Source organism: Arachis ipaensis, chromosome B2 (genome assembly GCF_059453495.1).
Source record: "Arachis ipaensis isolate K30076 ecotype BB chromosome B2, ASM5945349v1, whole genome shotgun sequence".
NCBI lineage: Eukaryota > Viridiplantae > Streptophyta > Magnoliopsida > Fabales > Fabaceae > Arachis > Arachis ipaensis.
In genome coordinates, this window is record NC_142437.1 from 10,179,910 (window position 1) to 10,285,495 (window position 105,586).

Genomic DNA, 105,586 nt, shown 5'->3' on the forward strand with positions numbered 1-105,586 from the left:
TTTCTAATCATACTTGCAAAAATCCGCATCAAAATTCAATTTTTAAGACATTTTTTTAGAAATATATATTTAATGTTGGATATTTTTGTTGCGTTTTAAAATTATTTGAGAGTATTTTTGTTGATAATAAAATTTGGGTACATTTTTGTCAGCGACAAAATTATTCGAGTACATTTTTAGTAATTTATCCTTTTCTAAAATAATGTTGTTGATTTTCTAAAATAATGGTTGTTGGTTAATTTGAATGATTCTGTTGAATTTTTTTACTGAATTAATTTGTTTGAGTTCATTTTATTAATGGATAATTTGTCTGAGTTAATTTTCTGAAATAATGGTTGTTGGATAATTTTATTGAAGATGAAATAACCACAAAATAATCAAAGATGGATAATTTAGTTATAAATTTTGATAATTGAAGTTGTTTGTGAACTTTTAATGATATATTATAGATCATTTATTATGCAAAATTATGGAATTTTAAATTTTATTTGCTTAAAAATATTAAATCTAAATATTTAAAATTATATATTAAAGTTTTAATAATTTTATTTTATATTTAATTATACCATTAAATTTTGGTTAAACTATTAAATAAGTCACTCTATCAGTTTATTGATTGGTTTAATCACTTTATCATCTTCAATCATCCAGTGTTCCACTCCTTTACATTGTGTTGTGAAGATTGTTCAGAGAGAAAGAGAAAGAAGGAGGGGGAGAGAAAGCATTCTAGAGCATGAGTTGCTATGCCGTTAACCAATTACTATAGATGACGATATGTGTTTGAGCATTGAACTGAGTTTGAAGCTCAAAAACTAAGTCTTTTTTCTATTCATTTATAAGATATATTTTTTGAAAAGTAGCATATTACAATAGATACTGGTGTGTAACTTTTATAAAAAGTAGATATTTACAGGATGTTTGAAAATTCTTGGAATTTAACAAAATTTTTACAAGAATTGAATTGAATTCCCGCGTTTGAAACAAAAAAAATAAATTATTTTAAATAAAATTCAATTCAATTTCACTATTTTCTTCTAAAATCAATTTATATCCAATTGAGTTTGATTTAAAATTTTATTTTATTGGAATTTCACTTAAAATATAAAATGTTCAAAATATTCATATGATCTAATTACTTTTCTTTTTACTCATTCACTTTTATCAAAATTTTTCATCTCTCAACAGTACCTCTACTCTTCTTCCTTTCCGTGTAGACGTGCTTCATTTCTTTCGTCAATTTTTCATTAAGTTCTTAAAGCTATAATAACATAGATTAATTTTTAGTTCAACCAAATAGTACAATTGTTTCATCAGAAATTTATTGTCAAGAAAGATTCTATCTATATTTTAAGGTAATTTGTTTAAAAATAAAATTTATTTGTTATTTTTATATATATTTATTATATTTTCAAATGGTCATATCACTAATTTTTGTTAAAATTTTTAGAATTGTATCAGTGCTATAGATAGAACATATATTCATATTAAAATTTCAAAAGAAGATGTGTCAAAATATAGAGGAATTGAAGGACAAATTACCCAACAATGAATGTATTAGCAGCTTGTACATTTGACTTAAATTTTTTTATATGATGTCTGGGTGAGAAGGCTCGGCTTCAAATTCACAAACTTTAGATAATACACTAAGTAGGAAAGATAATCTAGTTGTTCCTCAAGGTATTAATTTCCTAATAATTTTTTTATTTTTAATAAATATTCTTCTAGTATTAATTAAGTAAATAGTTTAAATTTTATTTTTAGGTAAATTCTACTTAACAGATGCTGGATATATGTTGAGGTTTGGCTTTATCAATCTATATCAAATTTTTCGATATCATTTAAAAAAATATTCATGACACCCTCTTAAAATCCAAAAGAATTATTCAATTTAAGACATTAATCACTGTGCAGTGTAATTGAAAGAGCTTTTGGGATTATGAAAAATAGATTTCCTATCATAACAGAGATGGCTAGTTATGATGTAGACACTATGAGCGGAATTTTTATAGCTTGTTCCATTCTGGATAACTTCTTAATAAATTTTGATACAGACGAAGAATTTATTATATAAATTAAAAGGGATCTTAATAGTGTGTCTAAACAAAATTCTACAAATATTGAAATTGTTAGAGGTGAAGATGAATGAATGAGAGAAATTTTGAGGGACTCTATAACCGCATAAATGTAGAACGATTATATTATTGAATAAATTTTAAATCTTTTTGAGAGACTATATTATTAGGTATTTTTGTATTGAACTTGAATTTTATGTATCATTTGAATTATTATTTGTTTATACAATGACCATTACTTTATGTATTGTTTGATGTTTACTTTTAACATGTCATATTTTTAATTATTGGTGCATTTTATGATATAAATTTGTTATGGATAAAAAAATAGATCGCAGTATGAATACTTAGAAAATTATTGATGTTTAAAAAAAAATGAACCAAATGCATATTTTAGATGGATCATAGATATGGATGGTTTGTTACTCGAAGTTCTCATAGAACAAAAGAATAAAGAACAAAAAGAAGGTAGAGCATTTTCATTAGAAGCTTATAGAAAAACAGTAGAAAAAATTAATGAAAAATTTTCTTTAAGTATCAATAAGATTAAAGTAGAAAATTGTTTAAAGGCTCTCAAAGAATAAATAGTATTAACAAAAGAACTAGAATCTAAAAGTGAAATAGGATGAAATGAAACTATTAAGATATTTGAGGCTACTTTAGAAATATGAAAAACTTTAATAAAAATATACATGACACTTTCTATTTAATATTAATTTTTCGCTAGCATTTGTATATACATGTTTTAAATGTATACTAGGTTATAATTATTTTCTTTTTTGTTTTCGGTCTAATCCTAAACTGAGATAAATTAAAAAAAATTTCTTTATCACTTGAACATTCTTAGAAAGATATATAAGAAAGATATAGCAATTGGACATCGAAATGAGACTATTAAAAAAAGATTACGAAGATGGTCAAATGAGAAGGATATCAATATTAATAATATTAATGAGATGCAAGTGAATAATATGATTCATTTAGAGAACTTCAATACTTTTGAATATGAAAATGAGAGTATTCCAGCAACTCCAACTACACAAGCTTCATGTGCCATTCCATTTCCTGATATTTCGTTTTCCAAAAGTAAAAAACAAAAAGTAAGTGATAAAAATTCATCAAAATTTAAAGAAGTTTCGACAGCAATGAAAAAAATTACACAAGCTATTATCACTACAAGACCTCACATTTGGCAGACTTCTAAACTATTTGAAGTAATTCATAACTTGAGTGTATAAGATGATAAATTTTTTGAAACTGTTGAATGGCTTGTTGAGCATTTTATTTTTATTGATGTCTTCTTTAAATATCGACTTCCGCTTAGAATGGTTGTGTAACAAGTTAAATTGATTTTATGTCTAATAATTTCATAAAGTTTATATAATTTTTAAAGTAGATTTTAGGTGATGTTTTTGTGTTTTTTATTTTAATAAACAAATACTTATATTGCATGAATTTACTTTTTTTTTTAATTTTGATTTAAAATATTTGTGAGTTGTTAACAAATAACTTAGTTTATTTTTATGTCGATGATTTTACTAATTGATTAATTGTAGACTCTAATTTCGATCTTTTACGTATTTTATATGGATAAAAAATAATATTTTTTTATTTTTTTAAAAGAGATAAACAAATTTTAATTGAAAAAATTTTAATTAAAAACTAAAATTTTTAATTATTTTATATAATTTAATAAATTAATATATTTATTATTTAAATATAATATTATATTAATAAAAAAACAAAAATATCTATTATAAAATTTTAATTTATTTGATAAATATTTTAAATATTAGAATTTAATTTATTTTTATAATTTTATTAATTTATTTTAAATATTAAATTTTAATTCAATTCTACATCATTAAAAATTTTTAAACAGACCGTTACTATTTAGTATATAGATGTATATTTGCATAGTTGTAATGTTTAAGGATGGTTTAAACTAAATATATATTAAAAAATTATTTATTAATTATTTATTGCTAATAAATAAATAAATAAATAAATAAATAAATATTATCAAAAAGATTTCTTTAAGAAAAAGAACACTTCCTTTGGTTCTTTTTTCTGCATCTGGTGCTTTCGCAAGGTGAGAAATTCGATTAATTACCACCGCCTCTTGTTTCATATAATCACGTTTGCTTATATCAACTTCTTACTGTTGCTGATTTTGCAATTTCTTGCTTGCTTAATGAATTTGGGAACACAAATTTGATTGTTAAAAGTATTATAGTGGCGAAAGATTGGAACGGCCGCTGAAAGCGTCTTCGCAGTTATCGACACCTTCGTTCACTGACAGATCGCAGTTAAGTTCTGAAGCTTCATTGTATGCTGTGATTGTTCAAATGGTTTCTTTTGGAAGTTGTAGTATTTATAGAAGAACAGAACCGTTTTCTTATGGGTTCAATTCTCAAATTTCGTAACATATATGGTTCCTTTAAATGCTTTCATTCTAAACCTAATTGGGGTTCCGGTGCTTCAGATAAAACCCCCAAATTGGAACCAAATAGGAATAACAATAGGGTAGGGATTTTTTGGGACTTAGATAACAAGCCACCAAACGCAATTCCACCTTTTGAAGTTGCCAATAAGCTTAGAATTGTTGCATCTTCATTTGGGGTTGTTAGGTATATGGTAGCTTATGCAAATAGCCACACTTTCACCAGTGTCCCACACGCTGTTCGGCAGAGGAGGAAAGAGAAGGAGCTGTATAATCGATTGGAGAGCAAAGGCGTCATCAAGCGGAATGAGCCTCATGTTTGCAGGGTTTGTGGGAGAAAGTTTTACACTAATGAGAAGCTTGTTAACCATTTCTAGCAGCTACACGAGAGCGAGCAAATGAAAAGGGTGAACCAGATAGCATCGGCAAGGGGGAACCGGAGGGTGAAGTTGGTGGCAAAGTATTCGATGAAGATGGAGAAGTATAAGAAGGCTGCAAGGGATATTCTTACTCCAAGGGTGGGGTATGGTTTGGCAGATGAGCTGAAACGCGCAGGATTTTGGGTTCAGTCCGTGTTGGATAAGCCACAACTGCGGATCATGCATTGGAAAGTCACATGGTGGATATGATGGATCATAGGTGGGTTGAATGCATAGTACTTGTGTCGGATGATTATGATTTCGCTAATGTAATAAGGGAAGCGAAGCTACGATGTCTAAAGACAGTTGTCATCGGGGATACTAGTGATGGTGTATTGAAGAGGATTGCTGATACCTCCTTTTCTTGGGAGGAAATCCTAATGGGGAAAGCTAGAAAGGAGGCTATATCGGTTGTTGAGAACTGGAAGGATGTGATATTTTGAAAAGGTTAGAGTGGAAATACAACCCAGAGGTGGATAAAAGGAAATATGATCCGGCTGATGTGGTTATTGAAGAATCAGAAGATGATAATATTGAAGGTGTTTGTGATGTTGTTGATGATGACTATAAGGATGATGGAGGTTCTTGGTGGGAGTTAGATTCTAATGAAAATGTCAAAATGAACAGACACGAAAATCATAATTGAAAATGAGGTAAAATTTTCTTATTCTTTTAATTTTCTTCTCATTCTATTGTTTTTTTCTCCCTCAATTTTCACTTGTAATTTGTAATTATTTTCTTAATTTTTGTCCCCGATTATCTTATTCCAAAATCAAACTCATATTAGGAGGGTGGCAATTGCAGAAAGAAGAGAAAAAGAACAACTGGTGGTAACCAAGGAGAAACAATTAAGCAAACAAACTATCAGGAACCAGAAGGGAAGATTGGAAAATAAAAAAAGGTTTGTGTATTACTGTGTGGTGATAAGTATATGATACATAGCATAACTTATTTATGGGTGAAAACAATTAAGGTAATAAATACATAATATTTTATTATTAACAAGAATATCAAGCTAATCAATATACAAAACCAGTAAACATGTAATAAAATCTTTTAATTACAAGTTCATTGCTCGACAAGTAGTTAAGTTGATTTTGTTGGTAACTCTGGATTTAGTTATCAACCTGTTATATATGTTATAGGCGTACTGCGTACACACAGTTGCTAAAATGTTCACTCTTATGATTCCTGTTCTGGTCAATTTCTGTGTGTCGAAGTATTTCCCTTCACCAAAACTGGCTCTTCTTTGACAAGATACTAAGAAGAAAAGTTTGATTGTCTGGAACCTTTTGAGCTAATCCTTTCCCGTTATGCACATTTTCTATTTTCTAGAGTTTCTCTTTTCCACTATGCATTCATGTGTTACTAATGTAGTATGTAACTTGTGCTTTAGGTACTGCATGGTGCTTTTTGCAGGCATTGCAGCTGAAGCTCTTGTTTATGGTGAGGCAGAGGGGGGAGAAAATGATGAAAATCTATTCAGAAACATCTGACTTCTTTTGGAGCCCCGATTATCTTTAACTGAGGTATCTCCACAGTGCACAATCGACGCCCCTGTTCTGATGGTATATGTTCATACGTGATACTGAAATTTCAGCCTTAACTTTCTTGCCTCGAGAAGATGTCTATTGTCTATTCAAGAAAGATGGTCGGTTTTACAATCTTATAATTTGCCCAAGTGGCACAGAGCTGCGCACCGAGCTGCCATTAAAATGTTGGAAAGTGGTGCCAGTCTGAGTATAGTAATTAGGAGGATTGAGGAAACTTTGTATTGCAAGAAATGATCCTCAGAAGTTCAGAATTACAGACAAAAGCATTTTGTGTATTCAACTTACTTACAGGGCCAACATCTCTTCTCGGCTTACAAGTATTCATTCACAATGGCTTTATTTTAGTCATATAAGTACTTTGCTTGGTTTATTTTCCCGTGCAGGGTTGTTGCAGCTGATCTGAAGTGCAGCTGGTTTTACTGGTCTGCATATAGTTTTCAGATGCCCCTCTGTTGGACCTTGTATAGGATGAAAGAGTGCCATGCTGCAAACAAATGAAGAATTTCAGCTTCAGCAAGTGACCTCTTTGTTCACTTCAGTGTTCACACTGAGACATGAGCCATTCCAAAAGTTGCACCCCGCTTAGCTAAATAATACTTGGAACAATATTTGATACCTATACAGAGAAGTAGCCAATAATTTGGAGCAGTTCTTAAGGCTTATTTTATTTCACAAGCAATATTGGCCGTGGGTGAAATCAATCACGGGTTTGTTTGTAAATAACTATTTAGGATAACTATTTATGTCAGTTGGTATTTCATAAGTTCGTGGACATTAGGTATGGGAATCTTTTACCCCTAGTTAGAACTTTTCGTTTTCCCTGAATTAATTTTTTCTTCAAACACCATATCATTATCGGCTAAAATTTTCTGCATTGGCACATGGTGGTGGTTACAGTTGCTAAATGTTGGGTTCAGGGGCTTTGATGTCTTAGGATGAAGTTCAAAAATTAGAATTGAGATGGATGGCATGGCATGGCAACAAACACTGCAAGTTTTGTATTGAAAGTCATTGAAACAAAGTAACTTTCTGTTGCAAACAACCTGTAATTCCCATATTGTCATATTGATATGGAGTTTGTATATTATATTTAAGCTAGACAAATTGGTTATGTTCAAACCTAAACTCCCTAGAAACTGAACTAGATTAACCTTTTTTATTTTTATGTTGGCCTACATTCCCTCCCAAAAATACATTATTTGAGCTACGAATTAAATTTTAATTATGTTTTATAACTAACTAGTACTAAAGACTTGATATTTTAATTTAATTAATTATTAATATCATGAAATTATTTTAGTTAATTTATAGTGTAATTACGATGGTTCAGCCTTTAATACGTTATTTGAGCTATGAATTCAATTTTAATTATGTTTTATAATTATCTAATACAGAAAATGAGCTTTTATTTTTATTTTTTGATATAGTGAAGATATTATAAATTGTTATCGGATATTAAATTTAATTCAATCTAATCTTAAATTTAGACAAAATTTAATAATTAAATTTAATAATTAAATAAAGATCTGATATATATAAACACAATAATAAAAAAGCGCGATTTACCCAACCAACTCCAACCTAGTTATTTTAACCTAATTAACATCTACGCGCCAATAATCCTAACTAACTTCTTTTTTAACGTTTCTTCTTGATTTCGTTGCGTCTTTTTTGCTCTTTTTTCCTACGTTCTCAGATTTTTTGTTCTTCTCTGTATTATCGTTTTCGATCGTTGTTTCATTTTTGAAATCAAACATTGAGAACAAACAATGTATGATGCAAGTTCGAGTGCATTGAACCAGGTCGAGTTCGATGATGCAAGTTCGATTACGTTGAACCATGGTGAGTTGGAAGATTTTTTCAATCGAATATAGCCAACGAGGTTTGATTGAGAGAATAATGTAGTTATGAATTTGATTAAGGAAGTCAGTGTTAATAAAAATCAGTGTTAATGATTAAGGATTTGAATTTGATTAAAATTGATGAGTTTTGATAAGTTTGTTTTTGTTTTGGATTGGTTTGTGAAGATTAGTGTTACTGATTTGGTATTTTGTATATTAGATTTTGGTGTTTTCAAATATGAATAATAGTGTCGCTGTTGTTTTGAGTTAATAATAGTGGTTTATTGAATAGTTTTTTGTGTTATTTCAGTTTGATGTTGATGAGCAATTTGTCAAATTATGAATTATCAATTCGGAGATTCAATACAATAAGATAGAACTTTTTATTTTAATTTGAATGACATTCAGTGTTATTTGTTTAGTATAATGAAATTGATGTTTACTTTCTATGTTATATTGTGTGAATAACTACTGAATTTTAGCTGTTATTGTATTTGTTGAATAGTGAATTTTAGTTTTTTATTTATTATTTTATGGTAAATAATTTTGGATTTTAATATCATTAATTTTTTATTTTTATTAGAATGAACTTTGGTGTTGTGGTTGTATAATTTTGGTATTACACCATATTAAACAATTTATTATCCATCATTTTTTATCAAACAGTAATGTAGAAATTCCTAATATCTATAAATGGCTATTTTTCAACATATTTATAAAAAAATAGTAATCATAAAATTTAAAAAGTGAAGTATTTTTAATGCATTTATAAAAAATAGTATCCATAAATTCAAAAACAGAAGTACAATATTTATCATATTCTATATTTCTTGATGAAAATTTACAGAAAGGACTTGTAACTATAGCAGATGGCTTGAATAGTCTTATAGTTTCAGATTTTTCAATGGCTTTATCCTTCAATTTATTTGTTTCGTTAAAAAAAACCCGTGAAGCATATTCTTTTTTAAAATGGTCAACTTGAACCTGCAATTGAAAGAAAATTATTAATCCATTTTAATTTAGAATTAGAAAATCAACTATATTTAAATATACATACTTTTTTCCAATTTTTTCAAATATATTTTCCATCTTTTATTTTTGCAAGATCAATGAGCTTCAGCCATCATTTCATAACATATAAGCTGCAGTCGTAACTAATAAGCAAAGATTAAATAACTCAGTAAAATATGTTGAATCACACTGAATCTAAATCATATAAGAAACACTCCAAATTCAAATCTACGATATGAATGACACTGAATCTAACTCATAATAAAATCTGAAATTTACAAATGATCGCATCAGAAAATTCATCAACATGACTTAAATTATATAAGAAACAATACACCTACATAAAGACTCCAAATTCAAGTCTATGACATAAATAACACTCAATCTAACTCATAAAAAAACCTGAAATTTGCAAATGATCACACCAAAAAACTAATCAACATAACTTAAATCATATAAGAAAAAATACAACCATATAAAGACTCCAAATCTAAGCCTATAACATGAAACACACTAAATATAAATAAAAATAATACCGAATTCGCAAATGACGATACGAAAACCCTCATCAACATGGCTTAAATTACATAAACAACACTACAACTATATAAAAGCAGAAATGCATGATTTAGAATCAAATTACCTTCAATAATGTTTTGTGTTTTTGCCTTTTAGAAATACACAGAGAGCTTCGTTGAGAGCTTCATCTTTTTCATCTTTCGTTCTGCTTGAAACCTAGCATAGAGAACTTCGCAGAGAGATTTTTTTAGTCAATGTTATTGTTGATGATTCAACCTAGGACAGAAAGTTTCGTAGAGAGATTTTCCTTTCACTGTTGTTGTTGATAATTCAACCTAGTACAGAGAGTTGTTTTAGGTTCAATATTAAAATGAGGATTTGAAACGGTTTTTCGTGTTAAAAAGTGCTCTTGGGTCCTCATCATAAATAAAAGACTAACCACATATTTAAAACGTATTTGATATGTGTTTTTATTTTTTATTTTAATTTTTAATTTTAATTTTTTAAAATTTATTAAAAAAATAAAAATAGAAGGTAAAAATAGAAAATAAAAAATATTAAAAATAAAAATAAAAAATAAAAACACAAATCAGACGCATCCTTAGACTTCGTTTAGTTCTGAAAAAAAGAATAAGATAAGATATTGAGAACAAAATAAAAAAAATAGAGATATAAAAATTAGTATTGTTATATTTTATTTGGTAATAAACTAAAATAAATTATAAAAATCTAATTTATTCTTATTTTTTAATTTAAAAATTTTGATAGAAAATACAATAATAAAAAAATATAATTATAAAATATTAATAAAAATAATAAAAAAATAAAAAATAAATTGTGTCTTTTGTTATTAATGTTTATGTATTTTTGTCAGAATAAACACAAAATATACTAAATCAATATTTTTGGATATAATATTGTTATTCATATTTTATCTACTAAATATAATTTTATATTTTTATTTCAGTGTTTCATATCTATAAATAAACACAATCTTAAAATATGTTATCTAATTATAAATTTTATATTTTTTGAATCCAGAGTAATTTGATCATTAAAATCTTTTATAAGTATTATTTTCATCCTACTAAAAAATTATAATTGATTAAAAGTCTCGGTCTACATTTAGAAATCATACCAAATAGATACTGCTAAGCATATGTCATTCGACACACTTGCCATGAAGCCTACTATATATTAAATAACAGTGACAAAGTTAATTAACCATTAATCAAATTTACCACTACATTGAAACCTCGCCGAAAAAATTGTGCGCTATTAGTCATAAAGTGAGAATTTGTTCTACATACACACTTTATTTTCCGTTTCCACTTTTTTTACTCACTCTATTTTTTTTTTTTTTGGCAAAACCCCTCTGATCTCTTCAAAACTATTCTTGCTAACTAGAAAGATAAAGGCAAATGAAGACGAAATAATGTAAATATAAAGCATATTTAAAATATTATTTAGATAAAAAATAAAGACACATTGATATTGTTTAAAAATATATGAAAATTTTTAAGCAAGAGAAAAAAACTGCTATTAAAAAAAATATGTTATAGAGTATTATATTATATTATTATTCATAAGTGATGTTGAAAAAATATAAATAATATACTAAATTCTTGTTATTTAATCTAAACATTAATAATTAAAATAATATTTTTTTATATTAAATTATATTATATTACTTTTTTAAACACTAATGATATTCCTTTATTTTTTACACCAATTAATAATTTAAATATAATTTACATTCATCTTATAATGTTCTCTATTTATTTTATGTATGTAAACGCAAGAGTAAATTGCTAGTATAAATAAAAAATAATAATAATAATAAAAGTGGTTAATTTAAGAGTAATATGTTATGTTGTTGTTAAAAATTTTTGCTCTAAAATAAAAAGTATACAATACTTTATCTTTTATATTTGTATCATGGAATATTGAATAATTGTTAACTTGTATAAAATTTAAATAATTAAATAGGACTATAACAGAGAAAATATATAAACTAAAATTTTTTTGTTAGATTGAAAAAAGAAAAAAAAAACTTTAGTTACTTTATTATCAAATTGTCAATTATTGTTTTTAGAATAGGATTTTGATTACGAATAAATCAAGTGCACTTGAATTTTGTTAGAGTTAGATAGTGTAAATTTGTAAAAGAGAATGTTTAGTTTAAATTTAAAATCTTTTTTAATATAAACTAATTTTTATCGGTGTAAAAATGACACAAACAGAAAAAAAAAAAAAGCTAAAGTTAAAGTATTATAAGAAAATGAATGATTGAACCAAGATATATATTTTTATTATGTTTATATAAAATTAAATGCATATGCCGCATTAACTATGTATCGAAAAATCAGTTAGAAAACAAAATATGTAACAGAATCAGTTTTGAGCTATAAATGAATTTCATAATGACACTATTTAATATTTATTGATGAAATATTTTTCTTCCCACCGTCAACGAAACCTATAAATAAAGCACCTCATATTGTTTCCAATTTTCCTTTACACTATTATACAAACACTCTCTTCTTCGCTGAATCTCTCTGACTCTGATTCAGTGATTCTAATCCTTATTAGTTTTATTGCACTTTCTGAACTCAATTCTACTCTTAATTCAGGTTTGCTTCTTAGCATGTTTCCTTCTTTGAAGCACGTTACCTTCTTTGGAATTTCTTTATTTTCTTCCGTAGTGTTCATATTGTATTTTACTTAAGTGGTGGTGTTAAGTTGGGTTGATGGAGAACTGGAGTAACAGAATTTGGGTTTTGATGAGGGAATGGATTCTGCAGCTTCTTCTAATTGGGTTGTTGTTTAAATTTTGGAAGAGATTAATGAGCAATGAAAGGTCTTATTGATGGGAATATTGTGTTTTATTTCGTAGTATCATGGCTATTATAACAACAACAAAGAGGACTCAACGGTTCCATCGTACAACACCACCAACATGCAAGTATTGGCTAGCTGGGAGATGCAACAGAAATCCTTGTGGATTTTCACATAGCTTACCAACCTCGCCATCCAATGTATACTATAATGCTAATACGACATATAAGCATTCGAAGAAGCCTGATTCGTCCGTTGAGAAGATGGCCAGTTCCTCTGCTAAGAAGGCAATAAATTGCACACCCAAGGCCTTCAAGAAGCCAGAAAATTGTGCACTAAAGGCTGTTGAGTGCAGACCAGAAGCTATATCTGTTGAGAAGCCAAGCAAGTGTGAAGAAAAAGCTGTATTAATTGAAAAGACTGCAGACGTGGAAGATGTGGCCACTGTTGCTAAGGCTTCTGTGGATAAATCACACAGTATTTGCAAATCTTGGATGACTGACAATTGTGTGGATGGTGACTTGTGTCAGAATTTGCATTCATGGTTTTATGGTGATGGGTTTTCTACGCTTGCAAAGCTTCATGAACACAACGAGGTATATACATGTCTGATTCCACCTTTTATTATTTGAAAGTACATTCAGTTTAGTGTATTTTGTCTTGGTTTAATTTGAAAGTTAAGTGAATATTGCAATTGAAATAAGTTTGAGGGATAAGCAAAAAGTGAAAAACTACAAAGATGCCATAACTAAGTTGCAATAAATTAAAAAAAATTCAACACGAAGCATAGGTGTATTAGTTATAAACTTATAATCCCAATATTTGTTTCTAAAATCTAAAGAATCCATTCTATAGAAGCAACCATGATAAGAGACATTAAGAACTAACTTTGGAAACTTGAGCCGTAATTTTTTAGGCCAGTGCTTAGCACCTGCTTCACATAAAAATAACCGTGTTTGCCTAGCTTAGAATAAATTAGAATAGAAGATCCTTAGTTTAAAATTGATATGGAAATGGAATCTAATACATTTTACATACACTGCATTTATTTTATTGTCATTCAAGTATTAAGCAAGACAGCATTTATTTTACTGCCATCAACACGCATATTATATCAAATTCACGTAGAAAATGTATATTAGAAATCTTACCCACCTTGCCGAAGAGTATCAAATCTAATCTAGGACACGCTTTTACATAAGAGCAACATTCTACTAATATTTGAAAGTGCCATCGAGTTGGATTCGTTTATGCTAATATTCAAATTTTGTTAACAGGCAATCACTGGCATTGCACTGCCGGCTGGTTCAAACAAACTTATTTCTGGTAGCACTGATGGCACAGTTCGGGCATGGGACTGCAACACTGGCCATTGTGTTAACATGATCCAACTTGATTCTCAAGTTACCTCACTCATATCTGAGGGCCCATGGATTTTTGCCGGTGTGAAAAATGCTGTGAAGGTAAGCTCATTTGTTTTATTGCAATAATGGTATCTTATGTATAGGAGCTTTAACTGTAAACTTATAATTTGATTGTGGTTGTTTTGTTAAGGCATGGAATATTCAGACGGGTGCAGATGTTACTCTTGATGGACCGAAAGGGCAAGTCCTTTCCTTGAATGTTGGCAATGATATCCTCCTTGCTGGAGCAGAGGTAAATTACCTTAGCTTGCAGTGATTTAAGATTTATTTATAGTTAGCCATTTGCTACTGATTAGAACTATGACATTTTAGCTTGTCCATTAGTTTTTAAATAATCTATTTAAATTGCAGGATGGTGTTATTTATGCTTGGAGATGCAGCTTTGAGTCTCCTTTCAAAATGGTTGCAACACTAAGTGGTCATAGTAAACCAGTGGTTTGTCTTGCTATTGGATCACACAAGATGCTTTATTCTGGATCCATGGACCATAGCATTAAGGTATTTATTTATTTCAACGTGAGATATGCTTTATGTAATTTGCACACTATTCCCCTTTAGCTAAGCAATTTCTTACCCTGCTATCTACAGGTTTGGGACCTTGATACATTACAGTGCACAATGACACTTAACGGACATACCGACTTTGTCACATCACTTATTTGCTGGGACAACTACTTGTTATCGGGTTCATCTGATTGCACAGTCAATGTTTGGGTGTGCACCGAGGAGGGAACTCTAGAAGTGACATACACTCACACTCACGAAAATGTAAGTTGTTCAACCATTAACGTTTGTTCACAAATATGTCTTTAAGCTGATATTTTGATTTTGTTTAAGGAGGTGATTGGTTTGTCCAATTCATTTTTTTTATTTTTATTTTATTTGTTATTTTAATTTTATTTGTTATTATAGGCTGTTATTGGACTGTATGGAATGACCGATGCAGAGGCCAAGCCAATATTGTTCTGCTCGTGCAAAGATAATTCAATTCGTATGTATGAATTGCCGACGTGAGTGACGATAAATCTTTCATCTACTTGTCTTGCTACTTTTACTGGGCTTGTTTTTTTTACTGTTGTAGCTACTTACTGTGTCTGCTTCTACAGATTTCTAGAGAGAGGTCGACTATTTACAAGACAAGAAGTTCGATCCTTTCAGATAGGCCCTGGCGGACTCTTCTTCACTGGAGATGGGACTGGTTTATTAAATGTGTGGAAATGGTTAGAAGAGGCCAAGGTGCCAACATAGGAAAATACATCTTGAGTTACATGATGAGTTATTCTAATTACTTTGATGTGGTGACCTTATCTTTGTTCTCTGAATGTATGAATTAACTGAGCATACTTGATGTTGGGGTTGGGCATATTGGTTCTTGAAGTACAAGAATTTAGAGAAGTATTATTGATTCTCTGAAATATCAAAAAGATTGATTCTTGAAGCAAAAGAAACAGCAAAAAAAAATAAGAAAATCGAAAAAGAAAAAGGTCCAAGGCTTTGAGTATCAATGGTTAGGAGGGTCGAAATTGGCCTAAAAAGCTCAAAAGAGTTGTTCTCCCTAACTATATGCTTGTGGTGTAAAAGTGTCAAGTAATCCTTGAGACTGAACATTTAAAGTCGTGACCCAAAGCTATTAAAGAGTACGCTTAAGGCTCTGAGCACCACTGTCTGGGAATTTAAGCAAAGCTAAATTCGAATCCAAAGGGTTCCTCCAGTTAAGTGCTTGTGGTGTTTATGTATCAGGTGGTAATACTTGAAAACAAAACACTTAGAGTCACGGCTAGGCTCAAAGGTGCAAAGCACCAAAAGAAATAAAAGCTGTATTCAAGAATCAAGAAAAACTTAAAAGAAGAGAGTCAATAATATGATCCGAATTCTAGTTCTAAGGGATACCAATATTGCTGAACTTCAAAAGAAAGAGAGATGCCAAAACTATTCAGAAATAGAGAGTTAATAGCCCCATTAAGTAATTAGACCTAGCTTCATCTGACAACTCTAACTTCCAATGTATAATGTAACATTCTATGTATTATACAATTCTCAATAAGACCATCAGTTTTGAAAAGTATGCGTGTTGTTTTAAATTCTTCATTTAACTTCTGAAATTATTATATCGGTTTTGATTTTTTTCTAAGGAGAAAGAAAGAAAAAAGTGACCAATTGAAAAACTACATAATAATAGGCAACATAATTTTAGACTCTTAGAACTTTTCTGCAGCATTTAGTTCCCTTCCTAGAACCTGAAAGCAGTACACCCTTACCTTTTTTAATTACAAGCTTCAAAAAGTTATTTATAAAGTATAAACCCTTTTGGTCATAGGATATTTCCAAGATGGAAAATTTGACTCTTAATTGGAAATGCACTTAAGCTTTAAGTTCATGGTTGAAAAAACGTAAGAATGAAAATCTTGAGAGTTTGAATAAACTTTACCGTTTTAATGATGATGAGCATAATAAGTCTAATGTGCCAATTGAATTATTTGAGAAGACACCCAACCCAACTTGGAAACAATGGAAGTAAGCTATTACTATGATGAAACCCTCAAAAATAGATGAAGCTAGTAATAAGGAGATTATTGGAAACTTAAAAAAGAATTGTACCTCTTCAAATTATATGTGTTGCAATCCATCAATGGGTTAGAATAGTATACTTGTCAGAGCCGCTGTGTCCAATGTCCAAAATTGATAACACTAGTACTATAGTCTTCCTCCAATCTGAAAGAATTGCACATAGAATCATGTGAGGCAGAGGCAGTGGTCGAATTAGAATGAGTATACATAACCCAACTCACTTGAATTCGAATGAAGAAACATCACTCTGAAATTAGAAAAGGCCAGAAGAGGCATTTGAAAGCAATGCTAATTTGACAGCAGTAGCAGCACCTTCTTCTGCTGTTAAAAGTCGAGTATTGGCAGTTATATCGGTTTTAACATAACCGGGACACACACTATTGATGCATATAGTAGGGTACTTTTTAGCAACAATTTTGTATATGCATTCATAGCAGCTTTTGAGATAATATAGGCACCAAGAACCTTAGGCCATCCTTTTCTTTCTAAACACCCTTCTTTGATATCTTTCAGAAATTCATTCAACACTTCATCAACTCTCTCTTCTGTAAGGTTTTCAGCATCACCCAAGATTCCTTTAGCCCATTCATTTTATACACGCTGAATTATTAGACATGAAAAGCAATAATAATGAGAGTTACAAAACAGAATCATAAAATAGTAATAGAGAATAAAAAGTAATAAAATACGCTTATTAGTAGAGCAACAACCAAATTTAGCGAACCAATCTAAGATCTACTAATTTTTTTTAAAAAAAGTTTAATTATTTTGTTAGTTTCCATAATTTCATCAAAATTTTAATTAGATCCTTATAGTTTAAAAGTTTGTATTGACTATTGAGTCTCTATATTAGATAAAAACTTTCCATTTGGTCGTTTTTTAGCAATAAAGTGTTTTTTTCTAAAAAATAATCATTAGTAAAGATTTAATTACAAATTTTTACCTAATATAATGATCTAATCACAAATTTTTAAACTAAAAGAATCTAATCACATAATTAGTAAAATTATAGAGATTATTAGAATAATTAACTTTAAAAAAACACAAACAAACAAAGAGAGTATCCTACCTTTAACTTTCCTAGGGAGGATGATACATTCATAATTCTTGGTGATTCAGATAATTGGAGAAGAGGGAGAAGGGCTTCAGATATTCTTTTAGCACCATAATATTTTATTTGCAAGCATTCTTCAGCTAGCTCGAATGTTTGAACGATTCCGGCTTTCTCTATTACATCATCTGATAATTCCTAAAAATTTCACCCAATTCAATATACTAAGGAAACATCTTAGCTTGTGTTTGGTTTATATTTTTTAAATTCTAAAATAGAAAATGTTGAAAAATGAAAAAAGATGAACCAAACTGGCTGTAAAATTCTTACCCTGCTTTTCAATAACACTTGAGGGACCAAATCATTGTCCTTAATCACAAGTCCACCAATCCCTGCATTGTTGATCTACAAAATGCAATTCTTTTCTTCAAGAATAATATTCAAATGTCAATATATATGACAAGGAAAAAGATAGAATCCATTTCAATTGAAAGCTACCAAGTCAAGGTTATTAATTAAGACAATGAACTCATTCCTGGTTGTATCCAAAATGAATAACATAAACCCTAAACATGACTTGATAGTAAACCTCTTAAGTCTTAGCATGCAGAGCTTCATACGAGAAGTTTAATTTATTACATTCAGAACAAATTAGTCGATTTCATTTTTTTAGTAGAATTGTAAGAAAAAAAAATCCTTAACATGCAACTAACAAACATGAAAATAAATGAGAAAATCCCAAATCATGCAATAGAAAATTTATATATATATAGTTGACTAAATCAATGAAACTTATTTCTGAGTAGAAAAATGCAAACATGGAAATTTTATTTTCACATAATTCATCCTGTATCCCCTTCCATGCAAACAAAAAAAAAAAGAAAAAGAAAGTGATATATATATATATATGGAATTTAATTTGTCAAGTTACCAAAATGTGGGGTTTTCCAAATTCGGATTTGATGAAATTTGCAAGAGAATCCACAGTAGCAGGATCAGCAACAACAAGCTGGTGAAAGAGGACAAGATGAGAGAGATCTTTGAGAGTTTCCAAAGCATGAAGGTCTCTCTTCTCATCTCTTGAAGTCAACACAACCTTCACTCCATTTGAAGCTAATTGCCTTACTATTTCTGTTCCAATTCCTTTGTTTGCTCCACTCACTACTGCATATCTGATTAATTTGGAAAATAATGTAACTCTATTTTTCTTAGAAAAAAAATACTGAAAATAAAAACTGAAACGAAACACATCCAGTCTAACATCAAATAAGAAGAGCATTGAAAATGCTAGTGTCTCAAGCAAAAATAGTGGTGTACTTTACCTCTGTGGCGCTTGTTCCATCTTTAATTTGAGGCTTTGTTGGTTTCTAACGAAGATAAGTTAAGGCTTCAGTTCATGAGCACTGTTTCCATGCATGTATGCCACTTGCCATGATTTCCGTCTTACAAGTTTGCTGAGATAACATTCAATTTGAGTATAGTTTGTTTTGAGTTTTTAAATTGATTAATTTGTTTCGATGTTAATTTGGTTTGATAATGATACATATAAATGGTTCGTTAATATGTTGTTATTGCGCATTTTTTAGAGGGTATCAAGGCTATGTACGCAGCTCTTGGGTCCTCACAATTTATTTTCATTAAACACTATCAATAAAAGGCTAATCACACACTTAGAAGGTGTTTAGTTTGTATTTTTATTTTCTATTTTTATTTTTAATATTTTTTATTTTTTGAATTTTATAAAAAAAGTTGAAAATAAAAAGTAAAAATAGAAAATAAAATTTTATTATTTTTATTATTTTCATTTTTTCCACAAAATTCAAAAAATAAAATACACTGAAAATACAAATAGAAAATAAAAACACAAACTAAACGTATCTTTAGATTTCGTTTAGTTCTAAAAAAACAAAACAAGATATTGAAAACAAGACACTAAAATAAAGATATAAAAATTAATATTTTTATATTTTATTTGGTAATAAATTAGAATAATTATAAAAATTTAATTTATTTTATTTTTTAATTTAAAAATTTGAGAAAAAATATAATTATAAAATATTAATAAAAATAATAAAAAAATAAAAAATAAATTGTGTCTTTTGTTATTAGTGTGAATATATTTTTTTATCAAAATACACACAAAATATACTAATTCAATATTTTTTTATATAATATTTTTATTGGTCCCACTACGTTACCAACAGCATTTCTGCCAACTTCTACCAACTCTTGTTTATAACTGTGTTTAATGGAAGTATGTCTGTGGATGTGTCTAAATAAAAATAAAAATATCTTTTTTATGGCTGTGTTTAATAGAAGTGTCTTTATAGATATATTTTCTGGATGTGTCTCTTTATATATGTGTTTAAAATATAATAATTAATTATTGTTAGCAATAAATTGGTAGATAATATGTTGATACCCTATACTTTTTCTATTTTTATTTATTTTTTATCTATCAAATATAATTTTATATCTCTATATTTTTATCTTAGTGTCTCATATTTATAAATAAATACAAATTTAAAATATATTATTTAATTATAATTTTTATATTTTTTAAATTTAGACTGATTTAATTGTTAAAATCTCTTATAAGTACTATTTTCATCCGACTCAAAAGTCTCTGTCCACATTTTAAAAATCATACCAAATAGATACTGCTAAGCATATATAGCATATATCATTCGACACACTTATCATGAATATCTTCCTACTATATATTAAATAACAATGACAAAGTTAATTATCCATTCGTCAAATTTACCACTAAATTGAAACCTCCCAAAAAAAAAAAAGTGTTCTTATTAGTCATGAAGTGAAAATTTGTTCTACAAAAGATCTAACTACATACATATTTTATCTTCTGTCTTCACTTCTTTTACTCATTTTTTTTTGACAAAACTCCTCTCTTCGTAATTATTCTTGCCCACTAGCAAAATAAAGACAAATAAAAAATACAACAGCTTAAATATAAAGTATATTTAAAATATTATTTGGGTAAAAAATAAAGCTATATTGATATTGTTTAAAAATATATGAAAATTTTTAAGTAAGTAAAAAAAATTGCTATTAAAAAAAATGTTATAAAAGTATTATATTATATTATTATTCATAAATGATGCTGTAAAAATATAAACATAAATAATGCACTAAATTCTTGTTATTTAACTCCATCGTTAAAAATTAAAATAATAATATTTTATTCTATATTAAATTACATTACATTACTTTTTTAAATACTAATGGTATTCTTTTATTTTTTATACCAATTAATCATTTAAATATAGTCTACATTCACCTTATAATGGTCTCTATTTATTTTACCTGCATAAACGTACTAGTAAATTACTAAGTTGGATAGAGAAAGAGCAACATATTTAAAGAAGATATTAATAATAATAAAGTAATAAAAGTGGCTAATTTAATTTAGGAGTAATATGTTATGCTGTTATTAAAAAATTTTATTCTAAAATAAAAAGTATACAATACTTTATTTTTTATATTTGTATCATAGAATATTGAGTAATTACAATTTTGCATGAAATTTAAATAATTAAATAGGACTATAATAGAAAAAATATATAAAACAAAAAAATCTTATCAAGATTGAAAAAGGAAGAAAAAGTCTTAGTTGTTTCATTATCAAATTGTCAATTATTATTTTTAGAATAGAATTTTGGCCACGAGTAGATCAAGTGCATTCGGATTTTATTATCAACAAAAATACTCTCAAATAATTTTAAAATGTGATAAAAAAAAATCCAACATTAAGTATGTATTTTCAAAAAATATCTTAGAGATTGAATTATTTTGATGTAGTTTTTTGCAAGCATGATTAAAAAAATAAGATATTTCTATCCTTAAAATTTGGTGATTTTTCTCTAAGTATATATTTTTTTGTGATTTTTTTTCAACAACCAATAATACTTTTAAAAAATCACAAAAAATATATACTTAACGAAAAATCACCAAATTTTAAAAATTAAAATATCTCATTTTTCTAATCATACTTGCAAAAAATCGCATCAAAATTCAATCTCTAAAATATTTTTTGAGAAATACATATTTAATATTGGATATTTTTGTCGTATTTTTAAATTATTTGAGGACATTTTTGTCGATAGCAAAATTTGGGTGTATTTTTGTCGGTGACAAAATTATTCGAGTGTATTTTTGGTAATTTACTCTTTTTTGAAATAATGTTGCTATTTTCTAAAATAATTGTTGGTGGTTAATTTGAATAATTCTGTTGAATTTTTTCTGAGTTAATTTCTTATGGATAATTTTTTTGGGCTGTATATTGAAGATGGAACAACCACAAACTGATCAAAGATGGATAATTTAGTTATAAATTTTGATGTTTGAAGTTATTTGTAACTTTTAATGATAGATTATAGATAATTTATTATGCGAAATTGTGAAATTTTGGATTTTATTTGCTTAAAAATATTAAATTTAAATATTTAAAATTATATATTAAATTTTTAATAATTTTATTTTATATTTAATCGTACCATTGAATTCTGGTTGAACTAAACCAGTCACTTTACCAATTTATTGATTGGATTGGTTTATATCTCGCAACCTTGATCTGATTCGGATTACAAGAATTATAAGTAAAATACTGAGATTCAAAGTTGATACGAAACCCGAAAATTGATCAGTCGAACCAAATTGAAAAATTGATCGATTTTTGTTAAAGCCAATAAAAAATGCCCTTTCTTCTTTATTTCTCATTGAGCTCTTGTCAGTTTCAACGTTCTACCCTTTCACACTGTGTTGTGAAAAGTTGATCAATTCAGGAAAATAAAAGAGAACATAAATTGCTGTTGCTGCAATATTTCCTAAAACATGAGTTGCTACGCTGCTGCTACAATATTTTTTAACTAATTACTATAGACGACGAAATGAGCACTAAATTTAGAGAAAGCTATATTTGAACATTGGACTAAGTTTGAAGCTAAAAACTAAATTTTTTTTTCCTACTCATTTATAAGATATATTTTTTTATGAAGTAGCATATCGCAATAGACACTGGCGGGAGAACTTTCATAAAGAATAGGTATTTACAAGGTGTTTGAAAATCCTTGGAATTCAATTTCCACCCACATTGAATTCCATCCTTTGAAACAAAAAAAAAAAAATAAATTAGTGTAAATGGAATTCAATTCCACTATTTTCTTCTAAAATCAATTCTTATCTAATTGAGTCTGATTTAAAATTTCATTCTATTAGTATTTCACTTAAAATGTAAAATGCCCAAAATATTCATGTGACTTAATTACTTTTCTTTTTACTCATTCACTTTTATCAAAGTTTTTCACCTCCCAACGTCACCTTCACTCTTCTTCCCTTCCATGCAGACGTGCTTCATTTTTTCGTCGATCTACTAAAATAGCTCGTCGTCATTTTGAAGATTAATTTTTAGTTCAACCAAATTGTATAGTTGTTCCATCAAAAATTCTTTATAAAAAAGGTTTTATCCATATTTTAAGGTCATTTTTAAAAGATAAAATTCATTTATTATTTTGATATATATTTTTTGGATTTTCAAATGGTCATATCACTAATTTTCGTTAAAATTTTTAAAATTGTGTCAGTGCTATAGATGGAACACATTCGTATTAAAGATTCAAAAGAAGATGTATCAAAATATAGAGGAACGAAAAGTTATCCGACAATAAATGTATTGACAGCTTGTATATTTGACTTAAAATTCTCCTATGTGATACCTTGGTTGGAAGGCTTGGCTTCAAATTCACAAATTTTAGATAATGCACTAAGTAAGGAAGATAACCAAATTGTTCTTCAATGTATTAATTTTCTAATAATTTTTTATTTTAAACATTTTTCTAGTATTAGTTAAGTAAATAGTTTAAATTCTATTTTTAGGTAAATTCTGCTTAGCAGATGCTGGATATCTGCTGAGGTATAATTTTATCATTTTATATCGAAGTACTCGATATCATTTAAAAGAATATTTACGACACCCTTCTGAAAAAATTTAAGACATTCACCATTGCGCAATGTAATTGAAAGAACTTTTGGAATTGTGAAAAATAGATTTTCTATCATAGCAAAAATGACTAGATATGATGTAGACATTGTGAGCATAGTTGTTATAACTTGTTGTATTCTGTATAACTTCTTAATGAATTTTGATCCATACAAAGAACTTATTACACAAGTTGAAAGGAATCTCAATAATAGTGTGCTTGAACGAAATTCTACAAATGTTGAAATTGTTAGAAGTGAAGATGGACGAATGAGAAAAATTTTGGGAGATTCTGTAGCCGCACAAATGTGGAATGATTATATTATTGAATGAGTTTTAAGTCTTTTTAAGAGACTATATTATTATGTATTTTTGTATTAAACTTGAGTTTATGTATCATTTGAATTATTACTTGTTTATACAATGACCATTAGTTTATGTATCGTTTGATGTTTATTTTTAACATGTCATATTTTTAATTATTGGTGCATTTTATGATATAAATTTGTTATGAATATAAAAATAAGTAACAGTATGAATACTCAGAAAGTTATTGATGATGAAGTAGGAAATAAACCAAATGCATATTTTAGATAAACTATAGACATTGATGATTTGTTACTTGAAGTTCTCAAAAAATAAAATAATAAGGGACAAAAGGAAGATAGAGCATTTTTAGCGGAAGCTTATAAAAAATAGTAGAAGAAATTAATGAAAAAATTTTCTCTAAGTATCAATAAGACCAAAGTATAAAATCGTTTAAAGATTCTCAAGAAACAAAAGGTAGTAGCAAAAGAATCTATTCTTAATATATAAAAGTAGGTACATAGGTTTACCCTCATTACTTTTAAGTTATTTTTCTTCTTCTACTTACGCCATGTCAGCACTATCGCTTACTTGGCAAAATTTTAGAATCCACCACTAAAATCTTGCCAAATTAACTTTTATTTTCAAATAAAAAAACACAAAAAACAAAACCAACAACTTAACTTTTTCCAAATCAATCCTTATTTCTAAAACAACAAAAACACAAATTAACATTTACCCAAAAAAAAAGCTCTGAAAAGCAAAAGAACTTATTACCTTTCTCATACTTCTCGAAACCCTCTTCCTTTTGGCACCTCTTCCGTACCAAAATCCTATTTCCTCCATCCACTTCTGGTCCTATGAGCCATTGTTTTTTCCTCAAAACAAATTGTCCATCGTGATGTCCATCCCCGGCGGAGCCGCATTGCATAAATTGCAGAAACCAGGGCAAACTCCATTCCTCCTGTTGTGGTTTTCTTGCCGGAGCTCGATTCTAGGTCTCAGACCAACGTCACCATTCGGCGCCGCCAACGTAGGAAATTCGTCCCAAGTATCTTCCTAAAGATTTTCAACTTTGCCATTTACTCTTCTCATTCTGTTGTTCAATATCATTTTCAATAATCCTATTTATTTGTTATAAATAATATCATTTAAACGGTTCTATCTAACAGTCAGAACCAAAATTAATGAGCATTTAAAATTATTGCTCCCTGTATACTATCGATTGCAATATTTCATCATCAAATTATAAATTGTTATTTTACATGTGGAGTACTGCTTCCACAATTTACATTTATGTGTTTCTCTTTTTCAAATTGTTATTCCACTTGTGCAGTATTGCTTCCACAATGTACTTAGAATAGATTATCATTCTTTGATCATGTCTTATTCTCTTTGTTGTAGAAGGATTTGTAGTGTTAATAACATGGGAAGAGTTAATATCCAAAATTGCTTTATTAAAGAGGAGGAGAGCAATCCTTTCAAAAAAAGGAAGACAAGAAAATATATTAGCACTATCGCTTACTTGGCAAAATTTTAGAATCAACTACTTAAGTTGTTGCCAAATCAACTATTATTTCTAAATCAGCAAAAAATAAAATATACAAAAAATATACAAGTAATAGAAATATATGCAATTACCAATGACAATAATTGAAAATTAATAGTATCTAACCAAATTTGTAACCTACACGAATTAATATCCCTATATTTATTGTATTTTACCGTTATAAACATTACAATAAATTTATAACCCCAATAATTAATTTATTAATTTTTATAAATAACTCATTAAATGTAATAAACAATATTACAAATGTCATAATAATCTATTGATCATAATAAATTTAATGTTACAAATATTCAAATTTCATATTATTTGAACTACTTATATAAGTCTCTTATCACTATTTCTTCAAATAACATCAAATTTAGCACAAGAAATTTATTTTCGCACAAATAAAGAAGAGTTTCTTTGCTTAGAAATGATTATATTAGAAGAAAAGGTACAAAACAAACATATTTTTTGTATTTTTAAATTGAACATTTACCAATACTATTTTGAATTTGCAATACTTGAGACATTGTCTAATAGAGTGGGTCAAAGAAAAATATTAACAGGTAATTTCACTTTATACTATTTCAATTATCCTTATTAAAAATAACTTATTTAATAAAAAAAATTCTACACATTTTTGTTCTTTTTATTGTAGATGCTATTAGAAAACTGCATGCACATCAAGAGATTAAGAAAAAACAAAACCATACAAATTCAATACACATCTATATAAGAAGAACATACATGCAAAGATGGAACAAATAACACGATAGAAAGTGCATACAACTCAACAATTCATAAAGAACATGCCTTCACAAGAATCTACGAAAGAAAAAGGACGACTAGCGCCACATAAGGAGACTAAATTTATCGACCAAAACAAATGCAAAAATCAAACCACCAAATAAAAATGTCATTTTGTACAATTCTAACATTCAAATCTTTTGTACTACAAATTATTTTAAACAAAACACCTTTTATATTTAACTTTAATTTACACATTTAATTTAATTCTACAAAACATAGCCATTTTTAATATTTATTATATACTATCATTAATTTATTGTCCGCGCATCGCGCGAGTCTCATTCTAGTTAGTATCCAAAAATAGAATAGGATGGAATGAAACTGTTAAGACAATTGAGGTTACTTTAGAAATATGAAAATCTTTAATAAAAATATATATGACACTTCTATTTAATATTAATTTTTTGTTAGCATTTATACGTATATGTTCTAAATATATACTAAGTTATAATTTTTTTTTTTGTTTTCAATCTACTCCTAAACCGAAACAGATTAAAAAAAAACCTCTTTACACTTGAATATTCTTAGAGAGATATATGAGAGAGATATAGTAACTAGATATTGAAGTGAAATTGCTAAAGAAAGATTACGAAAATGGTCATAGAAGAACATCAATATTAATGATATTGATGAGATGCAAGTAAATAATGTAAATCATTTGGAGAGTTTTAATACTTTTGAATATGAAAATGAAAGTGTTCAAGCAACTCCAACTACACAGGTTTTATGTGTCACTCCATCTGTTATTGATATTTCGTCTTTCAAAAATAAAAAACAAAAAATAAGTGATAAAAATTGTTACTGATACTTCGTCTTCCAAAAATAAAAAACGAAAAGCAAGTGATAAAATTTCATTAGAACTTAAAGAAGTTTCTGCAGCAATAAAAAAATTGCACAAACTATTATCACTACAAAGTTTTATATTTGGCAAACTTTTAAACTATTTGAAACAATTCGTAACTTGGATGTATAAAAATAATAATTTTTTTGAAGCTGTTACGGAATTTGTTGAAAATTCTATTTTTATTAATTTTTTTTTGGATGTCCAAAAGACTTGCGCTTAGGATGATTGCGTACCAAGTTAGGTAGTTTCATGTCTAATAGTTTCACAAAGTTTTTGTAATTTTTAAAGTAGACTTTGAGTGATATTTTTGTGTTTTTTATTTTGATAAATAAATACTGATATTGCACGAGTTTATTTTTTTAATTTTGATTTAAAATATTTGTGAGTTGTTAATAAATAATTTAGTTTATTTTTGTGTAAATGCCTTTACTAATTATGGACTCTGATTTCAGTATTCTACGTATCTTATAAAGATGAAAAATAATATCTTTTATTTTTTTTTAAAAGAGATAAACAAAATTTAATTAAAAAATAATTTTTTAATTATTTTATATAATTTAATAAATAAATGAATATATTTATTATGTAAATATAATATTATATTAATAAAGGACGAAGATGTTTATTATAAAATTTTAATCTATTTGATAAATATTTTAAATATTGAAATTTAATTTTAATTTTATATTTTTTTTTTGTGACTGAAATAAACTAAACAAAGAAAAACAAAACAAACAAAACAAGGACCTGTTTAAATAGAGGGACAGTCCCGTTTAAAATTACTCTTAAACTCCTCCCAAGGTGAAAGAAGCTCCACATGTGAAAGTTGTAACTTGATCGCCATCTTTGCCATAGTATCTGCCACCGTGTTTGCATCTCTCATAATCAAACGAAAGTCAACACGCCAATTCCAATGCATGATATCTCTTATTTTGAGTACCAGTGGATCAATAAACCCAAAACCATCTTGAGTAACAAGATTAAATGCTTCCACACAATCCGTCTTACAAATAACATCTCGTTGACCCACATCCCAAGCTAAGAGATATCCTCTCCAAATGGCAAACAATTCTCCTTGAAGAATACTATTACTCTCAATCATTCCCAAACACCCCCTTTGCCAACTCCCATTACAATCTCTAATAACACAAGCAAAACCAACACTATCACCCGAACCAAAATAACTAGCATCACAATTAATCTTAAAAGTACCAATGGATAGGGGATTCCAAAAACCATTTAGAGTAGAGGGAAGGGACATACGTTGTAATTCAAAAATATTCCTAAGCTCCTTTTCTGAAGTTAATGCCAGACAAATCACTTTTTCCGAATGCCAAGTTTCGTGAGGATTAAAGATGTCATTATTCCTTGCTCTCCATATCCACCAAAGTCCCGAAAAGAACTTGAACGGATGCTCTCTGCTATGATACAAGAACCAGTTCTTCAAATCCAAAGGATGACAAGAAATATCCAACCTATGCCAAACAAGCTGAGCTTTTGGACAATCTCGAATACAATGTAAAACCGATTCCTGGCTAGAAAGACATCTTGGACACCTATCCGATGACGACATCCCTCTTCTAAAGCGAAAACTTGCAGTAGGAAGAGCCTCCTTAAGACACAACCAAGCCAAAAACTTATGTTTTTTTGGAACAAGCTGACGCCAAAGCCAAAGCCAATTCTCCTGCTCCTCCCAACCAAATAGCTGCTTACACAACCACAAGTAACCATTGCGTGAGTCATAGACTTTGGCAGCAGACCCACACCAATACCAACCCACTTCCGGACCTGCTTGTTCATCTGGATTGTAAGAAAGAATATTACCTTTCAGATTTTGAGATAAAGGAGAATAAAGAGTATCCAAATGCCACCTACCAAGCGACCAAATATCCTGTATCCGGAGATTCGAATCAGAAATGTGAACATAATCCATCTCATTAGATAACCGTCCTTCTCTCCTCCAGCTAGAAAACCAAAAATTCTGGTTCAAATCTCCAATACACCAAGCAAACCCATCCTTTAACACTTTCCAAGTCTTGCAAAGACACCTCCAAATGGGAGAGTCCTTGTTCTTAGAATAACTAAAACAGTCATATATAGATGATCGGTATTTGGCATCCAACAACTGGACCCATAGCTTGTTTGGCTGCTGGAAAAAAGTCCAAACTAGCTTCCCAAGAAGAGCAATATTTACACAATAAGGATCTCTAATTCCCAAACCTCCATATTTTTTTGGAGTAACCAGTACCTTCCAACTAACAAGATTCAATCATCTTCCATAAACTTGTCCTTTCCAAAGAAAATTCCTCATCATAGACTCCAATTTAGTAATGATTTCTTTGGAAAAAATAGAGACATGCATCTGGTACGTGAGAATAGCGGCTACAACAGAATTAACCAAGCAGAGTCTACCAGCCCGATTGAGTAAATTTTCTTTCCAGCTTGCTAGCCTACTCCGAATCTTATCCAGGACACCATTGAAAGCTGAACGAGTCACCCTAGAATGGCTAAAGGTAACTCCAAGATACCTGCCCAAGTCCTGGACAAATCTGATAGAGGATACCCCAGTAAAAACCTCTTTCCTTGTTACAGAGACATTCTTAGAGCAAAGCGCTTTAGACTTCTCCACATTAATCTTCATCCCAGATGCTTTGCAAAAAGTCTCTAAAACCAACATCACATTTTGCACTTGTCTCTTTGTAGCTTTACAGAATAGAAGCAAGTCATCCGCAAACATTAAGTGGGATATTCTTGGTCCCCCTCTAGAAATAGCAACCGGCTCCCACAAGCCCAAATCAACCTGATGACTAATAAAGCATGCCAATCGCTCCATACACAACACAAAAAGATAGGGTGACATATGGTCTCCTTGTCTAAGACCTCGACTAGGAGTAAAGTCATTCAGACGATTTCTATTCCAAAGAATAGATAAGGAAGAAGCAGTGACACAATTTATAATCAAATTAATTGTAGGAATAGGAAAATCAAAACTCTTAAGGGTATGAGCTAAAAACCTCCAGTCAACTCTATCATAAGTTTTCTCCAGATCAATCTTAAAGGCCAGTGTGCCTTTCTTTGATTTAGTCTTCTTCATAAAGTGGAGAACTTCTTGAGCAATAATGATGTTGTCAGGAGTTCCTCGTCTCGAAATAAATTCTCCTTGAAGCGGGCCAACAATCTCCGCAAGATGAGGACGAAGGCTATTAACAAGGACCTTTGTGATGATCTTGTAAACTACATTGCAGAGACTAATCGGCCTGAAATCTTTCATAGATACCGGTGATTCAACTTTTGGAATAAGAACCAGTAAAGTCTCCAACATTCTCGGATCAGGAGTAACACCGGAGAATGCCTGCTTAACCATCTTCCAAACATCAAGACCAATGATCTCCCAATATTCTTTGAAGAAGAAAGCTTGAAACCCATCAGGACCCGGAGCTTTAAAAGAGTTCATGTGAAAAATAGCTGTTCTGACTTCCTCCATAGTAACTGGTGCCGTAAGATTATTGCAAGCTTCCTCATTCAGAGAAGGAAGAGGCACATCACCAAGGCAACCCAAATCAACATCATCCAAATGACAGAATAAGCTTTTATATTAAGACTCTGCTTCTTGACTCAGAACCTCTGGATCAGTTTCCCACACTCCATCCTTGAGAAAAAGGCCATGAATCTTATTATTTTTCCTTCGCGCAAGAGTTTGAATATGAAATAATCTTGTATTCCTATCCCCGAACTTTACTCACTGCTCTCTGGACTTTTGGAACCATAGGAGCTCTTCTTGCACTAGAGTATTATTATAATCATCAAGTAACTGTTGTTCTTTCTGACGCAAATAAATACTATCCACCACTTCCAAACGCTTTTGTAAATAATTAATCTGCTGCTCTAATTCACATTTCTTAACAAAAATGTTACCAAATACTTTCGAGTTAAACTCTAGTGAATTCTTCTGTACTTTCAAAAGCTTGCCATGAATCCCTCTATTACCAGACCACCATGACTGATTCACAATATCCCTATACCCAGGATGAGTAGCACAAGCAGCAACAAATCGACCCGAAAAGGTCGATTCCCTTTAAGTTGAGGACGACCTTTACAACGCACCAGAATAAACAATAAAATTCAATTCTAAATTGAAATTCAATTTTTAATAAAATTTAATTTAATTTTATATCATTGAAAATATTCAAACAAACGGTTATTAGTTAGTATATAGAAGTGTTTGGACATAGTACTAATGTTTTAGGATTCTTTATAATAAATATTAAAATATATATTAAAAAATTATTTATTAATTATTTATTGCTAATAAATAAATAAATAAATATTATCAAAAAGACTTCTTTAAGAAAAAGACGAGTTCTTTTGGTTCTCTTTTCTGCATCTGGTGCTTCCGCAAGGTGAGAAACTGGATTAATTACCACCGCCTCTTGTTTCATATAATCATGTTTGCTTATATCAACTTCGTACTGTTGCTGATTTTGCAATTTCTTGCTTGCTAATTGAATTTGGGAACGCAAATTTGATTGTTAGAATTGTTGCATCTTCGTTAGGCATATGGTAGCTTATGCAAATAGCCACACTTTCACCAGTGTCCCACACGCTGTCCGGCAGAGGAGGAAAGAGAAGGAGTTGTATAATCGATTGGGGAGCAAGGGCATCATCAAGCGGAATGACCCTCACGTTTGCAGGGTTTGTGGGAGAAAGTTTTACACTAATGAGAAGCTTGTTAACCATTTCAAGCAGCTATACGAGAGCGAGCAAATGAAAAGGGTGAACCATATAGCATCGGCAAGGGGGAACCGAAGGGTGAAGTTGGTGGCAAAGTATTCGATGAAGATGGAGAAGTATAAGAAGGCTGCAAGGGATATTCTTACTCCAAGGGTGGGGTATGGTTTGGCGGATGAGTTGAAACGCGCAGGATTTTGGGTTCAGTCCGTGTTGGATAAGCCACAAGCTGCAGATCATGCATTGGAAAGTCACATGGTGGATATGATGGATCATAGGTGGGTTGAATGCATAGTACTTGTGTCGGATGATTATGATTTCGCTAATGTAATAAGGGAAGCGAAGCTACGATGTCTAAAGACAATTGTCATCGGGGATACTAGCGATGGTGTATTGAAGAGGATTGCTGATACCTCCTTTTCTTGGGAGGAAATCCTAATGGGGAATGCTAGAAAGGAGGCTATATCGGTTGTTGAGAACTGGAAGGATGTGATATTTTGAAAAGGTTAGAGTGGAAATACAACCCAGAGGTGGATAAAAGGAAATATGATCCGGCTGATGTGGTTATTGAAGAATCAGAAGATGATAATATTGAAGGTGTTTGTGATGATGTTTGATGGTGACTATAAGGATGATGGAGGTTATTGGTGGGAGTTAGATTCCAATGAAAATGTCACAAATGAACAGACACGAAAATCATAATTGAAAATGAGGTAAAATTTTCTTACTCTTTTAATTTTCTTCTCATTCTATTGTTTTTTCCCACTCAATTTTTGTAACACCCTACCACACAAAACTTTACGCTTAAGTCGTAAAACAGAGGTGATGTGGTATTACGACCTCTAAAATAAAATGAGTACATATAATAGCAGAAGAGTTATAATATGCTAGGAGCCTTGAAGAATAGGGGAAATAAAAATCGCGAGATAAAAGCGCAACGCTCAAGGAACGAGTTAACTTGCATGCTAAGAAAACCGTAACTGTCAAACATAAGATAACAGAAGTAGGAATAGAGTGCCAAAGATACAAAATAACAAGCTCCTAACTCAGCCTGCGAAGTCAAGACTGGCCGGAGAATATTTACACATATATACATACATATCCAAAACCCAAAAGTACATACACACAATCCTGCCTCTCCATAAACCTCTAAGAGGATCAAAAAGGACAAGTTATGCGGAGAGAAAGCTAAGTACATATATATACATCACTGTACAGCAAAACTATACAACAACACTATCCAGTAACCCCTCCGCTTTATGAGTCCAGACGACTAACGAGATGGCTCCCGACCTGCATCTGAAAATCAACAACATAGTATGGAATGAGAACCGGAGGTTCTCAGTATGGTAAAGGTGCCACACACATAATATATAAGGTCCTGAGAATGCCAGAGGCAATCCTAGAACGCCGACACTCAGATTGTAGAGCTTAAAGTATTAAACAGAAGCCATAAAAGGTGGTTTCCTAAAAATATTTAATCCTAACTTAACTTAACCTTAAATCTAAGTCCTATACTGCCATTCCTCCATACCTCCAATTCCATCATGCATTTTCACAGACAAATAAACAGACAAAGGCAAACACAAGAATGTTACAACTACTGCAGGTAACAAATACACATTTAGCATGGCAAATACAAATAGGCACACCCAATTAGAGCACAAGCAAGTAATTCAAGTAATATGCATATGATGCATGCCTGTCCTATGGCTGATGAGGCTCATCTGTCAGTTATCCAGCCAACCCGACAAGTCTGAATTGTCCTTAGACTGTCCCCCGACGTGCATCCCCAAGAGTCTATGCATAGATTTTTCTCAAATAATCAATATTGCTCAATGGGGGTAACATTCCCGGGAATTTATATAGTGCCCGGTCACACTTACGTCGTAAGGTCAACAGAGTATCGAGTTTTCAACCTGGTACACGTGGTGGCAAGCCACGGCACTTAATCCAGGGAATCTCGTATCTCAGATTATTCAAATTCATAAGCCATATAAATAATTCAATTATAATTCATCAACATCAACATCATTCTCAATCGCATTTCATTCATCATCATACATCAATCATATTCAATCCTTATCCTTCATTATCACACCTCTCATTCCGTCCATCAATAGTTCCAATTCAAAACATAATTCATTCTTTTCTAAATGAATCAAACTTAAAACATGCTCATTTTCTTAATAACTCTAAATCAAACCATGTAACCTTTGAATCTAAATCTTTTTAAATAATCATATAAACAAAATCTCTAATCTCTAATTTTTATAAAATTTCGGCAGCATCTCCTCTAAAACTCGGACTTTGCCACCCTGTTCGGGTCCAAACCTGTATTCTTTTCAATTCAACATTTCCTTCCTCATTATCATAACAATCTCCACAAAAAATCTACCTCAGATCAACAATTAAACTCATACAATATTCAAATCCAACAACCAAAATTCAACTAAGAGTCATAGTTCACAAATCCTAGGCTTTTAACACAAAATACCTCAAATCAATAATTCATCGAATCGTTAATTAATCAACAAGCACCAAACTAACCATGTTCATCAACAATAACATTCAACCATAATTCTCTCCAAATTAACATAACAACATTCACCATCCAAAATTAAAAACTAAATAAACTTCAACCAAATATATTCATCGACAAATTACTAAACATTAAACATACACCTGCATTCCAACTTATCCAATAGTCATCTAGTCTAAGTTTTCACAGAACATTATATATTAAATGTAAGAAACCTAAACCATACCTTAGCCAATTCCCAAGAATTATTCCAAGACAATTTTCCTAAAAGAACACAGCCCTCAAAACCTCAACTAATCCACTTCCTCCAAGCTCCAGTATTCACAATTTCAAGCTCCAATTATTTATTTACAACCTAATACACATTTATAACACATATATACCCAATTTAATACTCAAAGCTCAAATTAAATGAAATTAAAATGGAATTATGATTTTCTCACCTTACCCAAACTTCACATAAGCAAGAGTGAACGTTTTTCTCAAGCTAATTGGATCCTAAAACATCAAAGAGTAAAGAAATTTAATACCTCCACTTAATTTCCCAAAAATTGGGGAAGAAGAGGCTGAGAATAAAAGAATGATTTACCTATGAAATTGTTCCAGTAGAAATGTAGAGCTCAACACGGTGGACGCGTGGCCACAAACGGTGCGGCGATCGGAGCTCGGACGGAGGAGTTACGGCAAATTGAATTTACCGTAAGGGTTGGAAACGTTCTTCGTTTCTCTCTTCCCCTAAATGTGTTTCACGCTGCCTCTGCTGAATGGGGAAGAAAAGAGGCTTGGATTCATTAAATGCTGGGCCGGTTGGGCTCACGGGCCCGGTTTGGGCCCGGTTCAACCGGTTCGACCCGTTCGGTCTAATTTTGGACCGATTTTTTTCGAAATTGGTGTCAAAATTCTCGTTTCGACGAGCTCTATCCTAATTTAATATAATATTTACATTTCTAATCCTCCTTATTAAAAACTAATTTATTGACTAATTATTTACTAATTTAACTAGGGTTTACAATTTTCACTTATAATTTGTAATTATTTTCTTAATTTTATCCTCAATTATCTTATTCCAAAATCAAACTCATATTAGGAGGGTGGCAATTGCAGAAAGAAGAGAAAAAGAACAACGGGTGGTAACTAAGAAGAAATAATTAAGCAAACAAACTATTTGGAACCAGGAGGAAAGATTGGAAAATAAAAAAAAAGGTTTCTGTGTACTGTGGTGATAAGTATATGATACATAGCATAACTTATTTATAGGTGAAAACAATTAAGGTAATAAATACATAATATTTTATTATTAACAAGAATATCATGCTAATCAATATACAAACCAGTAAACATGTAATAAAATCTTTTAATTACAGGTTCATTGCTTGACAAGTGTGTAGGTTCATTGTGTGACACGTGGCATTGAATCCTATTGCAAATACAAAACCAGTGAACATGTAATATCCATCGACAAAACCGGAGAACGCATGTAAATATACACAAATATATAGTGACTGATTTTTGGAGTCAAAGAGCATTTTTGGTCCTCAAACATTAATAAGAAAGTTAAGTTGATTTTGTTGGTAAATCTGGATTTAGTTATCAACCTGTTATGTATGTTACAGGCATACACACAGTTGCTAAAATGTTCACTCTTATGATTCCAGTTCTGGTCAATTTGGTGTGTCGAAGTACAAATTGCCCTTCTCCAGAACTGGCTTCGCTTTGACAAGATACTAAGCAGAAAAATTTGATTGTCTGGAACCTTTTAAGCTAATCCTTTCCCGTTATGCACATTTTCTATTTTTTAGAGTTTCTCTTTTTCACTGAGCATTCATGTGTTACTAATGTAGTATGTAACTCGTGCTTTAGGTACTGCATGGTGCTTTTTGCAGGCATTGCAGCTGAAGCTCTTGTTTATGGTGAGGCAGAGGGGAGAGAAAATGACAAAAACCTATTCAGAAACATGTCTTCTTTTAGAGCCCCCATTATCTTTAGCTGAGGTATCTCCACAGTGCACAATCGATGCCCCTGTTCTGATGGTATATGTTCATACGTGATACTGAAATTTTAGCCTTAACGTTCTTGCCTCGAGAAGATGTCTAATCAAGCAAGATGGTCGGTTTTACAATCTTATAATTTGCTCAAGTGGCACAGAGCTGCGCACCGAGCTGCCATTAAAGTGTTGAAAAGTGGTGCCAGTCTGAGTATAGTAATTAGGAGGATTGAGGAAACTTTGTATTGCCAGAAACGATCCTCAGAAGTTCAAAATTACAGACAAAAGCATTTTGTGTATTCAACTTACTTACAGGGCCAACATCTCTTCTTGTCTTACAAGTATTCATTCACAATGGCTTTATTTTAATCTTACAAGTACTTTGCTTTGTTTATTTTCTCGTGCAGGGTTGTTACAGCTGATCTGAAGTGCAGCTGGTTTTACTGGTCTGAGTATAGTTTTCAGATGTCCCTCTGTTGGACCTTGTATAGGATGAAAGAGTGCCATGCTGCAAACAAATGAAGAATTTCAACTTCAGCAAGTGACCTCTTTGTTCACTTCAGTGTTCACACTGAGACATGAGCCATTCCAAAAGTTGCACCCCGCTTGGCTAAATAATACTTGGAACAATATTTGATACTTACAGAGAAGTAGCCAATAATTTGGAGCAGTTCTTAAGGCTTATTTTATTTCACCAGCAATATTGGCCGTGGGTGATATCAATCACGGGTTTGTTTGTAAATAACTATTTAGGATAACTATTTATGTCAGTTGGTATTTCATAAGTTCGTGGACATTAGGTATGGGAATCTTTTACCCCTAGTTAGAACTTTTCGTTTTCCCTGAATTAATTTTTTCTTCAAACACATATTATTATCGGCTAAAATTTTCTGCATTGGCACATGGTAGTGGTTACAGTTGCTAAATGTTGGGTTCAGGGGCTTTGATGTCTTAGGATGAAGTTCAAAAATTAGAATTGAGATGGATGGCATGGCATGGCAACAAACACTGCAAGTTGTGTATTGAAGTCATTGAAACAAAGTAACTTTCTGTTGCAAACAACCTGTAATTCCCATATTGTCATATTGCTATGGAGTTTGTATATTATTTAACCTTTTTTATTTTTATGTTGGCCTACATTCCCTTCCAAAAATACATTATTTGAGCTATGAATTTAATTTTAATTATGTTTTATAACTAACTAGTACTAAAGACTTGATATTTTAATTTAATTAATTATTAATATCATGAAATTATTTTAGTTAATTTATAGTGTAATTACGATGGTTCAGCCTTCAATACGTTATTTGAGCTATGAATTCAATTTTAGTTGTTTTATAACTATCTAATACAGAAAATGAGTTTTTATTTTTATTTTTTGATATAGTGAAGATATTATAAATTGTTATCGGATATTAAATTTAATTCAATCTAATCTTAAATTTAGACAAAATTTAATAATTAAACAAAGATCTGATATAAACACATAATAATAAAAAAGCTCTACAACCAAGTTATTTTAACCTAATTAACATCCATGCGCCAATAATCCTAACTAACTTCTTTTTTAACGTTTTCTTCATGATTTCGTTGCGTCTTTTTTGCTCTTTTTTCCTACGTTCTCAATTTTTTTGTTCTTCTCTGTATTATCGTTTTCGGTCATTGTTTCGTTTTTGAAATCAAACATTGAGAACAAACAATGTATGATGCAAGTTCGAGTGCATTGAACCAGGACGAGTTCGATGATGCAAGTTCGACTACGTTGAACCACAGTAAGTTGGAAGATTTTTTCAATCGAATATAGTCGACGAGGTTTGATTGAGAGAATAATGTAGTTATGAATTTGATTAAGGAAGTTAGTGTTGATAAAAATCAGTGTTAATGATTAAGGATTTGAATTTGATTAAAATTGATGAATTTTGATAAGTTTGTTTTTGTTTTGGATTGGTTTGTGAAGATCAGTGTTACTGATTTGGTATTTTGTATATTAGATTTTGGTGTTTTCAAATATGAATAATAGTGTCGCTGTTGTCTTGAGTTAATAATAGTGATTTATTGAATAGTTTTTTGTATTATTTCAGTTTGATGTTGATGAACAATTTGTTAAATTATGAATTATCAATTCGGAGATTCAATATAATAAGATAGAACTTTTTGTTTTAATTTGAATGACATTCAGTGTTATTTGTTTAGTATAATGAAATTGATATTTACTTTCTATGTTGTATTGTGTGAATGACTACTGAATTTTAGCTGTTATTATATTTGTTGAATAGTGAATTTTAGTTTTCTACTATTATTTTATGGTAAATAATTTTGAGTTTTAATATCAATAATTTTTTATTTTTATTAGAATGAACTTTGGTGTTGCGGTTGTATAATTTTGGTATTACATCATATTAAACAATTTATTATCCATCATTTTTTATCAAAACAGTAATGTAGAAATTCCTAATATCTATAAATGGCTATTTTTCAACATATTTATAAAAAAAATAGTAATCATAAAATTTAAAAAGAGAAGTATTTTTAATGCATTTATAAAAAAATAGTATCCATAAATTCAAAAACAGAAGTACAATGTTCATCATATTTTATATTTCCTGATAAAAATTTACAGAAAGGGCTTGTAAGGATAGCAGATGGCTTTGATAGTCTTATTGCTTCAGATTTTTCAATGGCTTTATCCTTCAATTTATTTGTTTCGTCAAAGAGAACCCGTGAAGCATATTTTTTTCTAAAATGGTCAGCTTGAATCTGCAATTGAAAGAAAATTATTAATCCGTTTTAATTTAGAATTAGAAAATCAACTATGTTTAAATATACATACTTTTTTCCAATTTTTTCAAATATATTTCCATCTTTTATTTTTGCAGGATCAATGAGCGCCAACCATAATTTCATAACATATAAGCTGCAGTCGTAGCTAATAAGCAAAGATTAAATAACTCAGTAAAATATGTTGAATCACACTGAATCTAAATCATATAAGAAACACTCCAAATTCAAATCTGTGATATGAATGACACTGAATCTAACTCATAATAAAATCTGAAATTTACAAATGATCGCATCAGAAAATTCATCAACATGACTTAAATTATATAAGAAACAATACACCTACATAAAGACTCCAAATCCAAGTCTATGACATAAATAACACTCAATCTAACTCATAATAAAACTTGAAATTTGCAAATGATCACACCAAAAAACTCATCAACATAACTTAAATCATATAAGAAAAAATATAACTATATAAAGACTCCAAATCTAAGCCTATGACACGAAACACACTAAATATAAATAAAAATAATACCGAATTTGCAAATGACAATACAAAAATCCTCATCAACATGGCTTAAATTATATAAGCAACGCTACAACTATATAAAAGCAGAAATGTATGATTTAGAATCAAATTACCTTCAATAATATTTCGTGTTTTTGCCTTTGAGAAATACACGGAGAGCTTCGCTGAGAGCTTCATCATTTTAGTCTTTCGTTCTGCTTGAAAACTAGCACAGAGAACTTTGTAGAGAGATTTTTTTAGTCAATGTTATCGTTGATGATTAAACCTAGGACAAAAAGTTTCGTGAGATTTTTCGTTCACTATTGTTGTTGTTGATGATTCAACCTAGTACAAAGAGTCGTTTTAGGTTCAATGTTAAAATGAGGATTTAAAACGATTTTTCGTGTTAAATAAAAAGCGCTCTTGGTCCTCATCATTTATTTTCATTAAACATCAAATAAAAGGCTAACCACATATTTAAAATGTATTCGATTTGTGTTTTTATTTTTTATTTTAATTTTTTATTTTTTATTTTTAAATTTATTAAAAAATAAAAATAGAAGGTAAAAATAGAAAATAAAATTTTATTATTTTTATTTTTTTTACAAAATCTAAAAAATAAAAAATATTAAAAATAAAAATAAAAATAAAAACACAAATCAAACGCCTCCTTAGACTTCGTTTAGTTTTGAAAAAAGAATAAGATAAGATACTGAGATATAAAAATTAGTATTGTTATATTTTATTTGGTAATAAATTAAAATATATAATTTATTTTATATAACAAGATGGATAATTTCTACACTTGGTTATATCAACTGAAGTGATGAACAATTTATTTTCAGTGATTTCAACTTTAAGCAACAGGATGGAATATTGATTAGTTTCAGGCATGGAATAATGACAGTTTCTAAGTCAGTTTCTAGAGGTGGTTTCAGGCTTCCATTTCTAAAAGAAGTCATTGTTAATGAATGTAAATGCATGACAAGTTTGTTTCCCGCATCAGTTTTCAAAAACAAGATACAAAAATTAGATGTGAGAAACTGTGTCAAGTTAGAGGAAATTTTTGGAAAATATGAAGTCTTAACTGCAGGGAAAGACAATAATAAAGAGCTTTTGATGTTCCCTTGCTTAACCACCTTGACTCTTTGGGAATCGCCAGCTCTAAGGTGCATTTGGTCAGGGATGCAAATTCTAGATTGGCCTGAGTTAAAAGAGATGGATGTTTATCATTGTCCCGAGCTGAAGATGTTTGCAGATGATCTTGAAAATTCTACATATTCAAACACAGGATCTTCAAAATTCTACATATTCTTCACTTTGGACTACTTCAAGTGGACCTCCAAAACATCTTATTCCTCAAATTGTTGAGTTTCCATGATGACTTACATTCATTTCCAGATGATTTCGTCTCAACGATTCAACTAGCTGCTATAGAACAGATTGCATATAGTAGGGTACTTTTTAGCAACAATTTTGTATATGCATTCATAGCAGCTTTTGAGATAATATAGGCACCAAGAACCTTAGGCGATCCTTTTCTTTCTAAACACCCTTCTTTGATATCTTTCAGAAATTCATTCAACACTTCATCAACTCTCTCTTCTGTAAGGTTTTCAGCATCACCCAAGATTCCTTTAGCCCATTCATTTGATACACACTGAATTATTATTAGACATGGAAAGCAATAATAATAAGAGTTACAAAACAGAATCATAAAATAGTAATGGAGAATAAAAAGTAATAAAATAAGCCTATTAGTAGAGCAACAACCAAATTTAGTGAAGCAATCTAAGATCTACTAATTTTTTTTAAATAAAAGTTTAATTATTCTGTTGGTTTTCATAATTTCATCAAAATTTTAATTAGATCCTTATAGTTTAAAAGTTTGTATTGACTATTGAGTCTCTATATTAGATAAAAACTTTCCATTTAGTCTTTTTTAACTATATTTTTGTTTAAAAAAATAATTTTACTTTAAATATTTGATTTTGTGTTTGATGTAGAATAAATATGGAATATTCTAAAAGCAAATATTTTAGCATTAGTGCATTTTTTTCCTGAAAAATAATAATTCGTAAAGATCTAATTATAAATTTTTATCTACTATAAAGATCTAATCACAAATTTTTAAACTAAAAGAATCTAATCACATAATTAGTAAAATTATAGAGATTATTAGAATAATTAAACCTTAAAAAAACACAAACAAATAAAGAGAGTATCCTACCTTTAACTTTCATAGGGAGGATGATACATTCACAATTCTTGGTGATTCAGATAATTGGAGAAAAGGAAGAAGGGCTTCAGATGTTCTTTTAACACCATAATAATTTATTTGCAAGCATTCTTCGGCTAGCTCGAATGTTTGAACGATTCCGGCTTTCTCTATTACATCATCTGATAATTCCTAAAAATTTCACCCAATTCAATATTCTTAGATTAAAAGCTAAGATTGTGTTTGGTATATATTTTTTTAATTCTAAAATAGAAAATGTTGAAAAATAAAAAAAAGTGAGCCAAACTGGCTGTAAAATTCTTACCCTGCTTTTCAATAACACTTGAGGGACCAAATCATTGTCCTTAATCACAAGTCCACCAATCCCTGCATTGTTGATCTACAAAATGCAATTCTTTTCTTCAAGAATAATATTAATCTACCAAGTCAAGGTTATTAATTAAGGCAATGAACTCATTCCTGGTTAGTATCCAAAATTAATAACATAAACCCTAAACATGACTTGATAGTAATTAAACCTCTTAGCATGCAGAGCTTCATACGAGAAGTTTAATTTATTAATTCAGAACAAATTAGTCAATTACATTTTTTTAGTGGAATTGTAAGGGAAAAAAAATCCTTAACATGCAACTAACAAACATGAAAATAAATGAGAAAATCCCAAATATATATATAGTTGACTAAGTCAATAAAACTTATTTCTGAATAGACAGATGCAAACATGAAAATTTTATTTTCACATAATTCATTTTGTATCCCCTTTCATGCAAACAAAAAAAAAAAGAAAAAGAAAGTGATATATATATATGGAATTTAATTTGTCAAGTTACCAAAATGTGGAGTTTTCGAAATTCGGATTTGATGAAATTTGCAAGAGAATCCACACTAGCAGGATCAGCAACATGAAGGTGGTGAAAGAGGACAAGATGAGAGAGATCTTTGAGAGTTTCCAAAGCATGAAGGCCTCTCTTCTCATCTCTTGAAGTCAACACAACCTTCACTCCATTTGAAGCTAATTGCCTTACTATTTCTATTCCAATTCCTTTGTTTGCTCCAGTCACTACTGCATAAATTTGGAAAATAATGTAACTTCATTTTTCTTAGAAAAAAAATACTGAAAACAAAAATGAAAACGAAATAGATCCTGTTTAACATCAAATAGGGTTTGAAGTGGGATGAAGTATATAAAAGAAAAGAGCATTGAAAATGCTAGTGTCTCAAGCAAAAATAGTGGTGTACTTTACCTCTGTGGCGCTTGTTCCATCTTTAATTTGAGGCTTTGTTGGTTTCTAACGAAGATAAGTTAAGGCTTCAGTTCATGAGCACTGTTTCCATGCATGTATGCCACTTGCCATGATTTCCGTCTTACAAGTTTGCTGAGATAACATTCAATTTGAGTATAGTTTGGTGAGATAATACTCAATTTGACCTGAATTTGTATATGAGTTTTAATTTAGCCCTAAAATTTTAATTGCCTTTATTCAGTCTCCAAATTTTGTGAACATGACTCATGTTAGTCTTAAAATAATTTTCAATGTATAGACATTAATAGAATGCTGTCATGGATAGACGAACGCCAAGTTAGACTCTGTAAAATAATGTCGTTTTGGTTTTGACACTCAAATAACCTAAAAACAATATCATAAGTGGTGTTTATTGAAACTTTACCTAACAAAACAAGTGATGTGACATCATTTTTTGAGTTATTTAAATACCAAAACCAAAATTACATCATTTTACAGGTTTCAGTATGGCATTTGATTATTCATTTCAACGCTCTATTATCGTTTTTGAACTAAAAATCATCTCAGAAACTAATATGAGGCACGTTTATAAAATTTGAAGACTAAATAGAGAAAATTAAAATTTCAGAGACTAAATTAAAACTCACGTGTAAGTTTAGAGATCAAATTAAGTATTATCTCATAGTTTGGTTTGAGTTTTTAAGTTGATTAATTTGTTTCAGTTTTGGGGGATGCTCCCATAAAGTTACTGAAAATGACTTTTTATAAAGACGCCTCTGTGGCATCATATTATTGGACGTTTTTAATGAACCGATTTTTTAAAAATTTTTTAATTAACCAAATTAAAACCAATTTTAATATTCTAAAATTCGACCAGACTAACCAGTCTAACCGGTTCAATAAAAAATCGATGTGAAAAATAATCTGGTCCACTTTCCAAACCAACCCCTTTCCCCTAACAAGTAACACCCGCCCATTTCCTTCCCCAATACGTGAATCATATCACTATTACCTGAAGTCTGAACCCATAGCACCTTCCAAACTCACCCTACCGAAACCCTAAGTTCTCCCTGCAACTGTTCTGCCGCGGTGCCGCCGCCGTCCGTGCTGTCGGCGCCTCTGCTTCCTCTCTCGTAGTTCGGCGTCCTCCTTCCCCCTGTCCCCGTCCTCACTGGATTCTCTCGAACTTGGAGCAGCTCGCCGCTGTGTTGCCACTCGCTGTCGTCTCGCCGGGCGCCGTCCATGTCGTCGTCGAAGGTTAGCGGCACTGCCTTCACTTCGGTTCTTCTCTTCCTTTTATGCCCTGTTGTTGATTTTTGAATGTGACCTTGTTGATTTTTGAATGTGAAACTGTGACTGGGTTAATGGAAAATCAAATAATTGATTTTGTGCTGTTGCTCTTTTTTTAATTCCTGAAGCTTTTGTTGAAATTTTCTTGCTGCTGCTAAAAATAGAAATCAAATCATCACTGAAAAATTTGTTTAGCTTTATTGATTTCAGGTTTAGTGTGATTAGGGATTACTTGTTACTGATTTGTAACGATTGTTGCTGAATGCTATAAATGAAAATCAAATCAAGTGTTGTTTGCCTGAATCTCTTGGTCTCAGTTTGTATGTCCATGAAGGGCTTCTTCTCCATGTTTTCCTTTTCGCATTCCAACATCCTTTGCCTCTTCACCATCGCCATCGCTGCCACCTTGTCCTTTGGTTCTTGGTGTTTCGCCTCTTCCTTTGGTTCTTTTCCCGTTTCTCTGCTTCAAGAACTCTAGTCATCACCTCAGGTTCTCTCTTTGCTCTGCTTTCTAGTCTATTTTCTTTAATTAGTTAGTTAGTTAGAATTTGCATGTTGTTAGTGGATTTAAGCGGTTAAGATAGGTTATGATTAGTTTAGTAGGTCTTTGTTAAGTTGCAAGTGTTGGATTATGGCCATTATGGATTGAATTCCGCTGGAAATTGCTTTATTATGCTGAATTTCTGCATTGCACACCACATGCTTGATTGAATGCCTATGTAATGTTTTGCATTTTATTTATGTGTTGTATCTACTATAAAGATTAAATTGCGAAAATGTTAGGCACACTGTTCTTGGATGAGGCACTTTTGGCTATATTTTGATGCTTGTTCAACTTACAATTCATTAGCACATTGATTTTGTTTTGTTTTGTCAACACCTATAGGATTTCTATGTTCATATTCCTTGAATTTTGGGTGAATCCTCAATTTGTGTGCATTTAATTTGTTGTTTTCTACAAGTAAAGAACCTTCACCGAGAGAATGTTATCTACTAAAAAAAATGAAAATAGCTAACAACTTTGAGTATGCTTTATTTTTTGTTCTGGAAAAGAAGGATGGTATTTCACAATTTATATAGGTTCCAATGAATAACATGTTCTAATAGATAAAGTATATAATTAAATAAGTTCTTAATAAATTTGGTTTAGAATGATTTTGTTTCAAAAATATTTAATTACATCAAAATTATTGAATTTTATAAAAGTAAGAGATAGGTTTATTTAACTTTTTTTGTTTTGTTAAACTATGTTGTTTATTTCATTCATATGTTTATTTTTGACTTGGTGAGTTGAATTATTAGGAATTACTCATGTATTGGTCTTATTTTACTAATGAGGCCATAGTTATATCCCTTTTTTATTTATCGCGTATAAAATTATCCAATATATATTGCTAGTAACACTTGATAAAATTTTGTTTTATTAATGAAGCTCGACTAAGCTTGGTAGATCTACAGGCGGCTATAACTTTTGGAAAAAGATGAAGGTAACTCTTGAGTCAAATCCTCTGTTTAATTGAATTGTATAAATAACATTTTGTGTGTTGATGATGCATATAGGATCCGTTTAGGTGCAATATGGAAATTTGAGATTGGGTAAAAAATAAAGTGTTGAAGTACAAAAATGGAAGAAAGAGTATTACCCAACTAAGTTTCGATGTTAGTGATGTGTCTATTATTCCTATTGTATGTGTCTATTATACCAAATTGTTTGAACCATTTGAGTGCCATGATAGATAAAACTAGTGCAAGTTCATCCATCCAGAAAGACATGATGTATGGAAGTGATATTATAAGCATGATCCTATGGGTGAAAGGAAAAGATGCTGAGTACAACAACCTTCTCGGCTTGGTAAAAAACATTGATCTTTCATCTAATAAATTGTTGGGGGAAATACCAATGAAAATCACAAACCTATTTGCTCTGATTTATTTGAACTTGTCCAAGAATGAGTTAAGTGGTCACAAAGTATTGGCAATATGGAGTCATTGGAATCCATTGATTTCTCTGGCAACCAACTCACAGGGGAGATCCCTCAAAGCATCACAAACTTGAACTTCCTGAACAAGCTAGACTTGTCCTACAATCACTTGGAGGGCAAAATCCCAACGGGCACTCAGTTGCAAAGCTTTGAAGCATCCGATTTCGTCGGCAACAAGCTATGTGGTCCACCATTGCTGCTCAACTGTACCATGGACGGGAAAGTTCCTGATGATGATGCTAGTGACAATGAAAAAGAGAGAAAGAATCATGGAGTGAAGTGGCTGTTTGTGAGTGTGGCTTTTGGATTTATAGTGGGATTTTGGAGATTTGTGGGTCCACTGTTCATATTCAAATCATGGAGGTGTATGCCTATTACCGTTTCCTTGACGATGATGTGTGGTACAAACTTCAATCATGTATGTGACTTTATGATGTTTTTCTGGTGCTTGGTTTTTCCTTTGTGTACATGTGATGAGTTTGTAATGTTTTCTTTTCATTTCTTGTTTTGTAATAGTGGAAATAAAAATAATATGCACTTGTCCTGCTTAGCTTGTTTAAATGTAATCCAGTTAGTATTGTTGTCCCTATAATAATAACACTTAATGCGAGTCAGATTTGGAAAAATCCAAGTACCATCTGGAAAGATGCACTTACGATCAAGGCACTTTGAGTCCCTCTTTGTCTGAGTGAATCTCTGAGTTATAGAAAATATTTTAGTTTTTTTTAACAGAAAAAAAATAGAACTCAACCATTTAAGCCAAAATCAGCACAATGGGTAGCATCTAAAGAAAGAAAAATGACATTAACCTCATAAGGATCTGTATATAAATCATATCTTTTAGCTTGAACTATTGAAATGACTGGTATTATGTAACTGTATGAACCAGCAATAACTGTTAGCAATTTGGTGGCTAAGACTTCAATTGAATACAAGTCATAAAACTTTGGGCAGAAATATAATTCCATATGATTCTATGCAACATTGTATATCAGAGAGTAAAATCACAGTGAATACCGCTTGAATGAACAGAGATTACCCAAAGAAAACAACTTGTCGATTAACAAGAGTAATTGGAATTAATAAGATACATTCAATACTCAGCAATATATTCCAGATTTCCAATGTTACTTTTCCCCCAAAGTTGACTACAATTAAATCCCAGCGTAACCAACCACAGTAACACAACCATCCAGGTTTCTGCACTCAATAAAAGTAAGACAACTTTATTTGTATATCTGACATGTAAAACTGTCCCATGGTTGCCACTTACCCAGCTTGAGTGAAAGTGGAGATTCAGCATTTGAACTCACATAACTTGCCATATTAACAGTGACCTCTCCAAGGATACTAGACCTTGATGGTCCCTGTTAAGCCACATCATAATTCAAACAAACTTCTAACTGATAAAGAAACATCTTAACTACAAAGTAGAGTATACACAATAGAAAAAGCAAACAGCAATAGTATCAGCACCATGGCAACAATAAGCTTGAGGAGACATTCATCAATCTCCTTGGAAGAATTATCTTCTGGAAACAATACAAATTCTGAAAAAGAATCTGACCACTGACAACTCCCATATTGCACCAGCACCTTGCTTGACTTTGCAATAGCTTTACCACTTTCTACCGAAACAACAGAAACAAAGAGCTTCCCATCCCTTGGGTACCTACAAACAAGAGAATCAGCATTTGTTATTATTAACAGAACCATCTATTTCCTTTATTTCCCCGCACACTGAATTACTATTTAAAACAATTCTAAAATCAACATACAACTTTTTTAGCAGCAAAATTTGGATATAAAGAGTATAATTTTGGTGATTTAAACATTTCCCCCCTTGATTACAACTACTTTAGAACTTAAAGATAAGTCATCTTTGCTTACTTTTAACATGTCACTGTAGTCATTCAATATTATGATTTGTCCCACTGCTTAGTATTATTTTATTAATAATGTGAACAAAAATATGTATGAACACTTGTTATTCATATCAAACCAACAACCCGATCTGCTACTTGCATTTGATAAAACATTCAAGTCTCAAGGATTCTATATTATAGCTCAACAGAACAACTTCACTTTAGTTCACCTTAATTAATTATCATCCATTTCCAAAATACTAAACTTCTTCACATAATAAATTTCATCATCTTTGATAAAATTCAACAAATAAAGAACTAGTTTTCGCTGTTTCTAAATTACAATAGTAGGATCTAAGATTCTGAGGCTTGCATTGCAAATTGCGCACCAAACGCATAATCAGTTCATCACCGCGGATCAACAATTGCGAACATACGAAGCGTATTAAGCTAACGTGAAAAAAAAAAAAAAAACAGAACTCTACTTCACACACTATTGCATTAGCATTTATCAACGTAAATGGAAGAATAAGGAAAAATAAAAATTAAATTAAATTACCTGAAGAGCCTTAAAATGAGAGAATCAGAACTCAAATCTTGTATCAGCTGCAGATTTCGAATAAGCCTTGTTCTTACTCAACCGAAACATCCTCTCGTCTCTCTTCTGAATCACACTCGCGTTCATAATCGGTAACTGGTAAGGTTTCATGTGATTAATCGTAATGAATGGAATACAATACTTACCATTCCACGTTTCTTGGTGACTGCTTGTGCTTCGGTTCAAGGGTGTCGGAAGAGTACCCGTATGGATTGTGCGTTACAGCCACACCAGGATTCACCTGTGTTGATTTGCTTGAAATATGTCTATGTATGTTCCTATGGCTCCAGAGTAACATCTTCCACCAGAGTCTCTTACTTCCAGAAGGAAGAACTTGGCTTGAGGAATGCCTTCTCAACATAACTCTATTAGCACTGCAGTGAATCATCACAGACCTGGGGCTTTCAAGATTAGCAGCCACTTTACGTGCTGTAAGTTAAGTTCCTGTAAATTCTCGAAAGATTGCGACTTTGAATTTGGGAATTGATGAATTGTATTACCAAGAACATCCCTTCTTTCCAGGTTTGAGCATGATCGAGTGAGTTTGAGGGAATCTCAGAAGGCTGCAAATTATTTCACCATTTCACCGATAGGCTTGAATTTGGGCTTAGACAGGATAATGGATTAGGGTGAGAATTATTTTTTTATAGGGATTTAATTGTATTTTTAAATTATTAGGGATTTAAATGTCTGTAAAATTAAAAATTAAGGATATATTTGTCTTTTTATAAAAAATTCAAATATAACTCGGTTTATATCGTGTAAATTGATCGGAACAAACCGAATCTAATAATTATAATACGGATAATTATGTTTATTATTTTTTTTTAATAAACCGATTTTATTCTGAACTATTAAAAAATAACTTATTAACCGGTTTAATAGAGATGTCCAATCATACTATGACACTTATGAATGTCTTTAAATAAAGACATTTTTTGTGTCTTTATGTAAGTGGTCTCCTTCAGTTTTATAACCGTAATCAAGAAGTTAGCCTTTCACATAAATTATGGTAAAAATTTAAAATTTAGTCAAATTAATTAAATTATTTAATAATTTTTTATTATTAATTTTATATAAAATTGACTGTATTTAAAATTTTATTATAAATTATTTTTTAGAATGAATTATTAATAATAGGATATTTACTAGAAATTATTGTCAACAGTTATTGCTACTTGACATGTTAACTTGGTCTGATAATGGTACATATAAATGATACAAAAAAATAAAAATATAAAAATTATTATTTTTATATTTTATTTAATAATAAATTAGAATATATTATAAAAATTTAATTTATTTTTATTTTTTAGTTTAAAAAATTAAAAAATATAATTATAAAAAATATAATTATAAAATATTAATAAAAATAAAAAATAAATTATATCTTTTATTATTAATGTTTATATATTTTTAAATATAATATATCTATTTATATTTTATCCATCAAATATAATTTTATATTTTTATAATTTATTATTTTTGTTTTAATGTTTCATATCTATAAACACACAATCATAAAATATGTTATCTAATTATAATTTTTATATCTTTTGAATCTAGACTCATGTGATTCTTAAAATTTTTTAGAAATACTATTTTCATCCGACTTAAAAATAGTAATTGATGAAAAGTTTTGGTCCACAATTAAAAAATCATACCAAATAGATACTGCTAAGCATATGTCCTTTGACACACTTGTCATGAATATCTTACTATATATTAAATAATAGTGACAAAGTTAATTATCTATTAATCAAATTTACCACTAAATTGAAACTTCGACGAAAATTGTGTGTTATTAGTCAAAGAAAATGGATCCTCTCAATTGTAAAAAAAAAAAATTGAGAAAGTAAAGTGTGATTTTTAATTTTTTATTGCTCTTTTTTATTTTATTTATAAAATTAATAATGAGAGATCACACTTTACTTCTTCGATTAAGAGAAAATTCATTCCGTCATAAAGTGAGAATTTGTTCTATAAAGATCTAACTACATACACACTTTAATTTATTTTCCGTCACCATTTTTTTTACTCACTCTTTTTTTTTTTTGAGAAAATCCTTCTCTTCATAACTCTTGTTGTCAACTAGCAAAATACCCTCCTATCTATGAAGCAAGATAAATGAAGATTATAATAACATAAATATAAAGCATATTTAAAATATTATTTGATGTAAAAAATAAAGATACATTGATATTATTTTAAAATATATAAAAAATTCTAAACAAACGAAAAAAAAATGCTATTAAAAAACCGTTATAGAATATTATATTATGTTATTATTCATAAATAATGTTGTAAAAATATAAATAATATATTAAATTCTTGTTATTTAATCTAAATATAAAAAATTAAAATAATATTTTACTGTATATTAAATTATATTACATTATTTTTTTAAACACTAATGGTGTTCCTTTATTTTTTACACTAATTAATAATTTTAATTTATATTCATCTCATAATGATCTCTATTTATTTTACCTGCGTAGATATATGAATAAATTATTAATATATTTTTGTTAAAGTTAAGAGTAAGACTTGAAATTACAACCTCTAGCCTCTAAGTGAATATGAAAAGATTATGTCGTTTAAGTTATAGTTCGTTAGTAGAATAATATGTTATGTTATTATTGAAAACTTTTGCGCTAAAATAAAAAGTATACAATACTTTGTCTTTTATATTTGTATCAAAAGAATATCGAATAATTGCTAACTTGGATGAAATGTAAATAATTAAATAGGATTATAATAAAAGAGAATATATAAAACAAAAAAAAAACTTATTAGATTGAAAAAGGAAGAAAAAATTGTAGTTGCTTCATGTCAAATTGTCAATTATTGTGTTTAGAATAGGATTTTGGCCCTGAGTAGATCAAGTGCACTTGAATTTTATTATCGACAAAAATGCTCTCAAATAATTTAAAAATGCGACAAAAAATCTAACATTAAATATGTATTTTCAAAAAATACCTTAGAAATTGAATTATTTCGATGCGTTTTTTTGCAAGTATGATTAGAAAAATGAGATATTTTTATCCTTAAAATTTGGTGATTTTTCGCTATATATATATTGTGGTTTTTTTCAACAACCAATAATACTTTTAAAAAATCACAAAAAATATATACTTAGCAAAAAATTATCAAATTTTAAGAATAAAAATATCTCATTTTTCTAATCATGCTTGCAAAAATCCGCATCAAAATTCAATTTCTAAGACATTTTTTTAGAAATACATATTTAATGTTGGATATTTTTGTTGCGTTTTAAAATTATTTGAGAGTATTTTTGTCGATAACAAAATTTGGGTACATTTTTGCCAGCGACAAAATTATTCGAGTGCGTTTTTAGTAATTTATCCTTTTCTAAAATAATGTTGTTGATTTTTTAAAATAATGGTTGTTGGTTAATTTGAATGATTCTGTTGAATTTTTTTTACTGAGTTAATTTGTTTGAGTTAATTTTATTAATGAATAATTTGTCTGAGTTAATTTTCTGAAATAATGGTTGTTAGATAATTTTATTGAAGATGAAACAACCACAAAATAATCAAAGATGGATAATTTAGTTATAAATTTTGATAATTAAAGTTGTTTGTAAACTTTTAATGATATATTATAGATCATTTATTATGCAAAATTGTAAAATTTTAAATTTTATTTGCTTAAAAATATTAAATCTAAATATTTAAAATTATATTAAATTTTTAATAACTTTATTTTATATTTAATTATACCGTTAAATTATCCTTGAACTATTAAACAAGTTACTCTATCAGTTTATTGATTGGTTTAATCACTCTATCATCTTCAATCATCCAGTGTTCCACTCCTTCACATTGTGTTGTGAAGGTTGTTCAGAGAGAAAGAGAAGGAGGGAGGGAGAGAGAGCGCATTCTAGAGCATGAGTTGCTATGCTGTTAACCAATTACTATAGATGACGATATGTACTTGAGCATTGGACTGAGTTTGAAACTCAAAAACTAAGTCTTTTTTCTATTTATTTATAAGATATATTTTTTTAAAAGTAGCATATTACAATAGATACTGGTGTGTAACTTTTATAAAGAGTAGGTATTTACAGGATATTTGGAAATTCTTGGAATTTAACAAAATTTTTACAAAAATTGAATTGAATTCCCGCGTTTGAAACAAAAAAATAAATTATTTTAAATGAAATTTAATTCAATTTCACTATTTTTTCCTAAAATCAATTCATTTCCAATTGAGTTTGATTTAAAATTTTATTTTATTAGGATTTCACTTAAAATATAAAATGTTCAAAATATTCATGTAATCTAATTACTTTTCTTTTTATTCATTTATTTTTATCAAAATTTTTCATCTCCCAATAATATCTCTACTCTTCTTCCTTTCCTTGTAGACATGCTTCATTTCTTTCGTTAATTTTTCATTAAGTTCTTAAAGCTATAATAACACATATTAATTTTTAGTTCAACCAAATAGTACAATTGTTCCATCAAAAATTTATTGTCAAGAAAGATTCTATCTATATTTTAAGGTAATTTGTTTAAAAATAAAATTTATTTATTATTTTTATATATATTTATTGTATTTTCAAATGGTCATATCACTAATTTTTGTTAAAATTTTTAGAATTGTATCAATGCTATAGATAGAACATATATTCATATTAAAATTTCAAAAAAAAATGTGTCAAAATATAAAAGAATTGAAGGACAAATTACCCGATAATAAATGTATTAGCAGCTTGTATATTTGACTTAAATTTTTTCTATATGATGTCTGGGTGAGAAGGCTCGGCTTCGGATTCACAAATTTTAGATAATACACTAAGTAAGAAAGATAATCTAATTGTTTCTCAAGGTATTAATTTCTTAATAATTTTTTTATTTTTAATAAATATTCTTCTAGTATTAATTAAGTAAATAGTTTAAATTCTATTTTTAGGTAAATTCTACTTAACAAATGCTGAATATATGTTGAGGTTTGACTTTATCAATCTATATCGAATTTTTTAATATCATTTAAAAGAATATTCATGACACCCTCTTAAAAATTCAAAAGAATTATTCAATTTAAGACATTAATCATTGTGCAATGTAATTGAAAGAGCTTTTGGGATTATGAAGAATAGATTTTCTATCATAACAGAGATGGCTAGTTATGATGTAGACACTATGAGCCAAATTTTTATAGCTTGTTCCATTCTGGATAACGTCTTAATAAATTTTGATCCAGACGAAGAATTTATTACACAAATTAAAAGGGATCTTAATAGTGTGTTTGAACAAAATTCTACAAATATTGAAATTGTTAGAGGTGAAGATGAACGAATGAGAAAAATTTTGAGGGACTCTATACCCGCATAAATGTAAAACGATTACATTATTGAATAAATTTTAAGTCTTTTTGAGAGACTATATTATTAGGTATTTTTGTATTGAACTTGAATTTTATGTATCATTTGAATTATTATTTGTTTATACAATGACCATTACTTTATGTATTGTTTGATGTTTATTTTTAACATGTCATATTTTTAATTATTGGTGCATTTTATGATATAAATTTGTTATGGATATAAAAATAGATAGCAGTATGAATACTTAGAAAATTATTGATGTTAAAAAAAATGAACCAAATGCATATTTTAAATGGATCATAGATATGGATGGTTTGTTACTTGAAGTTCTCAGAGAACAAAAGAATAAAGAACAAAAGGAAGGTAGAGCATTTTCAGTAGAAGCTTATAGAAAAGCAGTAGAAAAAATTAATGAAAATTTTTTTTTAAAGTACAAAATTGTTTAAAGACTCTCAAAGAACAAATGGTATTAACAAAAGAACTAGAATCTAAAAGTGAAATAGGATGAAATGAAACTATTAAGACATTTGAGGCTGCTTTAGAAATATGAAAAACTTTAATAAAAATATACATGACACTTCTATTTAATATTAATTTTTCGTTAGCATTTGTATATACATGTTTTAAATGTATACTAGGTTATAATTATTTTCTTTTTTTGTTTTCAGTCTAATCCTAAACTGAGATAAATTAAAAAAAAATGTTTATCACTTGAACATTCTTAGAGAGATATATAAAAAAGATATAGCAATTGAACATCGAAATGGGACTATTAAAAAAAGTTTAGAAGATGGTCAAATGAGAAGGACATCAATATTAATAATATTAATGAGATGCAAGTGAATAATATGATTCATTTAGAGAACTTTAATACTTTTGAGTTTTGAATATGAAAATGAGAGTATTTCAGCAATTCCAACTACACAAGCTTCATGTGCCACTTCATTTACTGATATTTCGTTTTCCAAAAGTAAAAAACAAAAAGCAAGTGATAAAAATTCATCAAAATTTAAAGAAGTTTCGACAGCAATAAAAAAAATTACACAAGCTATTATCACTACAAGACCTCACATTTGGCAGACTTCTAAACTATTTGAAGCAATTCGTAACTTGAGTGTATAAGATGATAAATTTTTTGAAACCGTTGAATGGCTTGTTGAGCATTTTACTTTTATTGATGTCTTCTTTGAATATCGACTTCCGCTTAGAATGGTTGTGTAACAAGTTAAATTAATTTTATGTCTAATAATTTCATAAAGTTTATATAATTTTTAAAGTAAATTTTGAGTGATGTTTTTGTGTTTTTTATTTTAATAAATAAATACTTATATGGCATGAATTTACTTTTTTTTATTTTGATTTAAAATATTTGTGAGTTGTTAACAAATGACTTAGTTTATTTTTATGTCGATGATTTTACTAATTGATTAATTGTAGACTCTGATTTCGATCTTTAACGTATTTTATATGGATAAAAAATAATATTTTTTTATTTTTTTAAAAGAGATAAACAAATTTTAATTGAAAAAAATTTAATTAAGTACTAAAATTTTTAATTATTTTATATAATTTAATAAATTAATATATTTATTATTTAAATATAATATTATATTAATAAAAAAACAAAAATATCTATTATAAAATTTTAATTTATTTGATAAATAATTTAAATATTATAATTTAATTTATTTTTATAATTTTATTAATTTATTTTAAGTATTAAAATTTAATTCAATTCTACATCATTAAAAATTTTTAAACAGACCGTTACTATTTAGTATATAGATGTATATGGGCATAGTTGTAATGTTTAAGGATTGTTTAAACTAAATATATATAAAAAAAATATTTATTAATTATTTATTGCTAATAAATAAATATTATCAAAAAGACTTCTTTAAGAAAAAGAACACTTCTTTTGGTTATTTTTTCAGCATCTGGTGCTTCCGCAAGGTGAGAAATTCGATTAATTACCACCGCCTCTTGTTTCATATAATCACGTTTGCTTATATCAACTTCTTATTGTTGCTGATTTTGCAATTTCTTGCTTGCTTAATGAATTTGGGAACACAAATTTGATTGTTAAAAGTATTATAGTGGCGAAAGATTGGAACGGCCGCTGAAAGCGTCTTCGCAGGTATCGACACCTTCGTTCACTGACAGATCGCAGTTAAGTTCTGAAGCTTCATTGTATGCTGTGATTATTCAAATGGTTTCTTTTGGAAGTTGTAGTATTTATAGAAGAACAGAACCGTTTTCTTATGGGTTCAATTCTCAAATTTCGTAACATATATGGTTCCTTTAAATGCTTTCATTCTAAACCTAATTGGGGTTCCGGTGCTTCAGATAAAACCCCCAAATTGGAACCAAATAGGAATAACAATAGGGTAGGGATTTTTTGGGACTTAGATAACAAGCCACCAAACTCAATTCCACCTTTTGAAGTTGCCAATAAGCTTAGAATTGTTGCATCTTCATTTGGGGTTGTTAGGCATATGGTAGCTTATGCAAATAGTCACACTTTCACCAGTGTCCCACACGCTGTTCGGCAGTGGAGGAAAGAGAAGGAGCTGTATAACCGATTGGAGAGCAAAGGCGTCATCAAGCGGAATGAGTCTCATGTTTGCAGGGTTTGTGGGAGAAAGTTTTACACTAATGAGAAGCTTGTTAACCATTTCAAGCAGCTACATGAGAGCGAGCAAATGAAAAGGGTGAACCAGATAGCATCTGCAAGGGGGAACCGGAGGGTGAAGTTGGTGGCAAAGTATTCGATGAAGATGAAAAAGTATAAGAAGGCTGCAAGGGATATTCTTACTCCAAGGGTGGGGTATGGTTTGGCAGATGAGCTGAAACGCGCAGGATTTTGGGTTCAGTCCGTGTTGGATAAGCCACAACTGCGGATCATGCATTGGAAAGTCACATGGTGGGTTGAATGCATAGTAGTTGTGTCGGATGATTATGATTTCGCTAATGTAATAAGGGAAGCGAAGCTACGATGTCTAAAGACAGTTGTCATCGGGGATACTATCGATGGTGTATTACTGTGGTGATAAGTATATGATACATAGCATAACTTATTTATAGGTGAAAACAATTAAGGTAATAAATACATAATATTTTATTATTAACAAGAATATCAAGCTAATCAATATACAAAACCAGTAAACATGTAATAAAATCTTTTAATTACAAGTTCATTGCTCGACAAGTAGTTAAGTTGATTTTGTTGGTAACTCTGGATTTAGTTATCAACCTGTTATATATGTTATAGGCGTACACACAGTTGCTAAAATGTTCACTCTTATGATTCCAGTTCTGGTCAATTTCTGTGTGTCGAAGTATTTCCCTTCACCAAAACTGGCTCTTCTTTGACAAGATACTAAGCAGAAAAGTTTGATTGTCTGGAACCTTTTGAGCTAATCCTTTCCCATTATGCACATTTTCTATTTTCTAGAGTTTCTCTTTTTCACTGAGCATTCATGTGTTACTATTGTAGTATGTAAGTCGTGCTTTAGGTACCGCATGGTGCTTTTTTCAGGCATTGCAGCTGAAGCTCTTGTTTATGGTGAGGCAGAGGGGGCAGAAAATGATGAAAATCTATTCAGAAACATCTGTCTTCTTTTGGAGCCCCGATTATCTTTAACTGAGGTATCTCTACAGTGCACAATCGACGCCCCTGTTCTGATGGTATATATTCATATGTGATACTGAAATTTCAGCCTTAACTTTCTTGCCTCGAGAAGATGTCTAATCAAGAAAGATGGTCTAATCAAGAATTGAGATGGATGGCATGGCAACAAACACTGCAAGTTGTATATTGAAGTCATTGAAACAAAGTAACTTTCTGTTGCAAACAACCTGTAATTCCCATATTGTCATATTGATATGGAGTTTGTATATTATATTTAAGCTAGACAAATTGGTTATGTTCAAACCTAAACTCCCTAGAAACTGGGATAGATTAATCTTTTTTATTTTTATGTTGGCCTACGTTCCCTCCCAAAAATACATTATTTGAGCTATGAATTTAATTTTAATTATGTTTTATAACTAACTAATGCTAAAGACTTGATATTTTGATTTAATTAATTATTAAGATCATGAAATTATTTTAGTTAATTTATATAGTGTAATTACGATAGTTCAGCCTTCAATACGTTATTTGAACTATAAATTCAATTTTAATTTTGTTTTATAACTATCTAATACAGAAGATGAGTTTTATTTTTTGATATAACGAAGATATTATAAATGGTTTGGAATTGATCAGATATTAAATCTAATTCAATCTAATCCTAAATTTAGACAAAATTTAATAATTAAATAAAAACACTGATATAAACACATATAATAACAAAAAAATTCTATAACCAAGCGATTTATTCAATCCAACCAAATTATTTTAACTTAATTAACATTTACGTGCCAGTAATCTTAACTAACTTCTTTTAACTTCTTTTTTAATGTTTTCTTCATGATTTTATTACGTCGTTTTTGTTCTTCTTCTCTACGTTCTCATATTTTCTTCTCTTCTTCCCTGCATTCTCAGGTTTTTTGTTCTTCTTCTCTGCATAGAGAGTTGTATCGTGTGTTGGAGAGTGAGAGCGTGTTCACATGCGCTGGGTAATGAAACTGATTTTTGTTAGATTTGGACCAACTTCATTGAATTTGACTGCTAAAAAGTCTTGGATGTATAGCAGAATTGATATAATAAAACATATAATTTTGATTGGAAAAATGTCTTTTAAACCGTACTGAAAACATCATAAGAATTATCATAAATTCATAATAATGATATAGTATTAGACTACTATCAACTGCAATTTGAGTTTTTTTTGGTGACTAACTGCAATTTGAGTTTGTGTTCTGATTTAGTTTTGGATATGAAATCTACCAAATTCAAACTATATTATTTATACCTCATATATCTCATATATATGGTTAGGATTGGATAATTTAGATTTAAAAAAGAGAATGTTTAGTTTAGATTTAAAATTTTTTTAATATAAACTCATTTTTATCGTGTAAAAATGACACAAATAAAGAAAAAAAATGCTAAAATTAAAGTATTATAAGAAAATTATACAGTGAATGATTGAACCAAGATATTTTTATTATATTTACATAATTAAATTTTACAGTAACTGTGTATTGAAAAATCAGTTAGAAAACAAAATATGTAACAGAATTAGTTTTGAGCTATAAATGAATTTCATAATGATACTATTTAATATTTATTGATGATTGATTTTTCTCGAAATATTTTTCTGCCCACCGTCAACGAAACCTATAAATAAAGGACCTCATATGGTTTCCAATTTTCCGTTACACTATTATACAAATACTCTCTTCTTCGCTGAATCTCTCCGTCTCTGATTCAGTGATTCTAATCCTTATACAAACACTATTATACAAACACTCACTTACACTCTCTTCTTTGCTGATTCAGTGATTCTAATTCTGATCAGTTTTATTGCACTCTCCGAATTCAATTCTACTCTTAATTCAGGTTTGCTTCTTAGCACGTTACCTTCTTTGGAATTTCTTTTTTTTCTTCCTTAGTGTTCATATTGTATTTTACTTAAGTGGTGGTGTTAAGTTGGGTTGATGGAGAACTGGAGTAACAGAATTTGGGTTTTGATGAGGGAATGGATTCTGCAGCTTCTTCTAATTGGGTTGTTGTTTAAGTTTTGGAAGAGATTAATGAGCAATGAAGGGTCTTATTGATGGGAATACTGTGTTTTATTTGGTAGTATCATGGCTATTATAACAACAACAAAGAGGACTGAACGGTTCCGTCGTACAACACCACCAACATGCAAGTATTGGCTAGCTGGGAGATGCAACAGAAATCCTTGTCAATTTTCACATAGCTTACCAACCTCGCCATCCAATGTATACTATAATGCCAATACGACATATAAGCATTCGAAGAAGCCCGATTCGTCCGTTGAGAAGATCGCCAGTTCCTCTGCTAAGAAGGCAATAAATTGCACACCCAAGAACTTCAAGAAGCCAGAAAATTGTGCACTAAAGGCTGTTGAGTGCAGACCAGAATCTATATCTGTTGGCTTGGCCAGTTCCTCTGTTAAGAAGGCAATAAATTGCGCACCCAAGGCCTTGAAGAAGCCAGAAAATTGTGCACAAAAGGCTGTTGAGTGCAGACCAGAAGCAGAAGCTATATCTGTTGAGAAGCCAACCAAGTGTGAAGAAAAGGCTGTATTGATTGAAAAGACTGCAGACGTGGAAGATGTGGCCACTGTTGCTAAGGCTTCTGTGGATAAATCACGCAGTATTTGCAAATCTTGGATGACTGACAATTGTGTGGACGGTGACTTGTGTCAGAATTTGCATTCATGGTTTTATGGTGATGGGTTTTCTACGCTTGCAAAGCTTCATGAACACAACAAGGTATATACATGTCTGATTCCACCTTTTATTATTTGAAAGTACATCCAGTTTAGTGTATTTTGTCTTCGTTTAATTTGAAAGTTAAGTGAATATTGCAATTGAAATAAGTTTGAGGGATAAGCAAAAAGTGAAAAAACTACAGAGATGCCATAACTAAGTTGCAATAAATTAAAAAAAATTCAACACGAAGCATAGGTGTCTATATTGTATTAGTTATAAACTTATAATCCCAATATTTGTTTCTAAAATCTAAAGAATCCATTCTATAGAAGCAACCATGATAAGAGACATTAAGAACTAACTTTGAAAAATAGAGCTGTAATTTTTTAGGCCAGTGCTTAGCACCTGCTTCACATAAAAATAACCGTGTTTGCCTAGCTTAGAATAAATCAGAATAGAAGATCCTTAGTTTAAAACTGATATGGAAATGGAATCTATTACATTTTACATACACTGCATTTTTTTTATTGTCATTCAAGTATTAAGCAAGACAGCATTTATTTTATTGCCATCAACACGCATATTATATCAAATTCACGTAGAAAATGTATATTAGAAATCTTACCCACCTTGCCGAAGAGTATCAAATCTAATCTAGGACAAGCTTTTACATAAGAGCAACATTCTACTAATATTTAAAAGTGCCATTGAGTTGGATTCGTTTATGCTAATATTCAAATTTTGTTTACAGGCAATCACTGGCATTGCACTGCCGGCTGGTTCAAACAAACTTATTTCTGGTAGCACTGACGGCACAGTTCGAGCATGGGACTGCAACACTGGCCGTTGTGTTAACATGATCCATCTTAATTCTCCAGTTACCTCACTTATATCTGAGGGCCCATGGATCTTTGCCGGTGTGAAAAATGCTGTGAAAGTAAGCTCTTTTGTTTTATTGCAATAATGGTATCTTATGTATAGGAGCTTTAACTGTAAACTTATAATTTGATTGTGGTTGTTTTGTTAAGGCATGGAATATTCATACGGGTGCAGATGTTACTCTTGATGGACCTAAAGGGCAAGTCCTTTCATTGAATGTAGGCAATGATATCCTCCTTGCTGGAGCAGAGGTAAATTACCTTGGCTTGCAGTGATTTAAGATTTGTTTATAGTTAGCCATTTGCTACTGATTAGAACTATGACATTTCAGCTTCTCCATTAATTTTTAAATAATCTATTTAAATTGCAGGATGGTGTTATTTATGCTTGGAGATGCAGCTTTGAGTCTCCTTTCAAAATGGTTGCAACACTAGGTGGTCATAGTAAACCAGTGGTTTGTCTTGCTATTGGATCTCACAAGATGCTTTATTCTGGATCCATGGACCATAGCATTAAGGTATTTTTTTATTTCAACGTGAGATATGCTTCATGTAATTTGCACACTATTCCCCTTTAGCTAAGCAATTTCTTACCCTGCTATCTACAGGTTTGGGACCTTGATACATTCCAGGGCACAATGACACTTAACGGGCATACCGACGTTGTCACATCACTTATTTGCTGGGACAATTACTTGTTATCGGGTTCATCTGATTGCACAGTCAATGTTTGGGTGTGCACCGAGGAGGGAACTCTAGAAGTGACATACACTCACACTCACCAAATTGTAAGTTGTTCATCCACTAACGTTGGTTCACAAAGTATCTCGTTTAAGCTGCTATTTTAATTTTGTTTAAGAAGGAGGTGATTGGTTTGTCTAATTCATTTTTTTATTTTTTTTATTTGTTATTATAGGCTGTTCTTGGACTGTATGGGATGACTGATGTAGAGGCCAAGCCAATATTGTTTTGCTCGTGCAAAGATAATTCAGTTCGTATGTATGAATTGCCGACGTGAGTGATAATAAATCTTTCATCTACTTGTTTTGCTACTTTTACTGGGCTTTTTTTTTTTACTATTGTAGCAACTTACTGTGTCTGCTTCTACAGGTTTCTAGAGAGAGGTCGACTATTTACAAGACAAGAAGTTCGATCCTTTCAGATAGGCCCTGGCGGACTCTTCTTCACTGGAGATGGGACTGGTTTGCTGAATGTGTGGAAATGGTTAGAAGAGGCCAAGGTGCCAACATAGGAAAATACATCTTGAGTTACATGATGAGTTATTCTAATTACTTTGATGTGGTGACCTTATCTTTATTCTCTGAATGTATGAATTAACTGAGCATACTTGATGTTGGGGTTGGGCATATTGGTTCTTGAGGTACAAGAATTTAGAGAAGTATTATTGATTCTCTGAAATATCAAAAAGATTGATTCTTGAAGCAAAAGAAACAACAAAAAAAATAAGAAAAGCAAAAAAGAAAAATGTCCAAGGCTTTGAGCATCAATGGTTAGGAGGGTCGAAAATTGGCCTAAAAAGCTCAAAAGAGTTGTTCTCCCTAACTATATGCTTGTGGTGTGAAAGTGTCAAGTAATCCTTGAGACTGAACATTTAAAGTCGTGACCCAAAGCTATTAAAGAGTACGCTTAAGGCTCTGAGCACCACTGTCTGGGAATTTAAGCAAAGCTAAATTCGAATCCAAAGGGTTTCCCCAGTTAAGTGCTTGTGGTGTTTATGTATCAGGTGGTAATACTTGAAAACAAAACACTTAGAGTCACGGCTAGGCTCAAAGGTGCAAAGCACCAAAAGAAATAAAAGTTGTGTTCAAGAATCAAGAAAAACTTAAAAGAAGAGAGTCAATAATATGATCCGGATTCTAATTCTAAAGGATACCAATATTGCTGAACTTCAAAGGAAAGAGAGATGCCAAAGCTATTCAGAAATAGAGAGTTAGTAGCCCCATTTAGTAATTAGACCTAGCTTTATCTGAAAACTCTAACTTCCAATGTATAATGTAACATTCTATGTATTATACAATTCTCAATAAGACCATCAGTTTTGATAAGACCATCAGTTTTGAAAAGTATGCGTGTTGTCTTAAATTCTTCATTTAACTTCTAAACTTATAATATCGGTTTTGATTTTTTTTTTAAGGAGAAAGAAAGTAAAAAGTGACCAATTGAAAAACTACATAATAATAGGCAACATAAACTTTACCGTTTTAATGATGATGAGCAAAAAAAAGTCTAAAGTGCCAATTGAATTATTTGAGAAGACACCCAACTTGGAAACAATGGAAGTAAGCTATTACTATGATGAAACCCTCAAAAATAGATGAAGCTAGTAATAAGGAGATTATTGGAAACTTAAAAAAGAATTGTACCTCTTCAAATTATGTGTGTTGCAATCCATCAATGGGTTAGAATAGTATACTTGTCAAAGCAGCTGTGTCGAATGTCCAAAATTGATAACACTAGTACTATAGCCTTCCTCCAATCTGAAAGAATTGCACATAAAATCATGTGAGGCAGAGGCAGAGGCAGAGGCAGAGGCATTGCAAGTTGAGTATTGCGAATCAAGTTTCTAGAAGGATTCAAGTTTCTTACAACTGGAGTGATGATTCGGTCTTCCACCATGATCTTAATGCTGCTGCAGTATGACAGTTTATAAGTCAGGTAATAAATAAATAAAGATCCTTCTCCAAATAAAATTTTATTATGTCCAAGAGAAATAATTTCTACACTTGGTTGTATCAACTGAAGTGATGAACAATTTATTTTCAGTGATTTCAACTTTAAGCAACAGGATGGAATATTGATTAGTTTCAGGCATGGAATAATGACAGTTTCTAAGTCAGTTTCTAGAGGTGGTTTCAGGCTTCCATTTCTAAAAGAAGTCATTGTTAATGAATGTAAATGCATGACAAGTTTTCAAAAACAAGATACGAAAATTAGATGTGAGAAACTGTGTCAAGTTAGAGGAAATTTTTGGAAAATATGAAGTCATAACTGCAGGGAAAGAAAATAATAAAGAGCTTTTGATGTTCCCTTGCTTAACCACCTTGACTCTTTGGGAATCGCCAGCTCTAAGGTGCATTTGGTCAGGGATGCAAATTCTAGATTGGCCTGAGTTAAAAGAGATGGATGTTTATCATTGTCCCGAGCTGAAGATGTTTGCAGATGATCTTGAAAATTCTACATATTCAAACACAGGATCTTCAAAATTCTACATATTCTTCACTTTGGACTACTTCAAGTGGACCTCCAAAACATCTTATTCCTCAAATTGTTGAGTTTCCATGATGACTTACATTCATTTCCAGATGATTTCGTCTCAACGATTCAACTAGCTGCTATAGAACAGATTGCATATAGTAGGGTACTTTTTAGCAACAATTTTGTATATGCATTCATAGCAGCTTTTGAGATAATATAGGCACCAAGAACCTTAGGCCATCCTTTTCTTTCTAAACACCCTTCTTTGATATCTTTCAGAAATTCATTCAACACTTCATCAACTCTCTCTTCTGTAAGGTTTTCAGCATCACCCAAGATTCATTTAGCCCATTCATTTTATACACGCTGAATTATTAGAAATGAAAAGCAATAATAATGAGAGTTACAAAACAGAATCATAAAATAGTAATGGAGAATAAAAAGTAATAAAATACGCTTATTAGTAGAGCAACAACCAAATTTAGCGAAACAATCTAAGATCTACTAATTTTTTTTAAAAAAAAGTTCAATTATTCTGTTGGTTTCCATAATTTCATCAAAATTTTAATTAGATCCTTATAGTTTAAAAGTTTGTATTGACTATTGAGTCTCTATATTAGATAAAAACTTTCCATTCGGTCTTTTTTTAGCATTAGCTGTTTTTTTCTAAAAAATAATCATTAGCAAAGATTTAATTACAAATTTTTACCTAATATAAAGATCTAATCACAAATTTTTAAACTATAAGAATCTAATCACATAATTAGTAAAATTATAGAGATTATTAGAATAATTAAACCTTAAAAAAACACAAACAAATAAAGAGAGTATCCTACCTTTAACTTTCATAGGGAGGATGATACATTCACAATTCTTGGTGATTCAGATCATTGGAGAAGAGGGAGAAGGGCTTCAGATATTCTTTTAGCACCATAATAATTTATTTGCAAGCATTCTTCAGCTAGTTCGAATGTTTCAACGATTCCGGCTTTCTCTATTACATCATCTAATAATTCCTAAAAATTTCACCCAATTCAATATACTAAGAAAACATCTTAGCTTGTGTTTGGTTTATATTTTTTAAATTCTAAAATAGAAAATGTTGAAAAATGAAAAAATATGAACCAAACTGGGTGTAAAATTCTTACCCTGCTTTTCAATAACACTTGAGGGACCAAATCATTGTCCTTAATCACAAGTCCACCAATCCCTGCATTGTTGATCTACAAAATGCAATTCTTTTCTTCAAGAATAATATTAATCTACCAAGTCAAGGTTATTAATTAAGGCAATGAACTCATTCCTGGTTAGTATCCAAAATTAATAACATAAACCCTAAACATGACTTGATAGTAATTAAACCTCTTAGCATGCAGAGCTTCATACGAGAAGTTTAATTTATTAATTCAGAACAAATTAGTCAATTACATTTTTTTAGTGGAATTGTAAGGGAAAAAAAATCCTTAACATGCAACTAACAAACATGAAAATAAATGAGAAAATCCCAAATATATATATAGTTGACTAAAATAATGTAACTTCATTTTTCTTAGAAAAAAAATACTGAAAATAGAAACTAAAACAAAACAGATCCAATTCCTTTGTTTGCTTCAGATAGGGTTTGAAGTGGGATGAAGTATGTATATAAAAGAAAAGAGCATTGAAAATGCTAGTGTCTCAAGCAAAAATAGTGGTGTACTTTACCTCTGTGGCGCTTGTTCCATCTTTAATTTGAGGCTTTGTTGGTTTCTAACGAAGATAAGTTAAGGCTTCAGTTCATGAGCACTGTTTCCATGCATGTATGCCACTTGCCATGATTTCCGTCTTACAAGTTTGCTGAGATAACAATCAATTTGAGTATAGTTTGGTGACATAATACTCAATTTGGTCATGAATTTGCATATAAGTTTTAATTTAGTCCCTAAAATTTTAATTGCCTTTATTTAGTCTCTAAATTTTGTGAACATGACTCATGTTAGTCCTTGAAATAATTTTCAATGTATAGACGTTAATAGAATGCTGTTATGGATAGGCGAACGCCAAGCTAGACTCCCTAAAATAATGTCATTTTGGTTTTGACACTCAAATAACCCAAAAACAATATCATAAGTGGTGTTTATTAAAACTTTACCTAACAAAATAAGTGATGCGACATCATTTTTTAGTTATTTGAATACCAAAACTAAAATTACATCATTTTACAGGTTTCAGTATGGTATTTGATTATTCATTTCAACGCTCCATTATCATTTTTGAACTAAAAATCATCTCAGAAACTAATGTGAGGCACGTTTATAAAATTTGGAGACTAAATAGAACAAATTAAAATTTTAGAGACTAAATTAAAATTCACGTACAAATTCAAGGACCAAATTAAGTATTATCTCACAGTTTGGTTTGAGTTTTTAAGTTGATTAATTTGTTTTAGTTTTATAACCGTAATCAAGAAGTTAGCCTTTTACATAAATTATGGTAAAAATTTAAAATTTAATCAAATTAATTAAATTATTTAATAATTTTTTATTATTAATTTTATGTAAAATTGACGGTATTTAAAATTTTATTATAAATTATTTTTTAGAATGAATTATTAATAATAGAATATTTACTAGAAATTATTGTCAACAGTTAATGCTACTTGACATGTTAACTTGGTCTGATAATGGTACATATAAATGATACAAAATAAAATATAAAAATTATTATTTTTATATTTTATTTAATAATAAATTAAAATATATTATAAAAATTTAATTTATTTTTATTTTTTAGTTTAAAAAATTTAAAAATATAATTATAAAATATATAATTATAAAATATTAATAAAAATAAAAAATAAATTATATCTCTTATTATTAATGTTTATATATTTTTAAATATAATATATCTATTTATATTTTATCTATCAAATATAATTTTATATTTTTATATTTTATTATTTTTGTTTTAATGTTTCATATCTATAAACAATCAATCATAAAATATGTTTTTTAATTATAATTTTTATATCTCTTGAATCTAGACTCATGTGATTCATAAAATTTTTTAGAAGTACTATTTCTATCCGAATTAAAAATAGTAATTGATGAAAAGTCTCGGTCCACAATTAAAAAATCATACCAAATAGATATTGGTAAGCATATGTCCTTTGACACACTTGCCATGAATATCTGCTACTATATATTAAATAATAGTGACAAGAAAATTGTGTGTTATTAGTCAAAGAAAATAGATCCTCTCAATTGTAAAAAAAATAAATTGAGGAAATAAAGTGTGATTTTTAATTGCTCTTTTTTGTTTTATTTATAAAATTAATAATAAGAGATCACATTTTACTTCTTCAATTAAGAGAGAATTCATTTCGTCATGAAGTGAGAATTTGTTCTATAAAGATCTAACTACATATGCACTTTAATTTATTTTCCGTCACCACTTCTTTTACTCACTCTTTTTTTTTTTTTTTTTTTTGAGAAAATCCTTCTCTTCATAACTCTTGTTGTCAACTAACAAAATACCCGTCTTATCTATAAAGCAAGATAAATGAAGATTATAATAACGTAAATATAAAGCATATTTAAAATATTATTTGATGTAAAAAATAAAGATACATTGATATTATTTTAAAATATATAAAAAATTCTAAACAAACGAAAAAAAAATGCTATTAAAAAACCGTTATAGAATATTATATTATGTTATTATTCATAAGTAATGTTGTGAAAATATAAATAATGTATTAAATTTTTGTTATTTAATCTAAATATAAAAAATTAAAATAATATTTTACTGTATATTAAATTACATTACATTATTTTTTTAAACACTAATGGTGTTCTTTTATTTTTTACACTAATTAATAATTTTAATTTATATTCATCTCATAATGATCTCTATTTATTTTACCTGTGCAGACATATGAATAAATTATTAATATATTTTTGTTAAAGTTACGAGTAAGAAATTACGACCTCTAGCCTCTAAGTGAATATGAAAAGATTATGTCATTTAAGTTATAGTTCGTTAGCAGAATAATATGTTATGTTATTATTGAAAACTTTTGCGCTAAAATAAAAAGTATACAATACTTTGTCTTTTATATTTGTATCAAAAGAATATCGAATAATTGCTAACTTGGATGAAATGTAAATAATTAAATAGCACTATAATAAAAGAGAATATATAAAACAAAACAAAAAAACTTATTAGATTGAAAAAGGAAGAAAAAATTGTAGTTGCTTCATTGTCAAATTGTCAATTATTGTGTTTAGAATAGGATTTTGGCAATGAATAGATCAAGTGCACTTGAATTTTATTATCGACAAAAATGCTCTCAAATAATTTTAAAATGCGACAAAAAATCTAACATTAAATATGTATTTTCAAAAAATACCTTAGAAATTGAATTATTTCGATGCGGTTTTTTGCAAGTATGATTAGAAAAATGAGATATTTTATCCTTAAAATTTGGTGATTTTTCGCGCTATATATATATATATTGTGGTTTTTTTTAAGAACCAATAATACTTTTAAAAAATCACAAAAAATATATACTTAGCAAAAAATTATCAAATTTTAAGAATAAAAACATCTCATTTTTCTAATCATGCTTACAAAAATCCGCATCAAAATTCAATTTCTAAGACATTTTTTTAGAAATACATATTTAATGTTGGATATTTTTGTTGCGTTTTAAAATTATTTGAGAGTATTTTTGTCGATAACAAAATTTGGATACATTTTTGCCAGTGACAAAATTATTCGAGTGCGTTTTTAGTAATTTATCCTTTTCTAAAATAATGTTGTTGATTTTCTAAAATAATGGTTGTTGGTTAATTTGAATGATTCTGTTGAATTTTTTTTACTGAGTTCATTTGTTTGAGTTAATTTTATTAATGGATAATTTGTCTGAGTTAATTTTCTAAAATAATGGTTGTTAGATAATTTTATTGAAGATAAAACAACCACAAAATAATCAAAGATGGATAATTTAGTTATAAATTTTGATAATTAAAATTGTTTGTGAACTTTTAATGATATATTATAGATTATTTATTATGCAAAATTGTGAAATTTTAAATTTTATTTGCTTAAAATTATTAAATTTAAATATTTAAAATTATATATTAAATTTTTAATAATTTTAGTTTATATTTAATTATACCGTTAAATTCTGGTTAAACTATTAAATAAATTACTCTATCAGTTTATTGATTGGTTTAATCACTCTATCATCTTCAATCATCCAGTGTTCCACTCCTTCACATTGTGTTGTGAAGGTTGTTCAGAGAGAAAGAGAAGGAGGGAGGGAGAGAGAGCATTCTAGAGCATGAGTTGCTATGCCGTTAACCAATTACTATAGATAACGATATGTGCATGAGCATTGGACTGAGTTTGAAACTCAAAAACTAAGTCTTTTTTCTATTCATTTATAAGATATATTTTTTTAAAAGTAGCATATTACAATAGATACTGGTGTGTAACTTTTATAAAGAGTAGGTATTTGCAGGATGTTTGAAAATTCTTGGAATTTAACAAAATTTTTACAAGAATTGAATTGAATTCCCGCGTTTGAAACAAAAAAAATAAATTATTTTAAATGAAATTCAATTCAATTTCACTATTTTCTCCTAAAATCAATTCATATCCAATCGAGTTTGAATTAAAATTTTTTATGGTTATCAGTGGCTAAAAGAAGGGGGTTGAATCTTAGCCCCCTTTTTGCTTGATAATACTTGCTAACCTTTGAAACCAACTTTGGAAACTTTTTACCTTTTTATCTCGTGACTAGCCACGAGATTTTTTCTTTTGTCTCGTCCTTAACCACGAGACTTTTCTTTTTGTCTCGTCACTTGACACGAGATATTTTCGGTTTTAGCTCCTATGCAGTAGAAACAGAAATAGAGTAGAGAAGAGAGAAAATTACACCCAGATATATCCTGGTTCAGCTGCTAAGTGCAGTGCAGCCTACATCCAGTCTCCATCACAAACATGATGGAATTTCATTATAATCTTCCTGATTACAATCTGTAAAGTGCTAACCCAACTTACAAGGGGATTCCCACAGAATCATGAAACACAACATAGATGAACAAAGGAACTCTAAGGACATCTATGGCTTTTTCTTTTAATTTTGTACTCTCTGCCTTTTTTCGCTCTATGGCTTTTTCATACAAATCTCACTGTTTGCCTTTTTCCATGAGACTCAAGACATGACAAAATTAAACAGAAAATTACAAAACAGAATACATTGAAGGAGAAGAGAAAACTGTTAGCTTAGGTAGCTCTGAGAATTCTGTGCCTTGCACTCTCAAACTTTCTCCTTGCTTCAAACCGTGGCTGTTCTCTCTTTTTATAGAAGATGGAAGCCTCCACCTTTGAAGCCAAAAACCAAGTCAACTTCTTATTCTCCAAGAAACAGAACCGGTTCGGCCAGAGAGAGAGAAGAGATAATCCATGCAATAACCAACATGAAATTACCTCTAGTCCTTTCTTGGTCATCACTCTTCATCAATCCGAGCTTTCCATTCTTGGCTTGCTCTCCAAGATGGATTTCTGGCCCTTGATGCTTCATGATGATGATGACTTATTCTGCTCCACTTTTGCTTCCTTCCTCACGCAGCCACCCTAGCTACCTTCTGTGATGAGTGAACTCAAAAGTAGTGACAAGCCATCTCCTCCAAGATCTTCTTTCCTGCTGGCCGAATCTCCTTCTCCATTTTTGGTATGGAGAAGCTAAGATCTCATCACAAAATCTTACTACAAGTGATAAGAATCTCAGCCACTACATTTTTTATGTTTTCTTGCCATCATTGAGATGGTCTTGTAGGGTGCTCTTCCTTCAATTCGGTAACTAAGTTTTGCTTCCATGGTTTCCTGGGTATTGTCCGAAAAGAGGAAATAGATGAGAGAATAGAAAATGTAGAAAGAGAAGCATTCAAGTGTTTTTGAACAAATAAACTAAAGTGAATTAATTTATTTCCCTTTCTTTGCTATTGGTAGCGTGCAGCACTATGACAATCAATCAATTCAACTGCAAATTTCTCTCTCATATTTCCATGCAATAAATGATAATTTAATGAAATTTGGAATCCATCACATGGTAAAATGCTTGGATCCGTTGGAAGCAATTTTTGCTTTCATCTTCACTTGATTTCGGATCAAGCATGAGTAGGGCTACCCTACTCTAAATGGGTAGGGTAGGGTAGGGTTTGGACCCTACTCTAACCCTACCCGCGGATTGAAAATTCTATTAAAACTCTACCCTACCCTACCCGCGGGTTGAGAATTTCTCAACCCTAACCCTACCCGCACCCTAAAGTTCTAAACCCTACCCGCAGAAATATTAAATTTTTTCAAAGTAAATATAAAATTCAATCATTTCAAATTTTATACATATTAATAACATAAAAAATAACAAACTAATGCTCTAAATTACTAAATTAACTAACTAGTTTAGTGGTTGTTCACTTATTGTAAGTCATTACATAAGAGAGGTTATGGGTTTAACTCTCACTTCCTTCACTATATACCTAATTTTTTTAAAATATATGTTATATTTGAGGTACGGGTAGAGTAGGGTAAGATACACCCTAAACCCGTACCCTACCCTACCCGCAGGCATACCCGGACCGTACCCTACCCTACCCGAACGGGTTGGGTACCCGCGGGTAGGGTATGAATTGCCAGCCCTAAGCATGAGGAACATTCATCAAAATTAAAATTGGGCTTAGTAGCAACAACATTTAATCTGGCCCAATAAAATTTTGATTCATCCAAACTGATTGGACTTATGGCAATGTTTGAGTTCTGGCCCAATTAATCACAAATTGCTTCAGCCACATATTATAAGAAACATACACCTAGGCTGAATGTTGGTTTTGATTTGGGCTTGCAATATTTATTTTATGTTTTGGCCCAAATAAAACCTGCATTAAAATTAATTCATTCAACACATATGATTTAATATTCTTGCAATTAATAACATTAATAATGTTTAGTCATCACAAATATTAGTTTAGAGTTTTTCAAACTCATCAATTTTATTTTATTAGGATTTCACTTAAAATATAAAATGTTCAAAATATTCATGTAATCTAATTACTTTTCTTTTTACTCATTCATTTTTATCAAAATTTTTCATCTCCCAACAGTATCTCTACTCTTCTTCCTTTCCTTGTAGATATGCTTCATTTCTTTCGTTAATTTTTCATTAAGTTCTTAAAGCTATAATAACACATATTAATTTTTAGTTCAACCAAATAGTACAATTGTTCCATCAGAAATTCATTGTCAAAAAAGATTCTATCTATATTTTAAGGTAATTTGTTTAAAAATAAAATTTATTTATTATTTTTATATATATTTATTATATTTTCAAATGGTCATATCACTAATTTTTATTAAAATTTTTTAGAATTGTATCAGTGCTAAAGATAGAACATATATTCATATTAAAATTTTAAAAGAAAATGTGTCAAAATATAGAGGAATTGAAGGACAAATTACCCGACAATAAATGTATTAGCAGTTTGTACATTTGACTTAAATTTTTCTATATGATGTCTGGGAGAGAAGGTTTGGCTTCGGATTCACAAATTTTAGATAATCCACTAAGTAGGAAAGATAATCTAGTTGTTCCTCAAGGTATTAATTTTCTAATAATTTTTTTATTTTTAATAAATATTCTTCTAGTATTAATTAAGTAAATAGTTTAAATTCTATTTTTAGGTAAATTCTACTTAACAGATGTTGGATATATGTTGAGGTTTGGCTTTATCAATCTATATCGAATTTTTCGATATCATTTAAAAGAATATTCATGACACCCTCTTAAAAATCCAAAAGAATTATTCAATTTAAGACATTAATCACTGTGCAATGTAATTGAAAGAGCTTTTGGGATTATGAAAAATAGATTTTCTATCATAATAGAGATAGCTAGTTATGATGTAGACACTATGAGCGGAATTTTTATAGCTTGTTCCATTCTGGATAACTTCTTAATAAATTTTGATCCAGACGAAGAATTTATTACACAAATTAAAAGGGATATTAATAGTGTGTCTGAACAAAATTCTATAAATATTGAAATTGTTAGAGGTGAAGATGAACGAATGAGAGAAATTTTGAGGGACTCTATAGCCGCATAAATGTAGAACGATTACATTATTGAATAAATTTTAAGTCTTTCTGAGAGACTATATTATTAGGTATTTTTGTATTGAACTTGAATTTTATGTATCATTTGAATTATTATTTGTTTATACAATGACCATTACTTTATGTATTGTTTGATGTTTACTTTTAACATGTCATATTTTTAATTATTGGTGTATTTTATGATATAAATTTGTTATGGATATAAAAATAGATAGCAGTATGAATACTTAGAAAATTATTGATGTTAAAAAAAATGAACCAAATGCATATTTTAGATGGATCATAGATATGGATGATTTGTTACTTGAAAGTTCTCAGAGAACAAAAGAATAAAGAACAAAAGAAAGGTAGAACATTTTCAGTAGAAGCTTATAGAAAAGCAATAAAAAAAATTAATGAAAAATTTTCTTTAAGTATCAATAAGATTAAAGTACAAAATTGTTTAAAGACTCTCAAAAAACAAATGGTATTAGCAAAAGAACTAGAATCTAAAAGTGAAATAGGATGAAATGAAACTATTAAGACATTTGAAGCTACTTTAGAAATATGAAAAACTTTAATAAAAATATACATGACACTTCTATTTAATATTAATTTTTCATTAGCATTTGTATATACATGTTTTAAATGTATACTAGGTTATAATTATTTTTTTTTTGTTTTCAGTCTAATCCTAAACTGAGACAAATTAAAAAGAAATTTCTTTATCACTTGAACATTCTTAGAGAGATATATAAAAAAGATATAGCAATTGGACATCGAAATGGGACTATTAAAAAAAGATTACGAAGATGGTCAAAAAGGACATCAATATTAATAATATTAATGAGATGCAAGTGAATAATATAATTCATTTAGAGAACTTCAATACTTTTGAATATGAGAATGAGAGTATTCCAGCAACTCCAACTACACAAGTTTCATGTGCCACTCCATTTACTGATATTTCGTTTTCCAAAAGTAAAAAACAAAAAGCAAATGATAAAAATTCATCAAAATTTAAAGAAGGTTCGACAGCTATTATCATTACAAGACCTCATATTTAGCAGACTTCTAAACTATTTGAAGCAATTCGTAACTTGAGTGTATAAGATGATAAACTTTTTGAAACCGTTAAATGGTTTGTTGAGCATTTTACTTTTATTGATGTCTTCTTTGAATAACTTCCGCTTACAATGGTTGTGTAACAAGTTAAATTGATTTTATGTCTAATAATTTCATAAAGTTTATATAATTTTTAAAGTAGATTTTGAGTGATGTTTTTGTGTTTTTTATTTTAATAAACAAATACTTATATTGCACGAATTTACTTTTTTCTTTTAATTTTGATTTAAAATATTTGTGAGTTGTTAACAAATAACTTAGTTTATTTTTATGTCGATGATTCTACTAATTGATTAATTGTAGACTCTGATTTCGATCTTTTACGTATTTTATATGGATAAAAAATAATATTTTTTATTTTTTTAAAAGAGATAAACAAATTTTAATTGAAAAAAATTTAATTAAAAACTAAAATTTTTAATTATTTTATATAATTTAATAAATTAATATATTTATTATTTAAATATAATATTATATTAATAAAAAAACAAAAATATCTATTATAAAATTTTAATTTATTTGATAAATATTTTAAATATTAGAATTTAATTTATTTTTATAATTTTATTAATTTATTTTAAATATTAAGATTTAATTCAATTCTACATCATTAACAATTTTTAAACAGACCGTTACTATTTAGTATATAGATGTATATGGGCATAGTTGTAATGTTTAAGGATTGTTTAAACTTTTTTTTTGGTGAACTTAATATTTTTTTGGTGAACAAGGATTGTTTAAACTAAATATATATTAAAAAATTATTTATTAATTATTTATTGCTAATAAATAAATAAATAAATGTTATCAAAAAGACTTCTTTAAGAAAAAGAACACTTCTTTTGTTGGTTCTTTTTTCAGCATCTGGTGCTTCCGCAAGGTGAGAAATTCGATTAATTACCACCGCCTCTTGTTTCATATAATCACGTTTGCTTATATCAACTTCTTACTGTTGCTGATTTTGCAATTTCTTGCTTGCTTAATGAATTTGGGAACACAAATTTGATTGTTAAAAGTATTATAGTGGCGAAAGATTGGAACGGCCGCTGAAAGCGTCTTCGCAGGTATCGACACCTTCGTTCACTGACAGATCGCAGTTAAGTTCTGAAGCTTCATTGTATGCTGTGATTATTCAAATGGTTTCTTTTGGAAGTTGTAGTATTTAATATTTATAGAAGAACAGAACCGTTTTCTTATGGGTTCAATTCTCAAATTTCGTAACATATATGGTTCCTTTAAATGCTTTCATTCTAAACCTAATTGGGGTTCCGGTGCTTCAGATAAAACCCCCAAATTGGAACCAAATAGGAATAACAATAGGGTAGGGATTTTTTGGGACTTAGATAACAAGCCACCAAACTCAATTCCACCTTTTGAAGTTGCCAATAAGCTTAGAATTGTTGCATCTTCATTTGGGGTTGTTAGGCATATGGTAGCTTATGCAAATAGTCACACTTTCACCGGTGTCCCACACGCTGTTCGGCAGTGGAGGAAAGAGAAGGAGCTGTATAACCGATTGGAGAGCAAAGGCGTCATCAAGCGGAATGAGTCTCATGTTTGCAGGGTTTGTGGGAGAAAGTTTTACACTAATGAGAAGCTTGTTAACCATTTCAAGCAGCTACATGAGAGCGAGCAAATGAAAAGGGTGAACCAGATAGCATCGGCAAGGGGGAACCGGAGGGTGAAGTTGGTGGCAAAGTATTCGATGAAGATGGAGAAGTATAAGAAGACTGCAAGGGATATTCTTACTCCAAGGGTGGGGTATGGTTTGGCCAGATGAGCTGAAACGCGCAGGATTTTGGGTTCAGTCTGTGTTGGATAAGCCACAACTGCGGATCATGCATTGGAAAGTCACATGGTGGATATGATGGATCATAGGTGGGTTGAATGCATAGTAGTTGTGTCGGATGATTATGATTTCGCTAATGTAATAAGGGAAGCGAAGCTACGATGTCTAAAGACAGTTGTCATCGGGGATACTAGTGATGGTGTATTGAAGAGGATTGCTGATACCTCCTTTTCTTGGGAGGAAATCCTAATGGGGAAAGCTAGAAAGGAGGCTATATCGGTTGTTGAGAACTGGAAGGATGTGATATTTTGAAAAGGTTAGAGTGGAAATACAACCCAGAGGTGGATAAAAGGAAATATGATCCGGCTGATGTGGTTATTGAAGAATCAGAAGATGATAATATTGAAGGTGTTTGTTATGTTGTTGATGATGACTATAAGGATGATGGAGGTTCTTGGTGGGAGTTAGATTCTAATGAAAATGTCAAAATGAACAGACACGAAAATCATAATTGAAAATGAGGTAAAATTTTCTTATTCTTTTAATTTTCTTCTCATTCTATTGTTTTTCTCCCTCAATTTTCACTTGTAATTTGTAATTATTTTCTTAATTTTTGTCCCCGATTATCTTATTCCAAAATCAAACTCATATTAGGAGGGTGGCAATTGCAGAAAGAAGAGAAAAAGAACAACTGGTGGTAACCAAGGAGAAACAATTAAGCAAACAAACTATCGGGAACCAGAAGGGAAGATTGGAAAATAAAAAAAGGTTTGTGTATTACTGTGTGGTGATAAGTATATGATACATAGCATAACTTATTTATGGGTGAAAACAATTAAGGTAATAAATACATAATATTTTATTATTAACAAGAATATCAAGCTAATCAATATACAAAACCAGTAAACATGTAATAAAATCTTTTAATTACAAGTTCATTGCTCGACAAGTAGTTAAGTTGATTTTGTTGGTAACTCTGGATTTAGTTATCAACCTGTTATATATGTTATAGGCGTACTGCATACACACAGTTGCTAAAATGTTCACTCTTATGATTCCTGTTCTGGTCAATTTCTGTGTGTCGAAGTATTTCCCTTCACCAAAACTGGCTCTTCTTTGACAAGATACTAAGCAGAAAAGTTTGATTGTCTGGAACCTTTTGAGCTAATCCTTTCCCGTTATGCACATTTTCTATTTTCTAGAGTTTCTCTTTTCCACTAAGCATTCATGTGTTACTAATGTAGTATGTAACTTGTGCTTTAGGTACTGCATGGTGCTTTTTGCAGGCATTGCAGCTGAAGCTCTTGTTTATGGTGAGGCAGAGGGGGGAGAAAATGATGAAAATCTATTCAGAAACATCTGTCTTCTTTTGGAGCCCCGATTATCTTTAACTGAGGTATCTCCACAGTGCACAATCGACACCCCTGTTCTGATGGTATATGTTCATACGTGATACTGAAATTTCAGCCTTAACTTTCTTGCCTCGAGAAGATGTCTAATCAAGAAAGATGGTCGGTTTTACAAACTTATAATTTGCCCAAGTGGCACAGAGCTGCGCACCGAGCTGCCATTAAAATGTTGGAAAGTGGTGCCAGTCTGAGTATAGTAATTAGGAGGATTGAGGAAACTTTGTATTGCAAGAAATGATCCTCAGAAGTTCAGAATTACAGACAAAAGCATTTTGTGTATTCAACTTACTTACAGGGCCAACATCTCTTCTCGTCTTACAAGTATTCATTCACAATGGCTTTATTTTAGTCATATAAGTACTTTGCTTGGTTTATTTTCCGGTGCAGGGTTGTTGCAGCTGATCTGAAGTGCAGCTGGTTTCACTGGTCTGCATATAGTTTTCAGATGCCCCTCTGTTGGACCTTGTATAGGATGAAAGAGTGCCATGCTGCAAACAAATGAAGACTTTCAGCTTCAGCAAGTGACCTCTTTGTTCACTTCAGTGTTCACACTGAGACATGAGCCATTCCAAAAGTTGCACCCCGCTTGGCTAAATAAATACTTGGAACAATATTTGATACTTAGAGAGAAGTAGCCAATAATTTGGAGCAGTGCTTAAGGTTTATTTTATTTCACCAGCAATATTGGCCGCGGTTGAAATCAATCACGGGTTTGTTTGTAAATTAACTATTTAGGCTAACTATTTATGTTAGTTGGTATTTCATAAGTTCGTGGACATTAGGTATGGGAATCTTTTTACCCCTAGTTATAACTTTTCGTTTTCCCTGAACTAATTTTCTCTTCAAACACCATATCATTATCGGCTAAAATTTTCTGCATTCGCACATGGTGGTGGTTACAGTTGCTAAATGTTGGGTTCAGCCGTTCAGGGGCTTTGATGTCTTAGGATGAAGTTCAGAAATTAGAATTGAGATGGATGGCATGGCAACAAACACTGCAAGTTGTGTATTGAAGTCATTGAAACAAAGTAACTTTCTGTTGCAAACAACCTGTAATTCCCATATTGTCATATTCATATGGAGTTTGTATATTATATTTAAGCTAGACAAATTGGTTATGTTCAAACCTAAACTCCCTAGAAACTGGGATAGATTAATCTTTTTTATTTTTATGTTGGCCTACGTTCCCTCCCAAAAATACATTATTTGAGCTATGAATTTAATTTTAATTATGTTTTATAACTAACTAATGCTAAAGACTTGATATTTTGATTTAATTAATTATTAAGATCATGAAATTATTTTAGTTAATTTATATAGTGTAATTACGATAGTTCAGCCTTCAATACGTTATTTGAACTATAAATTCAATTTTAATTTTGTTTTGTAACTATCTAATACAGAAGATGAGTTTTTATTTTTATTTTTTGATATAACGAAAATATTATAAATTGTTTGGAATTGACCGGATATTAAATCTAATTTAATTTAATTGTAAATTTAGACAAAATTTAATAATTAAATAAAAGATCCGATATAAACACATAATAACAAAAAAGCTCTACAACCAAGCGATTTTCTTCTCATCTTCTCGACAATATAAACAATATATGATGCAAGTTTGAGTGCATTGAATCAGGGAGAGTTTGATGATGCAAGTTCGATTACATTGAATCAGGGAGAGTTCTCAAAGGTATTAAATAGCTCTGAGCACCACTGTCTGGGAATTTAAGCAAAGCTAAATTCGAATTCAAAGGGTTCCCCCAGTTAAGTGCTTGTGGTGTTTATGTATCAGGCGGTAATACTTGAAAACAAAACACTTATAGTCACGGCTAGGCTCAAAGGTGCAAAGCACCAAAAGAAATAAAAGTTGTGTTCAAGAATCATGAAAAATTTAAAAGAAGAGAGTCAATGATATCATCCGGATTTTAATTCTAAGGGATACCAATATTATTGAACTTCAAAGGAAAGAGAGATGCCAAAACTATCCAGAAATAGAGTTAATAGCCTCATTCAGTAATTAGACAACATAATTTTGGACTGTTAGAACTTTTCTGCAGTATTTAGTAGGTTCCTTCGTAGAACCTCAAAGCAGAATGGAAAAACAAGTTTTTGTAGAGGAAAACTTCTCTCTCTTTGTACTAATCTCAATCTTACCCGTGTACAGCCTTACTTTTTATAATCATAAGATTCAAAAAGTTGTTTATACTTATAAGCCCTTTCTATCATAGGATATTTCCAAGAAAATTTGATTCTGAATTAGAAATGCACTCAAGTTTTAAGTTCATTGCTGACAGAATATTTACTGATACTGATATTAATCTGAAACCGACACAGAACATGAAATGGATAGAAAGACTCTAAAATTTTCGCATCCTAAAATCATTCTTTTAACTTTTTCCTTCAAGAATATTTACCAACATATAGTGTTGATATTAGGGGTGGCAATATGTACCCTACCTGCGGGTATCCAACCCGACCCCACCCGATCGGGTAGGGTTGTCAACCCGATCCGCAGCGGGTAGAGTAGGGTGCAGGTAAGGTTCTTGTGCGGGTCGGGTAGGGTGCGGGTTGAGCCTCAACCCTACCCGACCAACCCGCACTCTATATATGTTTATATTATATACTTATATAAAAATATGTTTTAAGTGGATGTTGAATCAAAGATCTCTCACTAAATGCAAAAGATTCTTAACCACTAAAAAAAAATCATTAATTGATAATTTAATATTTTTTTTTACATAAAAATCAGTTTTATTTTAAATTATCATCAAATTATATAATAATGTTGTATATTTTTTGTAACCTGCAGGTAAGGTCGGGTACCCGCGGGTTAAGAGCGAGTAGGGTTAGGGTTGGGATATTCTCAACCTGCGGATTGGGTTAGGATTGGATCCAAACCCTACCCTACCCTACCCATTGCCACCCCTAATTGATATTGTTACCATTACTTGAAACGGTCGATGATAATGAACATTTTCTTTTACATCGCAATAATATCAATAAAAGATTTGAAATTACTGATATATCTCTCCAGAAAAAGGATTGTATTTCAGCCTTTTTTTTATATAATTAGTATGCATATGCTTCTTTAGTATATAGTATACAACACTACAAAATATGGTATACACATTAAACTTGGAAAATGGAAAGATGTGTATGTGTTACTCTTGCTCATCTGTGTCACACAAAACTGATATATATTCTATTATTGGATGAAATATGTGATACACATAACACATGACATAACTAGGGGTGAGTACGGATCGGTTTGGTTCGGGTTTATGATACAATTAGAATCGAACCGATCAAAATATAATTGGTTCGATTTGGTTCGATTTGCATTTTTTTGTACATGTACCCGAACCAAATCAAACCGATTAAGAACGGATTGGTTCGGTTCGGATAATTGGATACCCGATGACTTTAAAATTCATAAAAAAAAACAAATTTTTATCTTAAAAATTCAACAAGTACAATAAACATGTAACATCAATAGAAATAATCCAAACATGTTAAATACCAAATACATTAAAAACTAAACTCATTAAAATTAAAACATATTAATAATGAATAATCATTGTCTAATGGAAAAGTCATATATATTTTTTTATTTTTTTTATTTAATTAATATATGATCGGGTTCGCGGGTTGGTTCGGGTTCCACACCCCAAAAACCGATACCCAAATCAATCACTAACAAAAGCTATCGGTTTGGTTCGGATTGGACCCGATTACCCGTTGGTTTCAGAACCAATTTAATTGGTTCGGTTCGAGTTCGGACGAGTAATCGGGTACCCGCTACCCGTACTCACCCCTAGACATAAGTCTCATATCCAACCCAAAAATAGAAAGTTGTGTGTAAGTGTGTTGACTCCATACAAAGCAAAATGAATACCAAAATCATTTCTCAGCAAAAAATAGAGAGCACTTGCACAGGGTCTTCAAAAAAATGTACATGAGAGACAGGACTCTATTTTTCATGAACAAGAGGAGAATACACAGGGTACCACATATTTCTTGCGACATACTCCACCGTCTCCTCCTGCAACCAGCATAAACCACATCTGATAAGGCTTGATATATAAAATAGGGTATTAAAAGACTAATAGTACAAAATATCAAGTTTTGTTAGAACTTCAACACCTTGCCAAGTTTGGAAAAACATTGTATACAAAATAAGATACTGAGTGACATGAGGTATGTTATCACTTTTATCACAAACAACTTAATTTGCCATATTTGGATGTAAACTTTAACTGTTAATCTTAGGCAACTCATTCAACATAGATAGTATATGCAAAACTATCATGTATTATGTATTACATATATAAAGGGGATTAAGATTTGGTGTCCAATTTCTGATGCTAAAAATGACTAGTGTCCCTAACCTCTAATAACTTCTCTATACACATAATAACTTAAAAGTACCCACTACTTAAACATTCTACTACTAATCATATAACTAATTTTCATAATAAAATAATAGTATTTAATAATTTAATTTGCAGACTATAACATATCAACTAGTATCATATAAAGCGTGTAAATGAAAATTTCACATACTTTTGACATCTTTGCAAGTTCCTTGGGCCCTACATCACCATGCCCTTCTGCCAAGTTGTCTTCAACTGCTGCTCGAAGAACAGCAGCACCAACCTCTGCTGTTACATTTCGAATGCTACAACAACCACAAGTATTGATCAGAGAATGCCAATAATATCAGCTATAAGAACAATCAATCAACAAAGCAAAAATGGAAAATCAAATATACCAAGTGACGAAAATATTACCTATCAATGGATGGATACAAGATTCCTTTTGAGATATCTTCCTCTAACATGTATGAAGCAAGGCTGTGAGAAAGAGAGTATTGTTAGTATTTTATTTTAAAAGATTGAATGTCATGTCATCATGACTGCAAGAAGATGCCACAAATTATCATGGGTTAAACACGGATATGGTCTACAGCATAGAAATATGGTGTTGTTTGATCCATCAAAGAAATGCGAACAGATAAATGTTTGAGCATGTAAAACAAGGACAATATACTTAATTACTTTAGGTTTTAGCAGCTTAGTGAATTCTAGAATGCAACACTATAAATATCAAATAGAGAGATTTTGCCAAACTTCCATGAATGCTAATAAAAGTAGTCCACATTAACATGTGCATACCATTCAGCAGCAGCCTGCAACATTCCATCTGTTATTAGCCGAGCACCTGACAAAAGTGATCCTAGACCGATTCTAAAATGGAAAGTTTAAAATAAAAGACTAAATCAATATTTCCAACCATAAGAATGATCATAAAAATTTATAAGACACAAGAAAGCTGAAAGCATGTCCTACCCTGGGAACAGATACATGTTGTTGGCTTGATTTACATGACCCACTTTTCCATTACCTGCATAAAATTTTAATCGGACGTTTCTTCACAGCTAAGGAAAAATGTAAAGTAGACAAGAAGCCTCAACTCAAAACCATTGAGAGTAATTACCAAGATCTACATTTTCGAAAGGGCTACCACTTCCAAATACGATATCTCCACCGGCATGCTTAAAAGCATCAATAGCAGTGCACTCAGCTGTCCAGGTACACCAACGACAATGTCAAAATTAAAAACAGTCATTACATTAAGAAATTGTGAGAGTTTATTAAGCCTTGTGCAGACAAACCATTCATGGTAGGGTTAGACATGGCAAAGATGGCAGGTTTTGTTGAAACAGATTCTTTCATTGCCTTAAGCACCTGAGTTTAATGATCACAATTATTAAAATAAGAAATTGCTGAATAACACATACAGAACACCAAGCATTCTAACATATCAATAAAAAAATATTATTAATATAGTTCACTCATGGATAGGACATGATATAAGTGGAATTGTACAAGATAATTACCTCCTCATTGAAAATGCCACCAACCCCAGACAAACCAAGGAGAACATGTGGTCTAACCTTCTTCACCTAAACATCAATATGTTCAACAATCAATTTTGATGTATGAATATGACTATGCGTGACCCTCAAGATCAGCATCACCATAGGTAGATGGTTAAGTAATCTTATACCAAAATAATTGTTTTCAATATCATAACATAACCCTTGACACAAAAGAGTTTCACTCAATGAATCATTTAAATTTACCACTTCAATTATACTAGCACCCTCAGTGAGCCCTTCTAGGTCTCTTGGGTTTTTAGCAAATGGAGCTGCAGCTGGATCTAGATTATTCCTATCAGTTGTGACAAGACCCTGCATACAGAAATGGCATTGTCATCAGGATTAATGCAACTAAATACAAATACAAAACAGCAGCATCCAACACTTGATTGCACACATTTATTTATTTTATAATTCCAGCATTTTATATTAAGTCATATCAAGACAAACAATATGATGGAAAAAGAGAGTAAAAATAATACTAGCATTACAAGAAGATCAATCAAAATCAGAATTGGGTATCTTAGTATAGTTACGATCATAAACAGTTATAGTTTCAAGCATTACAACTTAAAGAACTGACAAAGTTAGTAAATATGTGAAAGCATACATCTTTATCAATCAAAAAGAATTGACTTTTGGCAGCTGTTTCACTGCACCCTGCCATCTTTGAAACTGCCTGGATGGCCATTTTCAGAACACCAAGCCCTGCACTGCAAGCCAGGGAAGAAATGTTCTTGACACAAAAGTAGCTAATCTATAATGAATGTGATGAAACAACAAAATGAAATCAGACACCCAATATTAAGGTTGATCATAATAAGTTCTGCAATTACCTCCCAGCTCCAACCACAACTATCTTTTGGTTTACAAAATCAGACAATGGCCGACCTTGGGCTCTTACAGATCCCAATATTCCAGCAAGAGCAACACCAGCAGTGCCCTGAAGGACATGAAGGAAAAATTAAGTTTCGGTAGCTACTTCAATAAAACAGTCCAGTAGATAACAACCTTCAAGATTTTCTTGATTAATAAAGTCTTAAATCATTTTCTCACCTGTATATCATCATTAAACATGCAAAACCTTTTATGATATCGTTCCAAAGTTTCAAAAGCCCACTTCATTTGGAAATCCTCAAACTGAAGAAATTATCACAACCATCTAATTATACAATTGATAATAGCTATGTGCCCAAAAGAATAAAAAGAAAGAAAGAAAGAAAGAAAGAAAGAAAGAAAGAAACCTGCACAATGGCCTTAGGCCATCGAGCATGAACAGCTTCCATGAATTCATCCACAATTGATAGATACTCTTCACCTTCCAACCTTGGTTGTCGAAGTCCTAAATCTATCACATGAAAATGACATCAGAACAGTCACCAATACCTTTCACAAGATCAACTAAGATTAATTCACATGCTAGCTTTTGGTATGGTCTTAGTAGTTTCTAAATATAATTGCAAAGTAAGGATAAACTAATCAACAAACGAAAGTTTTAAACAAGAAAACAAAGATCTGGCAGGAAACATTTTACTCACAAAGACGATCTTCAAGTAGCTTTTGATTGTTGGTTCCAACATCTAGCATAACTGGAAGTATCTGCCACATTAAGAAATTCAACATATAATAACTTGGAAAAAGTTACTAGTTTTTACTTAGTAGATGATCTTAATGAAGTCAAAACGAAATTAAGATAGTCAAACCCCTTTGTAAATGACACCCATCACAGAAGGTAATAAAACTGAAATAATTAAAGAAAGCATATTAATAAATTATATGTCCTAAGGTATCTTAGCATGGGTAGTAATCCTATCCACTAGTATACGTTGATAATAATTTTAGTTCCAAGCATGGGCCACCGTGAACAAAACTGAAGTTAACTCCCACCATCAGCAGATGTGAGCTAGAGAAAAGAGGTAGAAAGCAAAAGATATACGGAGAAAAGAAAGCATACTCTTTGCGGGCTGATACCAGCAGCAGCAACATAAATGTCAAGTTTTCCTATTGGTATTCCAATGCCCTGAACTCCAAGGTCACCTAAGCCAAGGATTCGACTACCGTCTGTCAAGACAATCATATCTACCTGCAAAAAGGTGTAAGATGACAAGAACCGAACACATTAAATGAATAAATGCAAACAACTTTTGCTACTCAATATACCAAGAAACATCAAGAAAAAGAGTTTTCCCTTTAGTAAACGAAAGAAAAGGATACTGCCATAAACAAAATTAATGCAATACCTCAGGAGCTGGCCAGTTATAGATCATCGACATCATCTCTCCTTTATCTTTGGCACTAAAATACATTCCACGTGGACGTCTAAATAACCCAGAATAATTTTGGCAAACTAATCCAACTGTAGGAGTATATATTATAGGGGCAAACTCTTTAATATTATCAATAAGCACCTGTAGCGAAATGGAAGAAATCAACATGATAATAATATATACTCTCATGTTAAGAAGAAAACTTCATATCAACTCACTCTGTAGTACAATGTCTCGTTCCTGTCATGCAGTCTGTTCAAGATTCTCCATTTGGCTAGGGCAACAACTTTATCTGGTTGTCCCTGAGTGTTCTTCTCCAAAGATCGGTATGAGTTCACTAAAACAATATATTGCTATCAAATTATTACTGAACAAAAAGGAAATTTACAAATAAGTAAAAGCTATAATGTAATTTTCAGAATAAAGGAAAAAGGACTGAGAGTAAAGCATCCAAAATTCTAAAGACATAAAATATGATACAGGTAGGCTTAAACTTACTGAACCGATCATATTGCTGCTCAAATGAAATGACACGAGGAGGAAGGAGGCCCCTAAGCCCCAATCGGTCCCGTTCAGTCAAAGGAAACCCAGTATCCTGCATTCAAGAATTTGGAAACAGAGTTGGAGAAAAACTTGAGTTTTAGATCCAAAACCATGATGACATGATGTGAAAAGGTTTCATGAACAATTGACATGACCCCAAAGTTATGTAAAACATTCTATGAGAAGCTTACATTTTTATTCTAATGTCAAATTGTATGTGTAATACATGAATTCATGTTCAGCATTTAACCAAACTTTAAAACACACAAACACCACTAACAAGTAAAAAGTAGATGACATTAATGATCAAGCAATCACTTTTTCCTCTCTAGTGTGCAGGCTATTTTGAATTGTTTTCTTTTTTGTTTTTGTTTGGATTTGGTTAAATTTGGGGAAATAAACATTTTACTTTCAAAATTTTCTAGTGTGTGCCTATTTTAAGCCAATCCAAACACAAGCCTCCACTTTCATATAACCACCATATTCAAATCCATTACAAGAGTAGTGTAATTCCATAAAACTACATGTCTGTAGTAACCTACATAGCATTTATTAATAAAAAAAAAACTAATAATTCTCAGCCATTCAAGTCTTCAGAAAGAAAAACAACCATGAAAACTTCATCAAAATTTTGTGGAACATTTTCAATATAAATCAACCCAATTTCTTTTTTTTTTTCGAAAATATTGACTTTCAAGCGAACAGCAATTCACAACATTCAACAGAAGCTTTATAAACTAGAAATAGAAAAACTAAGGATAAAAATTGCGGGGAAGTAAACGAATCTTATTTCCTTTCTGTAAATCTTAAGCTAAAATTTTCCAGATTCCCAAACCAAAAAAAAAAAAAGGGAGAAAGTTGAAGAAAGAAAACTTGAAGTTTGAACAAAAAAACCAACCTTGTTGAACCAAGGATCGTGGAGGATATCAGCACCGCGCTTGTGAACAATGAAAGGGCCGGGAATCGCCGTCGATAACCGCCGGCTCGATCTGGCAACGGCGGTGGCGGCGAATCGTGCCAGGTTCCACATCGTTGTCGGGAAATTCAACTCAGCTACTATACTACTGAGCTGAACTTTAAGCTCTGTATAAAGTTAAAAATGGTAGCAAGCTTCTAAATTTTCTCGGGAAAATTGAGCTGCTGCTACTGTGCGTGTGTTTTGGTTTTACTGGTGAAAAAACAATTTTCCCGAGAAAATGGGAAATTAATTATAATTAATTAATTAATGGAAAAGGATGGGAAGTGTTGGAGTGGAAACATCAAAGAGTATAAAGTATAAACAGATTCAACTTCAAGAATGAGTAATCATTGGCTGATTTTATATTACATTACAGCAATGAGCTTTTTTTTTAGTCAAAGTCTTTGACATTACAACAGACATCTTTGGTTAGTGTTTCTAATGTTTTTTTTATAAACCATTAAAAATATATTCTAATAATTTTGTCGCTGTATTTAAATTTTATTACTGACAAAAATATTTTTAAATAATTTAAAATTATAATAAAAATATTTAACATTAAATATTATTTTTAAAAAATATTTTAGATATTAAATTTTAATGTGATTTTTTATAAGTATAATTAAAAAAATAAGATATTTTTATCTTTAAAATTTAGTAATTTTTCATTAAATATATATTTTTTGTGATTTTTTATTTAACAAAAAACACTGAATTTTAAGAAGAATAATATCTCATTTTTCTAATCATACTTATAAAAAATAGCATCAAAATTCAATCTCTAAAGCATTTTTTAAAAAATACATATTTAATATTAGATTTTTTATCGCGCTTAAAATTATTTGAGATTATTTTTGTCGATAGCAAAATTCGAATGTATTTTTGTCAACGAACAAAATTATTTGAATACATTTTTAATAATTTACCTATTTTTTATTTTAAAGTTTAATTAACATGTGTCGAACATTAAACATATAATAAACTTATTACTATAGAAAGTTTTGAATTTTTTATTTTAATAAATACACAACAAATTTTTTATATATAACTTAAACTTTAAGTCTTTTCTAATAAATAAGTTTAACATAAACACATATTAGCTATTCTCTTTATGTTATAATTTTTAAAAAATTTTAAAACAAAATATTTTAAAATTACATCTATATTATTTTTGTAAATTCCTAAGAGTGTAGACAATTCTTTTGAAGGTTAATGTTCAAAATAACTTCAATACACAATCAAAAACTATATTGTATCTTTTTTTTCTTTTATCATGCTTTTTTTTAAATAAAAAGAAAAATGGTATTCACTTTACACAAGATTCTTATGTATATGATTGTTAGAAGTGGTCTAATGATAAAAGAAATTTGTATACTTATACAAATTTACAAATATATACACTTAAATTTTATTATGCAATATAACAAAAAATAAATTACATATATTATTTCTCTTAACTGTATAACAAAAAAAAATTATAAGACAAGTTTGTCTAACAAAAAGAAAATATCAAAGGCAATGCTGAAATTTTACATCACACATTACACATATAATCCATAAAAAAAAATATCAATCGATATAATTTATTATTTTCGGTCAGTAGTATGGATTAAAAATATGTTATTAGACTATTAGACTAAAGATATTAAATTAATAGCTAAAAATATTAACAAAAAATAATAAATTTTGTTGGCTTTTAAACTTTTTTCTATTTTTCACTAAATATAATATAACATATTATCTTAAATGAATTATGTATTCGTTAAAAGTATGTATAATATGAAGCTAGAAAGATTTATATTATTAGAAAAAAAAATAAAAGAATTTGTAGTGCTATGTGTTTTACAAAATTTAATTTTTAAATGGGACATAAGTGATGTGATTATTGAAAAAGGGTGAATAAAATGTAATGTAAATATATAAGCTATAAGTTGCTTTTGCTTTTCGCAACCTGATAAAAATTGATATATAATTTTCATAAGCTAAAAAAAAAAGAAGGTGTCGCATGTTTGATTTTTTGTTATTGCATAATATATTTATCGTAACTTGTAAAAAGTAAAATAAAAGTTTTTTTTTAAATAAATAAGTTATTTTTAAAATCTTCAAAAAGTAAAACATTTAATTAAATAGAAAAATCCGCAACTTGTGAAAAATAAAAATTAAAACAAAAAATATAAAATTTTTTTTGTAACTTACAAAAGATTTGAGCCTATAAATCAATAATTTACCTGAATAGACCATTTTAAAGCATTTCACACCTCTCCTTTCCCTCACCAGAATTTTTAGCCTTATTTAATGTTATACCTTCAATGTGCTTCTTGGATCTTACATGAAATATTATTTGAACTCATTAATTAAATGAAATAATAACAAAATAATATTATATTCTTTTTAGATTGTCTACGGTATTTTTCAACTCAATAACTAATTTTTCGCAAATCTAAGTTCTATTTAAATGTATGTCATTGACTAATAAGTTCTACATATATAAGACGAGACTCGAACCCTCTAATACTTGTTTAAGTAGACGAATAAACTCATCACTTGACCAACTCAAATTGATTAATAAAATAGTATTGGTGGCAACGGGTGATGGAGGAAGCTCCGGAGGAAACTTCCAATGTGGCGTGAATTTTGGTTTGGAATGAAATTGGCACACACATGCATAGTTTTATTAGCTTCAACTAATTGTACCTTCACAAATATTAAAATAGAAATGTTGTTTTGTTAGCTTCACTAAATATATTTATCAATATGTAGATAAAAATCAGCCATTCATATAAATTATATATTAAAAATAAATTAAACACTACATGTATTTATAAATAAATATATAATGTCTAATATAGTGATTAATTTTTAGTGCACACATAATATTTTTTTATATTTATGAAAGTACTTAGGATGATTTAGAAATACATAAAAACCAGGATTATTCATAATGCAGGTCATTAATTTAATTATGGAAATAGCTTGTGTTATATTATGTTATTGCCTCATAATGCATTTCTTTTTTCAAATATTCAGATTAGCTGCTTCTTTCAATTATATAATGTAACATTAAAGAAATTGAGATTATAAGATTTTACTTTTCTGAGGTGGAACAAAATGTCTTCATGTTGTGACTTTCTGCTAAGTTATGCAATGAATGTTAGGAAGAATAACTAGATCTCCACCAAAAACACCATTGACAAATAATTTGTTTTTTTTTTTTTTTGTGACTAGACAAATAATATGGTTTTTAAACATTTAAAGTAACGTTTGGTTATTGTCTTCACGATAAAGAAAATAAAGTAATTAAGAACAAAAACATGTTTGAAAACAAAAATAAACTTAAAATTTGTTAGTTTGTTTCTTTAGGATTTTCAGCTCCATTAAGCAGTGGGCATCTCACCACCAGTTTAATACCTTGCATTTCATTGATCTTTTCCACATTTAATAACAAATTAATATTTTATGACTTTTTGTTTATAGATTAATGCTTAAAAGTATGAGATGACTTACAAGACAGAAAGTATAAATAACTTTACCTTTAAACTCACGGTAATGCTTAATTTGTTTCGAAAAATTGTTGTTGCTGTTTCTAACAGTTTTTTTTTTCCCCTTAAAACCAAAACTCGAATTTGAAACCGCAATGATGATTATCAATCAAATTGATTTAGGTTGCTTGAGAGCCCACTCGTCGTTTTGTGCACGTAATAATCTATTGACTAACGACAAATTCTTAAATTGAATTCTGATTCGCCACAGATTAATATTTGAGATGCTGGGTTGGCCTTGAGGGAAACCTGACTCCTTCACATCGTTGATGAAGAAAGTAATTGAAACTAGAGGGAGGGAGTACTTAATTAGGCTTTGAAACAAAAGAATTCAATTTCATAGCATAAATGCAATTGAAATACTTAGTAGACGGTTCAATCCAACTACAATTTAGTGTGCAATTTTGGCAATTCTTTCTAGTTTCTTCTATCTTTAAAGCACATTAATTCTAGCCTATGCTTTATATATCAAGTAGAGTTAGACACATTGCCTAATAAGAGTGCCATTTTCCAAATTGTTGGTAATACTATTCAATATTTAGTAGAAATATTACCACCTTTTCCTTGTTGCCATAAAAACTGCATGCCTTTTCGGGCATTGTACAACAATTCTAATTATATTACGTTCGAATTGCAATATCTGTTGATTCATTAAGTTTTTTGCACGTTAAATAAGGAGTCCGAAATCAATAATTAATTATAAATTTCTTTATTGAATATCTAAAATAGTATAAATATCTAATCATTTTAGATTATGTGTGAAGATAAAGAATCTACTGTGTAACCTTTTATTGAAATATGAAAATAATAAATAATATTAAACTAAGAAAATTTCTCTAATTTCACAAAAATAGTACTATCCATCTAAGGGAAGGGTGACGATTTGCATATTCTTGAATCTTGACATTGCACCTCTTTAACAAACTCCACCTAAGAGGACCTAACTTTGTTTTGAAAATAAAAAGAACTCCACCTAATGGGGAAATGAACTAAATTGCCTAAACACGATGATTCTATAGTTTAAAATTGTTCAAAACCTTCAACTGCTGATTGAAATCTTCTAAATAATATTATTAATTCAAACAAATAACCATTCCTCTAATTTGTTTCTCTAACTCAAATGGGAAAATCAACTGATATTGGTGAGCCAAATGACAAGTGACAAAAGACATGGTATACTTAATCTATGTGACATGAAATGAAATAATTTTATTCATACTTGATCACAAAATTGTTATAATTGTCATAATAAAAATTTTGGACAATTTGCATTTTACAATCCCTGATTTTTTTTCATAATTGCTGCGGAATTTGAGGTAGCTCTTTGAGTGAGTGCTTCCAGTTCGTGAAAAGCAAAAAAGAAGAAATTTTTCCTGTAGAAAACATTGAGATACTTTTCAATGTTATAATTTATACTCTCCAAAATAAAAAACACCAAACCAACACCATAAAAACTGCTAATGATTCTGCAACAATGATAGTGAGAACAGAGCCTAAACTTGTCGGTTTTCATTAGAATAAGCTTGCTTTTGAATGAAACATGACTACAACAAATTCCGTATAACATCAAAAAGAAAAAAGAACTATTTTTGATCAGTCACGGCTGGTCTATGTGTGAATCCAGAACCACTGAATTTCAAGCTTGATTACCGCTGACAACTGCCAAAGTTGACATAAGCTTCCTCTGACATAATCATATTCGCTACTTCTCGATTGAAATTTTCATGATATATTCTATTCATACAAGAAATCAAAGCTCTATGGATAATCACGATAAAACTATGGGACATAGTCCCAGCCCTAAAATTACCCAGCAACAAATGACAAAACTTCGGTTGGTGCAAAATTTGCCTTTTATATATCATATGTATTGCAATTCTAGTCCTTGTCCTGTTTTAGCTTTTTCTTCTGCTTTCTTCGCTGATCACGCAAACCTGAAGCAAGAACATTCCGAAAATTTAGAACATGCTAGAGCCAAGATCTAATTAATAAATAACTAGAAAAGAAGAAAGGATATCATATATTTTCAGACTGAAGATTACGTTTCTTCTCCTCTTTTCTTTTTCTTTTCCGATTTTCTATATTTCTCCGTTTTCCAGCAAAATCCTTGACATCCATGCGCACCTGTGGGGAGAAAAAGGAGCAAAAGCAAGAACAACAAAACAAACAAAAAACATAAGCTCCAATCTACTACTCAAGCTGAATATTTAGATAACGAGAAATTCCTAACTTTCCTGCAAAATAAACCTTATTCTACTTTTCAAAATCTAAAAGTTTGTTAATGCGGCAAATTACATTGTAAAATAGACGATTTCATATTTGACAGGATCAATACAAAATTATGCCCACTGGAATATGAAAAGGGTGGAACATTCTACCTCTTCACCAGCATTCCGGAGTGCCTGAAGTGCTTCAACACAATCTTGACCAATCACAACCAATTTTCCCTTCTTGCCTACTCCTGAGCCCGGGCGATCATTTAGTTTTTGCTTTGCTAATTGTAGCAATTGTTCCTGCATGACAGGTGTGACACCAGCCTACAAAAGAGAGTATTATGTTTCAGAGTTATGTCCTAACATAGTACATATGTTTGCATAGTAAAAAGATACTAGGAGCATGTTTGAGAACCTCTCAGAAAAGTCAAATTAAGAAAAATAATCACGTTTGGGTAAAAACTTGAAAATAGATTATAATTGAAACTAATCATTTTAAAGCTAAAAACCAGCTTATAAGCAAAAGCAATATTTTGAAACTTATGGAATATAAGCAAAAGCTTATATTTTTTAATTGTAATGATTTTCCTAATTTGACCTAAAGTACCAAATATTAAATAATATAGGCAATCATTCTATACCCATTTTCGTTATTTCGTAATAACACCAGTTAAGATTTCATACATTTCAAACACAATAAATTATTCTGAAACCATTTTTCAGCTAAAGTATCCAAACATAAATTGATCGTCACATAATTGATTATTTCGAAAAGTGATTATACAAACAAGAATTATTGAAATAAGTATAAATTTTTAGCATTCCCAAACACATATTATTGTGAATAATTAAAACACCTATGTGCTAGTATATGTACATCATGCCTTGCAATTCCTCTGAAACTTCTGAAGAAAAACATTAAAAATTAGAATTGCAATAATAACAATGACTAGCAATGGGTCAAGAGGCATTCCAAATGTGGTAAATAAATATTAAGCGTGAAAATGAAAGAAAATCATAAGATTAATACCCCTGCTAAATATCGATGTGAAAATGTCTTTGATTGTAAAGGACGTGAAATCAACATTTTGAGCTCCTGCAATATGAAACATTTGAGAAGAATTAAATAAACTGGAAATAATATCTATATATCGTTTCAGGTATATATGAAGGCATCAGACCTGTTGCAATGTCTTCAACTGTTTAGAACTGGCTTTCATTTGCTTGTGTTTGTTCACTTGTTCCTCCTCACTGTCGTCATTTTCAGTAACTAATTCAACTGAGTTAGCATTTCGATCAAACCAGTTTTTCTCAGCTTTCACCTAAAATAGCAAAGAGAAATAGAATTTGAAAACACAAATATCTATATCCAGTCAGCACAAAGGAGCAATAAAGCAAAACAGAATTTTAAGTCAAACCTGAAAAGCAAGAAAATACATGAGACTGGAAGTCTGTAACTAGAAATTATTCTGTGTACGTTTGTAAAGATGCAATAAGGAAAACCTCTTGAATATGGAGGTTACCTCAAGCAAATTACATTCAAAACCATTTCAAATCGTAAACAGAAAAATGATAAATTCCAAGCACACTTGACACTAACACTGGTTGCATGAAAAAAATGCCAAAATGTTATATAATTCAATATACTGTACAGGTGAATCCTAATACCTGAGAATCCTTTCGTGTTATTTTGTCAATTTGGCGTGCAAGAGACAATCGTTTTAAAACCTCTGGCATGTATGAGTTCTGTAAAGGAAACCGCTGAAAATTGTCCTGTAGATAAAACAAGATAATGACAAAAATGTAGATCACTATATTGTTCTCGATCACGAGGTAAGTGATGGTAACTTATATCAAACATGTATTATTTAGTTCATTCAACTCTCTTTAAAACATGTTTAGAGGGAACAACATATAAATGGCTGTATGATACACAACTCAACATGCCGTGTTCTTATTGACTACACCTCTTATCTTCATGCGAAGAATTTTTTCCCAACTTCAATGAAGTAAGCACCCAACTTTAATATATCTAACCTATATGCTTAAATTTAAAAGGAAAAATGCTGTTCAGGAAACAACCTTAGAAAATGATTTGAGCAGCGAAGCAAACTTTGCCGTTTCTTTTGGTGAGACTAAAGCAATGCTACAACCTTCAGCAGAAGCTCTAGCTGTTCTTCCACTTCTATGCACATAAACCTAAAAAGATGAAATAAATGTTAGATGTAATGTATAATATGGATAAAAGAAGCAAAATATTAATTTACCTCTGCTGAATGCGGAAGTTGATAGTGGACAACAGTTCTAACACCGGGAATATCAAGACCCCTTGCAGCAACATCCGTAGCAACTAGTATGCCATTTTCACTTTCACGAAAACGATCCATGGCCTGCATTGAAGAATGAACGAAACACGAAAAATATGATGATGGAAACAAAATACAATATCCATTTAAACTAAAAGACAACTCAGTATTAAGATGTATTCAGGTTAACCACAATGCCAACTATCCAAGTCCAATCCCCTATAAGAAGGAAAAAAAAAGGAGGGAAAAGTAGATCTACACTATGACCTTTTGATGGTGAGCTATTTTGTTATGCAGATCTTTCAGCAGAAAGACGAGAAACACAACTGGAAGAAAGCAAGAAAAGGTTGAGACAAACAAAGGAAGCTACCTTTAAACGTGCTCGCTGCTGCATTTGTGCATGCAGAGTCCAAACATCAATGCCAAGAATCCGCAGTATGGAAGAAATATGGCGCAAAGCTGCAATTGATGTACAGAAAACTATGGTGCGACCTTGTCCATGGACAGTCAAAATATAATACAAGTAGGCATCTTTATCTTCTTCCCTGCATCTGCAACCAATGACATTCAATAACAAAATCAGGAAGATGATGAAGGTAACATATGTGTGCATTTAATTCTAAGAAACTATTCAGTCCCTTTATCTTAGATGGTGAAATAAGGCAAAAAGTGGCTATGCCTATGACGGAGTATGTTTTAAAATTGAGAAAAACAGCTGACAAAGATGCAAAATCTCTATTTGCACAAGGAATGATAATTAAGATAACGATTGTCTCAGGGGAGGATATGTGACCCAACAAAATACTCAAACGGGAAAAAATAATGTAACATTAAATTCAAGACAATTCAAATCAACATGAAATCATGAATCTAAGAGTAAAAAGAATATACATCAATATTTAATAAAATCAGTGTCCTATCCAGCATGAGTTTACGTACTCAATAAATGATTCCTCAAGCTTGGCTGCCAATATCGATGGGTTGGTAAGATCAATAATTGCAGCATTGGATCTCATTCCAGCTCGTTCAGAAAGAGTTTCAATAGAATTCAGTTCCTCTGTGAATGATTGTTTTTGTTTTACTAAACCGCGCTTAAGCTTCTTGCGAAAATCAGCAGAAAGTGCAACAGTAGCTGAAAACACAAGAGTTTGTCTTTTCTTTCTTTGGTAGCTTGAAACTGTAACACAATTTTGTGCATGTTGAGAATTATCTTCGGCGGAGATATTTGGCATGGGAAGCATGTCAATTATTGATTGCAACTCCTTAAAATGACCGTTTTGTACCATTCGATCAGCCTCATCAAGCACAAAGAAAGACAATGAATGTAACTGCAAAAACAACATGGCCATGTCAAAAATGACTTTCAATGAAAGCAATACGTCAAATCTACACAAAAACTAGAACATTAATTTTTAATGTGTGAATTATTGCTGCTAAAAGTTAAGATGAAATCTAACCAAAATGATAGATGTCTTATATAGTGTACAATTACAAATGTTGTCTATATCAAATATTTAGCAAGGGTGCCATTGTATGACTCTTCCAATAAGTCGTGCTTAATTGTGGCCCATACATGTTGAACAATAAGGATTAAGAATTACAGGAGGCTACAATTTACATACTCTGTCTTATTAAACACTTGTAGTTTTCCACTATATTTCAGATTCCCCCTCACACTTATCTACTGGATTAGCATTCATGAAAACAATAACTTAATCTTTGTAAAACATAAATTGATACTCAATCTTCATAATGCATATTGCTAGAAGTTACCTCAACTAGATGCTTTTCTCCACTTGACATAAGTTCCCACAACCTCCCTGGAGTTCCAACAACAATCTCAGGTCTTGATTTTAAAAGTCTCTCCTGCTTTTCGGCTAAAATTCCCCCAACAATAGGGGTCACCCTAACATTAATATACTTAGCTACTGCTTTCAGATGATCAGTTACCTGAAAATGGATTCCAGTCAGCTTGTAGCATGACTCCTAATTTCTAAAACAAGTATATACTCATAATCTAAATTGAGTAACTAACAAACATGCAAATGGATAAAAAGCCTTTACAAATACCTGAATAGCAAGCTCTCTGGTTGGGGCAACAATTAGAGCCCTCAAAATTCCTGTAGGAGCATATTTTTCTGGCTCTTCACCCCTTTCTTCCTCCATCTTTGTAGCCTTCTCCCGTTCCTCCAAAATACGTTGCAAAATGGGCAAACCAAATGCAAGTGTTTTACCAGATCCTGTCTCAGCAGCCCCAACAACATCCTGCCAAAAAACACACAAGAACAAGGGTCAAAAAGCTAATCTAGCTAATCAAACCAGCAAAACCACTGAAGAAGGAAAACTTCAAACAACCTTCCCTTGATGAGCAGCAGCAGGAATACAAGCTTTCTGAATTGGTGTCGGTTCCTTGAAACCAAGCTTGTAAATTGCTTTCATCAGCAAAGGATGAAGCCTCAACTCATTCCATGCATAAAATTCAGTTTCATCAAAGTCTTCTTCCCCAACATCATCATCATCATCCTTCACATCAGTATCTAGACCTAAAAGAAAATATAGCAGTAAGATGAATATGCCTCCAAAACCTTCATTCATCACAACATTGCATAAACATCCCACATTTCAGGAATCCGTATCCACATACATACTAAAGTACATATGCTGATACGTATAAATAAAATAGCAACTACTAGTATCTGGCTTTCTCATCTTAAATTATTCATTCACAGGGCATTAACATAAAGACATCATATTTCAGGAACCTCCAAACACTTATGCACATACACACACAAACATATATACAGAAAATTTAAAACTTAGAATATATATATAATAAACAAATAACTATAAGTATCAGGATTTCTCATCTTCAACTATTCACAACGCATAGACATAAACGTCTCGAATTTCAGGAGTCTACATACACACTTGCCGTTTCATGAACTATATAATTACTACAAAAGTATGAACAAGTATTTACCAGCACATGGATTTCTCATCATTAATTATCACCTTGCATCGACATAGTGAGGATTTATCATCTTCAACTATTAACATTTTACATAAACATAAAGATGTTTCACATTTCAGGGACCTAAAGCACGTAAACATAAATGAATTTGTATCATTGGCAATTTAGAATCAAACAAGTAAGTAACTACCAGTATCTGGCTTCTCAACATTCTGGTTTTCGGTAACCGCTTCCTCCTCCTTTTCCTCCTCCTTCTTCTTATCCTTCTTTGTCTTCTTTTTCTTCTTCTTCTTCTTCTTGTCATTTTTCTTTTCCTTCTTCACTTCAACCTCACCGCTACCACCGCCGCCGCCACCGCCAACTCCATCATCTCCTTCCTCTTCTTCCTTCTTCTTCTTCTCTTCTATCACATTCTCGTCGAGTTTATGCTTCTTCTTCTGGTTCTTCTTCTCGTTAATTTGAGGTTCAGGAATGGAAAAACCGTAATCAGCCTCGTCGATCTCCTCGAGCGAGAGGAAACCTCCTTCGAGCTCGTTGGAGCCAGTAGCGAGCATAGCAAAGGGATCGTTTTCGTTATTGTTATCATCTTCGTCATTGTTTCGTGGAAACGAAGGGTTCCAAGGCAGCGAGTTAAGTCGGTCGAGTTGGGGGTCACTCGCCAACGCGGCGGCGCGCTTTCTCTTCAGCTTTCTCTGGCGAGACTGAGAGGAAGTAGTACTTGCTGTAGCTGCTTCCATGGCGAACACGGAAAAACCCGAACCGTGATACCGCTTTCGAAGTTTGCCTTTTTACGCCTTAATTTGGGCCAAGGCCCAGCTCAGTAAATAATATTTCAAATTTGACACATTACTAGCCCGAGACCACAACAATTCAACAAGCTTAGTCCAAGTCCAATTAAAAAAAAAAGGAAAGCAATGTTACGGTGTACTATATCCGAGAGTAAAGGATAAATAGATTCTTGACCGTTTGATCTACATATAATTTAAGTCTTTGAAGATTTAAAAATATATTTAAGTTTTTGACCTTTTTTAAAATCTGGACATATTGATCCCTCATGTTCACTTGGATCTATCAGATTCAACAGAAAAATCAAGTGTGACTCCCATTGTACTGACCTGGTTGATATGAATGCACACGTAGGAGAGTTTTTAAAATTGGACAAATTAAACTCAGGGATCGATATGTCCAAATTTTAAAAAGGTGAAGGACTTAAATATATTTTTAAATTTTCAGAGACTTAAATATCCGCGAACCAAAAAATTAGGGATCGATTTGTCCTTTTCTCTATATCTGAATAGTGAAATTGTTTCCTTATAATAGAAAAAAAAAGTATAAGATATTATTTTTTAATTAACTAATATTATTTAATATTTTACTGTAAAAGTATATTTAATTTTTATGTTTTTAAGAAGATTTAGATATTAGAATTAAGATATAAGATTTAAAATTTAAAATTAAAAAATAATTTTAAAAATTAATTAATATTGATTAAAAAATTAATTTACAAATTAATTTTTTAAAAAATAACAATTTTTTTTGTCATATGTGATATACATATCTTCTATCAATTAAAAATAATTCTACTTTTCATTCAATTTTACTCTTTAGGTAAAAAATTCACCGCAAGAGAAATAAATATGAAAACATTAAAATCAAAGACATTTCATATCAAAATAATGATAAAAATTTAGTTATTTTATGTTTTAAAAATATATTTGAAGGGTATAATAATAAATATTTTTAAATATCCAGTATATTTAATATATTAAAATGTACAAATTTATCTATTTAATAATTTTAAATAAAATATATTTCATTAATATTCTTAAAATGTAGAATAATAATAATAATAATAATAATAATAATAATAATAATAATAATAATAATAATAATAATAATTGTAAAATAAATAAGGAATATAAAATAAAAAAGCACAAATAAAAAACTCTAGTACCAATGTTCACCAATACTCTTATCTCACTACAATAGAAATTATATATATATATATATATATATATATATATATATATATATATATATATATATATATATATATATATATATATATATATATATTACCAATATATAGTAGCGTATATAAAAGAGAGAAAAGAGTGTATTAGCACTATAAGAGAGAGAGAATTTTTATTGATTATTGGTGTGTATATGGCTTCAGATCATGCCCTATTTATACATGTATGAAGTGCTTATTTTTCAAGCTTCATTTAATGAGATTCTCTTGGTAACATGATCATTTTATCATGGAAAAGGTTGAACCGTGCAATGGACATCCACTTTTGTTCTTATCACAACACTCTCTCTTGGATGTCCATTTAGGATTATTGCCTCGTTAAAACCTTACTAAAAAAATCCAGTGGGAAAAAACTTTAGTGAAGGAAAAAGAGTACAATATCTTTTGGAACGGCCTCATTAAAAACTTTGTCAAGAAAAACCCAATGGAAAAAATCTGACCAAGGAAAAAAGAGTACAATCTCCCCCTCTTGCTGACATTATGTTATATCTCGAAATTGGCGCATCCCAATCTGATGTACCAATCTTTTAAAAGAAGATTTTGGGAGTGACTTTGTAAATAAATCTGCCAGATTATCACTTAAGCAGCTCTGTTGGATATCAATTGTCTCTTGATTTTGAAGATCATGAGTGTAGAAGAATTTGGGAGAAATATGCTTTGTTCTATCACCTTTGATATATCCGCCTTTTAGTTGAGCAATGCATGCTGTATTATCTTCAAACAAGACAGTTAGAGCTATCTTCTGAATTCTGATCAATCAGTCCACATGATGACAGAATATATTGGATCAAAACTCCTGAGCCAAAAACACTCGCGACTAGTTTCATGTATCGCTAGTATTTCAGCATGATTAGAGGAGGTTGCTACTATCGTCTGTTTTGTGGACCTCCATGATATAGCTGTACCACCATATGTGAACAGATATCTTGTGTGAGATATTCTTTTATGTGGATCAAACAAGTATCCAGTATCAGCATAACCAACTAATTGTGACTTGGATTCATCTGGGTAAAACAATCCCACATTAACCGTTCTATGAAGATATCGAAAGATTTGTTTGATTCCATTCCAATGTCTTCTGGTTGAAGAGGAACTATACCTTGCTAGTAAATTCACAACAAATGATATATCGGGTCGTGTATTATTAGCAAGATACATTAGTGCTCCAATGGCATTAAGATATGGTACTTCAGGACCAAGGATATCTTCATTCTCTTCTTTAGGATGGAATTGATCATTTTCCACATTTAAAGATCTTACAATCATTGGGATACTTAATAGATGTGACTTATCTATATAAAATCTCTTCAAGATCTTTTCTGTGTATGTTGTTTGATGAATTAAGATCCCATTTTTTGTATGCTCGATTAGCAGGTCGAGACAAAATTTAGTCTTTCCAAGATCTTTCATCTCAAACTCTTCTTTTAGAGTTTTTATAATGTTAGAATCTCTTCAAGAGTTCCAATGATATTTAAATCATCAACGTACACAACAATTATAATGAATCTAAATGCAGATTTCTTTATGAAAACACACGGGCAGATATCATCATTCTTGAATCCGCTTTTGGCCAGATACTCAATAAGACGACTACACCACATTCGTCCAGATTACTTCAGACCATATAAAGATCTTTACAATTTAACTGAGTATAACCCTTGTGAATATTCATTGGATGGTTTAGATATCTTTAATCCTTCAGGGACTTTCATATAGATATCACGATCTAATGAGCTGTATAAGTAGGCTATTACCACATTCATTAGATGCATATGTAGTTTATGATATGCGGATAAACTGACCAAATAACGCAATATTATCGCATCCACTACAGGATAATATATTTTTTCATAACCTATACCGGGCCTTTGCAAAAAACCTTGTGCCACAAGTCGAGATTTGTAGCGCACAACTTCATTTTTCTCATTTTGTTTTCTCATAAATACCAATCGATATCCAATAGGTTTTACATCTTCTGGTGTACGAACTACAGGTCCAAAGACTTCACGTTTTGCAAGTGAGTCTAACTCAGCTTTCATGGCTTCTTCCCATTTTGGCCAATCATTCCTTTGTCGATATTTTTCGATTGATCTTAGCTCAAGATCCTTACTTTCATGTATGATATTTAATGCCACATTATATGCAAATATTTCATTGACAATTGTCTTATTTCAGTCTCATTTCTCTCCTATAAAGACATATTTTATCAAGATATCATCATTTTCACAATTTTCAAGTACCTGAATGTCTTCTGGCGTTAAAACTATATCAGAATTTTGGACAACTGCAGGTGTCTTTACTATGTCTTTTTCAACAGGAATAGGATTTACCTCTTATTTTTCGAGAATTTTTGTCTTTGGAACCGACAGGCCTGCCACGCTTCTAGCGTGAGTTTGCTTCTGTGGCAATTTGTCCAACTGGGACATCAACTCGAATCGGAGCATTTTCAATTGGTATATAGGATTTAGTTATCCCCTTTGTATAAGAAAATGCATCAGGCAATTCATTTGTTATTCTTTGCAAATGTATAATCTTTTGAACTTCTAGTTCATATTGCACTGATCGAGGATCCAAATGCATCAAAGATGATACATTCCAATTAAGCTTCTTTTTAGGATGCTTATTCTCTCCCCCTAATATTGAAAATTTTGATTCATGACAATCCGCAAATCGGGCTTTAAATACATCCCCAGTTTGTATCTCAAGATACCTTACTATAGAGGAAGAATCATATCCAACATATATCTCCAATTTTTTTTGGGTCCCATTTTGGTGCGAGAAGATGGTGCAATGGGAACATATATCGCACACTCGAATATTCTTAAATGGAAAACATTTTGTTGCTGGTCAAAAGCTAATTGCATAGGAGAGAACTGATGGTAACTCGTTGGCCTAAAACGAATAAGTGCTGCGGCATGTAAAATAGCATGCCCAAACCGAGGTTGGAAGATTTGTTCTCATAAGTAAGGATCTAGCAATTAATTGGAGGCATTTAATAAATGATTCTACTAACCCATTTTGTGTGTGAACATGAGCTATTGGATGTTCAACACTTATTCCATTAGCCATACAATAAGCATTAAAGGCTTGGGAAGTAAATTCACCAGCATTATCAAGACAAATTACTTTGATTGGATTTTCTGAAAACTATGCTCTTAATCGAATAATTTGAGCAAGTAATCTCGCAAACGCCAGGTTGCGAGAAGATAATGAGCACACATGTGACCATTTCGAAGATGCGTCTATTAGGACCATAAAATATCTAAAAGATCCACATGATGGATGAATAGGTCAACATATATCGTCTTGAATCATTTCTAGGAATTCAAGGGACTCAAATCCAATTTTTACTGGTGATGGCCTTAAAATTAGCTTCCCTCAAGAACATGCAACACAACAAAATTCACTAGATTTAAGAATCTTCTGGTTCTTTAGTGAATGTCCATGGGAGTTTTCAAATTCTCCGCATCATAATTGTTCCCAGATGACCCAATCGGTCATGCCAAATTATAAATTCATTTGGGTTAGTAAACTTCTGGTTTACATTGGCATGTGATTCAATTGCACTAATTCTAGTATAATACAACCCAGATGAAAGTGAGTGTAACTTTTCTAATATAAGATTTTTATTTGAATCATGGGTTGTGATATACAAGTACTCATAATTTTTCTCATTCATTGTCTCAATATGATATACATTTCTGCGAAAATCTTTGAAACTCAATAAGTTTTTTAGAGACTTAGTAGACAATAGTGCATTATTTATTATGAATTTGTTCCTCCGGAAATAAAATTATACCTCTTCCGAATCGTTCTATCACATTGCCTGAGCCGATAATAGTATTAACATATTCTTCTTTTGGTACAAGATGGGTAAAATATATATTACTTTGAAGAATAGTATGCAAACTTGCACTATCCGCAAGGCATACATCCTCGTTATATATCCTTGCCATTTTTTTCAAAGACAAATAATAATAATAAAATAAATAAAAATACACATTATAATTTTGAAATTCATAAATATCATATTTGAAATTTCGATACATAAAAATAAAACTTAACAAAAAATTTATTTTTGTTTACATGAATACTTAACAAACTCACATATTAAACTATTCCATCATTAATCAAATAGCCAATATTTTCTTCAGGATCCTCAATTAATTTATTTTGCCTATTATTTCTTTCTTTATCCCACTTCTAGTGAGATCCCTTCTTGTGAATATAATTCTTTTTCCTTACATAATTTTTCTTATTACAAAAACCTTACTATTTACTTCTTCGAGGGTAATGATTTGTCGCATTTGCTTCAGAAAATGGGGCGGCGCCAACTGGGCACACTTCATGATTCCTTAAAAGTAATTCATTGTTGCGGGCAAGAAATTAACTCAAAATACTTTTTAAATCCTTTTTCTCAATACTGCTGCTGCAGGAGCACATTCGAGGCATAGAAGGTCGAGAAAATTTTCTCTAACATATCATTATCAAATATCCTTTCTCCACATAATTTCATTCGTGAGGTGATTCGAAACATT

General features: G+C 30.4%; 4 protein-coding genes, 5 long non-coding RNA genes, 1 other non-coding gene and 6 pseudogenes across 26 annotated transcripts; 9 read left to right on the plus strand and 7 right to left on the minus strand.

Moving 5' to 3' along the window:
• Positions 1 to 4,170: 4,170 nt before the first annotated feature.
• Positions 4,171 to 7,332, plus strand: LOC107624833 (uncharacterized; annotated as a pseudogene). The gene is made up of 3 exons (XR_015905123.1): positions 4,171 to 5,587; positions 5,739 to 5,835; positions 6,331 to 7,332. The product of XR_015905123.1 is annotated as an uncharacterized LOC107624833 (transcript).
• Positions 7,333 to 12,758: 5,426 nt separating this feature from the next.
• On the plus strand, positions 12,759 to 15,368 carry LOC110268690 (zinc finger CCCH domain-containing protein 48-like). The gene is made up of 7 exons (XM_021115383.2): positions 12,759 to 13,292; positions 13,974 to 14,159; positions 14,251 to 14,352; positions 14,472 to 14,618; positions 14,709 to 14,888; positions 15,033 to 15,130; positions 15,227 to 15,368. Exons 1-7 carry the CDS (start codon positions 12,759 to 12,761, stop codon positions 15,366 to 15,368), a joined length of 1,389 nt encoding a protein of 462 aa, XP_020971042.1.
• A 138-nt stretch (positions 15,369 to 15,506) lies between these two features.
• LOC148573009 ((+)-neomenthol dehydrogenase-like) lies at positions 15,507 to 19,199 on the minus strand (annotated as a pseudogene). Its single transcript, XR_015905124.1, has 6 exons — positions 19,062 to 19,199; positions 18,671 to 18,911; positions 18,070 to 18,144; positions 17,758 to 17,937; positions 16,910 to 17,288; positions 15,507 to 16,832 (listed from the first exon to the last, which is right to left on the minus strand). The product of XR_015905124.1 is annotated as a (+)-neomenthol dehydrogenase-like (transcript).
• Positions 19,200 to 31,806: 12,607 nt separating this feature from the next.
• LOC107624836 (uncharacterized) lies at positions 31,807 to 32,682 on the plus strand. Its single transcript, XR_002357056.2, has one exon. It is a non-coding gene; the product is annotated as an uncharacterized LOC107624836 (transcript).
• Positions 32,683 to 32,992: 310 nt separating this feature from the next.
• Positions 32,993 to 35,274, minus strand: LOC107624843 (uncharacterized). The gene is made up of 4 exons (XR_001616980.3): positions 35,112 to 35,274; positions 34,966 to 35,020; positions 34,749 to 34,877; positions 32,993 to 33,279 (listed from the first exon to the last, which is right to left on the minus strand). It is a non-coding gene; the product is annotated as an uncharacterized LOC107624843 (long non-coding RNA).
• Positions 35,275 to 39,016: 3,742 nt separating this feature from the next.
• On the minus strand, positions 39,017 to 40,515 carry LOC148573010 (uncharacterized). Its single transcript, XR_015905125.1, has 2 exons — positions 39,933 to 40,515; positions 39,017 to 39,263 (listed from the first exon to the last, which is right to left on the minus strand). It is a non-coding gene; the product is annotated as an uncharacterized LOC148573010 (long non-coding RNA).
• A 578-nt stretch (positions 40,516 to 41,093) lies between these two features.
• LOC107626794 ((+)-neomenthol dehydrogenase-like) lies at positions 41,094 to 44,525 on the minus strand (annotated as a pseudogene). Its single transcript, XR_015905350.1, has 5 exons — positions 44,329 to 44,525; positions 42,868 to 43,126; positions 42,342 to 42,416; positions 42,029 to 42,208; positions 41,094 to 41,458 (listed from the first exon to the last, which is right to left on the minus strand). The product of XR_015905350.1 is annotated as a (+)-neomenthol dehydrogenase-like (transcript).
• LOC148573011 (receptor-like protein EIX2) lies at positions 44,243 to 47,179 on the plus strand (annotated as a pseudogene). The gene is made up of 4 exons (XR_015905127.1): positions 44,243 to 44,538; positions 44,889 to 45,061; positions 46,004 to 46,058; positions 46,308 to 47,179. The product of XR_015905127.1 is annotated as a receptor-like protein EIX2 (transcript).
• A 427-nt stretch (positions 47,180 to 47,606) lies between these two features.
• Positions 47,607 to 66,666, minus strand: LOC148573012 (uncharacterized). Of its 10 annotated transcripts, XR_015905131.1 has the most exons (7): positions 66,519 to 66,666; positions 65,963 to 66,037; positions 65,651 to 65,830; positions 64,660 to 65,180; positions 64,206 to 64,248; positions 63,983 to 64,096; positions 60,074 to 60,802 (listed from the first exon to the last, which is right to left on the minus strand). It is a non-coding gene; the product is annotated as an uncharacterized LOC148573012 (long non-coding RNA). The 10 variants fall into 10 exon arrangements; XR_015905134.1 differs by lacking the exons at positions 60,074 to 60,802; positions 66,519 to 66,666 and adding an exon at positions 47,607 to 48,225 and having other exon boundaries at positions 65,963 to 66,511; XR_015905133.1 differs by lacking the exons at positions 60,074 to 60,802; positions 66,519 to 66,666 and adding an exon at positions 58,742 to 58,988 and having other exon boundaries at positions 65,963 to 66,511.
• On the plus strand, positions 56,276 to 58,328 carry LOC148573013 (uncharacterized; annotated as a pseudogene). The gene is made up of 2 exons (XR_015905128.1): positions 56,276 to 56,322; positions 56,459 to 58,328. The product of XR_015905128.1 is annotated as an uncharacterized LOC148573013 (transcript).
• Positions 56,331 to 58,328, plus strand: LOC107624837 (uncharacterized). Of its 2 annotated transcripts, none has more exons than XR_015905139.1 (2): positions 56,331 to 56,506; positions 57,908 to 58,328. It is a non-coding gene; the product is annotated as an uncharacterized LOC107624837 (long non-coding RNA). The 2 variants fall into 2 exon arrangements; XR_015905140.1 differs by having other exon boundaries at positions 57,944 to 58,328.
• On the plus strand, positions 60,127 to 62,854 carry LOC107626795 (zinc finger CCCH domain-containing protein 48-like). Its single transcript, XM_016329694.3, has 7 exons — positions 60,127 to 60,780; positions 61,472 to 61,657; positions 61,749 to 61,850; positions 61,970 to 62,116; positions 62,207 to 62,386; positions 62,515 to 62,612; positions 62,709 to 62,854. Exons 1-7 carry the CDS (start codon positions 60,127 to 60,129, stop codon positions 62,848 to 62,850), a joined length of 1,509 nt encoding a protein of 502 aa, XP_016185180.1. The 3' UTR covers positions 62,851 to 62,854.
• A 9,297-nt stretch (positions 66,667 to 75,963) lies between the features above and the next one.
• Positions 75,964 to 79,457, plus strand: LOC148573014 (uncharacterized). The gene is made up of 2 exons (XR_015905141.1): positions 75,964 to 76,141; positions 78,663 to 79,457. It is a non-coding gene; the product is annotated as an uncharacterized LOC148573014 (long non-coding RNA).
• LOC107624832 (uncharacterized) lies at positions 76,135 to 77,388 on the plus strand (annotated as a pseudogene).
• Positions 79,458 to 81,292: 1,835 nt separating the features above from the next.
• On the minus strand, positions 81,293 to 88,408 carry LOC107624845 (NAD-dependent malic enzyme 2, mitochondrial). Of its 2 annotated transcripts, XR_015905126.1 has the most exons (20): positions 87,928 to 88,408; positions 86,985 to 87,081; positions 86,705 to 86,823; positions 86,460 to 86,627; positions 86,174 to 86,302; positions 85,758 to 85,818; positions 85,464 to 85,567; positions 85,276 to 85,359; positions 85,056 to 85,162; positions 84,830 to 84,932; positions 84,424 to 84,531; positions 84,178 to 84,243; positions 83,953 to 84,025; positions 83,775 to 83,861; positions 83,627 to 83,681; positions 83,453 to 83,524; positions 83,069 to 83,131; positions 82,842 to 82,956; positions 82,099 to 82,320; positions 81,293 to 81,524 (listed from the first exon to the last, which is right to left on the minus strand). XR_015905126.1 is itself a non-coding variant. In XM_016327306.3 (19 exons), exons 1-19 carry the CDS (start codon positions 88,057 to 88,059, stop codon positions 82,249 to 82,251), a joined length of 1,815 nt encoding a protein of 604 aa, XP_016182792.1. In that variant the 5' UTR covers positions 88,060 to 88,408; the 3' UTR covers positions 81,820 to 82,248. The 2 variants fall into 2 exon arrangements, 1 of the variants encoding a protein (XP_016182792.1); XM_016327306.3 differs by lacking the exon at positions 81,293 to 81,524 and having other exon boundaries at positions 81,820 to 82,320.
• Positions 88,409 to 93,004: 4,596 nt separating this feature from the next.
• LOC107624846 (P-loop containing nucleoside triphosphate hydrolases superfamily protein) lies at positions 93,005 to 99,774 on the minus strand. The gene is made up of 14 exons (XM_088504783.1): positions 99,207 to 99,774; positions 98,401 to 98,588; positions 98,116 to 98,310; positions 97,819 to 97,995; positions 96,985 to 97,373; positions 96,416 to 96,596; positions 96,007 to 96,129; positions 95,822 to 95,938; positions 95,408 to 95,512; positions 94,921 to 95,061; positions 94,770 to 94,835; positions 93,905 to 94,063; positions 93,569 to 93,650; positions 93,005 to 93,460 (listed from the first exon to the last, which is right to left on the minus strand). The coding sequence occupies exons 1-14, from the start codon at positions 99,751 to 99,753 to the stop codon at positions 93,405 to 93,407; spliced, it is 2,526 nt and encodes an 841-aa protein (XP_088360909.1). The 5' UTR covers positions 99,754 to 99,774; the 3' UTR covers positions 93,005 to 93,404.
• Positions 99,775 to 105,586: the final 5,812 nt, after the last annotated feature.

Bases quoted from the DNA above. Each gene is read 5' to 3' on its own strand.
- LOC110268690 (XM_021115383.2), top strand. From the start codon at position 12,759: ATGGCTATTATAACAACAACAAAGAGGACTCAACGGTTCCATCGTACA. The intron at 14,160-14,250 runs GTAAGCTCATTT...TGTTTTGTTAAG, and splicing joins GTGTGAAAAATGCTGTGAAG to GCATGGAATATTCAGACGGG. The intron at 14,353-14,471 runs GTAAATTACCTT...TTTAAATTGCAG, and splicing joins TCCTCCTTGCTGGAGCAGAG to GATGGTGTTATTTATGCTTG.
- LOC107626795 (XM_016329694.3), top strand. From the start codon at position 60,127: ATGGCTATTATAACAACAACAAAGAGGACTGAACGGTTCCGTCGTACA. The intron at 62,117-62,206 runs GTATTTTTTTAT...TGCTATCTACAG, and splicing joins CCATGGACCATAGCATTAAG to GTTTGGGACCTTGATACATT. The intron at 62,613-62,708 runs GTGAGTGATAAT...CTGCTTCTACAG, and splicing joins CGTATGTATGAATTGCCGAC to GTTTCTAGAGAGAGGTCGAC.
- LOC107624845 (XM_016327306.3), bottom strand. From the start codon at position 88,059: ATGTGGAACCTGGCACGATTCGCCGCCACCGCCGTTGCCAGATCGAGC. The intron at 85,819-86,173 runs GTATGCTTTCTT...TTAATGTGGCAG, and splicing joins CTGGTATCAGCCCGCAAAGA to ATACTTCCAGTTATGCTAGA. The intron at 84,026-84,177 runs GTAATTATCTTG...CATTAAACTCAG, and splicing joins GTGGCATTTTCAATGAGGAG to GTGCTTAAGGCAATGAAAGA.
- LOC107624846 (XM_088504783.1), bottom strand. From the start codon at position 99,753: ATGGAAGCAGCTACAGCAAGTACTACTTCCTCTCAGTCTCGCCAGAGA. The intron at 97,996-98,115 runs GTATTTGTAAAG...ATCCATTTTCAG, and splicing joins CCAGAGAGCTTGCTATTCAG to GTAACTGATCATCTGAAAGC. The intron at 96,597-96,984 runs GTACGTAAACTC...CATTGGTTGCAG, and splicing joins CTTGAGGAATCATTTATTGA to ATGCAGGGAAGAAGATAAAG.